At 34.8% G+C, this 144,179-nt stretch overlaps 1 long non-coding RNA gene across 1 annotated transcript; it reads left to right on the top strand.

Moving 5' to 3' along the window:
* The first annotated feature begins 30,861 nt into the window (after positions 1-30,861).
* On the top strand, positions 30,862-93,133 carry LOC144295516 (uncharacterized). The gene is made up of 3 exons (XR_013362645.1): positions 30,862-31,356; positions 78,437-78,578; positions 93,011-93,133. It is a non-coding gene; the product is annotated as an uncharacterized LOC144295516 (long non-coding RNA).
* The last annotated feature ends 51,046 nt before the right edge of the window (positions 93,134-144,179 follow it).

Genomic DNA, 144,179 nt, shown 5'->3' on the forward strand with positions numbered 1-144,179 from the left:
GTACTTTTTATTTTATTTTATATTTTATTTTATTTTATGTTATTTTAGCCTGTGTATGCATAGTGGAGGATCAGTTTTGTTTTTTTAAAAAATTGAATTTACAATCATCCATCCCAAAACTAGAAAGAACTCAAATACAAAAGCTAACCTTGCACCTCAAGAAGCTGGAGAAAAAACAGCAAATAGATCCTACACCCAGCAGAAGAAGATAATTAATAAAGATTCGAGCAGAACTCAATGAAATAAGACCAGAAGAACTGTGGAACAGATCAATAAAACCAGCAGTTGGTTCTTTGAAAGATTTAATAAGATAGATAAGCCATTAGCCAGCCTTATTAAAAAGAAGAGAGAAAAGACTCAAATTAATAAAATCATGAATAAGAAAGGAGAGATCACCACCAAAACCAAGGAATACAAACAATTTAAAAAACTTATTATAAGCAGCTATACACCAATAAATCAGGCAATCTAGAAGAAATGGACGCATTTTTGGAAAACCACAAACTACCAAAACTAGAACAGGAAGAAATAGAAAACCTGAACAGGCTGATAACCAGGGAGGAAATTGAAGCAGTCATCAAAAAAGTCTCAAGACACAAAAGTCCAGGGTGAGATGGCTTCCCAGGGGAATTCTATCAAACGTTTAAAGAAGAAACCATACCTATTCTACTAAAGCTGTTTGGAAAGATAGAAAGAGATGGAATACTTCCAAACTTGTTCTATGAAGCCAGCATCACCTTAATTCCAAAAACAAAGACCCCACCAAAAAGGAGAATTATAGACCAATATCACTGTTGAACACAGATGCAAAAATTATCAACAAGATATTAGCCAATAGGATCCAACAATACATTAAGATTATTCACCATGACCAAGTGGGATTAATCCCCGGGATGCAAGGCTGGTTCAACACTCAAAGCAATCAATGTGATAGATCCTATCAACAAGAGAAAACACAAGAACCATAGGATCCTCTCAATAGATGCAGAGAAAGCAATTGACAAAATACAGCATCCATTCCTGATCAAAACTCTTCAGAGTATAGGGATAGAGGTACCATTCCTCAACATCTTAAAAGCCATCTATGAAAAGCCCACAGCAAATATCATTCTCTATGGGGAAACACTGGGAGCCTTTCCCCTAAGATCAGGAACAAGACAGCGATGTCCATTCTCACCCCTGCTATTCAACATAGTATTAGAAGTCCTAGCCTCAGCAATCAGGCAACGAAAAGAAATAAAAGGCATTCAAATTGGCAAAGAAGGAGTCAAACTCTCCCTCTTCGCAGATGACATGATACTCTACATAGAAAACCCAAAAGACTCCACCCCAAGATTGCTAGAACTCATACAGCAATTTGGCCGTGTGGCAGGACACAAAATCAATGCCCAGAAGTCAGTGACATTTCTATACACTAACAATGAGACTGAAGAAAGAGAAATTAAGGAGTCAATCCCATTTACAATTGCACCCAAAAGCATAAGATACCTAGGAATAAACCTAACCAAAGAGGTAGAGGATCTGTATCCTAAAACTACAGAACACTTCTGAAAGAAATTGAGGAAGACACAAAGAGATGGAAAAACACTCCATGCTCATGGATTGGAAGAATTAGTATTGTGAAAATATCAATGTTACCCAGGGTAATTTACACATTTAATGCAATCCCTATCAAAATACCATGGACTTTCTTCAGAGAGTTAGAACAAATCATCTTAAGATTTGTGTGGATCAGAAAAGACCCCAAATAGTCAGGGGAATATTAAGAAAGAAAACCATAGCTGGGGGTATCACAATGCCAGATTTCAGGTTGTACTACAAAGCTGTGGTCATCAAGACAGTGTGGTACTGGCACAAAAACAGACACATAGATCAATGGAACAGAACAGAGAATCCAGAAGTGGACCCTCAACTTTATGGGCAACTAATATTCGATAAAGGAGGAAAGACTATCCACTGGAAGAAAGACAGTCTCTTCAATAAATGGTGCTGGGAAAATTGGACATCCACATGCAGAAGAATGAAACTAGACCACTCTCTTGCACCAGACACAAAGATAAACTCAAAATGGATGAAAGATCTCAATGTGAGACAAGATTCCATCAAAATCCTAGAGGAGAACACAGGCAACATCCTTTTTGAACTGGTCAGAGCCACTTCTTGCAAGATACATCCATGAAGGCAAGAAAAACAAAAGCAAAAATGAACTATTGGGACTTCATCAACATAAGAAGCTTCTGCGCAGCAAAAGAAACAGTCAACAAAACTAAAAGATAACCTACAGAACGGGAGAAGATATTTGCAAATGACGTATCAGATAAAGGGCTAGTTTCCAAGATCTATAAAGACCTTATTAAACTCAACAGCAAAGAAACAAACAACCCAATCATGAAAGGGGCAAAAGACATGACCAGAGATCTCACAGAGGAAGACATAGACATGACCAACAAGCACATGAGAAAATGCTCCGCATCACTGGCCATCAGGGAAATACAAATCAAAACCACAATGAGATAACACCTCACACCAGTGAGAATGGGGGAAATTAACAAGGCAGGAAACCACAAATGTGGGAGAGGATGTGGAGGAAGGGGAACCCTCTTGCACTGTTGGTGGGAATGTGAACTGGTGCAGCCACTCTGGAAAACTGCGTGGAGGTTCCTCAAAGAGTTAAAAATAGACCTGCCCTACGACCCAGCAATTGCACTGCTGGAGATTTACTCCAAAGATACAGATGCAGTGAAATGCCGGGACACCTGCACCCCGATGTTTCTAGGAGCAATGTCCACAACAGCCAAACTGTGTGGAAGGAGCCTCGTTGTCCATCGAAAGAGATGTGGTTTATGTATACAATGGAATATTCCTCAGCCATTAGAAACGACAAATACCCACTATTTGCTTCGACATGGATGGAACTTGAGGTATTATGCTGTGTGAAATAAGTCAATCGGAGAAGGACAAACATTACACGGTCTCGTTCATTTGGGGAACATAAAAATTAGTGAAAGGGAATAAAGGGAAAGGAGAGAAAATGAGTGAAAATATCAGTGAGGGTGACAAAACATGAGAGACACCTAACTCTGGGAAATGAACAAGGAGTAGTGGAAGGGGAGGTGGGAGGAGGGTTGGGGTGACTGTGATGGGCACTGAGGGGGATCGCTTGGCGGGATGAGCACTGGGTGTTATGCTAAATGTTGGTAAATTGAACTCCAATAAAAAAAAATTTAAAAAAAATTAATGAAAAAAAATTTTAAAAATGAATTTGTTATTTTTAAGATATTCAGTAGCCCTAAGAAGAGATGATAATTAGTGAAATCTGGAGAATTAAAGTGATACTCTGCCTGAATAAAAATTTAGGAATCATTACTATTGAGATGTTTTTGAAAGCTATGAACCTGAAAGAGATCACCAAGAGAGTACAAGAAGGTAAATAAGAGAACACAAAGGAAGGGAGACGAAAGAAAAGGAAGAGACAGAAAGTAAAGGGGAGCAGAGAGGAAAAGAAGAAATGGAAAGACAAATTAAGAACTGATGCCTAGAATGTAATTAAGAAAAGAAGAGAGACCAACAAAGGCAAATATGCCCGTATTAGTTTTCTATTGCTCCTATAAGAAGAAACTATCAATGTTGTGGATAAAGCAACAAAGTAATCTTCTTGGAGTCCTGAAAGTCAGAAGCCAAAATGGGCTTCACTGGTTAAAATAAAAATGTTGTCACATTGCATTCCTTCTGGACAATCTAGGGGAGAATTAATTATTTGCTTTTTCGAGCTTCTAGAGGCCATTTGCTATCCTTGTTTCATAGTCCTTTCCTCCATTATGAAAGCCAGAGATTCTATTACTCTGACCTGTGTTTCTGTCATCACATCTTTTCTGATCTGACCCTCCAGTCTCCTCCTCTTATGAGAACCCATATCATTACACTGGATCCATCTGGATAATTCAGGATAATATCTATGCCCATTCCAAGATCCTAAACTTATTTATATCTACAGGTCCATTTTTCTATGTAAGGGAAACATATTTACAACTTTTGGGAATTAGGACACGGCAATCTTTGGGAAAACCCCAAATTATTCTGCCTATCACAACAATGATTTAACTAGAAAAGTAGAATTAATATAAGATAGTGTATTTCTTGAAATCCAAGTAAAGTACATGCCTAAAGGAAAGAATATGCATATCTATGTCAAATGTCTACTGATAGGTCAAGGAAAATGAGGACTGGAAAATGATTTCATAGAGGAATTTGAATAAAAATTTAGAAGCAGTCTTTTGGCATGAATTCAATAGAGTATATATAAAAAGAATTTTAAGCAACTAGCATGAAAAACTTTCTCAAGGAATTTTGCTCCAATGGGGAATAGTATGTGGCTATAAATGGGAGAGTAGCTGTCATTAGAAATTTAACTTTTAATGAGAGAAATAATGTGTATAAATCAATGCATACGCATCATATATGTGCAAACGTAATAATATATATGCTGATAGTAATGATTTAGATAATTTTGAATGAAAAGAGTGTCAAATTGCTGTATAGTCCTTGAGTAGGCAGATGGCAAGGATTGACATTCATACACACAGAACATGCCCATGATAATGGGAGGAAAGAAAGGTAGATAGATACATTGATACATTGATATGAGGTGATCCTGTATTTTTAATGTTTGCTTTATTCTCAAGAGATGGGAAGTAATTTTAGAATGAAAATGAAACAGAAGGCATTAAGATTTACAGTAGAAATGAGAAAACTTAAAATAGTCATCCAGGAGAGTGAGTGACTGACTTGGGGAAAGATTCTATGATTTCTCTGCAGCACTAAGGGAACACTTGAAGTTTGATCTCATAAAATTATCATGCTACAAGGCACCATGTGTGTGTTTCCAGTCCCACCTAATTATACAAATACAGAATCAGAACTGGCAAAATGTTGAATTTTAAAGGTCAAATGGATTAAGCAAAAGAAGGAAAAGGAAGTTTAATATAAAAGTAATTATTTTCTTTGGATGGTCAAGCTTATCTAGGGTAAGAAAAAAGAGAAGACGTTATGGAATTCAAAGTAAATAAAAATTTAATAAATATGAATAGATTGTTGATGCTACTAGTGTTCTAAAGCATATGAGCTGTATATATAAGAGACATTAGAGAGCAAGATGCTTGAAACTGCAATTATGATAGGGTTACAGTAATTGGTAATGACTAGATCTAGGATATGCCTAGGAAGTGAATGGTCAAAGCAACTAAAATCAACATCACATGGAGGTGAAGATGCCAAGGATTTGAGTAGTCAACAGTGGTGCTATAACAACTTATATAGATAGTGAAATCACCCCAAAATATAACAGAAATATTAAAGATAATGACAAAAATTCAGGAACTGAATGTTTCAAAGACAAACAAGATGATCTAAGTTTTTTAGATGATTTCAATAAGTATGAGTAGTAGAGGATAATCTATTGATAAGTAATTTATGATAGAGATTTTTAGGAAAAAGAGAGAAAATGAAAGTTTCAATTAGAAGAACAATTACTCTCTTTTCTGAGGCTATTACAGAGAAAGCATTTACAATTTGAGTAGACTGAAGGAAAGGTAGTGTTTTCAGAGGAAGATCAAGTTTCTGTCAGAACAGCAAAGAACAGCAAAAAGAAGCAGGGAACATTCTGAAATGTTGAGACAATGGGACATTATGCTGATTAGTGACTATGAGTTCCAGTGGTACAGTGGAAAGTTTTTAAAAGTTGGGGAGGAGTTGGGAGATGGGGTAAAAATTGAGAAGATACAGACCTGCATGTGAATTCTATTAGGAGAATGTGGGATGGCTCATATAGGAAATAATAATTTTTGTGGTATTAGATGAAAAGAAGCATAAAGAATGGAAGCAAAGCCATATATATATATATGGATGCCAAAGGAGACTAGATTTCCTTTCAAAAGAATGTAGAATTCTGAGACCTCTTCTTTACAATTGTCAGTGTTGGAGTTGGGGAGAGTGGTTATGTCTTAGCTCCCAGCTCTCTGTTCCACCCCCACCCTCTTCTTCCTTTTGTGGCTCTTTAGTTCTGTCTTCAATTTTACCAATGTTCATGTGAAGCTGGAGAAGCAATTTTTGGCACGTGAATAGCCAATGGGTTCCTTCTTTGTTTTGTTGTTAAATGTTGGACTCCGGGATCCCTGCGTGGTGCAGCGGTTTGGCGCCTGCCTTTGGCCCAGGGCATGATCCTGGAGACCCAGGATCCAATCCCACATCGGGCTCCCGGTGCATGGAGCCTGCTTCTCCCTCTGCCTGTGTCTCTGCCTCTCTCTTTCTCTCTCTCTCTCTCTGTGTGTGACTATCATAAATAAATAAATAAATAAATAAATAAATAAATAAATAAATAAATAAATGTTGGACTCTTTTCTTTTAAAAAGAAAAAGATTTTTATTTATTCATGAGGAACACACAGAGAGAGAGAGAGACAGAGACACAGGCAGAGAGAGAAGCAGACTCCATTTAGGGAGCCTGACGTGGGACTCGATCCCAGGGCTCCAGGATCACGCCCTGGGCTAAAGGCAGTGCTAAACCGCTGAGCCACCGGGGCTGCAGTCCTGGGCTCCTTTTTGACTCCTTTTTTGATGGCTTGTTATTTTCTGCTTTTGTTAAGTAAGAACTTTTAAACCGGTTGTGATTTTATTGTTATGTTTACTGTTGCTCTAAAGAAATTCTGCTTTCTACTTTTTTTAAAGTTGTTTGCTTAATTAAGATGAGGCCACAATAGTGAAAAATCAACTGATATCAAGAAAAGTATAAGGGTCTTATTACAGTCATACAATCGTTAATTGTACTTCAGCCGCCTAAGAGCCCTTGTTTACTTCTTTCTATTAAACTCAGCCTCCTTCTCTATAAAGGGAGATAATAGTATTAAATTAATAAGAGTGTTGTGGGAACTACACAAGATATGCTTAGCATGGTATTCTGGTCAAATTAAGCGCTCAAATGTATTCAAGATTCCTATTAATATGAACATTAAATAGCACCTCAGTGAAAATGTAATTACTTGATCTTAACTAATAAGTCATAAATCATAAAACTCTAGAAAGAGTGTCTAAAGAAAGCACACACATCTTGGCTATAATATTTCATTGTCATTAATCACTACATTTATCATTCTCAACATATCTCAGGCTCCTATAGGAAAATAATCTATAGATGGGTTTCCTAATTGGCCATGTACATTTTGAAATAATTTAAGAAATGCAGTTATATTTGATTTCACAGTGAGTTTTAGTAATTATTTTAGAAGAGGATTTTAAAGGTGTAATGCTGATCAAATTTTCCATTACATTTCACCCATTACCTCTGTAAAAGTTGCCTTTCTGAAAATTCTATTAGCACCCAATAAGATAGCAGTTGATAGTCAGATTTATTACATTCAGGCTAATCTAACTTCAGATCTGTTCACGGATTTTATTTGGGACACATGGTTGGCTCAGTGTTTGAGCATTTGCCTTTGGCTCAGGGCATGATCCCAGGGTCTGTGATCTGGTCCTGGCATCAGGGTCCCTTCAGGGAGCCTGCTTCTTCTCCCTCTGCCTGTGTCTCTGCCTCTCTCTGTGTGTCTCTCACGAGTAAATACATAAAATCTTAAAAAAAAAGAAAAAGAAAAAGATGAGTGACAGAAAGGGGGAAAAATTCTATTTAAAAAGAAAGGTTGAAATTCTGAATATTCACTGTCCATACTTACTAAATATTTATATGGCACCTACTCTCTGTCTTTTCTCTAAAAACATCCTTTTCCTTTTGGGAACCATTAATTTCTGAAAGTGCTACAAATCTTTAATTTGGATAAGACCAGCCCTTGGCTAGTCAAAATGGATGTAAGCAAAGATGTACTGCTGATGACCCAAAACTAAGCCAATCAGACTACAGCATGCAACCTTCAGATGGAGAAAATATGGAGGAGGGTGGAGATGAAACATGCAGAAATGGAAATTGGCCCTAATATTACTGAATCTGACACCCTCACTACTCCACCACCTCTATATTTTCAGGTATAAAGCAGTCGAATTATGCTGTTTAAGCTATCTTGAGTTTTCTGTTACAACTCAGAGTATCTTGAGTAATATACTACTTTTAGCCTGTCAATCTTTGAAATGAAGTTATTTTGACTTTGAATATCGTCTAATGTGGAGGTTGATCCTATATCTTAATTTCACATATGTAATTGCTAGCAACTCAGTACCCATCCAGGAGAACAAAACCCATACAAGGTAACAAAAACAAAAAAGATGTTTAATATAGAAAATCAATTATGAGACTGTTAGCTATAAGAGCAATCAGGAAATATAAGTTAACTCTTGAGTTTAGCAAATTTAGGAAGATGCTCTTAAACCTTTGCCTCCTGTGACCAGGGATGGAGATTTGCTACCACATTTCTAGCAGCCAGAGCCATACACCAGGAACTATAACCATGGTAAATCCTACTTGCAGGAGTTCAGTCACGGAAAGAAGTAGCCACTGCTATTTTGTCAGAGTAGGAGACTGAGGGGGAGAAACATTTGGGCTACTTCCCTCCATTCACCCAACAATCTTCTGCCAGTAGCTTCTATTAATCAAAGCAATTGGCAAGGTGACCTGAAAACAAAAATCTCTTAAGAGTTGGTTCTTCTGCCAAAAAGTGCAGAGTATGAAAATGAGAAAAAACAGCTAAAAATTGGCACATGGGAATATAATTTGTCCTTGAATATTGACTAGCTAGTGTAAGTGGTACTGTTTGCTGCAAGAGATAAACTCCAGATCTCGAGACCTTAATAAATAGGAAGTTTATTTAACACTTAATTAAGCCTCATCAAAAAAATTTAGCCTAATCATGGGTTTCAGGGCACTAGAGGCACAGGATCTTTCTATTTTAGAATACCACCATCCTAATTGGTCTTTATAGTATTTTCCACTTAATTGTCAAAGGTGAAAAAGAGATGAAAGAACATGCCTGGGAGATCTTATGTATCGTGCCTGGGCTTTGTGTATCTTAATTCTGCTCATGTTCCACTGGCTATATCTCAGTCACCTGGATGTACTTGCCTCCAAAGGACTAGGGAATGTACTGTAGCTATGTACCCATCAGGAAAATGAAAATGTTTGTTGAATACCTGTATTGTCTCAGGCAATCATGGTTATAAAGTTATTTCTACTAAGTGAAATCTATGTAATTTTTATTCAATGTTCTTATACTTGACAGCTTTGATTTTTCTTCATAATATGCTTCAAGTCCCTGAGTATCATAGTTACTATTCTCAGTATGACCTCCAAAAAAATTTGATGTATAAAGCCGTTAGATATGCTTGTATGTAAAGCATAACTTTGACACTTCATGTATAGCCAGGCACTCTTTTTATTATCCCCCGGCTTTGTTGAAATATAGTTGACTTTGCATAAGTTTAAGAGGTACATGTGTTGATTAAAATACACTTATATATTGCAAAATAATTACCACCATAGCACTAGCTAATATTTCATATCCTAGAATTACCATTTATTTTTTGTGATAAGAATATTTGAAATCTCTCTTAGGAACTTTCAAGTATATAATATAGTATTGATGATGATCTCACCATGCTATAAATTAGCTCCTCAAAATGTATTCATCATCAAACTGGAAATTTGTACCCACTGACCAATATTTCCACCTCTACCACCCTTGCCCAGCCCATTCTACTCTGTTTCTATGAGTTTGGCTTTTTTAGATTATACATATAGGCAAGATCACATAGTATTTGTCTTTTCCTTGGCTGACATACTTCACTTAGCATATTACCCTCAAGGTTCATCCACATTGTTACACACAGCAGGATATCCTTCTTTCTCATGGCTAAATAATATTCGTGTGTGTGTGTGTTTATATATGGCACATCTTTAACCATTCATCCATTGACTGAAACAGGTTGTTTCTACATCTTTGCTGTTGTGGATAATGCTGCAATAAACATGAGAGTACAGGGGATCCCTGGGTGGCTCAGCGGTTTAGTCCCTGCCTTTGGCCCAGGGCAAGATCCTAGAGTCCCAGGATAGAGTCCCACATGGGGCTCCCAGCATGGAACCTGCTTCTCCCTCTGCCTGTGTCTCTGCCTCTCTCTATATATATATGCCTCTCATGAATAAATAAACAAACTCTTAAATGACAAGGATATTTTTCCCTGTTTTCCTCTAGGAGCTGTATGGTTTCAGGTCTTATGGTTAAGTCTTTAGTCTATTTTAAGTTAATTTTTGTGAGTGATGTAGGGTCCAATTTAATTTTTCTGCATGTGGTTAATGCAGTTTTCCCAATATATTTTTTATTTATTTATGATAGTCACACAGAGAGAGAGAGAGGCAGAGACATAGGCAGAGGGAGAAGCAGGCTCCATGCACCGGGAGCCTGACGTGGGATTGGATCCCGGGTCTCCAGGATGGCGCCCTGGGCCGAAGGCAGGCGCCAAACCGCTGCGCCACCCAGGGATCCCTTCCCAATATAATTTATTAAAGAAACGATCCTTTTCCCATTGAGTATTCTTGGCTTTCTTGTCAAATATTAGTTAATTACACATGCAAGGGTTTATTAAGCTCTTGATTCTGTTCTATTGGTCTATACGTCTATTTCTATGCCAGTACTGTACTGTTTGAATTACTATAGGTTTGTAATATAGATTGAAATCAGGAAGTATGATGCCTTCTGTTTTGTTTTTCTTTCTCTGTATTTCTTTGGATACTAGCAGTCTTTGTGATTCCATACAAATTTGAGGACTGTTTTTTCCTAATTATGTGAAAAAAGCTATTGGAATTTTTGGTAGAAATTGCAATGGATATTTTATCAATATTATTTTTTCTGGTCCGTGGTCACAGGATCTTTCCATTTGTGTCTTTGTCAGTTTTTCCAGCAGTCTTATAGTTTTTGGTGTATAGATTTTCAGCTTCTGGCTAAATGTATTCTGATATATTTTACTATTTTCGATGTTGCTGTGAATGCAATTTCTCTTTCTTTTTCAGATATCTTATTGTTAGAATATAGAATTGCAACTGATTTCTGTATGTTGATTTTGTATTCTGCAATTTTTTTCTGAAATTTTTTGACTAATGCTAAGTTTTTAGGATTTTTATATATAATATTATATCATCTACAAAGAAAAGCAATTTTACTTCCTTTCTGATTTGGATGCCTGTTATTTATTTTGTCTGATTACTCTGGCTAGGACTTCTAGAACCATATTAAATAAGATCATGGGCACCCTTTTCTTTGTCCCAATCTTAGAGGAAGAGCTTTCAATCTCTGACCATTAAGTATGGTTTTAGCTGTGGGCATGTCATATATAGCTTTTGTTATGTTATGGTGTGTTCCTTCTATACCAGATTTGTTGATTTTTTTATATATATATATAATGAAAGTATGTTGTATTTTGTTCAATGCTTTTCCTGTACCTATTGAGATGATCATATGATTTTTATTTTTCATTTTATTAATGTGGTAGATCATATTTATTGATTTTTGTGTGTTATATCATCCTTGCATCCCAGAGATAAATCTTACCTGGTCATGGTACATGATTCTTTTAATGTGTTGTTGAATTCACCTTGCTAATATTTTGTTGAGAATTTTTGAATCCATTAGGAATATTAATCTATAGTTTTCTTGTACTGTCCTTATCTAGTTTTGGCATCAGAGTAATGTTGGCCCTGTAAAATTAATTTAGAAGTGATTTCTTGTCTTCAGTTTTGCAGAAGAACTTAAGAAGAATTGGTGTTAATTCTTCTTTAAATATTTGGTATAATTCAGTAGTAAAACCATATGGTCCTGGAACTTTCTTTGTTGAGAGATATTACTGAACTGATATTACTGAACTGGCCCCCTCCTGGAGCCATGTTTTAAATTATTTTCTGTCTGTTTTGTAAGTCTTTTGTTACTTTCTACCTCCTGCCACCTTCCTTCGTGAATTAATGATTTTCCGTATAGTATGCTCTAATTCCCTTCCTTTAACCTTTTGTGGACCTACTACAGATGTTTTCTTTGTACTTACTATTAGGCTCAGATAAAATATCTTAGAGATACAACAGTCTATTTTATGCTGATAACAACTTAATTTTGATCACATACAAAAATTCTTTTTACCCCTCTTTTAGTTTATTTATTTTTTTTAGATTTTATTTATTTACTCATGAGAGACACACAGAGAGAGAAGCAGAGACACAGGTAGAGGAGAAGCAGGCTCCCCACAGAGAGCCCCATGCAGGAATCAATCCCAGGATCCTGGGATCATGCCCAGAGCCAAAGGCAGATGCTCAACCACTGAGCCACCCAGGCGTCCCTCTTTTATGTTTTTAGTACCACAGTTTACCTCTATATATTGCATATTAATTAACAAATTTTAGTAGCTATAGATATTTTTAATACTCCTTTCTTTTAGCCATATACTGTAGTTAACTGAATAGCACATCACCATATTACAGTATTAGAATATTCTACATTTGACTATGTATTTACCTTTATTAGTATGTTGTATATTTTCATATCTTTTTATGTCACTAATAAGTGTCCTTTCATTTTGACTTGAAGAATTGCAGAATTCCTTGGAAGGCAATTCTGGTTATTAGGTATTTGTCTTAAAAAAATCTTTATTTCTCAGGGCCCTGGGTGGCATAGTCAGTTAAGCATTCAGTTCTTGATTTCAACTCAGTCATGATCTCAGAGCTGTGAGATCAAGCCCCACGTGGGGCTGCCTGCTCAAAGGGGGTCTACTTGAGATTCTCTCTGCCTCTCTGTCCCTCCTGCTCATGTACTCTCTCTCTCAAATAAATAAAGATTTTTAAAAGTTCTTTATTTCTCCTTCATTTCTGAAGAATAACTATGCAAGATGGAGTATTTTTCACTGGCAGTTTACTCTTTCAACACTTTTTATATATCATCTCACTCTCTCCTGGCCTGTACATGTTTTTATTTATTTATTTATTTATTTATTTATTTATTTATTTATTTATTTATTTATCTATCATCTATCTATTTATTTTTCCGAAAAAATCCACTAGTACACCAACAGAGGTTCTTTTGTAGGTTCAATTTTCTTTTCTCTTGCTCTTTAAGATTCTTTCTTTGTATTTTATTTTTGCTGTGTGTCTTAAGGAAGATCTTTTTGAATTGAATTATGGAGTGATCTATTAGCTTTTGAACTTGGGTGTGTAATCTCCCTTGAGGTGTAGGAGGTTCTCAACCATTCTTTCTTTCTTTCTTTTTTTTTTTAAAGATTTATTTATTTATTTATTCATGATAGACAGAGAGAGAGGCAGAGACACAGGCAGAGGGAGAAGCAGGCTCCATGCCAGGAGCCCTACGTGGGACTCGATCCCAGGACTCTAGGATCGCACCCTGGGCCAAAGGCAGGTGCCAAACCGCTGAGCCACCCAGGGATCTCCTCCATTATTTCTTTAAATTAGTTTTCTACCCTCCTCTCCCTCTACTTCTGGAACTCTGTTAGTTTGCATAGTGGTTCTTTTGATAGTATCCCATAAATCACCCAGGCTGTCATCACTCTTTCACTTTTTTCTTTTTTCTCTTCTGGATAATGTCAAGGTTTCTATCTTCCAATTCACAGATTCTTTTTTTCTGTTTGATCTATTCTTTTTTTTTTTAAGATTTTATTTATTTATTCATGAGAGACACACACAGAGAGGCAGAGACACAGGCAGAGGGAGAAGCAGGCTCCATTCAGGGAACCTGATATGGGACTCGATCCTGGGACTCCAGGATCAGGCCTTGGGCCAAAGGCAGGCACTATCTATCCATCTGCAAAGCTCACTCCTGCAGCCTTTAGGAATGTGCACAGGGAGCACGTTGCAAAGCAAGGGATGTGTGAGTGAGGTGCATGGGATCAATGGGTGGTTGTAGGCCAGTTGTGGGGATTCACAGGTAAGAGAAGCTTTCCTATTAGTTTATGGGTGGGCTTCTTAATGAAGCCTACAATGCAGTAAGTAGGATCCACATCCATTGAATGGCCTCAGGGAATCTTATCTGTGTTCTCCCAATCTCTTCCCTCCTCCTAGTCATAGAGATCCTGATTTAGTATTCTAGATGTTGTGAGAGAAAAATGAGTTTCTTTGGTATCATCCAGCACAGCTGCAGAAATTGAGCACTCACTCACCTGCTCTCTCTTTCCCTGCACAAGAAATTACAGCCCAGAAGGTTCAGTTAGCCTCAAACTATACTGCCTTGAGGGACAGGTGAAAGAGGCAGAAGTAAGCTATTCTCTTACCCATTTCAGTGTGTCCAAACTCGTATATTTTTGGTTCAGTGGCATGGTCAAACATCCCCTCCATGAACGTGGACTTCCACAAAGACTTCCTTTTTTTTTTTTTTTTTTTTTTTTTTAGAGGTTATTATTACATTTATTAACATTTAGCTGGTAAAGGAGACTAACATTAAACTGACCAGGGACTCGACATAGTGGGATCACAGTGATGGAAAGCACCTACAATTCTCTGAGTTTCTGGCTCACGGGAGAAAAATCCCTTGTGCGTAGATATTTCTAAATGGGTGTTGAACAAACTAATTCACTGTTTCCCATAAAAGAGACACTGATTATACATGTCAGGCCTCGTGGCAAGAGTAGATTTTATTTCTGTAGCCCAGACTCCTATAAGTTTACTCTCTCAAGGGAGCACTCAGTGGCAAGGTGACTCGACACAAAGAGGGCTGAGGCATCCAGGACAGGTCCAGGTTGAGGTCTAAGAAGGTGTGCAGGGTGTAGTCGTGGTGCTGGAGGTTCCTGTACGTGGTGTTGTCAAACGGCTCAGCTTGAGCAGGCTCTTCTGGTGGACTTTGTTTCTTGGGATTCGGTGGCAATCCCTTTTCGCTCTTCCCTAATTCTGCACAGAGAGAAACTGTAGGAGCAAGTCCTCGAAATACTCATGCTTCTAGGAGCATAGTTTTCAGTGCCCCAGACCCTCCTTGCCGCAGCAGAAGTGACACTGTTATGATGGTGACACCGGGGATGTCTGTCACGCCAGGGCCAGGTGGGGCCCACCAAGACTTTCTTATCTGTGAGTCACTGCCTAAGTAAGTTTCCTCCAGGTGCTCCCACACCGCAGCTGAGAGGAGCTGGAACTGGTCAAAGGTTACTGCAGAATCCATAGCCAGTATCCAGCTACAGTCTCACAAAGGGGTTTTTGGATTTTTTTTTTTTTTTTTTTTTTTGTGAATGGGTGCTAAATTTTTGTTTTTGAGGGTGAAGAGACAAAAATGAGGGCCATCTTATGCGACAATCAAATGAAACTCCTACTTACTCTCTCATATCCATAATATATTAATCATCACAATGACATTTTTAACTCTGAAGCTGATTTACACTGAGCCTCCCGTAATTTGTCAATTATAAAATATTCCTGCTGGTACTGACTCCAGTAGCAGGTGTCAGTCTGTTGGCTCCACGTAAGCCTTAGTTCTCTGCCTCCACCTCTGTCTCTAGTTTTGGAGGTTGTAGCTTGCCTTGTGATTTCAGTTCTCCAATGAATCTAATCATTGTTTTTCAATTTGTTCAGCTTTATTCTTGTTAGGACAGGAGTAAGAAATTCCAAGGACTTATATAATGAGTCATACAATCAGAGAGGAAATCAGAATCTGTCTTTACTTTTAAAAGCCGAAGAAACCAAGACCTGCTTTTCTATACATTAAACAAAACCCTTTTTCATTGTTGTTCACTCATAACCTATCCTCTAAAATCTCTTGGCTCGTAGTAGGTACTCAATCATTTTATACCATGCATGAAAGAATGAATAAAGCTTTGTCCAATGTCTCAAAAGTAGGTGACAGTTCTGAGACTGAAATCTATTTCTCCGGACTTACAGTGTTTTCTGTAATAATACATAACAATAGGTTAGTTTGTTTTTTTATTTACTATCATAAATATCATAGTTATTTATGTTTCTGTAATGTCTCGGTAGAATTTGGCTATGATTCTCACTTTCAGCTCCTGAAACATATTTATAAGAGAGAAATAAGTGCATCTTCCAATGTCAAATTGTTTTACCTTGCTCCATTTCTGCTGCCTAGTTTTTCACTAGTCTCTGCGTATCGTTGTGTCACTTAAATAACATCTGTTAAACAAGCACAATCTATACCAAAGTATACCTTAGAAAATAATCTCTTTGTTTTATACTGAGCTTAAAGGATCCTCTCTGTTAACTGGAATACAGGATTATTATACTATAGAAGGAGCTTAAGTAGGAGTGATATTGTAAATGACATCCTTAGTAGTCTGTCAGTCAATGTGAAGTAGTTCAGGATATGAGTCTGTAAAGTATAAAAGTATAAGGATATGAGTTCTCATTAATAGAATCTTATAACTAGATTGGACTCAGAATTATTTATTAATTCACTTTATTTTACAAAATAGGAAATGTATATCCAAAGATATTAAATAAACTGCTAAAGGTCACAGAGAACGTCAGTGGCAAAGCTACAACAAAATCCAGATCTTCCCACATCTGATTAAGTGCTTTTATTCCCCTCCTATTTTCTTTTTCTTCTTTTATCTGCCTACTAAGGCCTGCTGTCTTCTAACTGCTCAGTTCTGTTCTTTTCTATTTGGTTGAACAAAGTAGTACCTAACACACGGCAGTGATAATAATGGCATCTGAATTATATGGCAAGTTATTTCTCTGGCTCACCATTAATTTATACTACCATCCTAACTCAGAGGACAGATTATGATTTTATTGCTTTAATATTCTGGGACCTAGCGAGTATCTCTATTAAAATCCCGAGTCACATCACAACATCAGCCTCTGTGAAGTTACACTTCACAAAGAGGCTAATGGAAGTTCATCCTGAGTGTGGACTGGGGTCCACAGGGTGAATACTGCTTTTTCATGTCATTCTTGGTTTGTGTTTTGTGTGTTTTAAGTCACAAATATTAAGGAACAACTTTAAAACTATTCATTTGAGCGATGCGTGGGTGGCTCAGCAGTTGAGCATCTGTCTTCGGCTCAGGTCGTGATCCCGGGGTCCTCGGATCCAGTCCCACATAGGGGTCCCTGCATGGAGCCTACCTCTCCTTCTGCCTCTCCCTCTGCCTGTGTCTCTGCCTCTCTCTCTGTGTCTCTCATGAATAAATAAATAAAATCTTTAAAAAAAATAAATAAAACTATTCATCTGTAATATCTTGGAACAGAAATCCTGACTTCTATTTCTAGCTGTACTCTTGAATTACAGAGAACTCTGAGCTAGTCATCTCCTCTTTGCTTCTTCATAATGAGGATAAGGGAGACTGTCTGACCTCCAACTTACCTTACAGGAATACCCTGAGGACTAATAAGATCACAGGTGTTAAAGCACCTGGAACACAAAGAACGACATCAGTGATTTTTTCTTATTAATCTCATAAGATATAATTCATGACTGTATAATATGGCATTACCCTACAGCTTTAGGTGTTCATGGACAACTTACCAAAAGCTTCTCTGCTTTGTACTTGTTCAGTTCTTATAAATAAGATAATAATGTGGGAAATGAAAAAGCTTTCTCTAAATTCTACAATAGCTAAGTATAGAAAAGTCACAAAACACTGAGTGGTAAGAGGAAGGAAGGCTCCTAGAGCAACCTCTTATGGTGTTCCTACCCCTTATATGGCATCTCTGGCTGGTAGTAAATTTACCGCAGCTTGAGTATTACTAGGCAAGAGGAATGCACTATTTTCTAAAACTGTCATTGCTGTACAACACTCATGGTTACAAAATTCAGTCTTTGATGGAATGGATCTTGCTTACAATTTATGATAAATATGTTATATGTTCTTTTTTCTCCTAACCTATTATGATACTCAGGGTACTAACAGACATTTCTTAATTATTTTCTTATCTTGATTAAATATCTTCTATTTCTTCATTTATTTTTTATTTTGATTCCAGTTTTATGTAGCCACCTGATTTGCTTATACTTTGCATAAAATGTAGTGCTCAGAATCTGATCCAGCACTACAGAACATCCTAGGCATATGTGGATGCCATGGAAGTTGGTTACTTGACTCTTCTTTAAAGAAAGATCCAGTGAATCAGGTGTAAAGAGTAAATTTAATTGACAGCTCCAGCTGCAGCAACTTTGAGACCCACTGCAGAATTTGAGCTGGGTCTTTTTTAGCCATAGCTAGTAACTGAACTTGGTAAAGTACGAGGGCCTGTCATTTCTGCCCAATGCAGAACTTTTCTTTAGGCAATATACACCCGAGTTCCCTGTTGGGTTAGATGGGACTTTCTCAGTTGTGCCATAGGGTGATATACTTCCTACCCAACCGTCCTTCCATGCCTCTCTCCATTCATGTATGTCATACCAGTATTGTCATCTGTAGGTTTACCTTACCTACCCCCTTTTCTGCTTTTCTGTATCTTTTATAGACATTATTTCAGATATTCCTTGTATTTCTAACTCCATGCTAAACATCTGCTTTCTTACATAATATGCTACTTATTTAGTCTTGGTTTGGTCTTTCACAGCATCCTTAAAGCAATGGGTGGCAATAGTCAGTGGCCTATGTTAAGACTGTAGTTTATGGGAGATCTGGGATTCCATAGATTACTTTAGTGCCTAGTCTATTATTATGAGGAAAGGCTGGAGGTATCAAATTGGGCACGTTGACTACCATGTAAAATGTCTCAAGTGTCTTCCTGATAGTCCCTGAGAAGTTTTAGTTCATGGCACAAGAGGGATTTAGTAACTGGCATTAGGACATTCATGATATCTATGAATTTTATATGGTTTACCACATTAATCACACCTTAGCTAATCATTTATTCATTTATTCATTCCTGAACTTTTTTGCCAAAACAACCTACTTACTTACGTGACCTCTGATCTCATTGTTTATCTTCCATTTGTGTTTTCACTTCACGTTTATCCTCAACACTTATAATTACTTTTTGGCTTTGATCTTTGAAACCCTTTTTTGAGTATAATCATAGCCTTCTAGGTAAAATATGCCTTGGCCTAAAATAGTCTCTATAATATTCTCTATAGGAAGTTCTCTAACTAGTTGCATCCAGTCTCTATGAAAAACTTAACAGATTTTAGAAACCTTAATTATGTTAATTCAGTCTAAAATCTCAGCCACAATCATGCTATATAACTTATGTCATACTTATAACAAGAAACAAAGGAAAACTTTTATTTGGGTTGGAAAAGTAAAGAAGATATAAGTAAAATCCTTACTGTGAATTTTGGTCTTCTTTGTATCAGAGTCAAACATGTTTTTCTCTTCTCACCATCTGCCAGGATGTAAATGGCCTTGACTTAAGCATATTAAAGGTCCTCACTCCTCTTTCATGAATACATGTCACCATAACACAAGCACATCTCTTTACATCTTAAGGAATCATGTGTCCTGACTTCACTGTTGCTTTTGGAATGCCAAGAAACACAAAAATGTTAAGTAGCCCGTCTGTATATGTGTTTACTGAATTTCTACATTCCTGTCAATAGCATCTCTCTGTCCTCAGACCTCTCCATTGTCCAAAGGAACTATTTCTAGATCATCTTCCACTGGGATTAACCCCAAGTCAGTTGTTATCAGTAGCAGCTCTTCTCTCAATATCATTGCTGAATTAAGCAAGAACAAACTGTTATTCTAGAACGGAAGCATTAAGCATTATAATTTGATTTCACCTTTTATAATCTTCATACCTTGGCTGCATTTTTTTTTGTTAGCAAAACCCAGCCTGTCTGATATCTTTTTGCCTGTTTCTTTGAGTTTCTGAGGTTTTCTTTTTGTTAAATTCGAGCACCAATAATGAGTCCTGATTTATTCAGCCTAAGTTTCTGCCAGACTTCCCCAAAATTGTGCTTTTGCTCCCAATCTTCCTTTTTGGACAGTGAGTGGATTTAGTGTGTATAGTTTGGCACTGAATCAAATATTCCCATAAATTGCACTCTATTTAACGGAATCTCTTTTCCCTTTGTTTACAAACATTTATTCCCTGGAAGTGGAAGGAATTTGGGAAGTTCTAAATATGTTCACTAAATCTTGCTGGTTTCCTCTTGGGCACACCAAAGGATCTTATTCTCCATCTCCTTGAACTTAAGTTTGGTATTTGCCTTTTTTAGAAATTGTTAGGCAAAATGAGGCATGGTACTACTGAGCATAGGTTTTAAAACAGGACTATTTCTTCCAAGGCAACTAGTGCTATAGTATGATTGTGACCCCTGAAACTAAGTTGAAATCCTAACTCCCTAGTGATGGTTTTAGGAGGTGAGGCCTCTGGAGGTCATGAGGGTGGAGCCTACCAGAATGGGATCAGTGTTCTTATGTAAGGAGCCTCACGGAGGCTTCCCACATCCTCCATTACATTAAGGACACAGCAGGAAGATACAGTGTCTATCAAGTCAGAAGCAGGCTTTCACCAGAATGTGGCTGGCATCTTGATCTTGGGCTTCCCAGCCTCTAGCAAGCACTAGGAGAAACCTATTTCTATTGCTTGTAAGCTATCAGTCCTGTAGAACTTTGGTATAGCAGACAGAACTAAAACAATCAGCAATGCACAAATTAGTGATATTCTGTCAACATTGGGTCACAGAATGAGGATAACAGAAAAAAAAACACCAACACCAAGCCAACTCATAATAAATATGAAGTATAAATGAGAACCATGCTTTGTTGTTTTAAGCCATTAGAACACAGAGCTTATTATAAATGAACTATTCTGATTGAAGCATTTTTTTATCATATAGATTTTTCTTACATTTTTATTTTAACAGCGTTCCATATTCCTTGGAATTTCCTTGCTGTGTCCTCAAAGTCTCTGTGTTCTTGTTCCTACTTTCTCCTCATTTTTGTTCACTTCCTTCCCCCAATTGCATCTCTCTACCATGACATCGTGCTTTTGCATGTGTAACTTTCTCCAAGAGCCAAATACCCTTGAGGATACCATCTTTGGAACATCACAGTTGGGTGTCTGTTTTCGCAGCTATTGACCTCATAGCCCAGTACAGTGTAGCAGATAAAAACAAAGGTTTTAAAGTCAAGCAGACGTCCATTTTAAATCTAAATCTTACAACTAGTTTGTAACTATACAATGTTGGGTAAATGGCCTTTTTTTTTTTTTCACTTACAAGATGTAGAAAGTAATATTTTATTCCCTAAAGGATTATTGGAGGATAATATTTGATATTGAATATAAAATGGTCAGGCATATCTTAAGCCTTCTCCCACCAAACAACTCCTATTCCATTTTAATAGTCAAATATTATAACAAAGTAGTATATGTTTATATAGTTTGCTGTATTCATATACCTCATACATTACCAAAAACATTAATGTATAGTATGTCACAATGTTTCTGTGAAGGAAATTTGTGTGAAAAAATTTCTGAAATGCATACTAGGCCACAGGAATTGAACTAGAAACTGACCATAACTTTTGCTTTTTTTATAGGAACCAAAAATGCAGTTCAGGGAGGTTAAGTGACTCATTTGAACTTGCTTGCCAATAACCGAATAAATAGGTATCTCCAATATAAGTGTTCTAACTGCAATGATCTTACTTCTGTACACATTATTATTTTTCCCAAGTGAGATATAGTAGTAGGATTTTAAGGACATTTGATTTTAGGCGATAAAATTCCATAATGGATTGAATTAAGATCGGAATTTAGTGGAACATAAATGAACTAGTCAACCCTTCCTCTACACCCTCTTTTTTAAAACCTATCCAATTATGCCCTATAGGCAACATGTTCAAACATGGGGGCATTGAAGAAAATTTATATACCTTGTCTATGCATTTCTACCTAATCATATAAAAGTTTGAGATTGTAGGGATGCCTGGGTGGCTCAGTGGTTGAGTGTCTGCCTTCAGCTCAGGGCATGAACCTGGAGTCCTGGGATCAAGTCCCACATCAGGCTCCCTGCATGGGGCCTGCTTCTCTCTCTGCCTATGTCTCTGCCTCTCTCACTCTGCGTGTCTTATGAATAAATTAAAAAAATATTTTTAAAAATAAATTAAAAAAATAAAAGTTTGAGATTGTAGCCCAAATCAATTTTTATACCTCAGTTTCCCCAAAGGTAGAACTCGAACATGGCTCTCCACAGTTCAAACAATATTGACATTGGCCTAAGAAAGGAACTTACAACATCAAAGGAGATCTTACAATATAGTAAAAATGTAAATTTAATCCCCACAAGGGTAAGGTATTTGCCTTATAGAATATTTTAAGATTATTTACAAGCAATAATAGAATGGCCAACACATAAGTGAAATGAAACATATTCAGTAAATATTTTCTGTAACATTGATTTAAAAGAAAATACAGTAGTTTCAACTTTAAAAATAAAATTACAAAACCAAGAGAAATATTTTTTTTAAATGAAGAGAGAAAATAAAGAAAAAAATCAGAAGTAACAGCAACATGATGTACTGCTAGGATGTGAGAAAAGTTTAAAAATGTAAGAGATTGAGGAGAATAGGAAAACTAATTCGAGCACTCCATTTACTTCTTTTGCAGGATGTCTATTTGTGACTCATAGATAATTTATAGATCTATTCAATTAGCAAGTTAGACATGAGTGTGCCTACATCTGCCCATGCAGCTGAAAGCAATAATCTCTGTACTGTGGTGTTATTGTTGATAAAAACTTTTGTAGCAAGTGAATGAGAATTTAGTTTTCTGCAGAGTGGTTGAGGAGGAAATGAATCACAGAGAGGAATCTTTAGAGATTCAAACATGGCAAATAAATCTGTGGTCTGGAGTGGGAGCCTTAAGCACACAGATGCCACACTCAGAAGCACAAAGTGAAATATTCAGCTGCAGTCTTCCAATTTTGGTTTATATCTTTGGTATTTACAGAAAATGTGTATCAAGCATATGGTTTCTGTTCTCTACTTGTTGTCCTTTGCGACTTTAACCAAGGTTGTTTCCCACTTCCTGCAAGCTAAACTCTTCATGAATGTGCCCATATTATTTATTATTAGTTCAGCAGACTATGTTAGAGATTTAATGAGAAGAGTTACTCTAATTAAATTTTTGAAAGGTGCCTGAACTTGTATTGGAATTTATTTTAGGTTAAAATCGGATGGTATTTGATTTTAAAATATGATATCACCTCTTTTCACTGATTTCCTAGCAAGTAATCCAACACTTTGGATGATGTTATGTCATGAAAATCTTGGATATTGGACAGATACTTTTTATTAGAGGCTCTTAACCTGAAGAAAAGGTAAGGCTTTTTAAAACCCCAGGCCTTATCTATTACATCCCTTGCAGATAGATAGCTAAGAGAGAGATAGGAGCATGAAGAGTAGTTCAAGCATAGCCTATCCATTTTGTTGGCATTATAGCTTTTCTATTAATTCATACAGATATTAAATATTCAATGCCTGCCTTATAAATTAGTAAATAGAGGATATATGAATATGTATTTCATTTTACGCTCCCTGGGATAGCCATATGAGACCAACTACTTTATTAGTAATGCAAGGGGACAGTACTTATGTGTTCATATTTCAACACTAAGAAGACTTCCAAATCATACTTGGAAATTATTACACTATCTGTTGGTATATTAGGGAAAAAAAATGTTTCAGGTTGAAGTTAAATCTGTTAATTTCTATAAATGAGAAAAAAGGGACAAAAGCAGTTTCCTCTCCTGCAAAATCATGAAGTTTCTGGAAGGAAAAGAATATATATTTATTCTGCATCAGATTTGCTTTTGTGTATGTTTATGTTTCAAGTCATCTGAATCTGTGTGTGTGTGTGTGTGTGTGTGTGTGTTCCTAATCTGTTTTCCTAATTTCCTTATGGGGTGTGGGAAAAACAACACAATGGAACCTAAGCCTCTACTCTCCTGTTTCCACATGATTCATCTTACCTTCTGTGATGTTGGACTTTACTTAGTCTCCTTAAACCTCATTCGCTCATCCATAAAAATAGTGAAGATAATAATTCCTCGAAGGTTGGTGGATTAAATGCAACATTTAAAAAAATGAGTTAGAATATTAGTTCAATGAGTTGTCATGGATCCCTGAAATATTGTGAATACTTTGTAAATGTACCAGTAAATTTTGACTAATATACAGCATTTATTTTTTCCCTTACAACTAGACATTATACAATGCAATGATATTTGTAACTGAGATGTTCAGTAGAGCAGGTCGTGTCATTCAATGTGTAGTAGAAAAGGGGCATGACCCTAAGGCAAGTTTATATCAAAAACAAAGTTAGATGTTAACTGGAAAATGTGAAGCATTTACCCTATAATTATTTTAAAAGCACCACATGGGCAGTAAATAACAACCCAAACATGACAACATAACTGGAATGACCCTGTGATAGCTATGAATGTGTTTATAGACACTGTGAAATGTTTTTATGATGTAGCAATATTAAGATAGGAATTATGACTGACTTGTTTAATATAATTTTGAGTTTGTAAATCCTTCAAGCATGTCATTAAATAGTCTACAGTTTGCTTATAGTATTTACAATGATCCTGTAAGCACAAATTATTGATCCTACCAGAATACATGCACCATTGGTACACATGGAATATTGATTTCATTTCTTTTTCCTTTTTTCTTTCCTTCCCTTTCCTCCAAAAAAGTCTTGTTTTGCTAGCTTATATTTATGTATATTCATTTCCCATCCTTACCCTTCTTTCCATTTTCCTACTTCCCTACTGCCAGAGATTTCTTTTATTTTTAATTTGGCCTTTGACTATTTTATCAGATTTTTATTCTACCTCTAAAACAAAACTAACTTAAAATATAATAACTCATCTGACCTTCACACAGGTATTGGTGATTCTTTTCTAAAGGACTTTGATATACTTTGTCTGTTAGTACCTTACATTGTCTGGCCTTTTTAAATCTTCCATCTAATATGATGAAACTGAAAAGCAAGCAAATGTAAGTGATTCTGGAATTGGATGAATGTCTTTCAGATATCACTTTTTTTTTTTTTTTAACTGAAGTACATGAATTTCAACTTTGGTTCTTTCAAAGTACTGAGTTGCTAAGAATAAATTTTGTCTTTAAGAAGTTCAAAACAGCCATCCATTCTAATAGTTATAAGTGAAAGTACATTTATGACACAGTAAGAGTAATTGGTCAAAATAATAAATTCATAAATTGTGTATAATTACATACCAATTGGATACTTCATTAGGTTCTCTTGTGTCATGGTTGAAGACTTCCTTGAGCAATAGTAGCTGAGGGTTCTTATTAATCTGTTCATATATATATATATATGTATATATATATATATATATATGTATACACACAAGCATGATTCACAGAGCAGCGTTACTATTGTTATGAAATAATCAGAAAAATAAACCTCTCCTACTCATGAAATTACTATCTAAAGTAATAATGAATTTTTTTTAGTATTCAAATCTGCCATACATAATACTTTTTTTTTTAAATTTTATTTATTCATTCATTCATGAGAGACACAGAGAGAGAGAGAGAGAGAGAGAGAGAGAGAGAGGCAGAGACACGGGCAGAGGGAGAAGCAGGCTCCATGCAGGGAGCCCGATGTGGGACTTGATCCCAGGACTCCAGGATCATTCTCTGGGCCGAAGGCAGGTGCCAAACCGCTGAGCCACACAGGGATCCCCAATTATACTTTTAATAAAACCATGGCCAATGTGAAGAAAACTTATATCTTTAACATTGTTAAAAGTAAAATAGTATATTTTTATTGAAAATGAACTCCATAGCATATTCAGTTCCCCCTCTGCAGTTTTTCCTTAAGCAGAGAGGACTGATTTACTAATGCTTATGGTGGTCATAATCCTTGGGTTGTTAAAAATCTTGATTTATTTTCTTACAAGATAATAATGGGACTTCCTATCAGATTTTATTTGTTTCAATTATACAAAATACTATAGCATTTATTTCCCTCAAGTGTTGTAGTGGCATATAACTCAGAATTTTGCATAAGAATACAGATATTACCTCTGGAACTATCTGCCTAGGTTCAATTTCTGACATACAGCTCTTTAACCTTAAACCTATTATATAATCTCGTATTCCCCAATAAATTGGTGGTAAAAATAGCAAATTTCCTATAGTTATCCTGAGGCTTAAATAGATTATTGCATGTAAACTCATTAAAATTGTGTTTGTTGCATTTAAAGTACCTCAATAATTATTAGTAATAACTAACATAGGGGAAACAAAATACCTTTCATGTAGCATATGCCAAAGGCATCCTTTAGGTGTTTGCTTAGGATATTTAGAATCTGAGAACAAATATACATGTTTCTGTTTTGTTTTTTGATGATTTACATTTTCTTCATGTTGAGTACATTGCCATATGAACTCTTGATTCTAGAAAGTCCTGTTAAGAAATTAATACCCAAAGAGGTGCCTGGCTCACCTTTCAGGGCAGCATAACTCCACCTCTTACAGAGAAACAGAAACCATATAAAAATGTGTATCATTATAATGATTGTTGTTTTACAAGTGACTTTCCAACCCACATTGTTCTGGCCTTTTAACAACTGTGAGATACAGGTAATATGATTATCATTATTTCCCCATTTTACTTATGAGAACTGAAGTTCAGAGTGATTACTTAAGGTCTTATGCATGCAAGAAGTAGAGAAAAAACTTTAAACACACCTTTCATTCCTAAGTCTTTGTACCTACAAGGGTGAAATACACATGAAAAAGTTGCCCTTAAGGCAATTGTGAGAGAGAGGAAATGTTCCTTTCTATCCCTATATTTTCAAAATCAAATTCATGATACTCACTCTTTCCTATATCTAACTGGTTATTCTCTGGTTTTCCTTACTCCAGTGAAGGGCCGTATTCTATTTAACATGTCAAAATTTAACTATAATCCTTAAACCTTGGGTTCACCTTCAGTGTCTAATGCGTCACAAAATCCTGTTATTAAAATGTATTATATCTTCTTTCTAAATATCTCTTGATTCTGTCTATTCCACTTCATCTCTTTGGACACTGCCTAAATCAACACTACTGAGTTCCTTTTTTTTTTTTTAAGATTTTATTTGTTGATTCATGAGAGACACGAGAGAGAGGCAGAGACATACACAGGGGAAGAAGCAGGCTCCCTAAGGGAAGTCCCATGCAGGACCCCATCCCAGGACCCGGGGATCACGCCCTGAGACAAAGACAGATGCTCAACCACTGAGCCACCCAGGTGCCCCAACAATGCTGAATTCTTTCATAAACTGTTATAACTCCCCAACTGATGTCTTTACATCCAATCTGCTGTCCACACCACACCTGAGGTGATCTCTTATAATAAAAATCCTGCCATTAAACTTTTCAACTAAAAACCCCTCCCTATCTACCTTCCTGTTTCCCCCACCCAGAATAAAGAAAAAAATTCCTTAACATGCCTACATGGCTATTTAGAATCTGGTCTCCACCATGTTTATATCTTCATCTTGAGGCTTCCTCTAACTTCATTCAGGTTAGAATGGACCCTGTTTCCCCCCTCCTAATCCAGTGCACTTTCCGATCTGATTTGCTTATCTGAAACTCACTATCCTGCCACTCCTGTGCTGTGACTCTCACTCCTACTTAAAATGCACCTCTCATGCTCATCCTTCAAATGTCAGCTTAAGCAGTATTTTCTTGGGAGAAGCTTTTCTGATCCTCAAGACAGGATCAGACCTCTGGTATATTATCTTTTAGTATGTTGTATTTTATCTTCATTGAATTTGCCACAGATTGAAAATATTTCACTGGTTGCTTGATTAATATTTAATATTCCTACTATAATTCTTGGTATCAGCATTGCATTCTTTTTAATTTTGTTTTTACATAATCTAGTAATCACATAGGTAAATGGATATTTCAAAGTATATGTTGATTGGAAGGATGGAAAAATGAATGTGGGAGCTCTTTATAACATTTTATCCAATTATTTGCAGCTTGGTGTTTATTTTTTATTATAGAGAATCATTTCCAGAGATGCTTTCCTAAACTAATAAAGTTACTAATCCCAAATGCTTTTTAATAATAAATCAATTACTTATTTAAAGAAAACTAGATATAGCTGATAATACCTTTAATTTTATGAACCAATAATGACTTTAAACATTTGTGTAGTGTAGTTTCACTAAATATTACAAAATTATATATAATACATACATTTATAAATATACATGTTTTAAGATTATATATTATATACATGTATCACATCTTATGCCATATATGCACCTCTATAAAATTATAATAAAGATCAACAAATATACACACCTTAGAAAGTATTTTATTACAGGTGAGTGAATAGTATGTAAAGACTTTATTATAGTTGCTAGTTCTTATGTTTGGCATAGATGTAGGTAGAGCACTGGTATGAAAAAATAAAAATACTTGGATCTTAGTTCCAGTTTTGATCTGAAATGGCTCTGAGATATTAAGGAAGCCTCATTTTTCAGAATCACTTTCCTCATCTATGACATAGGGGACAAGGCTACTAGTTCTGTCAAGTCTTTCTTTAGCTTCACAGTGCTATGATCATTTCCAACTTGGACTAAAATCTTTATGGATGGTACTTTCAAATAAATCTGAGGACATTTAAAGAAATCACAAGTGAAATAAGGGTAAAGATTTATGCTCAAATATTGTAAAATGGTTGGAAAAACATACCTTAAATCAATATGACTTCATTATTGGTAGTTGAGAACTCCATTTTTTAAATTGGTGATATTTAGTGTACTTATTTTAACTTTTAAGGAAAATGACTATTGTTGGAATTTAACTTAAGATATGTAAAACATAGCTTTAGGTTTTCTGGGTTTCCATAAGCTAGGTCATTTTTTGTCTCAAAAAAATCTCTCCAAGGATAAAATAGGAATATAAATGAATGTCTAACAGAGAGTTGGACTTACTTAATTCCCATCAAACAACTTGAAAAAATTAAAGATCAGTGAGGCAATTAAAAATCAAATAACACTTTAAAAAAAGAGAATCAGTTATTGCTGGGCATTTGAAATGAGTCACTAAAAGTGAACACAGAATCAAACTCTGAATAGGCATGCCATTTTATGTATGTATGGCTCATTGCCCTCACCAGATTCCAAAAAAGGGAAAAGAAACAAATTTTAATAATATAAATGAACTTGATATTTCCTTTTGAAATTGTTTTTATATCTTTAGAGGATTCAAAATCCCTTCAGAATTTTCAGTTTTTGTGCTTATTGGGAAGATCAGGTAAAATTGTACTCTAGATGAATATGAGTGACAATTTCTGTAGTATATCTGTTAGTAGGTCATGAAGAAAACAATATATTCTCACTGACCTTAGAGCATAAATACGACATTCTTCCCTTTTATTAATAAATGTAACAAAACTTAAAGTCTGAATAAGATTGTAACCATTATTTAGCATCTCTTAGTTCTTTTCTCAAGAAATATCCCAGTGTCAGCCTTAATGTGTTTCTTAGTAGAAAACTCAGTGCTTGGGATTATGTCCAGGATTTTGACAGCTGTATATATCATATAAAGGTTGAAAGGTAGGAGACAGCTTCCAGAAATAATGACGACCTAGATATCCGATAGTCATCTTAAAACAATTTAGTTAAGACAGAGTTGGGAGGCAGCCAGGAACTGAAATTGAAGATGCAAAAATTAATGGAATAAGATAAGGGTTGTAAATCATAAAAACCTGCATGTCATTGGTCTTATATAGGAAGAAGATTGAGCAATGATTGACAAGAAATAGATGTTAATTTGTGGGGATAGAGATATAGAGATGATAGGATATATGTCACCAGATTAAATGCATAGAATTGAACTACTAAAATAGATTTAAAACAAAGAACAAAAAATTATTTATCTTGATACAATATCTTGAGTTTTGATATCCTATGTAGGTAATCAATCATAGAATGTATTCAAGAAACATGAAATTATAGAAAAAAATAACAAAAATTCATTTATAAAAGATATCAGCTCAGCTCAGAATGAGTCAGTGACAATATGTTATAAATAAATTTACACAGTTATAACTATTATATTTACACTATTATATTTTTGGATTACTAAAACATTTAGTGATGGTTGCATAAGTTTTCCATGTTTCCTTATAAAGTTGAATATATTAAAAAATGTAGGAAAGGAAATGGGGAGGATTTTTTTTAGTTATGTAAATCTCACATATTATGTACCTATTCTGTAAAATTGGAAATTTTTCCAGTTATTAGTAAAAAACAGATTTATATTTTGTGTTCCATTTGTTGATTAAATGCTGATATCTGTTTGTAAGCTACCCATTCTTGGTATCAAGCAGAATAAACTTTTTTCCCCTTTTTCCTGAGAAAAATGTAGGGAAAGGTTGAATAAATGGGAGAAAAATTCTGTATATTGTTTCACTTTTCTAACTTTAGTGTTTATTGTTTCATTCTTCTGGAAATGATAGATCGTGATCTTTGATAAATGGCTAGAAAGTTTGTTTTGTTTCTCTGTGATTCTGACATACATGGAAAGGTTTTCTTAATGGATGTCACCTTCACTACTCAGTATGTTTCTGTACTTTCCACAATACTGATGTATTTTTTGTTTTAAGTTGTAGCAGCAGATTGGGACAATAGCTTCTCTACACTGAAATGCAAACAGTGCTGGTAGAATGATGATCATGTAATGAACTCTATCTGTTCTATTTCTTTGCGAAGAATTTTCCACGTTTCGATCCAGAAGAGAGAGGATTCCAAATACAAAAAAATGAAGCAGAAAAGAAGATAAAAATTGAGCAGGATGCAATACAGCAATGCCTGTGTATTCTAACACTAAGTTTTTTAAGTATACTGTTGCCAGGTTTGATCCCGTGGGTAGTGAAATGAAATAGGCCAGGCAAAGGTGGGTCGAGGCGAGCTTGTAAGGAAGCAGGTTCCGCAGGCCCGCAGGGAAGCAGGTGGGAAGGCACAGGCCGGCGGGATGATACAGGTGGGCTCTTACAGGGAAGGGCGGGGTGGTGCCCGTGTAGGGTGAGAGCTGCTTACGTCTATTTATGGTACGGGGTTAGGTAAGGTTCAGGTTCCGTTTCCTGCATAGGTCCCATTTTCCCACCATGACGCGGCCTTGGGCGTCCTAGTGGCGGGCAAGCCCCGAGGCGAGGGTGGCAAGATGGAGGCCCGGCGGCTAGATGGAGGCCCGGCGGCAAGATGGAGGCCCGGCGGCAAGATGGAGGCCCGGCGGCAAGATGGAGGCCCGGCGGCTAGATGGAGGCCCGGCGGCTAGATGGAGGCCCGGCGGCAAGATGGAGGCCCGGCGGCTAGATGGAGGCCCGGCGGCAAGATGGAGGCCCGGCGGCAAGATGGAGGCCCGCCGCCATTGTGTTGGTGCTTCCCCATCCCCCAGGATCCCGCCGGCCCAACAACTGTAAGACTTGGGATAAAAGGTAATAGATATTTTATATAACAGAGGTAAGAAAGGACTTTTAAGAATAATGTACTCTAACCACATTAATTAACAAAACGCATGCTTACAGAGATTGTCCGCAAAAAGAAGGGGATTCACATAAAGAGTGAAACCCCAGAGAAACGGGACCACATTCTCTCCAGACTCATTGGCTACCAAGGGTACATAGTTAATACTAAATAAAGTAGGAGTCTCCAGGCCAGAGGCAAATTGCTATTGAAATTTGAGATAAAACCCACAGTAATTTCTCCTCTGGGCTTAGCCACCACAAGTCATGATGGGAAATTCCTTGGAAGGAAATATTGGCTGGAGGAAAGAAAGATTATGATGGATGCTGCGGCCACCTGTGAACTTCAGTTTAAGGTCCTGACTGAGAAAAGCTGATGCTGCCCTCTTTGAGCACAATTTCAAATTGGCTCATCCTTGGATCTGGTATGGAAAGCTATATGCCCCAAATAGGGGAAATAATGATATTGAAAGCAAAAAGAGGGGGTCCCTGGGTCACTTAGTTGGTGAAGTGATCTACTCTGGATTGCAGCTCAGTCATGATCTTGGGGTCTTGGGATGAAACCCCTCATCTCAGGCTCAGCGTGGAGGCTGCTTGTCCCCCTCCCTCTGTTTCCTCCCCACTCTCTCTCTTGCATTCTCTTTCTCTCTAAAATAAATGTAAATAAATAAACTCTTAAAAAAAAAAAAAAGAAAACAGTAAGAGGCCAACCAACTCCTCCCTCTGCTCTTTCCTTATTTGCATCCATCCATCATCCAGCATACTTTACTTGGTAAGACTGTTTTGTTTTGTTTTGTTTTGATCCTAGTGATGTGAGAAACAAAGGTGGAAGGAAAATTAACTTTCCTCATATCCTTTTGACAAGTCCTTGAAACTGGCAGAGTGACATTCCTCGGAAACTCAGCTGCCTCAATGTTAATACTTTGTTAAGGGAAAAAGGCAATCTTACCCCAATCCCCAGGATCCTGTAAGTCTACTTTAACATACAAAAATTCTTTTGGAAACTTCTTTTATCTCAACACCTCCCCCACTAAGATATATATTAGCGATCATTGTCCAAGCAATATGACCCAATAATACACTCATGACTAAGGGTTTACTAAGCAATAATAAATGACCTTTCCTAATACTTGCTAATGAAGGAATAGGGCTAGCTGCATAAAGCACAGCTAATATCCCACAAATGACCCCCACCCAAGGTGGGATATACGTGACATTCTTCAGAAAGTTTCCAATTGTCTTCATGTTAATGCCTTGCTAGAGGGAAAAGCAATGTGTAACTTGACAATGGCAAGGCCTCCAGTATCTTGTAGGTCTTCTTTAGCATATGAAAATCCTTTTGAAATCTCCCTTTTTACTCAACCTCCCCCAACTCCCAGGTATATAATCAGCCACTCCTCACAGGCCTGGGGCAGCAGCTTTTCCTGCTCAAGGATCCCATCCCTGGGCTTTAATAAAACCACCATTTTGCACCAAAGATGTCTCAAGAATTCTTTCTTGGCCCTTGGCTTGGAACTCTAACATCTTTCCTACATTAGTAGCCGGAATTGAGAAGGAAGAGTATGATTCTTCTCCTGTGAGTAATATGGGGTAGAGGTGGTTTCCTTTTATTTATTTATTTATTTATTTATTTATTTATTTATTTATTTATTTATTAAGATTTTATTTATTCATACAGAGAGAGAGAGAGAGAGGCAGAGACACAGGCAGAGGGAGAAGCAGGCACCATGCAGGGCGCCTGATGTGGGACTCGATCCTGGGTCTCCAGGATCACACCCTGGACTGCAGGTGGCGCTAAACCGCTGCGCCACCGGGGCTGCGCAGTTTCCTTTTTATCTGGTCAATTTACACTAGTAAAATTATAAACTCAAAGTTTTCTGACTCTATTTCTGTCACCCCCATTAAACTATCCTATCTCTATCCTCCTGCACACTGAGTTCAAGAAACATTTAAACTGAAAAAGCTATGAGAGAGAAACAGACATTGATAACAAAGAGAGCTTCAGTCACTTAGCAATTCTGTCAATTCATTCTGTGAAAACATTCTCTTATTTGTTTTGTAGATAAAAATCCCTAGACATTTTGTAGTGTTTTCTTTAAAATAAGGCTTTCGGGATCTCTGGGTGGTGCAGCAGTTTGGCGCCTGCCTTTGGCCCAGGGCGCAGAGACCCGGGATCGAATCCCAAGTCAGGCTCCTGGTGCATGGAGCCTGCTTCTCCCTCTGCCTGTGTCTCTGCCTCTCTCTGTGTGTGTTTGACTATCATAAATAAATAAAAAAATTAAAAAAAAATAAAATAAGGCTTTCATAAGTGCCATATCACTTGCTAAAACAATAGTAGTTCGACTACTTGACTTTTTTCTTTATATTATTTACCCTAACAATGGGGAAAAAACAAAAATGAAAACCTCTTAACCAGCCAGATGCCTTTAAGAGCCCTAAAGAGATGAGAAAGATGACTCAAGCATTCCTTTTTTCACTTAGTGCGTTTTTACTATTTGCCAAATAGGAGTTTCCATGTTTAGAGAAAGGGCCCCAAGCACAAGGAGTTCCACCCATGTTACATCAAACTCTTATCAAAAATTTTTCCAATAATCATATTGTGTGTTTTGAATGTCTACAGAATATCTTGCATAAAGTTTATAATGCATAATTTAGTATCCTTTATTATGGATAATTATCAAGTTACAGTATGTTACTTTATACATAACAAATATAACACAAATGATGTGTATGTTGAATGAATAGATCTCCCTTGTGTATTCCAGAATAATGTTTGGGAGGAAAAATCATGCAGTCTGCACTTCAATCACACTAACTCATGACTTCATATTCTTACTGCACAAGATTTGCAGGGTAAAACTAATGAAATAAAATTGTCCCAAGAATTGTTGCCAAAGACAACGTTAGGCCAAGTCCCCGGAGGTGACAAGTAGCTCTGGCATTTTAAAGGGGGAAAAGGAATCTGTTAAAAGCACATTCACACTTAGGACTAAAGGGAACTTATTTTGGGAGAATCTTGAAGAAGGTGTTTTCACGAACCACTTAAAATTCACTGCTTTGATGCATCATACAGTATGTCGATTTTAGGTTATTTTGGCTTCCCTCATGTGCTTTGTTGTTATATCCCTTGTGTAGGAAACTGTTTTCATTTATCATATTTCTTGTGTGATATTATGAAACATTATATTTTTATCTATTACATGAAAAACACTATTCCCCAGTTTATGCATTTATTTGGCAAAATGTAGATTATATAAGATTAACATGCACATCTTTGACACTAATAATCAAATTAAATTCTACTAATACATCTCAAAACATCCTATCTCTACTATTCTGCATTTAGTCTATAAAATTAGGTTAAATACATATTTTCAATACCAGCATTAGTATTTGAAGCCCAAACATACCTGCTTCCTGTATGTAACTGTCAGGGAGGAAGAACTTCCTCTGCCCTATGATCCTTTTAGGTGGACTTAGAATCAAATTGACATGAAATTGATTAACAGGAGAAAATCAGATTTAATAGACATGGTATGGGGAATCCACACAGACCCAAACGTCTGAAAACACCAAGGCAGTGTGAAGCTCCTAAGAGCTAAGGAGAGGAGAGGAGCCTGAGGACACAAATAGGAGAAAACTCATTAGCAAGAGGGTGAAAGGAGATGTTTGAGGAAAAACAAGTTTGTCCTATTGTGTAGATGAATTCCTTTGGTAAAGGGAGTCTCTGTTAAAATTTCCATTCCTCTTGTAGGCTCGCCTTGCACTATAAATTTAGGCAGTGGTGGAGGGGAGGCAGAGCCACTTTCCTGCACCTGCTAAGTTTATATTACTTTTTGATTTTAGAGATTTTATTTATTTATTCATGAGAGACACGGAGAGAGAAGCAGAGACAAAGGCAGAGGGAGAAGCAGACTCCCTGCGGGGAGCTCAATGTGGGACTTGATCTTAGAACCCCAGAATCATGCCCTGGGCCAAAGGTAGACGCTCAACCACTAAGCCACCCAGGCATCCCGAGTTTATATGACTCTTTTTTTTTTTTTTTTTTTTTTTTAGTTTATATGACTTTTAACTGGAAATAGTATTTACTCCAAAGTGGCACATTTTGGGGCAGGCTGCCCTGAGCCCCTACATAACTTTCTGGATAGACTAGGTTATACTATGGTAACAAATGCAGCCAAAATTTCAATTGCTTAAAACAGCAAAGACATCATGGGCTCTTTTTTCTTTAAGTTTTTAATTTAATTCCAGTATAGTTAACATACTGTGTTTTATTCAGTTTCAGACGTACAATGTGATCCAACAATTCTATGCATTACTCAGGTCTCATCATGGTAAATGCATTCTTTAATCCCTTCAACATTTACACCCATCCTCCCACCCACCTCCCTCTGGTGACCTGGCTAATGGCTGTATGTATGTGTGTGTGTAGTTTCCCTCACATTGGGGACCCAGCTAACAGAAAGAGTAGCCACAATCTAGAATATTAATATCAACACTAGTAGATGGAAAACATAGAGTGTGGCAAATTTGTAACTAAACCAATATGAGTTCACTTCTTGGTAAGTCAGAAAGTGCATCAGGTTGAGTTGTCTCCCAAAGAAAACTGACCTGCAGCAAATAACTGACCTGCAGATCACCAGGAATGGTTTCAAAACCATGACTCCCTGAGAGAGTGAATGGGGCTCTTTTGTTTAGGGTTAGGATGAATATTTAGATATTAGATAGGGAAGCCTTGGCGGACTTAAGGTCACACATGAGCCTTAAGGAGATATACCTATACATACATTGTAATACATACATTGTATGTTATGTAAATGAGGCTGAGGTTCTTCCCTGGGTAGAGATTTTAGTATTTTAATGAGACAAAGGTAATTGTAGGTCATTCCAGAGGTCACTCTGTGGTCCATCTGCAGACGCAAGAATCAGGGGTACAGTTTACAAGGTCTGGATGGTCTGGGCTGACAAGAGGTCTTGGCAGGGCAGTCACTAGCACCTGAGGGATGGTTTTGGGTTTCATTTGCCTGAGTTAAAGGTAAGCCAGAAAAAAGCTTAAGGAAAAAGGTCAGACAAAGGTTAGTAAGTACAAGCAGATGAGTGGTAGAGGTCAGGTCTTGAGGTCTAGGTGGTGACAGACTGTGTGCTCACTAACTCATAACCTGGAATAAAAAAGCTGGAATATTTTTGAACTGTCCAAGTTACTAATCCAACAAGCAAACAAAACCATATTTGTGACTTAAATATTTGTCTCTAATATCAAATTCTCAAACTTTCCCATTTGTGTTTGGAGTGTAGAGAAGGAGAGGGAGAGAGACACCTGCCATCTACCACTGGCACAGGATTTGTGATGTGAGAAACAAAGGTAAAAGAAAAATTTATTAAATTTCCTCACTACTTACAGCCCACTGACAAGTCCTTGAAACAGAGGAACATTCCTCTAGGAACTCAGCTTCCTCTATGTTAATAGTTTGCTAAGGACAAAAGGCAATTTTAGCTCAACCCCACCCTCCCCCAGGATCCTGTAAGTCTACTTGATAAAGATTCCTTTGGAAACTTTATCTCTACCCTCCAAATATCTGTTAGCAATTATCTCCCAAGCCTGTAGCTCACTGATGTACATCTGAAGGGTCTCATGACTAGGGTTTTACTAGACAGTAATAAATGACCTTCTCCTAATAATAGCTAGCCTCCTCAAGGTCCTTGATACCTTGCTCTCAAACTTCCAAAATTCCTTAGAGACGTATGCTCTCCCTAACTCCTTCCCAAAGACAAAATCTGACACTCCTCATGACCCCAGAGCAGCTCCTTTTTGCCCAAGGGTTCTGTCCCCGTACTTTAATAAAACCACCCTTTTACACCAAAGACGTCTCAAGAATTCTTTCTGGGCCATCAGCTCAGAGTCCCAACATTTCCTACATCAGGTAGGTCCAGAGAACACATCTGGCAAATATGGCAACTAAATATTGCATTACTCTGTGTACTTTAGGCTCAAATTTCATGCCGTGAGTTACATTTGGATTAGCCAAACTCCTTTAACCCAGGCAAGTAAAATCAGTTCCATCTCTTGCCTCTATTTATCCAATTTTTATAATCTTGGGTTTGCCAAGATGAGTTACTTTCCATAATATAAAGCTCAAGTCCCTCTGGAGACACTAGTAAGAGAGTTCTAAAAAATACAATAGAGGGAAGAAGGATCCAAAAGATCCAAAGGCCCCACATAGATATACCAAAATAGCAAAAAGCCCATAAATCAGAAATATGAATTACCAAGAAAGCCAGGTTTCTATTTCCAGGTATCTTTCCCAAAAGCTACAACCCTTAGCAACAACTAAAATCATGTTCTAAATTTGGCAGTGATCCATGTCAGAACTCCTCAGCTTTGCAGACTTCCTGGGGATTTGGAGTGTATGTTTAAAATTCCCTGCATATGGGTTGAGTATAACCCATTTGAAGCATGGACATATATATGTATTTTTTTTTAATTTAAAATCCATTAACATATAGTGTATTATTAGTTTCAGAGGTAGAGTTCAGTGATTCATCAGTTGCATGTAACAGTGCTCATCACATCACATGCTCTCCTTAATGCCCATCGATGAATTACCATATCCCCTAACCCACATCCCCTCTAGCCACCCTCAGTTGATTTCCTATAATTGTCTTTTATGATTTGTCTCCATCTCTGATTTCCTCTTATTTTCCCTTCCCTTCACCTATGATCCTCTGCTTTGTTTCTTAAATTCCATATATGAGTGAAATCATATGATAATTGTTGTTTTCTGATTGACTTACTGCACTAAACTTAATACCCTCTAGTTCCATCTAGGTCATTGCAAATGGTAAGATTTCTTTTTTTTTCTTTTGATGGCTGAGTAATATTCCATTGTATATATGTACCTCTCCTATTTATCCATTCATCTGTCAATGGACATGTGGGCTATTTCCATTGTTAGGCTATTGTGGACATTGCCACTATAAACAATGGAGCGCAGGTGCCCCTTTGGATCATTATGTTTGCATCCTTTGGATAAATACCTAGTAGTGCAATACCTAGGTCATACAATAGCTCTATTTTTAGCTTTTTTGAGGAATCTTTATATTGTTTTCCAGGGTGGCTCTACCAGTCCATATTCCAGCCAGCAGTATGAAAGGGTTCCTCATTCTCCACATTCTCATCAACATTTGTTGTTTCTTGTGTTACTAATTTTAGCCCTCCTGACTGGTATGAGGTGGTATCTCCTTGTGGTTTTGATTTAATATTTCCCCATACTGAGTGATGTTGAGCACTTTTTCGCATGTTAGCCATTAGTATGTTTTCTTTGGAGGAATGCCTGTCCATATCTCCTGCCCATTTCTTGATTGGATTTTTTTGTTCTTTGGGTGTTGAGTTTGATAAGTTTTTATAGATTTTGGATACTAGCCCATTCTCTGATAAGACATTTGCAAATATTTTCTCCTGTTCTATTGGTTGTCTTTTGGTTTTGTCAATTGTTTCCTTTGCTGGGCAAAAGCTTTTTATCTTGATGGAATGCCAATAGTTCATTTTTGCCTTTCTTTCCCTTGCCTTTGAGATATGTCTAGCAAGGAGTTGCTAGGGGCCAAGGTCACAGAAGTTGCTGCCTGTCTTCTCCTCTAGGGTTTTGATGGATCCCTCTCTCACATTTAAGTTTTTCATTATTTTGAGTCTATTTTTATGGATGGTGTAAGAAAATGGTCCAAATTCATTTTTCTGCATGTGGCTGTCCAGTTTTCCCAACACCATTTGTTGAAGAAACTGTCTTTTTTCCATTAGATATTATTTCCTGCTTTGTTGAAGATTAATTGACCATAGAGTTGGGGTCCATTTCCTGGTTCTCTATTCTGTTCCATTGATCTATGTGTCTGTTTTTGTGGCAGTACCATATGGTCTTGATGATCACAGCTTTGTAATATAGCTTGAAGTCCAGTATTGCGAGGCCACCAGCTTTGATTTTCTTTTTCAACGTTCCTTTGGCTATTTGGGGTCTTTTCTGGTTCTATACAAATTTTAGGATTATTTGTTCCAGCTCTATGAAAAATGATGGTATTTTTATAGGGATTGCATTGATTATGTAGATTGCTCTGGTCAGCAAAGACTTTTTTAACAATGTTTGTTTAACTAATTCATAAACATGAAACATGTTTCCATTTATTTGTGTCTTCTTCAATTTCTTTCATAAGTGTTCTTTTTTTTTTTTTTTTTTCATAAGTGTTCTATAGTTTTCAGAGTACAGATCTTTTACCTCTTTGGTTAGGTTTATTCCTAGGTATCTTGTAATTTTTGGTGCACTTTTTTTAAGACTTTATTTATTCATGAGAGACACACAGAGAGGCAGAGACCATAGGCAGAGGTAGAAGCAGGCTTCTCACAGGGAGCCCAGTGCAGGACTCCATCGCCAGACCAGGGTCACGTCCTGAGCTGAAGGCAGACACTCAATCACTGAGCCATCCAGGCACCACTTTTGGTGCAATTTTAAAAGGGATCGATTCCTTATTTTCTCTTTCTTCTTTCTCATTGTTAGTGTATAGAAATACAACTGATTTCTGTGGATTGACTTTATATCCTGCAACTTTGCTGAATTCCTGTATGAGTTCTAGCAATTCTTGGGTGGAATCATTTGTGTTTTCAACATAGAGTATCATGTCATCTGCAAAAGGTGAGACTTTCTTTGCTTCTTTTTTTTTTTTTTTAAAGATATTATTCATTTATTCATAAGAGACACAGAGAGAGGCAGAGACACAGGTAGGGGGAGAAGCAGGCTCCCTGTGAAAATCCTGATGCAAGACTCGATCCCAGGACCCCAGGATCCCAGGACCCCAGGACTCCATCGCCAGACCAGGGTCATGTCCTGAGCCAAAGGCAGATGCTCAACCACTGAGCCACTCAGGGACCCCAGTTTCTTTGCTTCTTTACTTTCTTTTACTTCTTCTTTGCTGATTGGATGTCTTTTATTTCTTTTTGTTGTCTGATTGCTGAGGCTAGGACTTCTAGTACTATGTTTGAACAACAGTGGTGAGAGTGGACATCCCTGTAATGTTCCTAACTTTAGGGGAAAACTCTCAGTTTTTTCTCATTAAGAATGATATTCTCTGTAGGTGTTTTGTATATAGGTTTAATAATATTGAGGTATGTTCCCTATATCCCTACATTGTGAAGAGTTTTAATCAAGAAAAGATGCTGCATTTTGTCACATACTTTTTCTGCATCTATTGGGAGGATGATATGGTTCTTATCCTTTTTAAAAAAATTATTAATGTGGTTTATCATGTTGATTAATTTGTGGATGTTGAATCATCCATGCAGCCCAGGAATAAATCCTAGTTGGTCATGGTGAATAATCCTTTTAATGTACTGTTGGTTCCTACTGCCTAGTATCTTAGTGAGAATTTTTGCATCCATGTTCATCAGGGATATCAGTCTATAATTCTCCTTTTGGTGGGGTCTTTGGTTTTGGGATCAAGATAATGCTGGCCTCATAGAATGAGTTTGGAAGTTTTCCTTCCATTCCTATTTTTTGAAACAGCTACAGAAGAATGTTTTCTTGTTTATTTTCCACCTAGATGATCAGTCCATTACAATGAGTGAGATGTTAAAGTCCCCTACTATTATTGTGTTATTAACAATGTGTTTCTTTAATTTTGTTATTAATTGGTTTGTATAATTGGCTGCTCCCAAATCAGGGCATAATATTTACAATTGTTAGTATCTTCTTGTTGGATAGACCCTTCATTTGTGATATAGTGTCCTTCCTCATCTCTTATTATAGTCTTTGGTTTTAAATTGGGATGGTTACTTCAGATTTCTTTTGATCCCATTTGCATGATATATGGTTCTCCCCCACCCCCTTTCAATCTGGAGATGTTTTGGGGTCTAAAATGAGTTTCTTATAGATAGCATATAGATGAGTCTTGTTTTTTTTATCCAGTCTGATCCTCTGTGCCTTTTGATTGGAGCATTTAATCCATTTACATTCAGAGTAATTATTGAAAAACGTGAATTTAGTGCCATTGTATTACCTGTAAAATCACTGTTTCTGTATATTGTTCCTTTCTGGTCTTTGTTACTTTTGGGCTCTCTCTTTGCTTAAAGGATCCCCTTCAATATTTCTTGCAGGGCTGGTTTAGTGATAATAAGTTCTTTTAGTCTCCGTTTGTCCTGGATGCTTTTTATCTCTCCTTCTATTTTGAATGACAGGCTTGCTGGATAAAGTATTCTTGGTTGAATATTTTTCTCATTAGTAACCTGAATATATCATGCCAGCCTTTTCTGGCCTGCCAAGTCTCTGTGGATAGGTCTGTTGCCAGCCCTATGTTTCTACCTTTTTAGGTTAAGGACTGCTTGTTCTGAACTGCTTTTAGGGTTTTCTCTTTGTCTCTGAGATTTGCAAGTTTCAATATTATATGTAAGGTTGTTGACCTATTTTTTATTGATTTTGAGGGGGGTTCTCTGTGCCTCCTGGACTTGAATGCCTGTTTCCTTCCTTAGCTTAAGAAAGTTCTCAGCTATAATTTGTTCAAATAAACCTTCTGCACCCCCCCCCTCTTCCTCTGGGACTCCAATTATTCTAATATTGTTTTGCTTTATGGTATCACTGATCTATTGAATTCTCCCTTCATGATTCAGTAGTTGTTTATCTCTCTCTCTTTAATTGTTTATCTCTTTTTCTCAGTTTCTTTATTCTCTATCATTTTGTGTTCCAAATCACTGACATTCTTTTCTGCCTCATTTATCCTAGCAGTTAGAGCTTCCATTTTTGACTGCATCTCAGTAATGGCATTTTTTATTTTGATCTGATTAGATTTCAGTTCTTTTATTTCTCCAGTAAGGGTTTCTCCAGTGTCTTCTATGCTTTTTCAAGTCCAGCTAGTATCTTTATAATCATTGTTTTGAAATCTAGTTCCAGTATCTTAGTTATATCCATATTTATTAAATCCCTGGCAGTGAGTACTATCACTTGTCCTCTCTTTTGGGGTGAGTTCTTCCATCTTATCATTAATTATGTCCAGAAAGGAATAGATGAAAAAGAGAGAAAATACAAAAATGGCAACAAGGATATCAGAAAAATATACACTACAGAAAGAAAAAAAAAAAAAGAAAAAATGAAAAGAGAGAGGGAATAAAGTCAAACAGAAGGTGAATAGAACAATAAACCAGATACTGGGTGTATTTTGGTTTGTTTGTTAGAAGATACTAGATCTCAAAATAGGAAAGAAAAAAATATAGATATAGATATAGATATAACATTTAATAGAATGAAAGGAAGGCAAAAATGGAATATATATATATATATATAATAAAATGCAAACATAGAAATTAAAAAAGGCTTAAGAAAAGAATTGATAAAATAAGAAAATGGCTGGAGAGGGAAAAAAAATAGAACTGCAAGATTGCAGAATCATAAGAAAAAACCAGGAATGCTATATTCTATTTTCTCTAAGACCTAGAGCTTTGCCATTCTGTATGATCAGTAAACTTGGTAGTAGCTGCAAGTTCCTGTTGGTCACCTAGAGTAATAGCCTATTGAAGTGATTCTCAGGTGTCTTTGCCTGGGCAGAATTATACTGCTCTTGCCAGGAGGCTGGGCTCAGTGTAAATGGCTCCAGATTGCTCTGTTACTTTTGTTCCCTGAAGGCTTTCAGCACTGACTGGGGTGGGGGATGGAAATGGTAGTGCCTTGGTCTCTAGTGCTGGAGCTGAAAGTTCATGCCCCCATTCTTCAGTGTGCATCACAGAAAAGCAGTCAATCACTCTTTATCTCCCTTATTTCCATCTTAATTCTATGTTTATCTAACCTATGAACGAGTGTTTTTATCTCAGGCATGTGACCCTGTTTTGAGTCTTCAAACTTCATGCAGAGCACACTCCTGCAGTTCCTCCCTGGGGAGGCTGAGGGGTCTCACCATGGATATGCCTCTTACTGGACCCTACTCAGAGAGTAGGCCCACCTGTGTAGCAGATCGCAGTTTATGGCAACACTGAGCGGAAAGCCAATAGCTGGACTTGCTGTTTTCACCCAGCTTTCCCTCTCCAATGCTTGGGAACTCTCCTATACTCAGACATCCCAATTCTTTTTGTGACCCTGAGGATCCGGAGACCACACTGTCACACATGGAATTCCACCTAGCTTCATGAGCACCTTTCAAGCAGACTTCTAAAAGTTCCAGTTTTGCACTCCACTGTTTATAACATCTTACAGTACTGGCTGATGGAGACTTCTTCCACAGTTTGTCCTCCAGTATATTACCTTGGATTCATAGCCCTATACCTCCTATCTTGCAAAAAGTCCTTGATTTTCTATTTATAGAATTGAATTGAAGCAAGTCTTTTCTCAGATTGCTGGTTGATTTCACAGGGGTTCAGAATGATTTGGTAACTATTTAGCTGAATTCCAGGACCAGAGTGAAATTAGGGTCCCCTCCTCCTCCACCATCTTAACCACATGGAAACATTGATACGTGTTACCTCCCAACACACAAGGGGTACACTTTGCCATCCTGTAGGTGGGGAAACCCCTGGCTAAAAGGGGTACATTTAAGCTAGTATAATAGGAAGCAGAGGAGAGGAGATGAGCAAAGATAGTGTTCTCAGGCATCAAGAAAAATATATTTTTAAAGATTTTATTTATTTATTTATTTATTTATTTATTTATTTATTTGAGTGCGAGTGAGAGAGATCACAGAGGGAGATAAAGTGGGAGTGGGAGAAACAGACTCACCACTAAGTGGTAAATCTTACATGGGGCTCAATCCCAGGACTTGAGATCATGACCTGAGCCAGAGGCAGATGCTTAATCGACTGAGCCACTCAGTGCCCCAAGAAAAACACTTTTGCATTAATACTATTTCTCTGGGGTTTAATTAATTAATTTCAGAATTAATCTTTGTGCTAGCACTCAGGCACTTAGCGAAGAATACTAGATATCGTAAATTCTCGTTTCTTGCAGTTCTTACTCTATCTTCTTTGACCTCACATTACATTGTGTCCTTTATGTTGGTAATCTTTTAAGCCTACTGGCAGGACACTCCATGTGGTACATTCCTGCTAAGTAATTTAATTGAGATCAGTTTAGTCTGAGATGATTAGATTACCTAGATTAACATATTTATGTAACTAGCTTTGGCAATCTGAAACATGAAAACAATAAGAATGGATCTGGAAAAAAGAAACAAGAATGACCACTACCCCGTACCTGCTTCTACTCCCCAAATGTCATAATAATTATTTTCTATACTTGGGAGCAAATGTCATAATTTTTTTCATATTTTACAGATGTCCTTTAAATTTCATATTTTATTAGTAGAATTGTTAGATTTTCAGTTTATAGTGTTTTAAATTATAGCTATAATTAGTGTGCTTTAAGCTGTGGGTGGTGATGCAATAGAGAAATCAAATAAAGTTTTAAAAATCAAGTTTTAATAGCAACAGCAGTTCACACAATTAAGCTAGCAATTCAGTGAGCTGCATCTTTTACAAATTTCAAGCTTTGACACATCATCGGGTGACTTTATAGCCTACTGTTTTCACATCCTTGTTGATATCTTGAATTAGTCAAGCATCTGTTACCTCAGTGAAATCAGATATCTATTTCAATGTATTTGTTTTCAGCACTGTACTTGTGGTCTGACTGCATTTATATACTTACATAAATGAAAAATAATTTGTAATGTGTCCATAATTATTTTTCTAATGTTTGTATTTTAATGAACAGTTTAGAGGGATTATTTTTCAAATTGATCTGAGACATATTGTCTCAATGTTTCCACTTCCTTTCTCTTTTTTTTTTTTTTGCTATAAGACAACCATGCAAGTAAAAAACAATAACATCTTAAACATAACTGAGTAAACTGGTGAGTAGTCTCATTAGTCATTGTCTGGGTTCTATATCTTTTGTTTTGTTTTTGCAACATAACACATGGACAGAAAGGGAGGACTTAGACTAAGGAATCTAGATAAACATTAGTTGGAATATTTCTAAAATGTTTTAATGAGATCAAGGATATTAGGGTTATTAGGCATATTAGGAAAAAAAACATAAAAAACACTAAACAGCATTTAACCAATTTATTAATGACTCCAGTCAATATGCTTTTTTAAGATTTTATTTATTTATTCATGAGAAACACAGATAGAAGCAGAGACACAGGCAGAGGGAGAAGCAGGCTCCCTCTGGGGAGCCCCATGTGGGACTTGATCCTAGACCCTGGGATCACACCCTGAGCCAAAGGCAGACGCTCAGCCACTGAGCCATCTAGACATCCCAGTCAATATACTTTTTACTAAATTGTGACTTCTTAAAATAGCAGAGAATGAAACATGTATATATTTTCAACTAAAGTAAATATATCTCCTAAATTCTGACCATTAAGAAAAAAGTTTTGAAATGTATTCCTTTTTATAATGAAGTTACACAGCTCTTGTTGGTAGTTTAAAATTTTAAATAAAAAATATGACAGATAAGTGGTATTAAAACGTAGTAGATATCTTTATTTAAATTTTGTTGGTATGTCATAGTATTGTCTAATATTGACTATTATTTAATTCTAAATCTTTTTCTCATTATTGATACTTTTTTAAATGAGGGTGTTAGAAAAGACAAACCTAAAGGTCATTACATATAGCCATAAGAGATTTGGAGTTTGTAAATTATTCTTTCTCCAGAAAAATAAACATAAAATTATATTGAAAGTATTATATGAATGCAATGGCTACAGTAAAAGTAAACATTCATTGATTTTGAGTTATCGATAGAAAATTATCAAGATGTTTCAATCAATCAAAAATGGCCATTTATTTTTTTTTAACTTTTTTTTTTTTAATTTTTATTTATTTGTGATAGTCACAGAGAGAGAGAGAGAATGAGGCAGAGATACAGGCAGAGGGAGAAGCAGGCTCCATGCACTGGGAGCCCGACGTGGGATTCAATCCCGGGTCTCCAGGATCGCGCCCTGGGCCAAAGGCAGGCGCCAAACCGCTGCGCCACCCAGGGATCCCAAAAATGGCCATTTAAAGTGGCTTCAAAACAAAGAGTGATGTTTGGTATATTTAACAAGATCATAAAAGATTCTAAAAATGTCTCATTCTTCCTACTTTATTGTCTGTATATCTCGAAAAATTAATTATTGTATATTTTTCTTCAAGGATTTACTACAAGGCTACAAGGACTACAAGAATTGGGAAAAGAGCTGTCAGAGAGTTATTTTTTTTTTAAGATTTTATTTATTTATTCATAAGAGACACAGAGAAAGAGAGACGGAGACACAGGAAGAGGGAGAAGCAGGCTCCCTTTGAAGAGTCTGATGTGGGACTCTCTCCTGGGACCCTTGGATCATGCCCTGAGCCAAAGACAGGGGCTCAACCACTGAGCCACCCAGAGTCTCTGTTAGATTATTTTATAAACAGTTTTTGTTTATGTTATTTTAAGTAGTCTTTATTAAAAGCCTACGTAGGGAAGTATTATTTTTCACAGGTGAAAGAACTCAGGCTTGCTTATGAACACTTAGTCAAATACAGAGGGTTTTCTGCACCTGGAATCCATGTGTGCACCTCCTCACTGGAAGTGTTCTCAGAAAGGAGATTGGATGCAAGAAACAAGTGAAAACAAATGAGTGGAAGTTGTTAAGGAGGTTTTTTCTTTCCTTTCAAATTGAGGTGCAGTTAAGACAGGAAGTGGGAGGAATGGATTGAAAAATATTCATGGTGTTTAAGATTCAAAATAAATTGGCGGCTTCTTGAGGAAGTAAAAGGAGGATAATATTGGGAGAATGCAGAGGCTGCTGCTGAGAACCTTGGGGATTCTTTAAAAGTGTTTCATTAGTCACCCATGGCATGCTCACTGTGTTTTGGGGTTTTGGAGGAGTTCGATATGCTTTTAATAGTTTTGTTTCCTTTGTGATTTTTGTGTCAATTACTTGGATGGTATTTGGTTTTTGCATACGGCAAACAGAAAAGCCCAAGGACTTGTTTTGTGGGAAACACATGAACAGGACAAAAAGACAAACCCAGTTCACGTTTGATATTTCCCTTATTAGTCTTCCTGCCTAAATCTAGGTTGATACGACCTTTCAAGGAGACAGCTTAAAAATATGTGTCAAAAGTTTTTTGAATGTCCATTTACTTTCTTGGTAATTCTAAAATGTTATGCAAAATAAACATCACAGAAATGCACAAAGATAAATAGGAATATAACTGCCATATATTCATGCTTACAAAACATTAACTGAGCTATCCAAGAATAAATAGCAGGTTGGTTAAATACATTATTCTATACGTCTACAAGATGAGTTACTATAGAATCATTGATAATTATAATTGATGAATGTATTTTTGGCAAGATATTGCTGAGGGAAAAAGCAGGTTTCAAACATTATGTTCTGGTTTTCAGTTACCTTATAATTAATATATACTTTGAGGCATATAAAACCTCAAATATAGGTACCAAAATCTAACAGAAGATTCTCTGGTGGTAGATTCATTGATTATTTTAAGTCTTCTTTATCCTTGAATTGTCTAAATTTTCTTCAATGCACATTGATCACATTTGTAAGTTTTAAAAAGGGTAAGAAGTAAAAATATGAAAAACTTTACCACTGTAACATTTGACATATAAAACTCAATATTTAGATATTTATAAGAAGCTATGGCTTGCAATTCATTAGTCAAAATGACATTTGCAGAATCCAGTGACTCTATATCCTAAAAGACTTTCTTATTCCAAGAACAAAATTTTTATACCATTTTTTCATCATAAACTTTTTGGCTCATATATTTACACTAAATTTACATTACGCATTTAAGTTATGTCTAAGGTCAGCATAAATAGTTGATAACTTTTGGTAATTATTATTAATGTTGACAGTATTACTGAAAAAAATTTCCATCATTTTTTTAAAGATTTTATTTATTTATTCATGAGAGACACAGAGAGAAGCAGAGACATAGGCAGAAGGATAAGCAGGCTCTGTGCAGGGAGCCCAATGCAGGACTCTATCTGGGGACTCTAGGATCACGTCCTTAGCCAAAGGCAGACACTCAACTGCTGAGCCACCCAGGCATCCCAATTCCCATTATTCTAACATTATTATTAGCAAACTGTAATTGACAGAATGCATGATTTTTTTTCACTCAGACCTTAATTGTTTTGTGAAATGAATATACATATTTCAGCTTATTATAGATAATAGGTAAATAGTTCCAGAAATTGGGCACTCGGGTGGCTCAATGGTTGAGCATCTGCCTTTGGTTCAGAGAGTGATCCCAGGGTCCAGGGATCTAGTCCTGCATCAGGCTCCCCATAGGGATCCTGTTTCTCTCTCTGCCTATGTCTCTGCCTCTCTCATAAACAAACAAACAAAGTGAAATCTCAAAAAAAAAAAAAAGTTCCCGAAATTCTACTAAAAATAGCAACATTGGTAAGAAAAATCATACAAGGAAGCTTTAATTCAGTGACTTTAAAGTATTCTAAGATATTTGATATTTGAATATCAACTCCTCGTCTTGTGAGCTGAGCCATGAGAGGACAAGTGATGAACTAGCTTGATGTGTCTAGCTGTTCTGAGATGGCGTTTGTTTCACCATTCTTTGGCTTGTTCAGCACCTGAATTAGCATAGATTCTCTGTTGTCTGCTTCTTTGCTGATAATATGGCTGTTTTGATACCTCCTTTGTTACAACATATGTGTTCTACTTTATGTGTCTCATACTGAGTTTTTAACAAAGTTCCACAAAATTGTGTTATTTGCCTTGATCTATTTTATAAATATTATGGCATTTAAAATTAATTGAAGTTGGACAAGATAAATTTCTCTTCTCTATCAAATACGTTAATGATAAAGCATTTAAATTTCTTTATTGGTGATGCTTCACCAATTTGCTTTGAGTCACAAGCATGAAAGGAAAAAAAAAAGCATGTACAGAAAACTCAGCATATATGAGTGATTGAGACTTTAATGTGTAACTTAAAGAAATTCGGTTAAATCTTATTGATTCCTTAATGTTTCCTACAAGTATCTGAGCCAAGAGTGATTTTGTCTTGAGATGAAAGAAAACCTTTTACTGACTTAAAAGTTGGTGGTAAATGTTTCCAATTCTAAGAGAAAGAACTAATAAAGCATAGGAAAAAGGGATTCATGGAATGTAAAGTTATACAAATATAGTTATGATTTCTATATCAATTATTGTTAGGTTCATTTCTTGGAGCAGGCTATTTACCGCCTCTAACTTTTGTCTCCCTATCTATCAAATGGACAAAATGTGTCACAGCGTTAGGGAAATTAAACAAGCTATTTCATGTAAGGACACATTTTGTCACTTTCTTTCTCTCTAATTGTTTAAAATGCTACAGGTGAACATGCTTGTTGGGAATTAATCTTCCAGATATTGCCAGAATCATATTTTATTGTATTTATTAGGGAATGTACAATCTTTTACTAGTCTGGGATTATATTAAATTTGGAAACTAAGATCTGCCCATCAACAGTACTCCTGGCTACTTCTATTTTTGTATTTTATCTCTTTTGATTTCATGAGACCCTTTTCTTCCTCATCCTGTGACCAGGTGCAGGTTTTTCTCTTTACAACGCTGATTTTGCTTATCTGCAATATGAGAATAATAACATGTAATTTACAGGGAAATTATAAGATGTAAATGAGATAATTTATGTGTACAGCTTTATAAAATATAAAGTGTTATGTAATTATACTGCTATGGTGTTGCTATTATATTTAATGCTTAAATCTTCTAAAAGAGATTCTGACTGATCAGAATTGGGAATGTTAGCATATTTCAAATCATACAATTTACAGTGAAGCCTAAAAGAAAGAAGGGAACTGAAGTGCCAAAATGGTATGTTTGAGTTCTTGAGCAAAGCAGCTTAATGTAGCCCTACTCTCACAAAATTTAAACACACTGCAAAGGGCCAGTGGGCACAAACAATGCAATCCTGGTTCCAGCACATAGTGGTTCTTGATAGCTAATTTTGCTCATATCTTTCTAATTCCACATTCCAATTCCTCATACTGATAGCTTGAACTTGCCCCAGATGGAACATTTCACCAAGGAAATGGTGACACTACGAATTAGGACTTGTTTTGTTGTAAGACCCAATTCTTAAATATTTTTCAGCATGCCACTGAGCACAAGGCCTACTTATGCCCATGGAAGACTTGGTATTTGAGGGCTGATAAAATCCACTGGATGAATATACTTGTAAATTATTGAATATTCTTATAAATATTAAGTTTGGTTGAGAAAGTAACCTTTCTCTAAGATATGTTTCTTGACAAGATGAGTTTCTTTTATGTCATATCATGAAATAGAGGATATAGACAGAGTGATGGTATATAGTTGCTTAAGGACTTCTTGGTTTCAAACTACAGTCATTAAGATTTCTAAGATATCTAATTGTTATGTAAAAGCTTTTCCAACCGTAATTGGTATTTAGGACTTATAGTTTATTTGACACCAAAGAATTTTCTTTTACTTTATGTTTGTGTATCTAGCATATTTTTCAGACACGGAGGTGTAATTTAATATGCCTGCTACCTCAGTGACAATGCAATTGGTTTCTAATTCATCAGGCCTTGTAAATTTTTATGTTTGAATTTATGAATGGAAAATGCTTCCTTTGAAAGAATTGTAAGGGCTAGATTTTGCGTTCATTTCTTTTTCTATTCTGTTACACCACCACTATCAAGAATTATAAGGGCTAGATTTTGCATTCATTTCTTTTCTTTCTATTCTGTTACACCACCACTATCTAACTTCATCTTATCATTAAAAGACTTCTTTAGAACACCAACAGCACTTAATATGATAGAAATTCTTTCATAACCAAGATAGCAATCAGGACTGAAATTATTCCAATTTATATGGAAATTATTTTGAATCAGTTATGTATACTTAATAATGGCATAATAATATTACTTTAATTGATAGGAGAGAATGTAAGTTCCTTCTTGTGTATTGAATCCTATTTTGCATGTACTGAAGTTACTACCTGGTCCTAAGTTAGACACCTTCAAAATATAAGTTTCAGGCTTATAACTAGCAATTCAGTACCAAAAGCAATTGTACATTAATGGAGTGACTGTAAAAACAATGTTCACCCAAAAACTATACACTAAGTAAATATATATATGCATAAGTCTGTGCAAATACCCTTTATTTCAGAGTCCATAGTACATGCTTTATAAATCCATGAGGAAGGAAAATAGGAAGGGTCTTGGAGAAACACACCAAAATGTGATACTCAGAACTTTCCTATAAAAAGAGCAAAATTTCAGTTAAGGAGGTGTATTTTTCAGTGTTCTCCACAGAAATAGAACCAATAGGATGTGTGAGAGAGATTTATTTTAAGGAATGGGGAGGCTAGTAAATCTAAAGTTGGCAGGGTAGGCTGGAGACCCAGGGAAAAGTTGTAGTTCTAGTCCAAAGGTCACCTGCTAGAAGAATTTTTTCTTCATCCACACAGGGGACTGAATATTCTTTATTCAATGTCTACTGATTCAAATGTTAATATCATCTAAAAATACCTTAACTGAAATATCTAGAATTGTTTGACCAAATATCTTGGTACTGTGGCCTAAACAAGTTGGCACATAAAATTAACCATTATAGGGGGGCAAAACCTTAATAAATATACAAAAATTTAAAGAAAAGAACACCTTTGTTAAATTGATAAAAAATGTGGATTGAAAATATATGCTAAATGGCACTGATAGAAAAGAAATAACAATCAGAATTAAATGTTTAGAAATGTTATACAAAGACGTGCAGATGGCCTTCTAACATAAAAGATAAAGATATCTCATGTGGGATAGGTGTTAACAATGTTAAGGGTGTAAAAATATTTTGAAACTATTCCCTTAATGGGTTACCTAATTTGGCTTATGAACTACCCAGGACCCCAAAGGGTATCATATGATTGATCTCAGGAGTCTGGGATAAGTTTCAGAAAAGATCTATCAGTGTTGAAAGATATGATCAATTTATGGTCAAACACAGACATGGTCTGAAAGGAAAGATCTATACATTATCTTATTAACATTAACTTTTTGCAAAATAGATTGGATGCTCAATATTTAACAGATGAGAACTCATTTCATGATAGATCTTTCTCTACTACCAGAATAAACAATTAATATCAATTTTCTTAACAGTGAAAAGACTCCATTGACTCATCTTTAAACTGGAAATATTTGCCTTGTGGATATTATAAAGATAAATTTTAAAATATTTGTGTTTTTCATTAAAAATATTGAATGTATATTTTGCTTGAGGCATTGTGCTAGAAATACAAGAATAAATGAGAGAGACAAGATAATATATTCCTGGAGTTTATAGCTTAGTTAGGTCATTCATTCTTCTTTTTATTCTTTCTTTTTAAAAATATTATCTACCCTGTTCTGTAAAAGTACCTAAAAAGAAAATTAAAAGAATATAGCTATTATTCATACAAATTCTATTAATTTCTTTTCCTCACTGTATACATAGACATACACAATATGTATGTACAAGTGCAATCTGTAATACCCCTCTCATTGACCTCCTTTGGTTGTCAGAGTTTCAAACTTCAAAGTACAAAAATGTCTTCAAGCTAAATAGTCCTACTGCAGAATCAAACCTCATGAAAAAACACAGAGCCTGACATTGATTTAATACCCAATTTGCCCTTGGGTGTGTGAATCACACTGGAGTGTGTGTTAGAAAATCATGTAGCATGTTTATATTCAGAAGCTTTGGAGGGAGGTTGTCCCAGATGAGCAAATGTGATTCAAATAATGCAAAATGCAAGAAGGACTGTGTGAAGAACATGTCCTAAAGACTTCTCTTATTCAGACAGGTTGTATTCCCTCGGAACTCAGCATGTGGGAAACTTCAACCCCTAGCACTGTGTGAAAAACATGCTGCTCCTTATTATGTATTGTTTTAATTGCTCCCTTATGATTTGGCTGCACAGGAGACACAGTGTTCTGAAGCAAATGTTCACTTTAAGCATTTGTTGATAAACTTGGGTTTTCCCTTGACATTTATTGTTTGATTCCTGTGGATATAATATAATCAGATGAGAATTTAATTCACATGCTGCTGGCATTTCCAAGCCTACTTCTATAAGGAATAGGACTCCCAATTGCTTTGCAGACAATGTATAGCTGAGAAAGTAATTACCTAACTAGTTGCTTATACATAAAATACACCAGTGTCCTTTCAACTTAAAATTTCTCCACTTGAGTATATTTCTAATGTGAATGACTGTTACTGAGGACTTTAGAGCATGATCCATCTCCAGCTACTTGCCCATATGAGTTTAAGTCATACTCTGGGACTTTGTGTCTTGTAAGGTTGTCACCTATTTGGGTCGTTTCATTCACTTCAGAGTAGTGATGATAATTTAGCCATGAAAAATCGATGTGATGATAATGTTCCTCACCAGGTATGCTCTCTTGGGAGCATATTTTATATGCATGCATAATAGCATAGAGATTGATAGCACTAGCTTTGAATCATAGATGTATAGCTTTAAATCTTGGCTCTAACCCTCAGTAGTTCTGAAATTTCTGCCAACTTATTTAACATCTCTGAGCAATTATCTCAAGGTTGCTGTGTTAATTATACGTGGGAAGAATCTAGAACTGTGTCTGGCACAAAGTATTTGCTCACAAAATAGTACATACTAATTTATTAGTTCTGGGATATTTAGAAGGGTTAGGGGAGAAGCCCAATCTGGGTTTGCCAGTGATAAGTATAAAAACATTACTTAAAAATAGGAATACAAAGCATTTGCTTCAGGAAAACTGTGCTGAGATTCAAATGTGAGAAGCCTAAGATTTGGATCAAAAATTGTGTATTTCTTATAGGCAGAGCATCCATTTTGAGGATATTCAGGTGATGCTAAGTGAAAAATCCTTTCATCCTTGCTTTATTTTGGGTAATTATAGTGAGGATATAAGTGGTTTAGGAAATTGATATTTCATTTGCTTCAAAGTATATTATTTAAAAGAATAATATCTATATTACCGACAATATTCATATAACTTTGTGGTTTATATATGGAAATGCCTGAAGTTAGTAACGTTATCACTCAAATCATATACAACAAATGGCTCTTATGTTTTATTTGCATATTTAGGAATACCCTGTAGAAAAAAGCACTTCCAGAATGGAATAGTGAAGGTTTCTGAAAAATCCTCTCCATAAATATGAGAACAAAAGCAAAAATTGCCAAAATCAACTTCTTCCAGAACTCTGGAAATTGCCCAAAGATTCACAACAATCTGAACAGTTTATTCAGGACAAAAAGGCTGGATTATGATAAGAACAGTGCTATGGGGACATTTTAATTTGTCTTAGTCTTGTCTCCTTTTCCTAGCTCAATAGTAACTGTAAAAACCCACAGCCATTCCACTATGATAGCTATGAAAACCAGCCTTGTAGCAGTCTGTCACTTGAAGAATTTGAAGGCCCCCACAAAAACCTTACCTCTTGGTAATTGTTACTGTATGACTTACCTGGCATATTTTAGAAAGTTCCATTCTCTAAGACTGTTTTTATTTGATTTTACTCAGAGCTCTTTCTGGAAGAGAAAGAAAAGTTCTAAACTTCAGGGCATATTTAGAAAACAATTAATGGCAATTATTTAACATCATAGCCACCTAAGGCCAGGGCTAACCAAACAGCTAACAAAAACAAACAAACACTGGTTAATTACATACCTAATGGAGATTTGCAAACATCCTATATATTTCCAGGAATAAAAAGGACCACATTGCATGTTCAAGGCTTTGCACATGCCCAGGAAATATCCTAATCTCTCACATCTGTATTACTTGTGTCTCTATACAACCAGAAAACTAAGGCTAAAACAGAATTGTAAACTGCCTGGGGGAGCATGGAAGACATGCCTCAAAACATGCAGAAAACATGATCCAACTATATGTTATTTATAGGAGTTATACCTAAGAATAAAAGCACAGATAGGTTGAAAACCTGGAAAAAGATTTACTATGCAAATAATCATCAAAGGAAAATGGAGTGTTTCTACTAATATGAGAAAAAATACTAACTTAGGACAACTTGCTAAAAGAGATGTAAAAGGATATTTTATAACGAAAAGTGTACCAATTCATCAGAAAGACATTATAAACATATAGGTATATTAAAAAAAAAAGCTCCAGCATACATAAATTCACACACACACACACACACACACAAAGAATTAAAGGGAGAAATAGACAACTCAGCCTAAGAATTGGAAACTAATAATTCACTTAAATTTTAAATGAGAACTAACAGAAACACAGACATAAAGAAATAGAGGACTTGAGCACACTATAATACGACTAATCCTAACAAATATCTATGGAATATTCCACCTAAAACAAGAGAATACACATTCTTCTCAAGTCTAGATAAAACATTATCCAGTATAGACCATAGGCCATTAGAGAACCTAAATCCATTTAAAATAACTAAATTCATGCAAACTATATTTCCCAAACACAATGGAATGAAATTACAAATCTAGAAGAGAGGGAAATTCACAAATTCGTGGAAACTAAACAACATATTTCTAAATTACCAGTTGATCAAATAGGAAATCAGGAGGGAAGATAGACTGAAAAATCAGAAAATATATTGAAAAATCAGAAAATATATTGAAGTGAATGAAAACAAAAGTACAACATGATGAAACTAATGGTATATGACTAAAGCAGTATTTAGTGAAATTTATAGCAGCCAAAAAAAAAAAATCTTGAATTCATAATATAACCAATCACCTTAACAAGCCAGGGGAAAAAAGAAAAAGAAAAGAAAATAGAACCTCAACTCAAAGCAAACAGGAGGTGAGCTAATAAAGTAGAGAATGAAAAATAAGAGAAAATATCAACAAAAGTAAGACTTTTCTTTGAAAGGATCAACAAAATTGACAAAACAGTAGCTACAATGACTAAGGCAAAAAAGAGAGAAGACTCAAATTACTAATTTCCAGGAATGAAGAGGAGTTATCAATACTAACCTTATAGAAATAAAACAATTATAAGGGAGTCTAACTAATAGTTATATGCCAACAAATTGCATAACCTAGATGAGGACAAACTTCTAAAAGGACACAGAAAATCAAAACTGACAATGGAAAACCTAGAGAATATGAATAGGGCTATAATAAGTAGAAGGACTGAATTAGTAGTAAAAAAATTTCCAAAATTTTAAAAAAGAACTGATAACGACTCTTCACAAATGCTTTCAAAAATTGTAAATGGTGGGAATTATTCATAACTCATTTTATGAGGCCAGTATGCCCTTATACCATCCCCCCATCCCTTCCATAAAAGATATCACTAGAGAGAAAAAAGTTCAGGCCAATATTCCTTAAACACACACATACACACAACAATACACACACCCCTTAAAAACAATCAAATCAAATTGATCAACATATAAAAAGAATTACACACTGTGACTAAAAGGCCCTTATCCCAGGAATCAAAATTAGTTTAATACATAAAAAATCAATCAATATTATATACCATGTAATAGAATAAAAGACAATACATAATCATTTCAATGGATAAAAGAATGCATTTGGAGTTGCTATACTCTTTCATGATAAAAATTATCAATGGGAATCAAAGGAAATGTCCATTATCCAAGAAAGGGCATATACAAAAATGACAGTTTGAGTGGCGAAAGATGAAAACATCCCTCCTAAGGTGAGGAACAAGACAAGGACATCTGATCTACCTCTTCTGTTTAACCTTGTGCAGGAGGTTCTAGCCAGGCCAATTGGAAAGGAAAAGAAATAAAGGCATTCAGATCAGAAAGAAAGATGAACAACTACCTCTATTTACAAGTGACATAATTTTATATATAGAAAACCCTGAGAAATCTACTAAGAAAACTGCTACAATTAATGAATGAGTGCATCAAGTTTGCAGAATAAAATTTTGATACCCCCCCAAAAATAGTTGCACTTATATATACTAACAATGAACAATCCAAAAATGAAATTAAGAAAAATTCCATTAAAATAGAATTTTTTAAAAAAATGAAAAATACTTAAGAATAAATTTAAGAGTGCTGTACCACTTCTCTATATTGAAAACTGCAAAATATTATTGGAAAAAAATTTAAGATCTACATAAATGGAAAGACATCCCATGTTCAAGGATTGGAAGTTTTAATATTAAGATGTTAATCTCCCCAAATTAAGCTATAGATTAAATAACATTTTATGAAAACCACAGATGTCTTTTTGTATGTGTGTGGAGATTGATCCCAAAATGTGTATAAAAATTAAAGAGAATAAAAATAGAATAATCTGAAAAAAGAAGAATCCATTTAGAGAACTCACACTTTTCAATTTAAAAGCACACTACAGAATTCAGTAATTGAAACAGTGTAGTATTAGCATAAGGATAAACATATATATCAATGAAATTAGATTTGAGGGTCTCTAAATACAGCCTTACATTTTTGGTCAGTTGATTTCTGTAGTGCCTTTTAAACAAATGGTACTGTAATAATTTGATATTTAATGCAAAAAAAAATGAAGCTGGATTCCCTATTATACACCATATAAAAAGATTAACTGTAAACATAACAGAGACATAAATGAAAGAGCTAAAATCGTAGAACAAAACCTAGGCATAAATCTCTGTGACCTTCAGTTACTCAGTGGTTTCTTAGATATGCCACCAAAATTATAAACTACATAGAAAAAATAAATCGGACTTCATCAAAAGTAACCAATGTTACATCGCGAAAGGCATTGTTGGAAAAGTGAAAAGAGTCCATAGAATGGAAGAAATTGCTTTCAAATAATATATCTAATAAAGGACTGTATTCAAGAATATATGAAGAGCTTATAACTCAACAATAAAGACACATATAACACAATTTTTAAAATGGACAAATATTTGAATACTTTTCAAATATCAGATATACAAATGACCAATAAGCACATGAAAAGATGATTAATAGCATTATTCGTTAGTAAAATGCACATCAAACCCACATTCAGATCTCACTTTACACACACTAGGATGGCTATAATAAAAAAATGGATGATAACTAGTGTTTGTGAGGACATGAAGAAATCAGAACCCTTGTATGCTGGTGGTGGGAAAAATAAAATGATGTAGCCACTTTGGTAAATGGTCTGGCATCTCCTCAAAATAGTAAACATAAATAAATCACACATGGAGCAGCAAGTTCACTTCTAAGAATGTACTCTATGTGTTTTCTTATTTCCCCAAACCTGTGCCCCCAGCCCTATGTCACTACTAATCTACTTTCTGTCTATACATTTGGCCAATCTCAATATTTGACATAAACGGAGTCATATAATGTGTGCTCTTTTGTGACTGGCTTTTTTCACTTAGTATAATGCTTCCATGTTCAGGATGGCAATATAGGAAAATCCTAAATTCATCTCTCTTATGAACACACCATATCTATAGCTACATATGAAACAATTTTCTTAAAAAAAAAAAGGGCCCAAACTAGCTGAGCAATTACTCATTAGACAAATGAAAACAAATTTACATAGAAGCAGGTATAATAGGCTGAGACAGTCTCACCATAAACCACATACACAGAACGGCAATCCATGATTAGTAGGGAACTCAAGTCCTCTGCTTTTCTCAGGAGAAAGGGTTTGAACTCACATTAAGCACCCCATTTAGTACCTGAGAGATGAGCCCCCAAAACATTTAGCTTTGCAAGCCAATAGACTTACATCCATAAGACCTACAAGGCTATATAGTAAACAAAAAAATAGTTCTTAAAGGGCTCACATACATAGACTCACCCAACCCAGAGCTCAGTACAGAGGCAGCCAACTGAAAAGCACCCAGATTTTCTGTGAAAGAGGCTTCTTGGCTTACCTTAGAACCTGATGGATAGACACCTAATTTCATATGCATCTGGGGCTTACTGAAATACTTTGAAGGCATGGAGAACAAATGGTACCATCTTTGTGTTTTCCCTCTGCCTTGCTCTAGTTAGCTAGTATCTCTCAGAAAGGGCTTTGTACTCTTGTCTGGTGCCTTGAATTTTGTGATAAGACAGACGGGGGCAAATCTAGATTGCCTGGCTCTGGTGGCCAGCGGGGCTTCTACTCAGAGTCCCACAAGACTATGATCAGCAGAGAAAGAGTTTCTAATGAACTACCCCCCAAGGCACAGCAAAAGGCAACAGATTGGGGAGCCCAGTGTTTCTATGAAAGAGCCTATTAGCAGGCATCTAATTAAACAAACATCTAAAAGTTGAGTGTAATCTTCTCAAGAGATGTTGGAAGGCAGGTGCTATTTTTTGCATTCTCCCTCTGCCATGCTCCAGAACTTTTACACATGTGTGGTGCCCCAGTTTTATGACTGCTGCCCAGAGGATGCTCCTTTATTGTCTGGTTCTGATGGCTAGTGGAGCTCATATTTCCATCCCACTGGACTGTGACACAGAAAGACTTGTTGCCCAGCTACCACCCCTAGGGTAGAGTACGGAGACCAAACTGAAACACATTATAGTCTTTCTGTGAAAGAGGCCTATTTGCTTGTTTTTGAGTTTTTGCATGAGGGTAGGCTTCTGGTTTGGCACACAGGCATCTAGGTGCCTATTGAGGCCCTCTCTGAGGATGGAGATGGTAGAAAACAATTATGTGCTTTCCCTCTGCCTCATTTCAAGTTGCTGATATCTCCTAGAAAGCCAGTATCTCCCAGGAAAAGTACTTTTTATTCTCAACTGGCTCCCCACTGTTATAACTGATGCCAATGGAACAATAATAAATGACTTGGCTCAGGTGAATACACTTATGGCCCTATAGAACTATATATATTTGCATGCTTTAAAAAATGCTGCCTAGGAGCCACTGAAAATAAAATAGACTGCTTGGATAATCCCAAAGGTTTGACAGACAACCAAGAACTAGGACAAGGTTAAAAAATAAGTTTTATCTCCTGCATGAGGCTACTCCTTCAAGATTAGGAGAGGTGGTGGTCTTATGTAATGCATAGAAACCAACACAGAGAATCAATGAAAAGGAAGAAACAGAGGAATATGATCCAAATGAAAGAATGAGACAAAACCTTTGGAATAGACCTTAACAAAATGGCGATAAATGATTTAGCTGATAAAGAGTTCAAAATAACAGTCATTAAGATAGCCACCAACGTCAGGAGAATAATAGATGTACACAGTGAAAACTTCAACAAATAGCTACAAATGAAAGTACCAAATAGAAATCACAGAGCTGAAGAATACAATAATTGAACTGAGAAAAACACAAGAAGGTTTCAACAGCATATTAGAAGAAGCAGATGAAAAAATAGGTGGACTTGAAGATGAAGCAGTGAAACTCAAATCAGAATGGCAAAAAGAAGAAAAAATTTAAAAATGAAGATAGCTTAAGGAAATTATGGAAAATATTAAGCAGAGCAGCGTTCACATTATAGGGGTCTGAGAAGGAGTAGAGAGAGAAAAGCTGACAGAAAGCTTGAAGGATTAATGGCTTTGCTAACCAGGGGAAGGAAACAGACATCCATATCCAGACAGTGCCAAATAGGATGAACCCAAAAGACTCATACCAGGATGCAATATAATTAAAGTGTCAAATGTTAAAGATAAGGAGATAATCTTAAAAGTAGCAAGAGAAAAACAACTTGTTATCTACAAGGGTACACCATAGGACTATCAGTAGATTTCTTAACAGATTTACCCCACTAAAGGGAATGAAACAATATATTCAAAACAAACTACCAACTGACAATACTCTAATCAACAAAATTTTCCTTTAGAATTGGAGAGATAAAGAGTTTTCTAGACAAGTAAAGGATTATTTAAGGAGTTTACCAACATTGGAATAGTCTTACAAGAAATGTTACAATTACTTCCTTCAGATAAAACAGAAGGGCACTAATTAGTAACAAGTTAATATTTGAAAGTAAAAATTTCATGGTAAAGGTATATATATAGTAAAATTTAGAACAATCTAACATTAAGGTGTTGGGTTAATCACTTATAAAGTGTGTGAATAATAAAAAGCAAAACATAGTAAAAATAACTATAATAATTATTTAAGGGATATACGAGATTAAAAAAATAAAAATGGTGACATCAAAACATAAAATATGTGTGGAATATCTACATAAAATATGTAGAGCTTTAGAATTCATTCAAATCTAAGTTGCTATTAACTTAAAATAGACTGTTATAAATACATTATTTTGTGTAGGTATCATGTAACTACAAAGCAAAAATCTATAGGTGATACACAAAAGATAAAAAGAAAGGAATCTAAACATATACTACAGAAAATCATCAAATTACAAAGAAAGACAGAAAGATAAGAGACAGAAAGGAAGAGAGGATCTACAAAACAGTCACAAAAAATTAACAACAACAAAATAGTATGTGCCTAGCTATCAATAATAACTTAAAAGGTAAATGGGCTAAATACTCCAATAAAAAGTCAGAGTGGCTGAATGTATATATAAAAAATGACTCATCTAAACACTACTTAGAAAAGACTCATTTCAGGGGCACCTCGGTGGCTCAGCCAGTTAAGCTGAGCCTTTGTCTCAGGTCATGGTCCCAGGGTCCTGGGATTGAGCCCCCCATCAGTCTCCCACTCAGCAAGGAGTCTACTTTTCCATCTCCCTGTGTCCCTCCCCACTCATGCACTCTCTCTCTTAAATCCTTAAAAAAAAAAAAAAGACTCATTTCAGATGTAAAGATGTGCATAGACTGAAGGTGGAGTGATGGATAAAGTATTCCATGTATATGGAAACCATAAGAAAGTTGGGGTAAGCTATACTTATATCAGACAAAATAGACCTTAAGACAAAGATTAAAATGAGACAAAATAAGGTCATTACATAATGAGAAAGGGGTTAGTCCAATAAGAAGATACAATATTTGTAAATATTTATTCAGCTAATATTTGAGCACATTAATATATAAACCCAGCATTAATAGAACTAAAAGGAGAAATAGACAACAATGTAGTAATAGTAGGGAACTTTTATATACCACCTCCTCCAGTGAATAAATAATCTAGACAGAAAATCAGTAAGAAAACATATGCTTTAACCAACATGTCAGATTAACCATTTAATCTGTATACATTCAACAGGTGTATACAGAACATTCCATCCAAAAGCAACAGAATACAGTCTTCTCAAGCGCACATGGAACATTCTCCAGGATAGACAGTATGTTAGACCACAGACCAAGTCTTAATAAATTTAAGAAGATTAAAATTATATCAAACATCTTTTCTGACCACAATGATATGAAACTAGAAATCAATTATAAGAAAACTGAAAAATTCACGTATATGTAGAGTTTCAACAACATGTCACACTATACGATCAATGAGCCAAGGTAAAAATCAAAAGTGAAATTAAAAAAAGAAAAACTACCTTGAAACAAATGAGAAACAGAAAGACAATATACTAAAATTTATGGGATACAGTAAAAGCAGTTATTTTTTTTTAAAGATTTTATTTATTTATTCATGAGAGACACACACACAGAGAGGCAGAGACCTAGGCAGAGGGAGAAGCAGGCTCCATGCAGGGGACTCGGTCCTGATGTGGGACTCAATCCTGGGACTTACGGATCATACCCTGAGACAAAGGCGGGTGCTTAACTGTTGAGCTACCCAGGCATCCCAGTAAAAGCAGTTCTAAGAAGGAAGTTCATAGCAATAAATGTTTACCTCATTTAAGGAACAAGAACAATCTGAAATAAACACTAACATTACACTTCAATAGACTTGAAAAAGAAGAACAAACAAAACCTGAAGTTAGTAGAAGGAAATAAATAATAAAGATCAGAGTGGAAATAAATGAAGTAGAGAATAAAAAGACAAAAGACAAGATCAATGAAACTAAAAACTGTTTTTCTGAAAAGATAAGCAAAATTGGCAAAGCTTTAGTCAGACTCACCAAGATCAAAAAAATAAAAAATAAATGAAGAAAGAAAAAAATCAGAAATGAAAGAGAAAACATTACAATTGATGCCATGGATATATAATGGATTTTAAAAACTATGAACAATTATAAGTCAACAAACTGGAGATTAGAATAATGTATAAATTCCAAGATTGAGTCATGATAAATAAACTATGTAAACATACCGATTACTAATGAAGGGACTGAACCAGTAATTAATAACCTCCCAACAAGCAAAATTCCAGGACCAGATGTTTTCAGTGGTGAACTCTACCCAGAATTTAAAGAATCAATGTCAATTATTCTTAAACTCTTCCAAAAAATGGAATGGGAAGGAATATTTCCAAATTCATTTTATGAAGAGTATTACCCTGACACCAAAACCAACCAAGGATACCATCAGAAAAGAAAATTATAGGCTATATTCATCCCTGATGAACATAGATACAAAATTCTCAACAAAATATCAGCAAACTGAATTAAATAATACATTAAAAGTATCATATACCATGAACAAGTGGGACTTATTCCAGGGATACAAGGATGGTTCACCATTTCCAAATCAAATGATGTGATATGCCACATTGTTACAATAAAATATAAATATCACATCTCATTTCAGTAGATGCAGAAAAAAAAAACGTGATTAAATCAACATTCTATTTATGATATACATTCTCATCAAAGTGTTTATAGAGGGAACATACCTCAACATAATAAAGGCCATATATAACAAGCCCACAGCTAACATCATACTTAATGGTAAAAAATTGAGAATGTTTTCTCTAAGATCAAGAACAAGAAAAAGATGACAACTCTCTTATTTTATTCATCCATGGATAATTTTTTTTAAAGATTTTATTTATTTATTCATGAGAGACACAGAGAGAGGCAGAGACACAGACGAGGGAGAAACAGGCTCCATGCAGGGAGCCTGATGTGGGATTTGATCCTGGGTCTCCAGGATCACACCCTGGGCTGATGGCAGGCGCTAAACCGCTGATCCACCTAGGCATCACCTATCCATGGATAACTAAAAAACTCTAAAAAAAAAAAAAATATATATATATATATATATATATATTTATATTTATATATATTTATATATTTATATATACAAACTTCATGTCATGGAGATGTAATGTACAGTATGGTGAGTCTATTTAATAATACCATATTGCTTATTTGAAAGTTCATAAGAGAATAAATATCAAAACTCATTACAAGAAAAAAAGCCTGTAACTATGTATGCTGCCAGATGTTAACTAGACTTATCATGGTGATCATTTCACAGTATATTTAAATAACAAGTTGTTATATTGTATAGCTGAAACATGTAATATGTTAATTATATATACCTCAATATATTTTTTTTAAATTTAACTAGTTAACTACTTGGACTTAATGTAACTAGCAAGTTAGTTAACTCTGACATTATGTAACATATAGACTTAACTATATATCCTAAATAGACTTATGTGATTATTTTACAATATATACAAATATCTAATCATTATGCTGTACATCTAAAACTACTATAATGTTTTCAATTATATCTCAATAAAAAATTTAAGGAATAAATTGCTAATGAGATTACAGTTTCTATTGTGGGAAATATTCTAGAATTTATTATGATGATGGTTTTGGAACTCTGTAAATAGAGTAAAAATCATTGAATTTCACACATGGTATGTGAGTTATAGGATGTGGTAGTTTGTGATTTACATCTCAAAGTTGTAATAAAAAAAAAAAAAGACTTACAGAATCATCATTGAGAATACCATCGAGTTTTTGTTTACAAGGGATATGTATGTGTGTGTGTGTGTGTGTGTGTGTATGTATATATATACATATATAATACAATTTTTATATATATAAATTAAAACTAACAATAAAAACATAACAGGGATAAAATATAGAGAGTAGGTGAAAATGAGCACTTGGAGTTTGCAAATGCCCGTCTAATCTTTGTTTTACATAAGGTGGATGGAAATTATGATTCAACCACTCTATTACAACACATTGGTACAGCCTTTTTGAGATAAGCTAAATAATAGTAATCAAAACTTTTGTTCTGTTACTCTGTGACCCAGCAGTTGCACTACTAGGTATTCATCCAAAGGACACAAAAATACTGAACCAAATGGATACATGCACCCTGATATTTAAAGCAGCATGAACGATAGCCAAATTATAGAAAGAGCCTAAATGTCCATTGACTGGTGAATAGATAAAGAATATGTGGTATATATACTCAATAGAATATTAGTCATCAAAAAGAATGAAATCTTGCTATTTTCAAAGATGTGCATAGAGCTTGAGTGTATTATGTTAAGCAAAATGAATCAGTCAGAGAAAGACAGATACCATATGATTTCACTCATATGTGGAATTTAAGAAACTATACAAATGAGTAAAGGAAAAAAGAGAGACAAACCATCAAATTCTTAACTATACAGAACAAACTAGGGGTTGCTGGAGGGGAGATGGGCAGGTAGATGGGCTAAATGGGTGATAGGTATTAAGGAGGGCATATGTTGTGATGAACACTGGATACTGTATGAAGTGATGAATCACTAAATTCTACACCTGAAACTAACATTACACTCTGCATTAACTAACTTGTTTAAAGTTTAAAAAAATGTTCTGTATTTCAGATATAATAATGTTCCTTCCTAAAAAATAATCTATAATGATATAGAAAAACTAAATTAATGAGAAAATCTAAAACAAACAAACAAAAAAGACTGCGAAAATTTCTTGACATTTGCACCCACTCCAGCTGTGCAACAACATCAGTATGGAGTAGCATAGGGAAGTATGACTCTGTGTCTTCTGAACATCTGATATTGACATGAAGAATAATGGTAAGATTGTGTGACCCAAGGGATAAGACCCCATGTGAACCACATACCTTCTCAGTAGCAAAAATCTCAGGCAACAAACTCACATATGACTCCTTGCCTGAGAGAAAAAATAGAAATCCGCACCTTCAAGCCCCTCACACAGAAGTGTGTTGGAGTCAGTTTATACCAGCTCATGAGAGCTGACAATTGCATTTTCAGGAAGTTTGAAGCCACTTGTTACAACCATTATTTTTCCCTGCTTGATTGGGAGCCTACTTCTCCCTCTCCACCTGCCTGCCATTCCCCCTGCTTATGTTCTCTCTTGTCAAAAAAAAAAAAAAAAAGTCTTAAAGAAAAAAGAAATTGGACATAGTTCTATATCATGGAAATTGGCAAGTATTACAAAAACTCTATTGCTTTGTTGATTTTTTAGGCTTAAGAAAACAGTGAATAAAGTATTAATAAGTCAGATTAAAATTAAACATATGTCATGTCTGTATTAACCCACTGTGAATAGTACAAAAGATGAGAACACGTTCTTTCATTATTTGGAAAGTACAAGATTTTCTAATTTAATTTACATACAGATAGGGAGACTGAGGTCTATGGCATTTAAGTAACATCCTCACTGTCACATTGACTATAAGCAATGTAGACAGGTCTTTTCATCACACTTAAAATCCAAACTCTTCCCTTGACTCACAGGGCTCAGTATAATCTGAGTCCTCTCTCTCTCTATCCATATTTTCTTTCCTTTCTATCTTTTATCACTTCCAGTGTTGGTTTCCTACAGTCATATACAGCATGTAAGCTGTGCAGCCACATAGAACTCTGTGCTCAAAAAGAGTCTCAGGCTTGATTAATCATCTGCTGTTGCTATCTTGAAAGTCTTAATTCTTAAATAAGGGACTCCACATTTTCATTTAGTGTTAGAACCTGCTAGTTATGTGGCCATTCTCATTAATCTTCAGCCATACTAGTCTAATTTCTTTTTCTCAACTGGGACAAACTCTTCCACCTTATGACTATAATCCTCCACATTCTCTCTTCCTAGAAAGCTTCCTTGAGCCACATGCCAAACTTTACATTTTTATCATTCAAGTCCCAGCTCCATATCAACACTTTTGTGAGGTCTTGTCTATCACCAATGTAAAGAGGCAGCTCCTTAGTAGATGTACTCCATCACTTAATTTTTATTATCTTCATAACATTTACCCTTTTGTGAAATTATTTTATTCCTTTAATGATTTATGTGCTTATTGTCTATCCTTCCTTATTAGAATTTTAACTGAATAAGAACAGACTTTTTATCTATTAAATTTAGCACTCTACTAGCAGCAGCCAGAACACTATCTAGTACATATAATTCAATAAATATCTGCCAAATAAATGAATGAATCCATTTCTCTTTATATCTACTATGACACAACTTATTTGCCACCTCTGAAAACCTTCCCATTTGTGACATCATTGGGATCCTCTTACATCAATCACCGAACTGATCCTTTAAGTTTGTTTTAGTTTTGGGTGTTTGAATGTAATGCACATTTTTATCCTTCAGTCATAAGCTCTACTTTCTTGGTGATGTTATAAGACACTGTAGAAGGCTGGATAGGAAGTTTGACATGGTTTCAAAGAACAGGAATGATGTTCAAATCCTAATTGTACTACCTATAGCACTTATAACAATGTACATGCTATTTAACTGTTCTAAGCTTCAGTTATCTATGAGACTTATTAGGGTTGTGCAAATCTTCAGAGAAAATGTATAAAAAGAACTTGGGAGAGAACTAGTAGGTGGAAACTCCTCAATGTACATTAACACTGATTCTTAATTACAAATTTCTTCAATTAGTAGAATCACAGCTATTAATGATAAGTGAATATCTTCACTCACCTCCAAGTTACATCTAACTCTGACGTTATACTAAATTGTTTGTTTGCTAATTATAAAGAATAAAATGATACTTATATAAAAATAATATGTAGATAGAAATATACACCTATATTTTATATCTTGATACATATACACACATACTACTTTGTTAATATTGAAGTATTTATATTTAGTCAGTGTATCCCATAGACATATATAAAGTGATATTTTAATTATGAGAAGTTGAAACCTCATTCAGCTCCAATATTTTTTGTAATTATGCTTGTAGACATTTCACTTTTGTAGTACAATTCTGTTACCTGTGAGTTTCTGAGTTTCAGATCATACCTAATTATATTTGCACACCACATAACAATATTCTGTAACAGTGTTATTCTGTAGAGACAGCAAAGAAGTAAAAGTAAAGACAAAAACATCAACTGAGTTTTCTAGCAATGCTTATTGACAAAGATGCTATATAACATTTTTTTTATTCCATAACATTTTTAAAGAGGAATTGAAGAGTGGAGTTGAAATGCTGAGAGAATAGTTTATTGTAAATGCCTGAATCAGAGCAAACAACCAGTGAAAGGTCAACATAACAGTCCATTGATCTGTACAAGCACATTTACTAAATCTAGTAATAAATTCCCCCAAGAATCACAGCAGCAACTTCTTCAAATATTTGTGATATCTTTTTGTAGGAGGCAGATGACCAGAAAGTATAGCACAATTTGCCCTTTATCAATGTTAGCGAAATGTTGGTAAACTATGGTCCCACAATAATGATTTTAAACATTATTATTCTTATAAATATAATTCTATTGAACTCACATTTTGAGCACATACCTGTCAATGTTCTATGCCCTTTGGAAGTAGTAACTAACAATGCCATTAATACTATATTGTCTCTGTTTTTTTTTTTTTTTTTTTTTTTTTTAATTTATGATAGTCACACAGAGAGACAGAGGGGGGCAGAGACACAGGCAGAGGGAGTAGCAGACTCCATGCACCGGGAGCCCGACGTGGGACTCGATCCCGGGTCTCCAGGATCGCGCCCCGGGCCAAAGCAGGCGCCAAACTGCTGCGCCACCCAGGGATCCCTATTGTCCCTGTTATTAAGAAGTTCCATCTATTCAGAGAGAAATCATAAGACGTGATTATCACTATAGTAGAAGTATGCAGAATGCTTGCTACTGGAAACTTAGGTAATTTCTATTTTTTTTTTCTTTTTATGGTGATGTATTTTTGGAACTCATGAAAAATTTTACAGGAGAAATTACTTTTGAGCTGTTCTTTGAAATATAAGTAGAGAAAAAAAATTAGACCTGCTCTCAAAGAGTTAGGACACCCTGAGTAAAGAAAACAAAACAAATAAAGGCAGACTGTCAAGAAAACAGCTTGCTTAGAGAATAGCAATGTTGTGGAAGAGAAATGCTATAGGAACTCCAGGGTGTATGCTATTAACCCCTACATTAGTAAGCTGTTCAATAAAATTAAATTAGCAGAAGTTAATGTAAGGACATGCAAAAGCCAACAAAAGCAAACAAGAATGAAATCTCAAGCCTTTACTATGAAAGCATGAATAATTTCCATTCTCTCATTGAACTAGCCCTTATTCTCTTCTTTAGTTCATCTGATCATCACTCAAAGCTTTCTATCCAATGTAAAGCTTCCTATATTTTAAACTGTAAACTAAATATCTTTTTGGTTATTCATAGGGCTGCCATATAAAACACAGAACACAGTTAAATTTGAATTTTAGATAATGATTTTTTCTAATTGTTAATATGTCCCACATATTATCTAATCTTTTCATGTCATTCTAGGTAATGTTACTTTTTTATTCCTATACCTGCATTTAATAATTTCCTCTTACCCTAGTTTTCAAAAATTTGATTATGATATGCTTATAGAGATTTTTATGTTTATTATAATTTACTTTAGATATTTTCTGCGCTTTCAGGGAGCCTGAGTGGCTCAGTTGGTTGACATCTGCCTTCGGCTCAGGTCATGATCCCAGGGTTCTGGTTTTGAGCCCCACATCGGGCTCTGCTCAGCAGGGTGTATGCTTCTTCCTCTATCCCTCCCCTCTGCTTGTGCTCTCTCTGTCTCACACTTGATCTCTTTTTCAAATAAATAAAGTTAAGAGAATATTTTTTTAAAAAAGATTTTCTCCATGCTTTCAAATTCCCTGTTTCTTCTACAGATGTTTCCTGTATAGCATAACTTTATTTCAAGAGACTGCATTTTTACCTTTAGAAGTCTAGGTATACTTTAAAGGACATGGAGATGCAGAAAGTATTAGGAAAGAATTAGAGTGTACTTTTTAACACCTTACCAACTCCTATCTGTGTATTATGAATATTCATTATTATCAAAATCATAGTAGTCATTTAACACCAAACCATTTTGCCAGATAATTCTGGCAAGTACTCCTCACAGAACAATGTAAAAAATCTATAATTTTAAAAGTTGAAGGCTTACCTTGAACATTATTGCTTGGATGCATGGGCACATATGTTTGCACACGTATACACACAAATCCAACCTTACAGGTACATATGGCACACACACACACACACATATATACAGATGAGATATATTTTTTAAGGCCCAATATAGAATGTTGCAATGTAGTTTTTTTTTTTTTTTGTGCTATGTTGACCCAGTTTTGAGGCCCTGACTAAAGATAGTTCCCCTTCCTGAGAAGTCAATCAAGTCCATAGCCCCATGTTCTTGGCCATTATACACTTGCCCTGATCACCTCAGGGCCAGGTACCAAACAAACAGGCAGCCTCTATGTCCCCAAGCCTGCTGAAATTATTCACATTAGCCAATCCTAAACCTGCTTTCCCTATCTAACCTTTTCCTTCCTATAAAAACATGCAAAAATAAAAGTGCTTTCTGTAGTCACCCTCTTTTTGTCCATGTGCTTCCTGTATCTGTATAGTATCCTGTGTTTTCCCCAGACAATTATGAATATAATCAAACTGTACAGCTCTTCCTAGTATCTCTTGATCTGTATCCGGCCTCACCCAAGGTAAGATAGTTAAAATACATGCCTAGTGTGTTCTATGTCCTAGGCCTTGAATTATTATAAAAAGGCAAATGATCAAATTTCTAATCTTGAAAGCTTACTTTCAATCAAACAATACAAAGATTAAAAATATGTAGTACATTTAAAATATTTTACCTCCTGCATTTTCCATTTGCATATTAACGATGAGGGTACCTGTAAAAAGAGAAGTTTAAAGAAAGATGACTATTTTCAGAATTTCTGCATAACACATTTAATATAGGATCAGTGAAGAATGCAGTCCAGTTTGTAGAAAGAGGTTGAGTCTAGTTTTTTTTTTTTTTTAAGATTTTATTGATTTATTCATGAGAGACATAGAGAAAGAGAGAGAGAGAGAGAGGCAGAGACACAGGCAGAAGGAGAAGCAGGCTCCACACAGGGAGCCCAACGTGGGACTCAACCCCTGGTCTCCAGGATCACGCCCTGGGCTGAAGGCGGTGCTAAACCGCTGAACCACCCTGGCTGCTCTTGAGTCTGGTTTTTAAAGAAGATTGAATTTACACTAAAAAAAAAGTAAAGGTTTACAAAACTTTGGAATAGCAGAAATAGTAAAGATAAAGGAGTCAAAACAGTAAAGAAAGTAACATCTAGCATTCAGGAATTAGGAAAAAAAAAAGTTACACAAATCACTTCTGCTCAATTGTCTGTAAAACTAAAGTGGATAATTTGCCACAAGATGTTTAAAGCTACTTGAAAAAATTTATTTTATGGTGTCTACTGAAGTTCTCACATGCTTGCCAATACAACAGCAAAAATAATGGTTTCTGCTTCACTTTTATCTTTCACATCTTGTAGGGAATGTCTTGCATTGGTAATCTCCAGTTTGAAGCCCTGCTAAGAGGTTTTCTTAACATTCAATCCATGTGATGGAGAGAAGAGCATTGCCTGGTTAAGAGACTGTCTGACCCATCCACTCATTTTCCTATTCAGCATTCATGCACAGTCTCTTATCAATAATTAATTTAAAAGAACAATGTCAACTAGAGTGTTTTTCTTTATAATTTGATGAAATTATGCCTTGTACAAATTAAGATGCATTCACGTTCTCCCTGAGAAAGGAACGATCATAGCACAAGAAATCACTGTTTCCATCCTAATATGTGGTTTATTCCGAATCATTCATTTTTCAGTCAAAATCCTCCTTTCATTTACTAGAAGACTTACTATTTTAACCTTCACTAACTAGCATATCTTATAAAATTGTAGAGAAAAGAGAAGAATAAAAATAGCTAATATTTACAATGTATGAACAAAAACATAGAAGTAAATATGCTTAGTTACCAAAGATTATGTTTGAAATTATTAATGAGGCCATTATTGTTATTAATAGCTGATTTCATCCACTATTTCACTTCTCAAATGATTTTGGTTATTTAGGAGATGATAAAACATCTCATTCCTGGAGGATATGAGTCATTAAGGTTTGGATATTCAATATTCTTTCTTTAATTACTTCCTCCATTTCTTCCATTAATACTGGCTATGGGAATATAAAAAGGTGCTTTCTCTGGATTCAAACATATTCCTCAGCCCCATTATGAAGCAGTGTCCATACATTCATTTGATAATCAGGTTTAATAGTCCAAAGGTACTGTATGTTGCCACATATTTCAATGGCATAAAGAGATCAAATTGACTAGTTATCAGTTTCATATTCCAGTTCAATAGAAATACTGTTTACACCATGAGAGAAGTAATCCTATGCTGGCAAGAAGCATTCATTAACAGAGTTAAGGATGGAAGGAAAAATGTTTGTAATTGTATTATTGAGCAACAATTCAAGACCCAAATTACACTCTCTAATTTCTGAACCTATGTAATTTAACTAAGCATAGATATCATATACTGATCATTGTTCAAAACACAAGAACATGTCTTGAAAGATAATACTACAAACTCCCAAATTATTGCCCCAGCAAGACAGTGATACTCTATTACATTAGTCTCATAGTTTAAATATTTCTCTGGGATTTAGAATATAGTAAAATTAGTGAATTCTATTAGTGCATTCATATTGCTTCAATTTTTGGTAGTAAAATATGTTCCTTGGTCAAAATCAAAGAGGTATTTTATACCACAATAGGGCATACAGCATTCTGTAAGAATATGTAAGAATTATGCCTGCAGTCAAGAAAGACAAATCCATATTCAGAATAATCTCCAGTTTTAGTGACAAATTGCTGTCCTTTCCATCACAGAAGGGGGATATTGTAATGGACTTTGCCACCAAGTGGCTGTTTTTCTTTTCCTCCTGCTGACTGCTGCTGTGTTGGAGGTTAATTATTAGTCTCCAATGTTGTCATGTTGGTACTCAGCAGTAATCAGATCTGTATTAATGAGAGGAAGTCCATGTTGCTAAACTGATGCTCATTGTTTATGCTTAATAACCTTTTAAAGTCTATTGTATACATCTATTGAATAAGTTATTTTTGCCTAAAAAAATAGACTGATAACTATAAGGTAGGTTATTTTGTCCATCTGATTAATGAGACTCTTCTGAATTGATGCCCTTTTAGTAGCCACATGAGATTTAGAATATCTTTATATATCTGCTTATTCTTGAGAGTCCCGTCTGCATATCACTTCTAAAGATTCCTTTGTCCTCAAGTCTTTTACTTTACTAGACCATGTGCATCCATCCAAACTATTACCACTTTCCGTGATTATGAGAGCTGAATTCTGATTACTTTACTTCTGAGTTAAATGAACAAATAAATTACTGAACCTATGCATCCTGAAAGGATTTATATCACCCAGTGTTCTTTAAGCCATACTTCTTACTCCACCAAATAGGACTATAAAGTTCTACCATTGCACTTCCATTGTACCGTTTTATTGTATACTTACAGCTGTTGCTAATATATGTGAACTGAGTCTGATTTTTAATTTCGCAGCTACTTATAGGAACATTTTCATGAAATTATAGGTGTGGATTGAAGGAGCAGTGCATCAGTGTGGTTGGAGTAGGTTCCATTTAGTCCGAAATACCTATCTCATATATACAACTTACTTCCACTTAAGGATGGAGTGTTGAGGCACAATTTTATGGTTTAGTGGATTTTATATCTATTTCATGTTGCATAGTCCAAGTTACATGCTCATTTTATGGCAAACTCTCAGTTCCTACCAGGTCTTAAAGCAAAGCAAAACCTATTTTGCAAATAGAAAATACTTTTTTATTTTTATTTTTTTCTTTAAAGAAGAGGACATGGCTTTGCTCTGCACTGGGCAGGGTAAGCACCGTATTTCTCCAATCAGAGATTGCCAGGAAATCTCTAGAGCATCTAATATGCACTAAATATTTAGAGCACTATTTAATCAGCTGAGTAATAAATACCAAGTGGCAAAACAGCTTTCTCTGTAAATTAGAACAGCTGAAATTCCTTGTTTTTGGAACCATCTTAAACTTGCAAACTTATCAGTTATTTAATAAATCAAAGCAGCACAGACATAAGAATTATGTTTCCCCTACAATATAAAGTGTCCCAACAAAAATGTGTCTTCTAGTCAGGGATAGGTTGTATAATATTTTAAGGGATGCAATACCCAAAAGCTTGTCTATTTTAATTTTATTTTACTGTGGTAAAATATATGTAACATAGAAACTGCCACTTTATTTTTTTTTTTAAAGATTTTATTTATTTATTTGAGAGAGAGAGAGCACGAGTGGAGGGGAAGGGGTAGGGGCAGAGTGAGGGAGAAGGAGATTCCCACTGAGCAGGAAGCCCTACTCAGGGCTCGATCCTGGGACCCTGAGATTATGACCTGAGCTGAAGGCAGATGCTTAATTGACTGAGCCACACAAGTGCCCCCAAAACTGCCACTTTCAATGTACAATTCAGTGGCATCAATCATAGTCATAATATCACACAAGTATTACCACTATTTCCAAAACTCATTCATTATCTCAAATTATACTCTATGTTTGAAGGGATATACTTATTCCAAATATTTCATAAAAGTGGAATCATATAATACTGTACTTTTGTATCTGCCTTATATTACCCAGCATAATTTTTTAAGGTTCATCCATGTTCCAGTGTATATCAGAAGTTCATTTTTGTGGCTGAATCATATTTCATTACACACACACACACACACACACACACACACATTTTGTTTATCCACTCTACTGATCAATATTTGAGTTGTTTCCACCTTTGGAAAATACTGTAGTGAACACTGGCATATAAATATCTGTTTGAGTCGTTCCTTTTCACTACTTTGGATATATACCTAGGAGTGGTCATATGGTAATTCCATTTAACTTTTTCAGACATTGAGAAACTATTTTTCACAATGCCTGTGTTCTTTTTCATTTCCACCAGCAATGAAAAGGGTTCCAGTTTCTTCATACTCTTGCTGAAACTTGTCATTTTCCATTTTTATTTATTTATTTATTTATTTATTTATTTATTTATTTATTTATTTATTTATTTATTTTTTCATTTTCCATTTTTAAAACTCTGACCAGTTTACTATGTGTGAAGTGTTATATTATTGTGTTTTTTAATTTGGATTTCCCTAATCATTAATAATGTTGAATATCTCTTATTGTGCCTATTGGCCATTTGGATATCAGCTTAAAGAAATGTTTATTTAGGTCCTTTGTCCATTTTTTAATGGATTCTTCATTGTTTTTTGTTGTTGAGTTGTAGTTCTTTTTATATTATGAATATTAAACCCTTATGAAATATGGCCTGCATATATTTTCTCCCAGTCTATATGTTGTCTTCAAAATTTGATACACAAAAGTTTTTAATTCCAATGAATTATCTGTTTTCTTTTGTTGTTTTTACTTCCGGTGTCAGTGTCATATCTAAGAATCTATTGCCAAATCCAAAGTCAGGAAGATTCACCCCTATGTGAATATACCCTCTAAGAGGCTATTGACCCCCTTTGAAATAATTCTTGTATATGCTACGAGGTAGGGGCCCAACTTCATTCTTATATATATAGAAATCCAGCATTTTGTTGAAGGGACTATTTTCATATTGAATGATCTTGGCACCCTTGTTGAATTTCTTTTTAAAGATTTTATTTATTTATTCATGAGAGACACAGAGAGGGAGAGAGAGGCAGAGACACAGGCAGAGAGAGAAGCAGGCTCCATGCAGGGAGCCCAATGTGGGACTTGATTCCAGGACTCCAGGATCATGCCCTGGGCCAAAGGTGGCACTAAACCACAGAGCCACCCGGGCTGCCCACCCTTGTTGAAATTAATTGGCCATAGACACTTGATGGGATGAGCACTGGGTGTTATTCTATATGTTGGCAAATTGAACACCAATAAAAAATAAATTTATATAAAAAAAACTGAAAAAAATTAATTGGCCATAGATGCACTGGTTTATTTCTGGACTCTCAATTCTATAACCTTGGTCAAATATGTCTATCCTTTTGCTAGCATCACAGTGTTTTTTAAAAATATTTATTTAATTAATTTGGAGAGAGAGCCAGTGGGGGCGCAGAGGAAGAGGGAGAGAGTCAAGCAAACTCCATGCTGAGCACAGAGCCCAGTGTGGGACTCAAGTCTCATGACCCTGAAATCATGACATGAGCCAAATCCAAGGGTCAGAGGCTCAACCTACTGAGGCAACCTTCCACAAAGTTTTAATTACCATAGTTTTATAGTAAGTTATGAAATTGGGAAGTGTAAGTCTTTTACTTTCATCTTATTTTTAAATATTGTTTTGGCTATTCCAGGACCATTACAATTCTATACATATTTAAGAATTGGCTTTTTCATTTCTACAAAAATTTCTCTTGGAATGTTGAAATGGATTGTGTTAAATCTTTTTAGATCATTTTGGGTAATAACATCCTAATAGTATAGGTCTTTCAATTTTTGAAAAAAATGGGATGGCTTTTGATTTATTTAGGTCTCCTGTAATTTATTTTGGCAATACATTGTAGTTTGATATGCCCAAATCTATAATTTCCTTGGTTAAATTTATGAAGTATTTTAGGAAATACTTAATTTACGTAAGTAAATTTCAATACATTTACTTTAAATAAATTTACTTAAATTTATTTAAATTTAAATACATAAATTTAAGTAAATTTAATAAGTATTTTAATCTTTTAATGTTATTGTGAATGAAATTTTCTTAATTTAAATAAATTTAAGTAATCTTTTAATGCTATTGTGAATGAAATTTTCTTAATTTCCTTTCTGGAATGTTCATTGATGGTGCATATAAACATAATTGATTTTTTTCCCCTGTAATTTTGCTGAAATTGGCTATGAGTTCCAGGAGCTTTTTTGTACATTTTTTATAATATTATATATATAGGATCATGCCATCTATAAATAAAGATAATTTTACCGCTTCCTTCACAATTTAGATACATTTTCTTTTTCTTGTCTAATGACTCTGACTAGAACATCTAATATAAAATTGAGTAATTGTGGTAAAAGTGTATATTCTCTTCTAGTTTCTGACTTAAGGAAAAAGTTTTCAGTCTTTCACCAGTGAGTATGATGTTAGCTGTGAGTTTTTCACAAATGTCATTTATCAGGTTAAGGAATGCCCTTCCTTCTATTCTTAGTTGTTTGAGTGGTTTTGCCAGGAGTGTTGGATTTTTTTCAAGTGTTTTTTTCTACATTAATAAAAATGATCATTTTTTTTGTTCTGTTAAACTAGTATGTTACATTGAATGATTTTCTCATGTTAAAATACCCTTGCATTCTTAGGATAAATCTATTTTGTTTATAATCCTTTTGATATGCATTCAGTTTGTTAGTATTATGTTGAGGATTTTTGCACCTATAGTCAAAAACAGGTGTATTTTTCCCTTCTTGTGATATCTTTACTTGCCTTTAGTATCAGGGTAATTTTGGATTATAGAATAAGTTAAAAAGTATTCCTTTCTCTTTTATTTTTTAGAAGAATTTGGTAACAATTTGTATTAGTTCTTATGTTTGGTTGCATTCACCAGTGAAACCATGGACTTTTCTTTGACGAGAAGTTTTGATTAGTGATTCAATCACTTTACTTGTTATAGATATGTTAAGAATTTTCTGCATCTTCTGAGTCAGTTTATTTGTGTTTCTAGGCAATTTTCCACGTTATCTAGGTTACATAACTGTTAACAGAATTGTTCATAGTATTTTGTAACAGTTCTTTGTATTTTAGTAAGGTCTTTAATTTTCACACTCTCATTTCTGATTTTAGTTTTATGTGCCTTTTCTCTTTTTTTTGTCAATCTAGTTAAAAGTTTGTCAATTTTGTTGACCATTTAAGCGAGCCAAATTATGGTTTCATTGATTCTATTTTTTTAAAGATTTTATTCATGAGAGAGAGGCAGAGACATAGGAAGAGGGAGATGCAAACTCCCTGTAGGGAGCCTGATGCAGGACTCGATCCCAGGAACCCAGGATCACAACCTGAGCCAAAGGCTGATGCTCAACCCTTGAGCCACCCAGGTACCCAGATTCTATTTATTTATTCTCTATTTCATTTATCTCTGCTCTAACTTTTATTATTTCTTTCCTTCTGAAAGATTTGGGTTTAGTGGGCTCTTCATTCTGTAGTTCCTCAAAATGTAAAATTGGGTTATTAATTTGAGATATTCTGTTTGAATGTAGGTGTCTACTACTATTAATTTCCATTTGAGCAATGTCTTTACTTCATTCCTATGTTCAGGAATGTTGTATTTTCATTTTTACTCATCTCTAGGCATTATTAAAAAGTTTCCTTGTGATTTCTTCTCTACTCATTAGTTGTTAAGAGTGTGTGACTTAATTACCACATATTTGTGAATTTGGATTTTTTTTTTCCAGTTTCCTTCTGTTGCTGATTTCTGGCTTCATTACATTTTGGTCATAGAAGATATTTGGTATAATTTCAATTTTTTTCAATTTATAAATTGAAACAATTGAAAATTGTTTTTTGTTGTTCTAGTATATGGTCTTCCCTAGAGAATAGCCCAACAATGATTAAACAGGAAGTCCAGTAGGCAGAGTTGGTCACCTGCAAAGTCAATGCCACAGTTTGGCCAGTAAACTTGGGGTGTGGATAAGCTTGAAGCAAGATCACAAAGAACCTTTTTGAGCTTGGAGATGATTCCCTGCTTTGACTAGGTAGTAGAGATAATTCATACTCCACTGACTGCTGAATGCAGCACTAGTCCTGCTTGACCAGAAAGTCTGACCTGAGCACCTAGAAAATGGCATGGTCCAGCAGCACTTGAATAGAGAGTCTGGCCAGGAGCTCTGCCTTTCTGCAGAGACAAGCTGGGAACCTTAGTTGGCTAGAAAGTTTGGAGCATAGGTCTGCCTGTTTAGTCTTGCCATTTCTGGGGCCTGCTCTATACCAATGCCTTCTCAGAAAGGAAGCTATTCTTCAGCTCTGTCCACTGAAGAATAAATATAACCTCCAACACCTCAAACCAGGAAATGTAACCAGTGCTTCCAGGAATCTTGATAACCCATCCTGCAGCCCCAGTTAAAGTGGCATATGAGCAGAGAAGCCAACATTATCTCTATGTTTGCAGAGTCAAGATGGTGGCTGAATTTGTCCAGGAAACTTAGTGCACAAGTCTGTCTGATTTGGTTCCTTAAGAACCTTCCTGATTTTGGTGTTTACTCTATAGACCTACTTAGACAGGGAAGGTAATTTACAGCCCTCCCCAAAATAGAACACAGCCTCCAGCCTGATCAAGAAACCTAACTAGGACTCCCAACAATCTGTGTAGATCATCTTGCAACTCCAGGCACTTGATTATAGAGCCTGGCCATCAGCCCTATCTATCTGTAGAGCTAGAATGGTAGCCCAGTCAAGCCAGGAAAATTGGTATAGTTCTAATTTTATTCCTATAAAGAGTTATATGAGCTTATACAGGTCCCTGCTCAAGTATGGAATACTAATTTATAGCCCCATCCACTGCTAAATCCAGCTTTCAGCCCATCCAACTAGAGACCCTAAACAAAGCACATAGGGAGCTGCATGACCCATCCTACAGTCTTGCTTACTTGAACAGAGAGCACAGCACAGAATTTTTCCCAACTGTACAACAGTAGTGACCCTATTTGATCAAGATACTTAGTGTACAATCTATCCTGATTCAAATCCCCACACAATGCAGGCCTTAGAACCCATTCTGTTGCCTTGCCAGACAGGAAAGCTAACTCATAGCCTTGCCTATTACTGAATATAATATCCAGTACAGACTTTTTGAGAAGTTTGACCGGAGAATCCAGGCAACTATAAAGCCCATCCTATAGCCTCACTTGAATGGGAAATCAAAGCAACAGTCCTATTCAGCTATTTTCAACCAGTGGCAACTCCCTTCCTCCTAACGTCAGAATGTGGACAGTGGCCTCACCCCAAAATAGACCCTGATAGCAAGCTCTACCTGCCCAAGTATGTTACTAGCTGACACAACCAGAACACCAAAGCCAAGTGGACTGGTGAAGTGTCTCCACCCATGTTAGCCTGTAAAGTTTGGAAAGGGAGACTGCTTTCTCAAATATACAGATACCAACATAAGGAATCAAGATCACAAAAATATCAGGTAAATATGACAACATCAAGGGAAACTAATAAAGCTCCAATAACTGACCCTGATGAAATGGAGATCTATAAACTGTTACGCAGATAATTCAGAACAATCCCCTTAAAGAAGTTTAGTGAACTACAAGAACACAGAGACAGAAAACTATATGAAATTTAAAAAACAAAAACAATGCATGAATAGCACAAGAAGATCAATAATGAAATGGAAACCATAAAAAGGCAAATATTTGAGAGCTAAAAAATATAATGGCTGAACTGAAGAATTCAATAGAGTGCTTCAATAGCTGACTCAACCCAAAGAAGAAAGAATCAGTGACCTAGAAAATAGGACACTTGAAATTATCCAGATCGAGGAACAAAAAGAAAATGGAAAAGAGTAAAGACAGCTTACAGCACTGATGGAACACACATAGAGACACATTTTTCTCAATATGGGAATTCTGGAAGAAGAGAAAGGAAGTATAATTAAGGTAATGATGGCAGAAAACTTCCCAAACCTGGAAATAAAAGTGGATATCTAGTTTCATAAGGCCCAAAAGATCCCAAATAGGTTGGACTCCAGTAGGAGTACACCAAAACACATTATAATTAAATTGTCAAAAGAAAAACTTTGAAAGCAGCAAGTGAGAAGAGAGAATTCACATACAAAAGGACCCTCATATGATTATTGGCAGATATCCTAACAAATTTTTCAGGCTAGGAGACAGTGTAATTATATATTCAAAATATTAAACAACAAAAAGTATCAATCAAAAATTCTGTACCTGACAAAGCTGTCATTCAGAAGTTAAGGAAAAATACTTTCTTGAACAAAGAAAAGCAGAGGGAATCCATCACCACCAAACTTGAATTATAAGAAGTGTTAAAGAGATTCCTTTGAATGGAAGTAAAAATACACTAATTAATTTCATAAAAGCATAGAAAAATAACAGGAACTCCCTGGTAATGGTAAAATTTAGATTTTGTAATGTGGGAATAGTGGTATAAAATTCACTTAAAACTATAGTTTAGGGCAGCCCAGGTGGCTCAGCAGTTTGGCGCCTGCCTTTGGCCCAGGGCATGATCCTGGAGACCCGGGATGGAGTCCCACATTGGGCTCCCTGCGTGGAGCCTGCATCTTCCTCTTCCTGTGTCTCTGCCTCCCTCCCTCCCTCTCTCTCTCTCTCTCTCATGAATAAATAAATAGATAAATAAATAAATAAATAAATAAATCTTAAAAAAAAAGAAAAGGAGTTATTAAAAAAAACAAAAACAAAACTATAGATTAAAAGTTTAAAAAGTATACTAAAAGGAACCATAACCACAATAATTTGTTATTGGATATATAATTATAAAAAGAAAAAAGTGAACTAATATCAATAACCTAAAATGTAAGGGAGAAGTAAACATGTATAGTTTAGGAATGTCTTTGAAATTAAGTTGTTATCAGTTTAAAATAGACTTACAATTTTAAGATTTTTTTTTTAATGTAAGCCCCTCATGGTAATCACAAGGGAAAACCTGTAGTCATTACAAAAAAGAACATAATATCAAAGCCTAGTGATAACAAATCATCAACACACATACAAAATACAACAGAATGAGTTGCAAGGAACAACAACAACAAAAAAAACTTAAGACATTAACAATATGGCTGTAGTAAGTCCTTAGCTATTAATAATTACTTCAAACAAAGATGGATTAAATTGTCCAATCAAAAGTGGATAGAATGGCTGAATGGGGGAGGGCAAGATCAATGATATGTTGCCTACAAAACTAATTTTAGCCCTGCAGACACACATAGACTGAGATTAAAGAGATGGAAAAGATATCTTAAGCAGATCATAACCAAACCAAAACAAAAAAGGCAGAGATAGCTGTATTTTTATCAGACAAAACAGACCTTTAAAATGTCAAAAAAAATGACAAAGAAGATCATTATATAACAATATAAATGTCAATTCATCAAGAATATATAACTGTAAGTATTTACACATCTAACATTGGAGCTCCTACATTTATAAAGCATAGAGTAATAGACCTTAAAGGAGACATAAGCAACAATATAATAGCTAGGGACTTTAATATCCTACTCTTAACTATGGCTAGATCATCTAGAAGAAAATCAAAAGGGAACAGTGGATTTGAACATTATACATCAAATGGATCTAATCAACACATACATCACATTGTATATCTGACAATAGCATAATACACATTCTTCTTAAGTATACAGGGAATATTTTCTAGGATAGACCATATGTTAATCCACAACAAATGTCTTAATAAATTCAAAATAATTGAAATCATTTCAAATATCTTCCCTGACAAAAATGGTATGAATTATAATTCAATAACAGAAGGAAAACAAAAAAAGACCCCTCACAACTACATGGAAACTAGACAAAACTCTCTTGAACAACCAATGGATCAAGTGAGAAATTAAAGGAGAAATTAAATATCTTTAAACATTTGAAAATGGAAACGTACCAAAACTTATGGGATGCATCAAAAGCAGTTCTGAAAGGTAAGTTCTTAGCAATAAATACCTATAGGGAGAAACAAGAAAGATCTCAAATAAAGAACATAATTTTATGTCTCAAAGAACTGGAAAGATAAAAACTAAGTCCGAAGTTAGCAGAAGGAAGAAAATAATAAAGATTAGAGTAAAAATAAATGAAATAGAAAATAGTAGAAAAAATTAACACAACTAAGAATTGATTCTTTGAAAAGATAAACCAAATTTATAAACGTTTAGACAGATTAACCAAGATAATGATAGAGAAGACCCAAATCAACAAAATTGTACAAAAAGGAGACATTCCAATTGAATAAAAAATTAAAAAGATCATAAGAGGATACTGTGAAAAACTATATATCAACAAACTGGACAATCTAGAAGATGGGAGAAAAAAACAAAAAACAAAAAAACCGGGATGCCTGAGTGGCTCAGCAGTTGAGCCTCTGCTGTTCAGCTCAGGTCATTATCCCAGGGTCATGGGATCAAGTCCCGAATCTGACTCCCTGCGGGAAGCCTGCTTCTCCCTCTGCCTGTGTCTCTGCCTTTGTCTCTGTGTGTCTGTTATGAATAAATAAATAAAATCTAAAAAGACCACAAAAAAAACAAAAAACCATGCAATCTACCAAGAATTAATGAATATGTGTACATCATAGAGATTACTATTAAGGATATAGAATCAGTAATCAAAAATTTCCCTGTAGAAAAGAAGTCCAACACCAGATAGTTTCATTGCTGAATTTCATCAAAACTTCAAGAAAGAGGGATCCCTGGGTGGCGCAGCGGTTTGGCGCCTGCCTTTGGCCCAGGGCGCGATCCTGGAGACCCGGGATCGAATCCCACATCGGGCTCCTGGTGCATGGAGCCTGCTTCTCCCTCTGCCTGTGTCTCTGCCTCATTCTCTCTCTCTCTCTGTGACTATCACAAATAAATAAAAATTAAAAAAAAAAAAAAAAAAAACTTCAAGAAAGAATTAACAGCAATATCTCTTAAACTCTTCCAAAAAACCTGAATAGGTATAGTCCCAAACTCATTTTGTGAGGCCTGGATTACCTTAATACCAACAGGAAAAAAAAAAAAGTACAAGAAAACTACATGCCAATATCCCTGATGAATATAGATGCAGAAATTCTCAGTCAACTACTAGCAAACCAAATTCAACATTACATTAATCATTCACTGTGATGAAGTGGGATTTACTGCTGGGGTGCAAGACTGGTAGAACATGAAAATCAACAAATGTGATACATCACTTTAATAGAATAGAGTAAAAAAATATGTGATCCTCTCAAGAGATGCAGAAAAAGCATTTGACAAAATTAAGCTTCTGTTCATGATAAAAATTCTTAGGAAACTAGATATAGATGGAATGTACTGTACTGTATTATACTGTAGCATAATAAAAGACACATATGCCAAGCCCACAGCTAAAATTATAGTCAATAATAAAAGGTTGAAAGCTTTTCTCTAAGATCAGGAACAAGACAAGGGTACCCACCCTTACCACTTTTATTCAACATAGTACAGAACTCCTAGGCAGAGCAATCAGGCAAGAAAAAGAAATAAAAGACATTGAATTGAAAAGGAAGAAGTAAAATTGCCCCTATTTGCAGATAACAGGTTTATCTATATAAAACATTTTAATACTCTACCAAAAAAGCCCATTATTTTTAGTCCATAAATTTAGAAAAGTTGCAGGCACAAAACATACAAAAATCAGTAGTGCTTCCATATGCTTACAAATTATTTGAAAAAAAGAAATAAATTATTCCATTTACTATAGCATCAAAAAAGGAAATACTCAGGAATAAATTTAACCAAGGAGGTGAGAGATCTGTACATTGAAAACTAATTGAAAACTATAAGACACTGATGATAGAAATCAAGGAAGACAGAAATAAATGGAAAAGTATCTTATATTTATTAATGCATAAAATTAATATTGTTAAAATATCCATAATACCTGATGCAATGATTTATTGCATTCATTGCAATCACTCAATGCAATCATTACCAAGATTCCTATGGTATGTTTCATAGAAGTAGAAAAAAATTGCAAAATTTAGATGGAACCATTAAAGCCCCAAATAACCAAAGCAATCCTGAGAAAGAACAAAGTTTGGGCATTATATTTTGTAATTTCAAGCTATACTATAAAGTTACAGTAATAAAAACAGAATGGCCCTGGCATAAAAACAGACACATAGACCAATGCAGTAGAATTAAAGCCCAGAACATCACCAAAGAAACAAGGGCCTTAAATGATACACTGGACCAAATAGATTTCACAGATAAATACAGAACTTTCCAGCCAAATACAACTGAATACACATTCTTCTCAAATGCACATGGAACTTTCTCCAGAATAGACCACATACTGGGTCACAAATCAGGTCTCAACTGATACCAAAAGACTGGGATTGTCTCTGCATAGTTTCAGACCACAATACTTTGAAACTAGAAATTAATCACAAGAAGAAATTGGGAAGAAACTCAAACACGTGGAAGTTAAAGAGCATCCTACTAAAAGATGAATGGGTCAACTAGGAAATTAGAGAATTAAGAAGATTCATGGAAACTAATTAAAATGAAGATACAACTGTAAAAAATCTTTAGGATACAGTAAAAGCGGTCCTAAGAGGGAAATACATCACAAGACAAGCCACTCTCAAAAAATTGGAAAAACATCAAATACACAAGCTAACCTTGCAACTCAAGGAGCTGGAGAAAGAACAGCAAGTAAAACCAACACCAAGCAGAAGAGAAATAATAAAGATTCAAGCAAAATAAAATAAAATAAAATAAAAAATAAAGATTCATGCATAACTCAATGAAATAGAGACCAGAACTGTAGAACAGATCAACAAAACCAGGAGTTGGTTCTTTGAAAGAATTAATGAGATAGACAAACCACTAGCCAGCCTTATTAAAAAGAAAAAAAAGCTCAATAAAATCACGAATGAAAGAGGAGAGATCACAACCTATACCAAGGAAATACAAACGGTTCTAAAAACGTATTATGAGCAGCTATATGCCAATAAATTAGGCAATCTAAAGAAATGGATGCATTTCTGGAAAAACACAAATTACCAAAACTGAAACAGGAAGAAATGGAAAACTTGAACAGGCCAATAACCAGCAAGGGAATTGAAGCAGTCATCAAAAATGTCCCAAGACACAAAAGTCCAGGGCCAGATGGCTTCCCAGGGGAATTCAATCAAATGTTTAAAGAAGAAATAATACCTATTCTACTAAAGCTGTTCAGAAGGATAGAAAGGGACAGAATACTTCCAAACTCATTTTATGGGGCCAGCATTATCTTGATTCCAAAACCATACAAAGACCCCACCAAAAAGGAGAATTATAGACCAATATCTCTGATGAACACGGATGCAAAAATTCTCAACAAGATACTAGCCAATAGGATCCTATAGTATATTAAGAAGATTATTCACCATGACCAAGTGGGATTTATCCCCGGGATGCAAGGTTGGTCCAACACTCATAAAACAATCAACATGATATATCACATCAACATGAGAAAAAAACAAGAGCCATAGGATCCTCTCAATAGATGCAGAAAAAGCATTTAATAAAATACAGCATCTATTCCTGATCAAAACTCTTCAGAGTGTAGGGATAGTGGGAGCATTCCTCAGTATCTTAAAAGCCATTTATGAAATGCCCACAGTGAATATCATTTGCAATGGGGGAAAAATGAGAGCCTTTCCCCTAAGATCAGGAACAAGACAGAGATGTCCACTTTCACCACTGCTATTTAACACAGACTAGAAGTCCTAACCTCAGCAATCAGACAACTAAAAGAAATGAGAGGCTTTCAAATTGGCAAAGAAGAAGTCAAACTCTCCCCTTCACAGATGACCTGATACTGTATATAGAAAACCCAAAAGACTCCACTTCAAGATTGCTAGAACCCATACAGCAATTTGGCAGTGTGGCAGGATACAAAATCAATGCCCAAAAATCCAGTGGCATTTCTCTACACTAACAATGAGACTGAAGAAAGAGAAATGAAGGACTCAATTGCATTCACAATTGCATCCCCAAAGCATAAGATACCTAGGAATAAACCTAACCAAAGGATTTATACCCTAAAAACTACAGAACACTTCTGAAAGAAATTGAGGAAGACACAAAGAGATGGAAAAATATTCCATGCCCATGGGTTGAAAGCATAAATGCAGTGAAAATGTCTGTGGTACCCAGGGCACTGTACACATTCAATGCAATCCTTATCAAAATACCATGGACTCTACTCACAGAATTTGAACATATAATCATAAAATTTGAATGGAATCAGAAAAGACCCCAAATAGCCAGCGGAATATTGAAAAAGAAAACCAATGCCAGGGGCTTCACAATGCTGGATTTCAAGTAGTGCTACAAAGCTGTGATCATCAAGACAGTGTGGTACTGGCACAAAAACAGACACCTAGAGAATCCAGAAATGGGCCCTCAACAATATGGTCAACTAATATTCAACAAAGCAGGAAAGACTATCCACTGGATAAATGACAGTCTCTTCAATAAATGGTGCTGGGAACATTGGACAGCCACATGCAGAAGAATGAAACTAGGCCATTCTCTTACACCAGACACAAAGATAAACTAAAAATGTGGGACAAGAATCCATCAAAATCCTAGAGGAGAACACAGGCAACACCATTTTTGAACTTGGCCACAGCACCTTCTTGCAAGATACATCTATGAAGGCAAGGGAAACAAAAGCAAAAATGAACTATTGGGACTTCATCAAGATAAGAAGCTTCTGCACAGCAAAAGAAACAGTCAACAAAACTAAAAGACGACCTACAGAATGGGAGAAGGTACTTGCAAATGACCTATCAGATAAAGGGCTAGTATCCAAGATCTATAAAGAATTTATTAAACTCAACAGCAAAGAAACAGACAATCCAGTCATGAAATGGGCAAAAGAATGAACAGAAATCTCACAGAGGAAGACATAGACATGGCCAACAAGCACATGAGAAAATGCTCCGCATCACTTTCCATCAGGGAGATACAAATGAAAACCACAATGAGATACCACCTCACACCAGTGAGAATGGGGAAAATTAACACGATGGGAAACAACAAATGTTGGAGAGGATGCTGAGAAAGGGGAACCCTCTTGCACTGTTGGTGGGAATGTGTACTGGTACAGCCACTCTGGCAAACTGTGTGGAGGTTCTTCAAAGAGTTAAAAATAGAGCTCCCCTATGACCTAGCAATTGCACTACTGGGGGTTTACCTCAATGATACAGATGCAGTGAAAAGCCAGGACACCTGCATCCCCGTGCTCATAGCAGCAATGTCCACAATAGCCAAACTGGGGAAGAAGCCTCGGTGTCCATCGACAGATGAATGGATAAAGAAGATGTGGTCTATATATACAATGGAATATTACTCAGCCATTAGAAAGGAGGAATACCCACTATTTGCTTCAACATGGATATAACTGGAGGGTGTTATGCTGAGTGAAGTAAGTCAATTAGAGAAGGACAATCATATAGTTTCACTCATACGTGGAATATAAAATATCATGAAAGGGATTAAAAGGGAAAGGAGGGGAAGTGAGTGGGAAAAATTAGAGAGCAAGACAAACAATGAGAGATTCCTAACTCTGGGAAATGAACAAAGGGTTGCAGAAGGGGAGGACGGTGAGGGGAAATGGGTTGAGGTAACTGGGTTGATGGGCACTGAGGAGGGCACTTGATGGGATGAGCACTGGGTTTTATACTATATGTTGTCAAGTTGAACTTCAATAAAAAATGAAGAAAAGATACATATGTGTCCAAAGTCATCATAGCATTTAATACTATTCAGTGGACGCCAATTTTTATAGCCCATCTGTCTTATGGCAATAAGAAAATGGAAGATATTCAGCAAACACTGCTTTACCCACTAATTATTAGTATTTAGCACACAGTTAGTCCTGGCAACATTCCTCTAATTTTTGGTTCAAATACCTCTCATTATTTAATTGACAGATGATGGTGAGTACTACTTTTTCTTTCAGTTCAAATGTAAAGAGGTAGTAAATATGCCTAGATACTCTCAAGGAAATGGAATACCTCAATTATGAAGACAAAGACCTCATGTTTTAGTGGTAGGAATTTTGTGATGGGAGTTTGGAATGAGACATGTACTTTCAAGTCTTCCAAATTGGGAAGGAAGAAGTAAAACTGTCACTATTTGCAGATGACATGATACTCTATGTAGAAAATGCTAAAGACTCTGTCAAAAAATGACTAGAACTCAAAAATAAATTCAGTAAAATCACAGGATACAAAATCAGGGTACAGAAATCTGTTGCATTCCTATACTCTAATAATGAAGCAACAGAAAGTAAAATTAAGAAAACAATCCCATTTACAACTGTACCCAAAACAATAAAATACATAGAAATAAACTTAATAAAAGAGATGCAAGAGCTGTACTCTGAAAACTATAAAACACTAATGGGAGAAATTCAAGACAATGCAAAGAAATGGAAAATCATTGTTTATAGATTGGAGGAGCAAGTACTGATAAAATGTCTATACTACTCAAAGAATCCATGACTATATGGTCCATTAATCTTTGACAAAGCAGGATAGAATATCTATTGGGAAAAAGAATATCTCTTCAATAAGTAGCATTGGGAAAACTGGACAGCAACATGCAAAAGAATGAAACTGGACCACTTTCTTACAACAAGCACACACACACACACACAAAATCAAAATGGATTAAAGATCTAAATGTGAGACATGAAATCAAAAAAACTTTTGAGGATCACTCAGACAGTAACTACTTTAACATGGGTCATAGCAACTTTTTTCTAGATACGTCTCCTAAAGCAAGGAAAACAAAAGCAAAATTAAGCCATTGGTACTTCATCAAAATAAGAAGCTTCTGCACTCAAAGGATATAATCAACAGAACTAAAAGGCAAACTTGGAATGGGAGAATGTATTTGCAAATGACATATCTGAAAAAGGGTTAGTATCCAAAATATATAACAAAATTATAAAACTAAACACTCAAAAATGAGTAATCCAATTAAAAATAGACAGAAGACCTGAATAGACATTTTTCCAAGAAAGATATCCAGATAGCTAATAGACATATGAAGAGATGCTCAATATCACTCATCATCAGGGAAATACAAATCAAAACCACAATGAGATATCACCTCACACCTGTCAGAATGGCTGAAATCAAATACACAAAAAACAAGTGTTGGTGAGGATGGGGAGAAAGGGAAAACTTCTTGCATTGTTGATGGGAATGTAAACTGGTGCAGCCACTCTGGACAATAATATGGAGATTCCGCAAAAGATTAAAAATGGAACTATCATAAGATCCAGTAATCACACTTTTATTTATCAAAAAAATATAAAAAGATTATTTCAAAGAGTACATGCACCCCTATATTTATTGCAAAATTATTTATAACAGCCAAACTATGGAAGCATCCTGTGTCTGTTGATAGATGAATGGATAAAAAAGATATGAGATAGATATATATTCTATGTATATATATATATATATATATATATATATATATATAGAGAGAGAGAGAGAGAGAGAGAGAATCTATCATCTATCTATCTATCATCTATCTATATCTCCATCTCCACAATGGAATATTATTCAACATAAAAAAGAATGAAATCTTGCCATTTGCAACAACATGGATAGAGCTATAGAGTATAATCCTAAGTGAAATAAATCAGTCAGAGAAAGACAGATACAAGATAATCTCACTCCTATGTGGAATCTAAGAAACAAAACAAAAAAGTAAAGGAAAAAAAAAAGAGAGACAAATCAACAAACAGACTCTTACCTACAGAGCACAAACTGTTGGTTGTCAGAAGGAAAGTGGGCATGAGAATGGGTGAAATAGTGGATGAGATTAAGGAGTACCCTTATTGGGGATCCCTGGGTGGCGCAGTGGTTTGGCGCCTGCCTTTGGCCCAGGGCGCGATCCTGGAGACCCGGGATCGAATCCCACATCGGGCTCCTGGTGCATGGAGCCTGCTTCTCCCTCTGCCTACGTCTCTGCCTCTCTCTCTCACTGTGTGCCTATCATAAATAAATAAAATAAATTTAAAAAAAAGGAGTACACTTATCATAATGAAAAAATAAGTTAAAAAACAAAATAAAATTTACCTTCCTTTCTCCTAAAAACAACTACAACAACAACAAAAAAACATGTACCTTCAGACAGTCTTTGAGAAATTGGAAAGACAGGAACAGAACCCAGAAATATCTGTTCTAGCAAACACTTCCTTCGTGTTCCATATGATCATTATCAACTCTTTTATTATTTCAACAGAATAAGAGTCATCAGATGTTTCCTGGAGTAAAGATGGGTACCTATACTATTGTCATCATCATCGTCATCATCATTACTGTCATTCTCACAAATATTTACATTAAAAAATGTTCAATTTATAAGATTTTTGAACACAGTAAATTATTGCATATTCACTGATATTTGATATAAAATAGTAATTGCAACATCTTATAGATGAACATGCTTAATTGATATTTCATAGTTATTTCCTGTAATAAGACTAGTTACTTTTGTCAAGTAATACAGGTCTACCATGACTGGCAAATATGGAAGAATTGGAAGAATATTTTCTAATGACAATGGTACATGCCTCTTTTCAAGTATATATATATGTATATATTTGAGAGAGAGAGAGAGAGAGAGAGAGAGAGAGAGAGAGAAAGAGAGAGAGAGAGAGAGAGAGAGAGAATGAGCTAGGGGAGGGGCACAGGTAGAGCTCAGTGGGGCCTGATCCCAGGATCCTGAGATCATGACCTGAGCTGAAACCAAGAATTGGATTTTTAACAAACTATTTTCTATATATTTAAATAACTTGTCTATTTTGCATTTCTACCCATCTTAATCTTATTTCTCATTTGCCAGACATCACCCTTTGTATTTGAATATTTTTATTAGGACTTCTCTATGATATTTAAGTTACACTGTCGTTCATGAGTTAATCTTCTTGTCCATCATGTAGAAAATGTGTTTTTTTCCTCTTAACATTAGTCAGTAATGCATACCTTGCCTTCAATATCTGATTAGATTAGTGTTTAGGCTCAAATCCAACTCTTAATTATTGTTTCATATTCCCTATTGAAATAGTTGTAATTTTACTATTATTAATCTGCTTTTTCTCTCTTCTTCTTTTCTTTTGTTCTTTATTGTTCTTCCCTCAGAGAAGTCTGAGAACAACTGATTTTATAATCACAGCTGCTTCTCTTGTTTGTCAGAGTAAGCATTTGTGAGGCCCCAGACTGGTTCAGCTGGTAGATCACACAACTCTTCATCTTGGGGTTATGAGTTTGAGTCCTTCATTGAGCACAGAGATTAATTTATAAAAATTAATAAATAAAGGTATTACCTATGTTAAAAAAGAATAAGTATTTGCTAAGGACACCTGAAATTTCTTCAGGTAATTAACAATCATAGCCAGTATTCATTTTGACAGTTTTATATGTTTCAAATGTGATGTCATTTTATAGGCAATTTCTCACATAACCCTTAGAAAATATTATAAAGTATTACTACAGGCATTTAAAGGTGAATAAAAGTCTCTGAGTATGTTGTAGAGAAAATGCTACTTTTTTCATCAAATTTTGATTTTTGTTTCACAGCACCAGGGAAGTCTATGCAACCCAATATATCTTATAGTTTGTAGGCCTATGAATGGGTTCTGGCAATGAGATGTCAGTAGCGGTGACAAACACCATTTTTAAATCATAAATTCCTGAGGGCTTTTTTTTTTTTTTTTTAATGTTACCTGTTTTCCTTCCACAGTGACTTCAAAGGCCACACTGTCACGGCAATGCCATTAAATAGGAAATGCCTGGATTTCTAAGATCCCATTTGGAAAAGTGCTTCTGATCAACACAGAAGATAAATAGAAGTTAATTATGTTAAGCTATTGAGTTTTTAGGTGTATGAATGACTGAAGTCTATTCTGATAGTGAGTGGAGCAACAGTTCTGTGTGAAATTGTACATAATTAACCATAAGCAATTGCAAAGGTCTTGCCTGCCAAGCCTCAGGGGGACAGCTGTCCTCCCACACCAGATGTGTCTCATAGCTAGCACATTACAGTATCCTGGGGGAGCTGCAGTGAAAGACTCAGCCCCTCTGAGTGGGACATGCTTCTATACACCCTAGCTCAGTTACCTTCACGTGGAGCTTCCTTAACAGGGGCTTCAGCTCAGGCACTGTCAGGCACCTCTGTGGAGACCTCTGTATCAGGAAGTCTTGATTAGAATACTTTTCTCTATTCTGACTCAGCACTTTTTCACTCCCTCACTCATCTTAAACTAATAAGGGATCCTTTTGTTTAGGACTTCTCAGCACTGAGACAACCCCCTCCATCTACACTGATTCATTTGACCCCAGCATGGGACTCTTCCTTGGGTTCATCCAAGTAAAGAATTGGACACTAGAAAGCCAGCATCATGTTTTGCCTGTTGCTTAATTGTCACAATAAATGAATAAAGGCTTGTTTTTTTGTTTTTTTTTTTTTTCATTTTGGCTCATTGTCCTATTCGACCACCTGGGCACCTAGCAGACTAATAGGGAGAGATTAAATAATTTGACCAAAATTTATAGTTCTTGAGTGCCAAAGCTCTGACATCAACACTCCATTCCTGATTCCAAAGCCCTCTCTACAAAATGAAGGGTTAAATTAGTATATCTCTAACTCTTACCCAGACTAACCAGTCTCTGTTATAATTGCCAAAGTAGATTTATATAGATTTAGGTTTTCAAAAGTCCTAACAAGGTGAATAGCCATAGCCATTTAAGATGTTCTTGTCACGTTGATGATAAACAACTTGTTTTTTAATAGTCATAGAATTACATAGAATACATAGATCTGGATAGCAATACCTATTTGTGAGATGCCTGGGTGACTCAGTCTGTTGAGTGTCTGACTCTTGGTTTCAGCTCAGGTCATGAGATTAAGCCCCGTGTTGGGTTCTGGTTCAACAAGGAGTCTCCTTGAGATTCTCTCTTCCTCCCTCTGCCCCCTCCTTGCTCTGTCTCTCAAAAAATAAATAAATCTTAAAAAAAAAAAGTGATACTGTTTAATGATTTGTTTTTTCTCGAAATGGACACGTTTGTCTCTAATTATAAGATATAATATATGAGTCACTGGGCATATATTGTTAAACTTCAGAGAGGAAAGTCTAAATGTTCATAAAAATGCTTCTATTCTTTCAAAATAAAAATTCATCAGACGTTATTACTCTGTGATTTAATTATCATTCTGTGTTGTTTTCTGTAGGTAGTGTCATCTATTGTTACATCTGTTTTGTGGTAGAAAAACAAAGCTTAATAATATCCCTTTACATTTCTTCTAAGACAAAAAAATGCTAATAGTGTAAAATGAACAAAAATAATTTTGTTTCAACCCACACAGGTTATTGTGTTATAAAGACTAGGAAATAAGTAGATTAGAGAAACATTCTGCTTAAAATGACAGAACTAGAGTAGGACCTGAGTGTTAAACAAAAAAGCTTTTAGTCTTGTGAACCACATCTAATTCTGAAATAACATGACTTTAGTTTGAACAACATCCTCCCACTTATGACCTTTCTTGTACACATGAGCAGCACTATTCCAACTAAAACTCTAATACAAGTGAGTCAGAGAGAAAAACAAAATAGCCAAACTCAAATCATCTCAATAAATAGTTTACTATGGCTTATTAAAGTTCTTTTTTTTCATAAAACATCTTAAAATGCCACGTTAATGATTGGAATCCACATTTCCATTGATTTACTCAAGTATTATATATATATATAATTCATTTAATATTTGCTGTGTATTAACTATATACAAGGTAATGATCAAGAGCATGGCCTAGTAAACATTCTGTACCCTAATCTCATCTCAGGCCTGCTTCAAAAACAACCTGATTTGCAAAAATATGTTAGTATTGTCCTCTGGAGTTATGACCATTGTGCTAAATCCTGGATTACATGAGAGTTTAACCAAATCAATAAATTTTCCCTATATTTCCCTATTCTCTGTCTCCTACCTCAACTGCCTAAAGTATAAGGTCCATGAGGACAGGGGCCAGGGCTGCCCGCCAGAACATTACTTTGTATATAGTTAATACACAGCAAATTAAGGAAGGAGAAGAAAGCAGTATTTGTCAGAAGAAGAAGCCAAACTGCAATATATGTCTATTTCAGAGCCTCAGTTGATGTTCTTTGGAGATTGTGAGTAAAATGGACCATGAAAATGATCACAAGTCAGGCAAAAATGGCTGGTCCTTCATACCACAAGTCATTCAAAGTGGACTAGCCTAGAAAAGGCCTACCTTCAAGCCGATGGCTTTTTGCATGAGGCAATTCCTAAGGTATTCTATTCCTATAGCTAATAGATATTTGCTGACAGTGTTCCTAGACTCTGTGGTCCATTTCTTCCTAAAGGGGTATCTAGGGACATGGGACACCTGGATGGCTCAGTGGTTGGGCATTGCCTTTGGCTCAGGGGATGATCCTGGGTCCAGATCAAGTCCCACATCAGGTTCCTTGCAGGGAGCCTGCTTCTCCCTCTGCCTATGGCCCTGCCTTTCTGTGTGTTTCTCATGAATAAATAAATTAAAAAAAATTTAGAAAGGGGGTTTCTGAATGGAATATCATAGATACATATAATAGCCAATGTTTTGCTCTGGTTGAATTTTCATATATTTTCAAGAAGCAGCTCCTCCAGAGTTCAGGTAGTCATCACTTCCTAGAAAAACCTTAAAAGAAGAAAAGGAAAACTACAACTACTTCTATTGCAACTGGTCTCAGTATCTCAGACAAGCCTCACTATCTCCCTTCTCCCTTATCCATTTTAGATTTACCTTGATGGCTTTGGTGGTCTACCAGGTGGCCTACCTAGATCAATATTCCTGAAACATGCCCTATGGTAACCATACCTCTCTCATACTGGGTTTGTTACACTTGCCCATTTACTATCACAGTGGTCAAGGTAGTACCAAAAAGTACCTGAGTGGATCACCTGGGTACCATCCATACTCCTCCCTTTGTTGTGCAAAACAACACTATATCATTCTGATGATCAAGGTAAATTACTCAATTACTCCAATATGATGCCTTTTTTTTTTTTTTTTTTTTCTTTTTGGTTCCAGAACACAGAAGACAGAAATGTCCAGGCCAAACCACATTTTTTTTTTAACTTCATGACTCTTGCATTTTTTTTCCCTCAATAGCAGAAATGTTTCACATTTCAGAATCAGGATTTCTAATCCTGCAAACTTTAGAGTTTCAAAGATAGGAAGCTCAATTATTCAAGTATGTCATTGCATTGATAAGTAAGCTGCTCCTGCTTCCACCCTTGGTTTCTGGATCCATGTATGTTTCCATTTGGAGATGTAGCTCTATATACAAGTTGTAGTAGTTTCCTGTTGTTGCTGTAATAAATTACCAAAAACGTAGCAGCTTAAAAAAAATACATGCAGGCAGTCCGGGTGGCCCAGCGGTTTAGCGCCGCCTTCAGCCCAGGGTCTCGTCCTGGAGACCCGAGATCGTGTCCCATGTGGAGCCTGCTTCTCCCTCTACCTGTGTCTCTGCATCTCTCTCTCTGTGTGTGTCTCTCATGAATAAATAAATAAAATCTAAAAAAAAAAAAAAAAGAAAAAAATACATGCATTTTTTTACAGTGCTAGCAGTCAGAAGTCTGAAAGTAGCGTTACTGATTTGACCTCAAGGTGTAAGCAGAGCTGTGCTCCCTTGGGAGGCTTTATGGAAGAATCCGTTCTTTGTCACTTCCAGATTGCAGTGGCTGCAGGCAATCCTTAGTGTGGCTGTACAATCTAAACTCCAAGACCAGCATCTTCGCATCTCTGCTCTGTCTTTACATTGTTTTCTCCTCTGTATTTGTGTCTAATCACTCTCAACATCTTTCTTATAAGGATTGCACATGATTGCATAATCCAGGATAACCTCTTATTACCCGGGATCGAGTCCCACGTCAGCCTCCCTGCATGGAGCCTGCTTCTCCCTCTACCTGTGTCTCTGCCTCTCTCTCTCTCTGTCTTTTCATGAATAAATAAATAAAATATTAATAAATAAATAATCTTTAAAAAAGTTTTTAAATTCTAGTTATTTAACATACAGTGTAATATTAGTTTCAGATGTGCAATATTGTTATTCAATACTTTCATACATCTGGTGCTCACCACAGCAAGTGCACTCCTTAATCCCGTCACCTATTTTACCCATCACTCCACCCAATTTCCTTCTGGTAACCATCAGTTTGTTCTCTATAGTTAATACTCCATTTCTTGGTTTCTCTCTCTCTCTTTTTTTCCCTTTACTCATTTGTTTTGTTTCTTAAGTTCCACACATAATTAAAATCAAATGGTATCTTTCTCTGACTGATTTATTTCACTTAGCATAATATGCTCTAGTTCCATCCATGTCGTTGCAAATGGGAAGATTTCATTCTTACATATATATATATATAATCACTTCTTTATCCATTCATTAGTTGTTGGACACTTGGGCTGTTTCCATAATTTAGCTATTGTAGATAATGCTGCTATAAACATTGGGGTACTCATGTATTCCTTTGAATTAGTATTTTTGTATTCTTTGGGTAAATACCTTGTAGTGACATTGCTGGGTTATGGGATAGTTCTATTTTTACCTTTCTAAGGAACTTCCATACTGTTGTTCAGAGTGGGCACACCAGTTTACATTCTCACCAACAGTGCAAGAGGGTCCCTCTTTCTCTGCATCCTTGCCAGTATCTGTTGTTTTTTGTGTTGTTGTTGTTGTTGTTCAGATAGGTATGAAATGATATCTTATCATAGTTTTGATTTCTAATTTCCCTGATAATCAGTGATGTTGAGCATCTTTTCGTGTGTCTATTGGCCATCTGGATTCTGTTTTTGGAAAAATGTCTATTCATGTCTTCTGTGGCCCCAGTTTGAGAAGTGACAGGGCCTTAGTCTTTAGCTTCAATTAGTAACTAGAGGTGTACAGTCCTAGGGAGTTCATGACCTTGAGTATGAAGCTTTCTGAAACTAGGGCTGTCCCTTAAGGGATTGACAGTTGAAAGTTGCCTAATGACAGTACTCCTCACCCTGGAAAAAATATCCTTCCTTGAAAGATTATGATAATGCATCTCAATGTCTATTTTTTTAAGAGAACATGAAATTTATTAGACGTGGAATACAAAAATAAAACCATCAAAATCAGGACTCCACAAGTTCCCACCCCAACCCCATATTTCACATACACCCACAATGGCTAGGAACGACCAAAGAGATGCAAAGCTTCCAAAGCAACAGATGTTCAGCTTGAGAAGGTAGATGCCTGGGTCAGATCAGCTCATACCTGGAGGAGCCCACTGTTGCCTCATTCACAGCATCAAGCCAAAACCCCAGCCTTCTGACCCAGAGGCTGATGGGTACTTCCTAAACATGTGACTGACTGGTTGCAGCCACTAGGTGGGACAGACCATTTACTCAATATTTCAAGCTAATCACTTTATAGTGAAGGAGGTATAGCAGTAAGCAAACAATGATAAAACCTACTACCTCTATTCACATATCACACCACCATAGGCTTCTGGTCTCATCCAGTTAGGAGATGTTCTTTTATATCTCCAGTTAGAGAACCACCAACCTTCAGAACTTAGTATATACCCTAAAATCAATAACTATTATGTAATTTTGTTTAACATATCTGGAGTCAGGAACAAAACTGGAAATGAGTGTCCTACTTACCATTCTTTCAGTGATCCATTTGGGGAAATTATGCTTCTTTTCCCTAAAGCTGTAGACTCTGCACATGTAGAAATTTTGATTTTCAGAAGTTAATCATTCCACCAGTGACACAGATTGAGTCCCAGTAAGTGATAAGTTACAACTGACAAGAAACCAGCAGGTGAGTGAGGAGTCACCATCCTAGCAGGGTAATTAATCCTGATCATCTGGAGGGAGTAGGTGATAATATATATATATATATATATATCATACATATTATGTAATACATACATATGTAATATGTATTACATATTATATACATATATATTACATATATATTATATTATATATATATATGCATATAACATATATATGTTATCTGCAAGCTAATTGGGACATTTCATGTTTTTCCTATGCCTAATTTTGATGGTGAATTGATGGGTGCAAAGACCATAGAAAGGATTTATGATCAGCAGCTCAGACACCTTAGATATGAAGTCCTGTATCACCTCACAAAGTAATCCTCAGACTTCTAGAGATACTTGTTGAAGTTGAGGGGATATAGAATATGTAGTAATAAAGAGGGAAATAACATGTATCAACTGTAGCCTTAAGATCAACAATAATGGAAGCTGAACTATACATCAACTAACCTTTCTCTTGTATGCTTGCCTGGCAAAAGAAATAAATCAGATGCCTGAGAAGCTTTTGTCAGATAAAGTAAACTTATTATGCACAACTTATTAGCTCAGATGGAGGTCTAGGGCCTGCTATAGCATGCTTCTCAGATGCTCCCTCTTCAATATGAAAATACTCACTTCCTCAGCTGAGAGAAATATTGCTAGTTTATACTCCACAGCTGAATCTCTTCCCTGGATTTGCCCAGAGTCAGTCAGGATAATGCCTTACCACCAAGCCAGGCCACATCAAATAACATATAAACTTCCAGCCCCTTTACTTCAAATTGGGGCAACTCTGAAGGGTCACTTAATGTTAGAATTCTCTGTGGCATTAACCAAGGCCTCTGTTGCAATGCTGTTGAAACAGAAAGAAAAAAAAAAAAAAAAACAATGAGACCAGAGAGTGAGCAGTGTGAGATCATTTAGGATCTTGTAGATCATGACATAGAATTTGGCTCTTAGTCTGAGAGAGATGAGAAGTCATTGAGGATTGGGATCACTCTTGCTTCCTTATAGAAAATAATCCCAGAGTTAAACAAAAAGGGTAAGAGTGGAACAAGAAGCTGATGAGAAGCTATTAAAATAATCCAGTCAGGAGAGAATAGTGGCTTGGACTAAAGTTGTTTAATGGGAATGATGAGAAATGAGTTGACCAATTTAAAAATACAATTTCAAAGCTTCTGCCAACAAAATTTTCATGAACTGACTATAAATTTTGAGACAAAGCAAAGAGTAAAGGACAATTTTAAGATTGTGTGTATGCACGCATGTGTGTTTTATGCGTATGCTACTTCTTAAAGTTGAAACTTCTATCGATGCTTATGTTTTATCCCCTTCCATCAGAGTGAGCAATGTGATTCCATCATAAGTATTTAGAGGTTGTCTAATATAGAGAAGGAGAGGTACTGAAAAATGAATGATATGACAATGTTTTAGTGATATGTCAGACCCTTGTCTATGTATCTCTTGTCCAGAAGGATTATAAAAAGGATTCAATCAAGTAGGAACCTTCTAGGCAATTTTCTGAATTGAATTTTGGGGGGCTATATATTCCAGGAAGCACACTTAGTTTCCCATTGTATTAGCCACTGTGACATCAATACACAATGTACAGGAAATATTATCTACATTACAAAACTTCTATGACTCATTCATTTGCTTTGAAATGGTTGAGTCTCTCAACAGTTTTGTCTAGCAAATGCAAGAGTAGCCTGTGGCAACAGCAGCATCTACAGTGAGAAGTAGAAAAATTGGGTCATTCAGAAGATCAGGTTAAAAGAGCTCAAGAAGCCTGGGAGCTACACCAAAGAAGCAACAGAAACAAAAGGGGGAGTCCAAGGAGAAAATAAAACAAAACAAAAATAACTGCTAGTTATTAGCAGCATTTACATGTAAGTTTTTCTTTACAAAACTTCCCTATATGGGTAGTGAGCATGCCCAAAATTCATGTCTATAAGTATACCTGCAGACTCATTGTGAGAAATCTAGTTCTAGTTAAAAAAAAGAAAGAAAAGAAAGAAAGAAAAGAAAAGAAAGAAAAGAAAGAAAAGAAAAGAAAAGAAAAGAAAAGAAGAAAAGAAAAAAAGAAAAGAAAAGAAAAAGACAACATCAGGAAGTGGGAGAATGAGGATTATTTAGCTGAGGCTTAGAAGCAGAAATGGGAATCACAAAGATCTTTGTGTCAGAGCTCCCAACTGCAGTGTTTTCAGATATTCTGTTAAAAAGCAAAAGTAGACTAGGGAAAAAGTAAATGAAATTTTAATATGATTTAAGGTTAAGAAGGAATTTCTATATTTCTTGAATTGATAACTATCTATGGCCTTCTTAATTGTGTGTGTGTATGTTTAGTAAGGATGCCTGGAAACAACTGTTACATAAAGGATAATGCAATCAGAAAAACTGTATTCAACATTATGAACCTAGAATTTTTCCATCCAAGAATATTTGGGAAAAAAACATGATAATTAAAAAGAAGCAGACACTGCGGTGCCTGGATGGCTTAGTCGGTAAAGCATCTGACTCTTGGTTTCAGCTCAGGTCAATGATCTCAGGGTCCTGAGATCCAGCCCCACCTGGCACTCAATGCTCAGGACAGAGTCTTCTTGGAATCTTTGTCTCCCTGTGTCCCTCTGACTCTTGTGTGCTGTGCTCTCTTTCGTTCTCTCTCAATACATTTTTAAAAATAAAAGCAGAAATGTGCTTTTTAAAATTTTTTCCAATTGAAGTATAGCTAAATGATTAAAGTTTTATTATTTCAATAAAATAAAAGGAACAAATTATAAATTGGCAGATGTATTATGTCATGGGACTTTGATTTTCTTGTGTGATCTGAAGTGAGTCATTTCATCTATCTAATCTGATCCAGTTTGAAAAATTAAGTAAATTTAAAATTTTTCAGCAACAACATTCAGCAACTTATTTCATTATTTCTGATATAATGAATGCAAATAAACAATGAAATCTGCTGCTGTTTTTCTTCCCACATCCTCCTCACACATTTACAAAATGGTTTGTAACATGAGAAAATTGCAAACTATGTTGGTGTTAGTTCTGAACAATCTAGGAGATGGGGAATTATATGATGAAGGAATGGGAGGGTACTGGGAAGAAGTTCCCTATAAAAGAAAAAAGGAATCAGAATTTACATAGAAGCCTTTAAGTAAATCCATATCACATTCTTTAATGACAAACCTGAAAGAATGGTAATCTTTACTAACTCAAAAGACCAGTAATACAACTTGTAAAAATAAAGCATTGTCTATACAGAAATCCACTGCAGCTAAATTTCAAAAGAGCTACACTTTTTAGTGCAAAATTATTTTGTATAAAATATCACTTGATAAATAAAATGCTATAAATCACCACAAAATTTTAGACAACTAATGTCCAGAGTTTTTTCTCATTTCCTAGATGTATCCTACCCATTGTGTGCCTATGGAAATTAATTAAAAATAAAAAAATTAAAAACTTTAGCGCCATAGTCACATTAGCTATATTTTAATTACTATAGCTAGTGACTACTATATTGAACAATATAGCTGTAGAATTTTTTCTATCATTGCCAAATATTCTATTGACCACACTGCCCTAGGTTGTTATAAGTAGTGGCTTTTCTATCTCAACTTCCTTCTTCCAAATGAATAATAATAAAAAAAAAATCTACACCTTCAATCCATGTTAACCAGAGTTGCAAATTTTATAAATAAATAGAGCAGATATTGACCAGATATTGACTAGATTACAGTACAGAGTGCTCCTTCTTAGCAGAGACATCTTCTGACAAAAACAACAATAGAAAAAACATAGTCTTAAAAAGTAAAAATGGGAGAGCACCCGAGTGGCTCAGTGGTTGAGCATCTGCCTTTGGCTCAGGTCAGGATCCCAGGGTCTTAGGATTGAGTCCTGCATTGAGCTCCCCATGGGGAGCTGCTTCTCCCTCTGCCTGTCTTTTCCTCTTTCTCTGAGTCTCTCATGAATAAATAAGTAAAATCTTAAAAAAAAAATAAAAATGGTATGTAATATTAATTTTAATAAGACATCTGAAATGTTCATAATGTTTTAGTTTTTAGTGTCTGAAGATATTGGCCTTTATAATCAAAGGTCTACTGAAATTCATAGGAAAAATAGTTAATACAATCTTTGCTAGAAGATCTCTAAGGATTCAAGAGACTAAAGGACCCCATAAGTTCTCAAGTGGTTAATCACATGAGGAGGGTACACATACTGAGAGCTCAGAAAAATGTACCATAAGCTTGAGCCAGTGCCATGGTTGCTGACAAAACTGGGTATTCACATGTAAAAGAATGAAACTCGACCTCATCTTCTACTACTTAATAATATTAAAATAAATTGGACTGAAAACTTAAGTGTAGACCTGAAACCAAAAAAACCCCAAGAAGAAAACATAGGGAAAAAGTTTCTTGACATTGGTCTTACCAATAATTTTATGGATATGATACCCAAAGAATAAGCAACAAACCAAAATATAAACAAGTAGAACTACATTGAACTAAGAAACTTTTGCACAGTAAGAGAAACAAAATGAAAAGGCAGCCTATGGAATGGAAGAAAATATTTGCAAACCACATATCTGATAAGAGGTTAATATCCAAAAATTATAATGAACTCGTACAACTTAATAGGAAATATACAAACAAAGTGAGCAAAGGGCCTGAGTAGATATTTTTCCAAAGATATATATTTTAAAATATTTATTTCTTTATTCATGAGAGACACAGAAAGAGAGACGCAGAAACATAGGCAGAGAGAGAAGCCAGCTGCTCGCAGGTAGCCTGATGTGGGACTTGATCTTGGATCCTGGGATCACACCCTAAGTCAAAGGCAGACCTTCAACCACTGAGCCACCCAGGTGTCCCATTTCCAAAGATATTTAAATGGCCAATAGGTATATTAAAAAGTGTTAATATTGCTAATCATCAAGGAAATGAAAATTAAAACTACAGTCAGATATAATCTCATCTATTAGAATGGCTATTATTAAAAAGATAAGAAGTCCTAGGAAGGATGTGGAAAAATGAAACCATTGTACACTGTTGTTGGGAATGAAAATTGGTACAGCCACTGGAAAAACAGTATGGGGGTTCCTCTAAAAATAAACATAGAAATACCATATTATTTAGCAATTCCACTTCTGAAATATAGGCACAGGAAATGAAATCATTATCTTGAATATTTGCACCTCTATGTTTATTGCAGTATTATTTACAATAGCTAAGATGTGGAGACATCATAAATGCTCACTGACAGATGAATGGATAAAGAAAATGTGATCATATATATATACATATAAAGTCCAGTCATAAAAAAGTGGAAAATCATGCTATTTGTGACAACATGGATGAAACTTGAGGGCACTATGCTGAATGAAATAAGTCTGATCGACAAAGACAAATACTCTGATTTCATTTATATGTAGAATCTAAAAACAAAACAAAAAGCTCATAAAACAAAGAATACATTAGTGGTTGTTGAGGGAAGGAGGTGGAGGGTGTGAGAAATGGTCAAAAGTGGTAAAAGGTACAAGGTTCCACTCATAAAATGAATAAATTCTGGGGATGTAATGTACAGCATGGTGACTGGCTATAGTTAACTATACTGTATTGTATATTTAAAAATTGCTAAGAAAGTTAATTTTTAAAATTTGTCACAAAAATTACATTTAAAAATTGTAAGTATATGAGTTGATGGATGTGTTAATATTTCATTGTGATCATTTTGCAATAAATACAAATATAAAATCACTATATTGTATACCTTAAACTTATACAATGTTATATATCAATTACATCTCAATAAAGTTAAAAAATATATGAGAGACCAGGTCCTAAGCAAGTCCTGTTAATTGTCAATATGTAGGACATAGCACCATGTATAGTAGGACTTTTGCTAAATGTAATCATGTCTCTGGAGATAAATTCTATTTATATGAAATACAGAGGCTAAAGAAGCAAATTCATAAAGAATTTTAGAAGATAGAATATGTACAAAATCACTGATTCAATTCTTGCAAGTCATTGGCATACAAAAGAAGCAGAATGGAGAGACAGGTTGCTTTAGATTATAATAGCTTCTTCAAAAAGGATGATAAAGAAACATGATTATATGCTCAAATTTACACTTGTTAGATTTCTTACAAATGTAAGAAATTTTGTTCATTAATCATATATAAAAAAATAACATTATAGTAAAAATGGGTGTATACTATGTTAACAAAATAATCCAATTTAAGATAATCAATAACGAAATAATTAATACCTTGCACCTCCTGATAAAATGCATTGAGAAGGACACAATATCATGTAAGTTCATATTAGCAAAAAAGTTACAGGTAAGTCTAATGAAGATGTGGAGAAAAGGAAACACTGTTAGTGGGAATGTAGATTGGTAAATTCTATCATGAAGAAAAATCAGACAAACTGACATTAAGAGCCAGTCTACAAAATAACTGGCCTGTGTTCATCAAAAACGGTCAATGTAAAGATACAAAAGGAAAGCTAAAGAATTGTTACAGATACAAAACGCAAGTATAATGTCATGTAATTATGTTATATGATATTGAATTGGATTCTATAATAGAAAACGTTAGAGAGACATTATTATTCAACTGAAAACATCAATATGGATTGTGTATTAGGTGACAGTATGGGTTAAAGTGAAATTTTTGGGGGGGTTGATAGTTCTGCGGTGGTTATGTAACAGAATGTCCTATTTCTGAAGAATTATACTTTGAAATATTTATGTGTAAGAAATAGGATATTTCCAACTTGAAATGATTCAGAAAAAGAACAATGGACACTTATACATATAGATAGATCAATGAGTTAATAGAAAAATTATTTTTAAACTGGTATAAAATCGAATCCATAGGTAGTGAATCTGTAGAAAAGATATTGGATTTCATGGTACTATTTTGTAACTTTTCTATAAGTTTCTATAAAATAAAAATTTCCCAAAAGAAAAAAAATAAGTAACATTCTTCAGTGATTTTCAATATATTATAAACCACATCCGTTTTACTATAAACCTTTTCTGTCCAATATAATGATTTTTCACATATGTTTGTTGGTTTGCACACTTGTTATGTTACTCACCAACTGCTTTATTTTCAATTCTTCAGATCATTTTGCTTTAGATACTTCTCCTAGGTTCTATGTTTTGGTACAGTCTGCCAAAATTTAATAAAATAAAATGCTTAGAAAAAAGTCATCACCAAACCCAAGGTCAGTAAGATTTTTATACTATCTTCTAGAAGTATTAAAATTTTGCATCTTACATTTAGTATATAGACATTTTAACTTAATTTCTGTGAAGGTTTCAAGGTCTGTGTCAAGACTTTTTTTTGGGGGGGGGCATCATGTAGATTTGTTTCAGAATCATTTGTTGAAAAGATTATCCTTAATTGAATCCTTTATTTCTTTGTCAAAGATCATTTGACTAATTTGTGTGGAAATACATTTTTTTTAACCACTCAATGATAAAGAGCATAACTCCCTCTTAGGCATGATTGATCATAGAGTACTAAAGTCTGGCAGATGACTCCACAGCTATCCAACCTGATAGGGTGTCTAAATTTTTTTTTTTTTTGATACAACACTACCTCCATCTTTGCCTCTAGGTTTGGTAGAAACACCATCTATAGGCACAGGGTGTAATCTTGTGCTCTAAATATGCATTCCTTGAGCCCAGAATTTCATGTACTATGAAGGGCTAATGAAAAATATTATATGAACATATTTAGACAAGTCAGCTACCCTATTTCAGTTAAATAGCAAACAAGCTTAGACTCATTCAACTGGACATAAAGATGTACAACAATTTTGCTAAGTTACTCTTAAATGACTACTAACAAGAATTGTCCTGAAAGAAAGATAGCCTTTTCCTCTAAAATTTCCCCTAAAATAATTATTTTATTTTTCCTTTTCTTCTTTCCCCTCTCATTCCATAGAGAACTTTATTTCTGTGGAAAAACTGTGACCACCAAAGAGAATTTGCGACACCTTGCATTTACTTTGGAGACATTTCTCTATATATACATATGTTTAAGATTTTATTTATTTATTCATGAGAGACACAGAGAGAGAGAGAGGCAGAGACATAGGCAGAGGGAGAAGCAGGCTCCCTGTGGGAAGCCTGATTTGGTCCTCCATCCCAGGACTCCGGGATCATGACCTGAGCTGAAGGCAGACGCTCAACCACTGAGCCACCCAGGTGCCCCTGGAGACACCTACATCTTTACACAAAGATAGATATGGGCAGTCCAGAACAGAGGAAATAGGGAAGAGGAATCTTTGGTAACACTGTACTTAAGGATTATACTTTGCAGAAGTTTACAAACAAGACTGATAGTTAATAATAATGTCACTGATCAGAAAATATAAATAACCTATACCACATTAGACCATGTTAGAAAAAAGCCATATTCATTAATTGTTGATTTCCTAGAGAAAAAAAAAACAAACCTGCGATTATAATAAAACATACTCTATGATTTCCACCCTGTGTTGTACACAAATTATTTAAACTATGTTTAGTTCTAATTTGGAAAGTGTGACTCAATTGTTCTGTCCAAAGTTTGGTCATTTTCAGTAATTTAAAAGAAACTGTCACATACTGGTGTCTTATCTAGATAAATTTTCCTATTTAAATCAATATTCTGCTGCCCAGATTGAACAAAATCATGTGAACAAAGTCTTACATACTTCAGCCAAAGAGATGTATTTTATATGGATTTAGAATTGGAGCTATAGTCTGACTGGGTTAGAATCTTGCTCTTCCCACTTACTGCATTTCTTTTATGAGGTAGGTTTCCTGAGCTTTCTAAACACAATTTCTCCTTTAAACATAATCTAAATCACAAAAAAGTAATAAAAAAGTAATAAATTGGATAATACACATAAAGTGATTATACCATATTTGCCTATAGTAATATTTCTATATACCTTCACTGTTAGCTATTTATTGCCATTAGTAGTAGTATTGTTGCTAGTGATGTTTTACAAAGCATATCTGTATGTAGAAAAACCCATAAGATTTTCTGTACATGTATTCTTACCTCTGTGTAAATCAAGCTTTATTATCAGTTCAGATAGCTCAGAGTGTTAAAGTCTAGAGACAAACTTTGTGAATTCCCACTTCAAATACAGATAGCCATACTGTATTAAATTATGTTTCTAGATGTATCAGTTTATAAGAACAAATGCAATTTGGGGGGCTGGGGGGAGATGTCTTTCCTCTTTAGTCATCTGCCCACAACATCATTCTATAGATTCTCAGTGCTAATAGGCCTTGAGCTTCAGAGATGACAATGAATGTACTAGTGAAGGATGCAGGGGGATGAATGCTGTTAAGAATCTCTTCTCCAGGGGCACGTGGGAGGTCAGTCAGTTAAACATCTGCTTTAGCTCAGGTCATGATCTCAGCATCCTGGGATTGACTCTTGGATTGAGTCCTGCATGGGGCTCTCTGCTCTGCAGGGAGTCTGCTTCTTCCTCTCCCTCTCCCTCTGTGGGCTCAATGTCTTTTCCTTTCTAATAAATAAATTAAATCTTAAAAAAAAAAGAGAATCTCTTCTCCATTTTTGTATTCTCATAACTGACACAAATGTGATAATCGTAAAAGTCAGAAGTTCTATTTTGTTGAAGATACAAATCCATGGCTTTTTACCTATTTTTATAGAGTTAAATATCTAAAGATATAAAAATTACTTTCATTTTTTTTCTCAAAAAATTCATATACAGGGAATTTGGGAGCACAATTTTAGAGTGAAAGTTTATATACACATATATACACATAGGTGCAGACACACATACATAGACATATATAAAACATGCATATATATGTGCACGTGTGTGTGTATATATATACATACATATATATACACGCATACACACATTTGTGATGGTTAATTTTCAGTGTCAATTTGACAGGGATAGAGGGTGTCCAGGGATTTTGGCTAAAAATTACTCTGGTTATGCCTGTAAGAGTGTTTCTGGAAAAGATTAACATTTGAATTGGTAGACTAAGTAAAGAAGATGGCTCTCCTCAGTGTTGGTAAGCCTTATCCAATATGTGGAAGTCCTGAGTAGAACAAAAAGCCTGATTAAGAGAAAAGTTGCTCCCTTTGCCTTTCAACTGAGACATCATTATTCTCTTGCCTTTGGACTTGGACCTGAACTGGAACTTACACCTTGACTCTTCTTGTTCTTAGTCCTTCAGACTTGGACTAAAACTTATACTATCAGATCTCCTGAGTCTCAAACCCTCAGTCTAGGACTAAGACTGTACCCTGGGCCTTCTTGAGTTCTCAGCTCATGTGTGTGCATGGGTGTGTGTTCATGCAGATGTGTATGTATGCACACACAGATAAACTCGACTGTGCAAGGTGCAGGCTATAGAGATAATTACATTGAAGCCTGTCTCAAGGAGATCACAGCTGAATAGAGAAGGCAGTCACTAATAAATAATTTCAATTTAGTAAAAAACAATACACTCTTGCTTCTTCTGAAAGACTGTAATGGCACAGATTATGGTGCTTTTACTTCATATTAGAGTTAGTGCTTGAGCTGGCTGTAGAAGGATAATAGATGTATGTCAAACCAAATATTCAGCATGTTTCCAGGTAACAAGGCATACGAGGCATAATGAGGCATAATTGTGCAGCATGGCACAATTAAGAAACTCAGGTTGTGCACTGGATGGTCATTCAGAAAAGCACTAAGAGTAGAAACTGCAGAGCAAGTGAGCTGCAGATCTCAGGGATTCTTTTATCCTGTGCTGCAGTATGTGGACACCCTTCTACTGGGTGATGGATAGCCACTAGCTTGCTTTTATCAGTAAAGTGACAAAACTAATTTGTTCCCTAGAACAATTGCTCTGTCAAAGGTATAAAAAATGGAGTAGAGGGACAAGAGAAAAGAGTTCACATATTTTTTTTCTCACCTCAAATCTATTTATTTGTTTGAATTCTCAAAGGCTTTTGACAAAAAAATAGGTACCAACCACTGTAAATATAATATTTTTATAATAAAAACTAATTTATTACTGTTACTTATAACAACCATTTATGTTATACAACATGCTTAAAAATTTTCTGGACTGCAAATGTCTCAGATGAGAAGCATTGAATCCTTGGCTTCTCCAAGTATGACAAAACAACTTTTTTTTTTAAGTTTGTTTGTTTGTTTGTTTGTTTCTTTCTTTCTTTCTTTTAGAGACACAGAGAGAGAAATGGATGAGCAAGAGAAAGGGACGGGTGGAAAGGGGTAGGATGGGAGTAAGAGGGAGACAATCCCAAGCAGACTCCATGCTGAGCACGGAGCTCTACACAGGGCATGATCTCCAGACCCATGAAATCGTGGCCTGAGCTGAAACCAAGAGTTGGGTTCTTAACTGACAGACCTACCCTTTCCAAATTGAAATGTAACTCAATGAATTGTCCTGGGCTACTGGGGAAATCATAGATTAATAGTGTAATTTTTGTTGCAACAAACCTTAGTTTCTGCATGTGTGTGTGGATCCTCCATTGGCTACAGTTTCTACTGAACTGGAAGCAGGTCCTCAACTTCAGAAAACAATTTAATACATATGAAATACTGGTGGGAAAATAGATATCAAAGGATTACTTTTAATCAGCCAACTGTGTTTCAAGCCCAAATCCCACAAGGTGGCGCATCACTTTCTCTGAAAAGGTGGGAAGGCATTCATGTGAGTGTAAGTGGATAAACAACAAAAAAATTAATACAGAAGAATAAAAGCTTGCAATGATTTTCAACAATATTTAAAGCTTCATGATATATGGCCTTCAGGAGAGCCACTGAGATGTGGCCAACTGCCCTTCTGGACCAGTGTCCAAGTTGAACCGAAGAGAGGCGCATAGTTTTACAGATGACTCCTCTTAAAGCATGCATCAAAGAAGCATCTCTTGTTTATATCAAACTTATTTTTTGTTCTGAATTCTTTATTAGTCCTTTGAGTGGTGACAGAGCATTGAGGTGGTACATGAGGTATAAAGAAAAAAATATGTAACATTCTTTTATTATCTGTCCTCTGAATCATACACATTTCACCCCAACCTCCTTATGTACTCTAAAATCAGGCCTGAATCCTCTTGAAGATAAGAGAAATCGCTCAGCTCCTGGACGTTGAATTTTGAATACACAGTTTATTTCTCTATCAAACTATCTATGGGTAAAAAACATTTCTTTGTAAATAGTCACGTCTGTGTCATCTAAGAAAACATCTACTCTGAAAAACACTATTTCACATCTTCAGTCATAGGTGTTCCTACAGGGAAAAGAATGATGATTGTGTGTTATAATTCATCTGAATAATGCTAACTCCAAACTAGTAAGCATTTTTTAGCCATGTATTGACATAGAAATTTAAACATGAATAGGTGGTGTATCTGGTAACTTACACAGTAGGCCATAGGGAGGGAATACACAGTGATGTGCATAAAACAGGTGCGTGGATATAAGCTGCAGAAAAGCCCCTTGTTTCTAGCTCCTGACTCTTGGCCTGCTTGTCAAATTCTCTATGATTATTCTTAAGCTTATGTGGGTGAGATATACTCAGAATATTTTCAATAATAACAATTTACAGCCCAGAAACAGAAGAAGATGAGGCAATGCAAAAAAGTTTTTTCTCACAGAGCCACTTGATCTGTACTTCAATTTTTTCAAAGTTGAGGTATACATCATGAAAATGTAGATTAGTATCATCATCAATTTTGAATATAGCCCGAGCTATGATCTGCTTTCTCTTAGCTTACTTAACATAGTGGGCTTCAACCATTTTTATGGCTGCACTCCATTTACATGTGCAACAGTATTCCAATATTTTGCACTTTGTATTGCTCTGAAATTTATAGAGCTAGTAGTAGCAGAATGTATAATAGGATGAAGATAACCTGATTTTCTAGCTAAGAATTTATTTCATGATCACACACCAACTCCCACATTAGCAGTCAGTACAAGGAGGGGGATTTTGGTAAAGGACAACTTTTTGGATCATGGCTGGTTGCCCTATTCTTAAACCATGCAAAGTTTTTATTCTCTAAGGCAAAAGCTTCCAAAAAACTGTCTCTCAGTTGCATAGAGGAAAGTTATCAAAGCAATTAATAAATGATAATAGTAATGTGAAGACCCATGGCTGCCTATCAACAAGCACTTGAGAAAGTCTTTGGACAAATCAGAGTAAGGACACAGAACATTTAGAAGAATTTAGCAAGGTAATACTAGAAGAAAATTTTGCTGCAACTTTGCAATAGAAATTCAGCCATAATGATATTTTTTCCTGAGAACAAAAATGGGCCTATAATTATTAACAATAATTTTAAATTATTGGAAGTTGCTACTCTATAGAGACATTCACGATGTGCACCTATGATTTACAGGCTTGGTTTTATAAGTGCAAAGTAGTAAGTTTCTAATTACATCTTGATGTTGGTGAAATGGATCTTCAGGGAATGAAAATGTGTTATGAATTTCTCAGAACACTAATTTTAGTTCATTTTAATTAAAAATTAAGAACACTTTAGGAACATGCAAAATAAAAAGAACAAAATTGAAATATTTATACATACCACATATCTAAACAGTGACATGTTCCCAAAATTTTCAAAAATTGTCTCTAAGTTAATTCTTTACCTAACTATAAATTACTTCCACAATCTATTAATTTGTATTTCATCCATGTTTTTGCATGCTTTCTTTCCCCATATATTTGGCTACTTTTAATGAGAAGTGTGTATGAAAGTAATATGTAACAGTAATGTGTGTAAAGAGCTATGACTTTATATCCTGTGGCAGACAGGGAAACACGTCAAAGATTCCTGTTGACAGTCCATAATATCTTCTCAGCCAGGCGCTACATTCCTCAGCCCCCTTGCATCTAAGTGGAGTCATATGACTACTTTTGAGTAATGGAATGGGAACAGAATCTATGTATAGCAGTTCTGTGTTTATATGTCTAGTATTACTTCTTTTCTCTTGTGGAACTTTTGGTTGTGATGTGATGAAAAGGACTACATCACAGAGGAAAGAAGACTAGATTGCTGAATTGTCACTTGAGAACGAAACTTCTAATCAGAAACATCTATGTTGGACTTTATGTGAATGAGTAATACATCTGTATACTGTTAAGCTACTGTGACTTATTTATAGTTTTTTGTTAATGTTATATTAATTACCCTAGCCTGAGCAATGTATATGTGCAGTTACTCTGAATCAAGTTTAATTATTATGCTCATTCTACAGGTAAATACATTTAGCTGAATTTAGCTAGAAAAAATAAATATTTGCACAAGTTAGTAAATGGTCAGGGATATATTGAACTGAGGGTCGTATAATTCTAAAGGCCATATATTTAATGAAAGAGTGATACTTTAATAATAGAGACATGTCTACTTCATAATGGAATTCATTGATTCAAAGATGTTCTGGGCATTAAGATAAAAGAAACACAGGTACAAAAGAAAATGACATAGTTAGTAGTTTATTAGATTGTAGTATTTTTAAAAAAATGTTTATTCCTTCTCTTATCTTTGCCGTGCTGCAATTACTACTTAACCCACTAATTTAGGGGTTGGCCATGTAACTTGCTTTGAACAAGGCATAGATATGGGAGTGACGGTGGGCCTATTAGGCGCAGCAGCTTTCACTGCATCTTGTGTTTCTGCAAACATTCTTGTGTTTCATGCCTGCACATGAGAAAATCGTAAATAGTGGGTGTTTCGTACCCAGGTCATGAAAGAAAAGACAAATGAAGCAGAATTGAAGCTACTCCAGCCAAGCTCAGCTAAAGCCATATAAAACCAGCTGAACCCAGCAGAATTAAGTTCAGTCATAGATAAGCCACATTACCATGAATGAGAAATAATTATTTCATGTTGGAAAATACTATGATTCTGGGTTATTATCTGATGATATATTTGATATGGATGGAACAAAAAATATGCTTAAGAATATAGATTGCTGGTAAATCAAGTAGATGTGATTGAAATGGTAAGTTTAGGATGGATTGTGATGGACCTTATATGCCATGCCAAGATGTTTAAATAATATAAGAACTATAGAGTTATTAGAGTGGTATGAACATGTGCTACATTTTGGCTTACTGTTACAAGCAGTTTATTTTCTGACCATAGTAAAATATTTTAAAAAAAGAAAGAAAGAAAGAGAGAGAGAGAGGGAAGAAGGGAAACAGAGAGGAAGGGAGGGAGGGAAGGAGGGAGGGAGGGAGGGAGGAAAAAAGGAAGGAAATAAAATCTTAAAAAAAGAGAGAGACCACATTGTTTATTTAAATAGAATATAAACATGCCATGGTTCCAATAAGTCTTATATGACGTGTGTCATATTTGTTTTTTCTTTTTAAGATCTTATGTATTTATTCATGAGAGACACACAGAGAGAGGCAGAGACACAGGCAGAGGGAGAAGCAGGCTCCCCGCGGGGAACCTGATGAGGGCTCAATCCCAGGACCCCGGGATCATGACCCAAGCCAAAGGCAGATGCTCAAAACCACTGAGCCACCCAGGCATCCATCATATTCAGTTTATGCATCATTTACTTTGATTTCTGACCACAACAGCTCATCCTATTAATGCCTTCATAGAACCAAGTAGCTACTGCTAAAGCTATGGTCATTATAGTTCAAGAAACTCCATGAATAGTGTTATTGGCAAAAAGATACTGCTTTGCCTCTTCACTGGCTAAAGGGTATTTTTAGTTGCTCTGTCTTTCCTTTTCCAAACCTGAGATTGTCCAGTGATGAAAACTAAAAGTTCAGGAAAGTAAATGGTGCATAAGGCAGACGGTGACAAAGAGAACTGGAAGATAAGAACGCCCTCCCTGTTTTGAGATAAAGTAGTACATACTGCCTCTCTGAAGACATCTGTGAGACAGTATAATTGCATGGTGTAGCCAGCCAAAGAATACATCATCTGATATTTGTTTTCCCTTCTTCCTAATTATTTATATTTTAAAAAAATTTTTGGTGTAACTTTTATTGTTTCTTTCTTTTATTCTACCCTACCTCAGGGAACTTAGAAAACTATAGCAAGCTAAACAAAACAATATATTTTTTTTCTGGCCTTTAGGTCAGAGAACAGCGCTCACTCAAATAATATTGGCCTGATGTCAGAAGGCCTGAGTTTGAGTCCAAACTCATTCAGTTATGATTTCAGTGATTTAGGTAATTCAGTTAAACTGGTTAAGCCTTATTTTCCTTACTTATCAAAGGAATTGATTTTGGCTCACAGAGTTCTAAGATAACATAAATTAATCTGTACAGAGTTATTAAACAGCACTGCCTATGTCCTCAAGGTGTCAAAATATTCCTTGGAAGGAGAGATGGGGCATAATGTGGTACAGCAGAGAAAGTCCTTGTAATAACTAAAAAGATATATGATTTGGATATGCAATTAGGATATTTGTCTTGAGAAATGCAGATTAGCATGTACTAAGTGTTTAGAGTATAGACTCAAAGCCTTCGATACATACTAATTTATATAAAACTTGCAGTAAATCAGGGTGCCAGCATGGCTCAGTAGGTTAAGTATCTACCTTTAACTCAGGTCATGATCCTAGGATCCTGGGATCAGCCCTGCATTAGGCTCCTTACTCAGTGGTGTCTGCCTCTCCCACTCCCTCTGCCCATCCTCCCTACTCTTGCTCTCTCTCCTGCTCACACACTCTCTCTCAAATAAATAAATAAATAAATAAATAAATAAATAAATAAATAAAATCTTAAAAAAAAAAACAAAAAAACAGTAGAACAGTAATTCTATGATGGAGGCATGGAAACTGGGCCACAGAGATGTTGAGTACATATCCACGAGCAAGAAAATTTTGAATCTGGGACTCAAACCCAATATGTGTTCATAATCACTATGATAAAATGACAGACATATTTTGAGAAAATTTTGAGCACTTTTAACAGAGGTCAAACTTGAGTAGCTATAACAAAAAGGTAATCTTCATACTCTGTATTTGGGGTTCTTATTGATCATCCTAAGACCCCATTTCATTACCTACACTGATGCTAGCAGTGGTAGTATGTATTAGCCTTTGCAACACTGCTTAGGAGAGGACAAGGATCCCCCATGACAGATCTTTGCAAAGCAAAGCAATTCTTATAAAATGGAAAAGGGAAGGTAGAATATATTTGCTATAACTCGATATTTTAGTGCAGAATTTATTTATTCAAGACCATGAACATTTGGATCAGGGCTTTGTTTTGTGTAATTTATACCTATATGCTTATAACTTTAAGAGTGTTATTGAGAATATTACTAATAAATATACAGGACATGGTCCCTCATTTTTAAACTTAGCTATCATCCCTGCTTTTCAAAAATCAGTCCTATTAAGGTATAATTTCATGCAAATATAATTCATACAAATTTGATGGGTTTTACAAATACATATAGTTGAGTGTCTCATGATATAGAATATTTCCATTACCCTAGAATTCTCTATTGCTTTCCCATTTGCTGCTCAGTAAAAGTGCAGAAAAGCTACACAGTGGAAAAAAGGGGGGATGGATTTGTGCCTAGAATATATAAAGGACTCTTACATTTCAATAATAAGAATAATCCAACCAAAAGTAAGCAAGAGTAGAAGAGTTGAATATATACTTCCCCCAAATATGTGTTACCCATGTTGTAAAAGAAGATAAATCAAGGGGTTAGAGAGAATTAATAACCAGTCTAAGTTCACCTCTGATAACTGGTGGATTTGGGATTCAAATTGGAGGTCAATATGAAGTGAAATCTGTGTTCTTTAAATGAGAAGGAGAAAGAGACAAAGAGTCAAAAGAGAAAAGGAGATAGGGAGAGTGAAGGAAAACATAGTTATGGTGGTCATGATTGGAAGGGGTTGCCTTATCGTAAGTGCTACAGTTTTATCTCACATCAATGGCCCAAAGGTGAGGGAGTCAGTAATGACAGTGTTGAATTACATTGTTATGTAACTCCTATTTCCTATAGAAATGAGAGAAAAAGCTTCCATTTCAATTTTTACCTAGGCAAAGTTTAATTTGCTTGTTTGTTTTTAAATCTTTCTCTTTATTGGGAGGTGTGATAAATATTTCTGGTTGGTGGTGATTTGGATTCAGAGATTCTAAGAATAGTGAACAGACAAACAAGAGAATCCTGGTAACTTTCACTTAGCCTTCCTTCTTTCCTAAGATCACCAAGTAGAGAAATCAACAGAATATTTAAAAACAAAAATAAACTTTGCAATGTACTTTACTAGATGTACGCTAATGAGAATTAAAGTGAAATGAAGCTATGAATGTTTTTGCAAAGGGAGAAGTGCAGTTCAGCTTCTTTTTTTTTTTTTTTTTTTGGATGGTTAAAGGGGTGTAAATCACTAAAACAGCTTCAAAACATTTTATGAGTCATAGCAACTAGTCATCTCTGTGTATATAAACAGAAATGTCCTGTGCTTGCAAGACAAAAAGAAGGTAGATCTGCAGTCTTATCTGGCCTCTTAATTCGTTATTTTAATTTGTGAGCTTTGAGATGGGAGTCTCTTAAACTGAATGAATGAAATTCCCTATAGGGAAGAGATCCTGAGATAAAACCATCCTCTAAAGACAAAGTGCCAAGAGCTTCATGTCATCAAAGCTGTTCACAGTACCTGGTTACTGAGTTGAAGAAATGTTCATATATTCTTATATTCTAACCATAATATTAGTCACAATAACAACAATCATAATTTTAAAGAATCCCAATTTGTAAGATTTGGAGCATGCATACTGTGTTCTCATGCTGCTTCAAACAAGTCTCTGCAATTTAAAAAGTAGTATTTCTAATTCCATTTCACAGATTTTGACCCTTCCTCCTCAGGGGGGTTGAACTTGTTGTTTTCCTCTTCAGGGAAGTCCTCCTTTATATGTATTAATGGCTAGCTTAAAAAACTCTATTGCATTTTTTTCAAATATCACCTTCTCATCGGGACCCATCTTAGGCCACCTTATTTAAAATTTCAATACCCCACCTTTCACCATTCCTTATCCTCTTTCCCTGCTATATTCTTCATTCTCATAGCATATATTAATGTCTAACATAATTTATTTATTTTATTTACCTTATCTATTCCTCTTCTCACCCCTCTAGAGTATAAACTGTGTGAGGGATTGATGAGGACAGGGATTTCACAAATACCGTACACTCTGATTGACATTATCTGGTTGAATTAATGATAGAATTACAGCCAATGGGAGACTGAGACAGAATTAAAACTTAGGCTTTCTAGCTACATGTTCAATTCTGGTTTTTAAAGACATTCACAGCATATTTACATAAGTTGGAGGAAGAGTCGGAACAGTTCAAATATGGTTAGATTTGATCATATTAAATTATTTATCTTCAATATGAAGAGTTGATTGTATGTAAGTATTCTAACACATCTTGGCTCTCAAAAAGGAGTTTCCTAAGGACACCTGGGTGGCTCAGTGGTTGAGCATCTGTCTTTGGTTCAGGGCATGATCCCAGAGTTCTGGGGTTGAGTCCCGCATTGGGCTCCCTGTAGTAAGATTGCTTCTCCATCTCCCTCTGCCTATGTCTCTACCTCTCTCTCTGTCTCTCATGAATAAATAAATAAAATCTTTAAAAAAAAGAAACTCTAAAGTCAATGATTATTAATTATTAAAAAAGGAGTTTCCTAAAATACTATTAAAATTTTAATTACTAAAAAGTATTTACTTTTGCCAGTTTCACTCTGTCTTAGTCAATTAGAGCTACTATGACAAAGTACTGTAAATTGGGTGGTTTATAAACAACAGAAATTTATTTCTTATAATTCTGGAAGCTGGAAGTTTAAGATCAAGGGGTCAGCCTGTTGGCGTTCTGGTGAGAGCTCTTGGGCTGCAGAGTGTCAACTTTTTATTTTACTTTTTTAGTGTAATTGACACACAATGTTACATTAGTTTCAGGTATATGATATAGTGATTGGAAAAGTTTATACATTATGCTATGCTTTCCACAAATGTAGCTACCATCTGTCACCATACAAAACTATTATAATATCATTGAGTATATTCTTTATGATATGCCTTTTATTCCCATGACTTTTTTTCCATAACTGGATCCCAGCATGGAGTGGATCCCACTCCCTTTTACCCATTTTGTCCATCCACTGCTTCCCTCCCAAACAATATTTCAAAAAGATATATGTATGCTTATGTTCATTGCAGCATTATTTGTAATAGACACAATAGGAAAGCAACCTAAATCTCCATCAATAGACAAATGGATAAGGAAGATGATATATATGCATATATATACACAGAATATTGAAATATGGAATATATAATATTACACAGCCATAAAAAGTTTGAGATTGTGACATTTGGGAAAACAAATGGATGCATCATAGAGGGTGTTATGCTAATTGAAATGTCAGATTGAGAAAGACAATACCATATGATTTCATTCATATGTGGAATTTTTAAAAAAAATGAATAGACAAACAAAAAGCAGAATGAGACCTCTCAATACAGAGAACAAACTGATGGTTGCTATATACTGTCAACTCCTCTGTATCCTTTCATGATAGAGAGAAGAACAAGCTCCAGTCTCATTTTAAGGGGATCCATAGAGCACTAATCTCATTCATAAGGGCTCAATCAACCCTCATGACTTCATCTAACCCTAGTTACCTCCCAAAGGCCCCATTTCCTAGTATCATCACATTATGGGTTAGGGTTTCAACATCTGAATTTGAGGGGAACACAAACATTCAATCCCTACCACACTTCTTTACATAAAAACACTGTAAGACGGGAGATGGCCAAGTGGACAAGGAGGAAATACAGTCTAAATGTACACATCCAGCTTAATGTAATTACCAAAAAGTTGTCTGTCTTCTCTGGACTTCAAATTCTTCATCAAAAGTATAAAAAGGCTGGATGGAATTATTTCAAGCTCTTTTCCTGGTCTGTATCAATGATTCTTATCTATTTACAACTGCAGGATTATGTCATTACAAACAGCATCATAATAGATGAGGTTTTCAATTTTTAATAATGTTCCTGTTTCTAGAAGTCCCTAAAATATATATATTATCTAAATATATTTAGTTGACAATCATCTCTTTATAATGTTTATAAGCAAAGAGCAAATCAAATAAGCTCTGTGAAGCTTATAATCTTATCATGCTGCTAGTTCTCTGACATTTGACAACTGTTTAGATTATTTTTGCATAAAATAAAATAAAAATAGAATTCCATTTCCCAATTTTTGTATTTGACTGAAGGCTGCACCTATACTGGTTTCTATATTGTATATCTCAGATGAGGGGCAGCCGGGGTGGTTCAGCAGTTTAGCACCGCCTTCAGCCCAGGGTGTGATCCTGGGGACAAGGAACCGAGTCCCACGTTGGGCTCCCTGCATAGAGCCTACTTAACCCTCTGCCTATATCTCTGCATCTCTCTCTCTGTCTCATGAATAAATAAATAAAATCTTAAAAAAAAAGAAATCTCAGATGACAAAGGAAATAGGTTATTGTTAAATCAAAATTGATAGCATTGGATAATGGAATTTTACTGATTAGAAATGGGAGGAAGAAAAAAAATCCTCTGATAGCATAAAATGCTTGTGATAAACATTCCTCGAGAACAGCAGTGTACCCGACTCAGCACTTTGTTTAGTTAAGTAAAGGCCTAGAGGAACTCTAACCCCCAAATATAGCTTATACTTTTTCATCTATAGTTTTTGCCTTGCTCAGTGAATTTCTAGTTTCTTGAGAAATGTATGCCTATGATTTAGTACTACAGAACTTTTCTCAAATTGAATAAGAGAGCTTAAATATAATCCAGGCAAAAATTTTTAAAAGCCCTTATTATTGAAGATAAATCTTTTTAATGCTCTTTGGTCAGACTGTCTGTCTACAGTGATTGGCTTTGATGAAAAAAAAATGTCCCTGGCTAATATCTACAGTAAAGAAAAGAACTTAGCAATTACATTATCTTTTGTTTAGACCTCAAACAAGGTAATAGCTTCTTATTTAGCTAACTGATTGTGCTTTGGTTATAAGCCATTAGTAGGCATTATAGAATAAAAAAGTTTGCTTGGGCTTCTTCTATGAATATTTCAACTTCATTGAAATGAGTCAAGTTTAGTCAATATTTTCATATGTTAGAACTTAATAAAGTAATATAGCTTAACTTAAGCTAAACAGTAAATGATCATCCAAACTAGGAATTCAGTTCAAACTAGGAATTTGATTTCCAACAACAGTTACCAAAAGGAGAAACATTTGAACTATCTCAGGGATTTAGTTTGTCAATTTATATTGCCTGAGGGTAGACTTAAAGGTTCTTAGGTCTATCCCAGGCAAATCAGGATGGTTGATTACTCTAATATTTCACTATAATTAGAAATAACTGTATCTAGCCTGGAATTAATAACTTTTATTTTTAGTTATAGATATCTTATGTATGCCCTGGCATTTTCAGATTAATCAAATTAGGAGATTTTTTCTTTTTCTTTCTTTCTTTCTTTCTTTCTTTCTTTCTTTCTTTCTTTCTTTCTTTCTTTCTTTCTTTCTTTCTTTCTTTCTTTCTTTCTTTCTTTCTTTCTTTCTTTCTTTCTTTCTTTCTTTCTTTCTTTCTTTCTTTCTTTCTTTCTTTCTTTCTTTCTTTCTTTCTTTCTTTCTTTCTTTCTTTCTTTCTTCTTTTTTCTTTTCTTTTCTTTTCTTTTCTTTTTTCTTTCTTTCTTTTTTCTTTTTTTCTTTTCTTTCTTGTAGGCTCCATACCTAGCATGGAGCCCAATAAGGGGCTTGAATTCACAACCCTGAGATCAAGACCTGAACTGAGATCAAGAGTCAGATGCTAATCAACAGAGCCACCCAGGTGCCCCCAAATTAGAGGCTTTAAATTCAAACATTTATCCAACATTTGAATAATCAATTTAGCCTCCTCCTATTATAGAAAAGACCCAGGATATATTTTAACATCTATCAACAATATATATGATGTTTGCTTACATGGTAAGCATGTATATACATTCTTTACTCTCTATTTTAGCTTATGTATCAATGTAACACACATAAGTTTTTTTTTTTTTTTTTTTTTTTACAACATTAAGTGTCTAGCAAACAATTCTAACTATGATGCCCAATTCTAAAAGAGAAAAACATCTTTGTTTTTATTTTGGAATGATTCAAAGAAGTCAATGTTTAAGAAGCTGAAATGAATCCAGCATTTTGGCACAAGTGGTCTATTCTTTGCAGTGTTGCACTTTTACATCCATCTTCGTGTGAAACCAAAATGAGATTGTTCTTGAAGTGCTGTTATGTCCAAAATGCAACTTACTGACATAAAGAAAGCCATAGCATATGGAACACAGAGGGAACACATACAACAAACATAGAGCAAGATAGAGGTTAACTGTCTAAAAATAACCCTACAGCATAGCAATTTTCTATCCCTAATATTTCCTTCGCATGTCTAGTGAAAGGAAATGCACATCTTTTTTGCACAATTCTTTTTGGAGAGTCAGGCTCCCTTCACCAACTGATACAACAAGTAGGTCACTGCCCTTGGCTGGCAATCCAGATGGACCACTTTAGATAGCATGTCTGCATTATAGGTAGCATTCTGCTTCCATTCTTGTCTCTGTGTTTTTTCTTCCTCTCTAAATTACCTAAAATAAAACATAACCTCAACATGTGCACAAAATTAAAATATTTCTTTTAGGTAATGTTCTAAGGATTATATACTTTGAAATCAATTTTTAAAGTTCATGATTTGTAAGAAATTATGATTGTTAAAATACGAGAGAAAATAAAACAGGGAGTTAAGGAATTATGAGAGGGAATAAAACAGGGAGTTAAGGAATTATTTCTCTCATAAGGCATGTCACACAAGCAAAATTAAGTTGATAGCCAAAGCAAACTTATTAAATCAATTTTTGAGTAAAAGATAACTTCTGCTCTTTACTGCCAGTGCCAAATTCCTGAGCCATATTGATGTATTAATATGCAAACATAGCTTTCACTTAATTAGCTATTTATTTACAGGGAAACTGCATGAAAGACCAAGAAAAACACAAATAAGATAAATTTTAAAATATATAACATACAAATACACATATGAAAATTGCTTTGGATCATGGTCTTGTTTTTATTATGAACTAATTATGTGACTTTGAGGCAATTACTTGAACTTTATGCACATGTATATCTAGGAAGCTAAAATGGGTGTACTTTAAGGTCTTTCCCGGGTTAAAAAGTAGACGCACACAGAGTATTTAAACTTCCGATGTCTTAGTTACTTTTTAATTATGCCTTCTTGGCTTGCAAAGAAAACCCACAAATCCCCTAAAATTATCCTCTCTTATGGGTGTCCACATGACTCCAGTTGGGTTTTTAGGATGAATTACTGTTAATGCTGTAAGAAGCCACCTGCTGCCCACTGAACTCCAACCTTTCTTCAAACCACTGCCATATTCCCCAGGCTATACACTTGACCTCAATTCCCTTTTTTTCTCTCTACTTCTCAATTAAGTAGGTCTGGAGTATTTTCCCTATGAATTCTATAGATTGGCTTGGTTCCACAGATACTATATATTTCTGGGCTTCTGTTCCTCAAGCAGGACACAGTCTGCTGGCACAGACCTCGGTTCTACTCTGAAATAGTTATCTAAAAGCCACAATCCTATCAAACCTCTAACCAAGCAATGCAACTGCTCATTTTAAGGGATTTTAATTTGAGACCAGTATTTAGAAAAGTTCACTTTATATAGGAGATATCTATATGTGGCATTAAGTTTTCAGAGGTATTTCAGGTTTCATAAAAGTTCATGATCTATTGACCTATATACCTCTGCTGAAATGATTTGTGGGTGTAGGTCTGAGTCAAGCCTGGGTATAAAAATTTAGACTAGTGACCCCTAACCTTTGAGGTAAAGACCATTGCTGGGTAAGTTCCTTTGGTATTATTTCTAACATCTTCCATTTTTCCTCTTCTTCAGAAGTTAGCCTATGACTGCGTTTCTGGCACACCCTGTGTCAGAAAACACAGAAATTTATCTCAGAATCCTCTGATAAAATGACAGTTTCATTGCTTTAGTATTGTACTGCATGTGATTTAAAAATATTCTCCCTATTTCCTACCAAGGTTCAGAGACTTTTGGATCTCTTTCTACCATTTATTCTATAATAAGCTGAAATGTATTTGTATATATAATATATTTATTTATTTTTAGTATCCTTATACCTACTAAATGGGAGAGTGATATAAATGCAAGTTTTCTTTTCTTTTTCTACAATTTTTTTTTCTTAGCTACCGTATGAATACTTTCAACTTCCTTGTTCTGTCCCATGTCAAAAACCTGAACAACAAAGCTCTAACTGGTTCGCAGACATATACATTTTCCCTCATGCTAACAAAATAAAAATTTGCCTTTAGTGGCTAGATTAAATATGTATGTAATTATGTACAGAGATAATATGTGCATATACATGTATATTAAAATTATTTTATGAAAAGCTCCTGTTTACAAAAAATCCCAACAAATAAATATAATATTTATGGAAGGAAAAAAGGAGCCACCATTTTACAATTCAGTAATTGACTCAGACAGATTTTACCATTTGTACAAGCAATTAGATGAAAAGTTGTTAGGTAACATATATTCACACTATTACCACATAGATTACTTGGTAATAGCAAAAGGAAAAACAAATTTACAGTGGTGAAATCTGGAAGTTATCACCTTAACCAAATAATTAAACTGCAGTTACCATCAAGTAATGGGAAAACCTGACATTATGTACCTCCAGATACAATTCTATACTAAATAAACATCACATATAAAGTTGTCTTGTCAAAAATGCTTAACCTGAATCTAAATTAAGCCTCTAGACCAAACTAACTTCCAATTTACAGAAAGTTTAGAGAAACAAATGACATTATGAGGAAACAGACAAATCTAGAATAGGATATTAGTTCAAGGATGGTCTGGTCATTTGACAAAATCAATCTATGAAAAACTGCCCCCAAACTGGAAATATGTATTACCTTAAAAGAGACTAAAGGAGTATTAAAAAAAAAAAAAGCAATATGTAAATGTTGATTAGATCTTTGTTCAAAAATTTCAGTAAGATATATCTATTTGAGACAATGGGGAAAATTACATATGAATCAAGTGTTAGAGGTTATTTCATTTTTATTTTTTTATTTTTTGGGGGTTATTTCATTTTTAAACTGATATTTATGATTTCAAGTTTATGATATATTGTTTTGTATGTGTACATATTAAGTATATATATATATATGTCTACATATATATAATGTTACAGTTATGTGGGAAACTGTCCTTAAGCTTCAGAGAAGCCTGCTCACTATTTATGGAAAGGTATGTAACTTACTTTCAAATGATCCAGCATATATAAACATGCTTTTCTGTATTTGTGTCTAATACAGGCTGGCGGGGTCCAGTGACCCAGAGGGGTTCCCACAGGAGCAGCCAAGAGGATTCTTGGCTTCACACAGAATAGAAATAAAATAATAAGCCGAAGGGAAGTGAGAGCAGAATTTATTAAACACATAGAGAGGGTGCAAGTATAGACAGAGTGTCTGGGAGACTCAGAAAGGAAAGGAGAGTGGGTCTCATCTTTGCTTGGGGTCAGAGTTTTTACTGAGGATTTTGGTCTTAGTGCTTGGGTCTTCTCAGGCATTCTGGAACTGGTTAAATCAAAGTGTTTAAGTGTCCTCCATAAGTCACATATGCCCTGGAGCCAAGGGTCTTGGTGAGTCAGTGGTCTGGAAAACATACATGACCTTTACAAGGAGGGTATATGTTATCTGTACTATAAATATGCGTAAGGTGGGGGTGCAGGTCCTAGCAAGGACAGAAGCAGGAAAAGGAGCAGAAAAGCAGTCCTTCGTGGGGTCCCTTCAGTTTCCCTTTCTCATGTGTATGGAGAGAGATTATTAAAAGTATATATTTAAGTGTTCTAACTTGCTAATTAGTATTTATTGAAATTCAGATCTCAAATTTATATTTTGAAATGTCTATTTTGGTTCTTTTCAAATCTGCTTATTAATTTTTTATCATTTCTTTCCCTTTAGTTATATTTTTATTTCACTAAACATATTAAAACATTTATTTAATAGTATGCATCACAGCAAATGCCCTTAGGCTATTGTTTCCATAGGCAAGTTATTTCATGAATTTCTTTTTTTCTTTTCTTTGAATATGGTTGACACACAATGCTGCATTGGTTTCAGATGTACAACCTAGGGATTCCACCTCTGTAGGTTATGCTATGCTCACAAATCTGACTACAATCTGTCACCATACAACACTATTGGATTCTTAACTTTCCTCTTTTCTCTTCCTACTTGTGGATTGACTATAAGGGATTTCTCTTAATTTCTTAGGCATATAAATGTATATATTCATACTTTTTGGAGGTTAATTTCATAATATGTATTTGGTCATATTGTCAGAAATGACTTCAGGCTTCATTTTTTTAAAAACATTTTATTTATCTATTCATGAGAGACACAGAGAGCGAGAGGTGGAGACACAGGCAGTGGGAGAAGCAGGCTCCCTGCAAGGAGCCCAATGTGGGATTCAATCCTGGATCCCAGGATCATGCCCTGAGCCAAAGGCAGACATTCAACCGCTGAGCCACACAGGGGTCTCCAGGCTTCATTTTTAAAATCATAATCCCTTTATTCATAATCTCCCCACTATTGCCATCATATTGAAAATTGCATACTCATAGTTTCATTCACTAATAAAGATAAAACAAAAAAATGAGAGCCAAGCTCATTGGTGGCTGTTTATATGAACTCTGTGTTGCACAACTCTGTGGAATGCCAAACATAGGCTTACATGAATGGAATAGGCAGTACATAATCTACAATATCTTTTAAAAAGCTGCTATGTACAAGAAGTACAGACACTAAAATAACTCATCAAAGTATATACTTGAGATAGAAAGAATACTTACTTAATTCAAATCAAACTGAGTCAATCCACAGCTGCTCTGAAACTTTCCAAAGGAATTATATGTTCTCATTCATTTAGGGAATATAAATAATAGTGAAAGGGAATATAAGGGAAGGGAGAAGAAATGTGTGGGAAATATCAGAAAGGGAGACAGAACATAAAGACTCCTAACTCTGGGAAATGAACTAGGGGTGGTGGAAGGGGAGGAGGGCGGGGGGTGGGGGTGAATGGGTGATGGGCACTGAAGGGGGCACTTGACGGGATGAGCACTGGGTGTTATTCTGTATGTTGGCAAATTGAACAACAATAAAAAATAAATTTATTATAAAAAAAAACAAAGGAATTCATGTGATAGTGTCTTTGATAAGTTATCTACTTATAAGGTAGTGGTAGAAAGTATTTAATGGTTACTATAGTAATTCGGTTGATATTAATCATATGCTTTAAGTTTAACCTGCTTAGAATCATACTTCTGAAAATATTATTTTGAATTATATTCTTTGTTTAAATTTAAAATAATTTCCTATGCAGTAGGATTCTATGATTATTAACAAGTTTTACACTAATTATATTATGTGGATTTGTTGTGATATCACACATAAAATGTAGCTAGAACAGATGTCTCTGTAATATGTATTTTCATTTCAATTAAATATAAAATCTCAAGCAGAAATGAAAAATAGAAAAATTTAAATAGCACTTGAAACAATTCAAAACAACACTAGTTTTTGTATCTATTATTTGTATCTATCTTACTAATATATAAGTCAAATCTCCTGAAGTGCAAAGTCAAATCATTTTATTTCTTCTTGTTAGATAACTTTGGCAATTGTTATTCTTAACAATCTGCATTTTCCAATCAAATCTATGTAAGTTTGTTTTATCTGTAAATGTCAACTCCCCTAGAAACATCTCTGAGCAGAAAATCTTTCTCTAATGTTAATTGAGCATGTATTTTAACTCTATTATAAATTTTTAGAAATGACAGAATTCTATATAGAATGTGTGTTTGTGTATGTGTGTTTTGCACAGAACAAAACACATGCTATCACAGAGACTACTACTACTACTAGTTCTACATAGGTAGAATAGTTCTCCTCAATCATCTCCATTCACTTTGGAAATCAGGACTCCTTTTCTTTCCTTTTCCCATTCTTTCCCCTTCCTTTACCCCATTTTCTCCTCCTTCTTTATATTACTGGAATGACTTCCTTTTTTTTTTTAATCTGAAGGACCTCATTGTCCTTCTGTATTATATCTGTCAGTGCTAAGCCAATTCATCTAAAAGAGTTTCAGTAATCTATTTACCAAAAAGTAGGGGTAGCCATGATACCTCTCCGCTCAAGTTAGTTATGCAAATTTACCTACCCTATCTGCCACAAAATCTCAAGTGTTAAATATCAAGGTTTTCCAAAAGCAAAAGAGAAGTAGGCATTACAGGTCTACAATATTAAATATTTATGTATTTAATTATTAAATTACTTAGTCATTTAATGGGGTGCCATAAGAGATTCATTTAAATAAATGTTCTATTAAAAAAAAAGGAAAGCTAATGCTGTAAATTCACTGTCTTCAAATTTGGTGGGTTTATTTTAAGGTAACCCTAATATTCACCTTAGAGTTTCACATATTTAAGCTATACTCTAATTGGCTGTTTCATCATTTTCTCTTTTCATCTTAAAAAAAAAATCCTCCCTGTAAAACTTTGACAAATATAGAGGCATGTAAAAAGAAAAAGAAGAATGTGCCTATGCTTGCTACCAAGATAAATTACAATTTTATGATAGGTTATCTTATCATAAAATCAGGTTGTAAGTTTTTATTTACCATTTCTCCATTTCCTTTTTATAAAAATATTCTTGAAAACAATACTTGAAAATGTTGCACATTATTTCATTGTGTAACTAGCTGTAATTTAGTCAGATATTCAAGCTAGTGATAAAAATTCATAATCTCAAATATGTTTGCTTATGCATGATTACCTGAAGACCAAATCCTTGAAGAAGAATTGATAGATAAAATGGTACACATATTTTTAAGCTTCTTGGTACTATAAAGAGATAAGATTTTCTGTGACTATTACATGACAGAGTTATAAACCCTGGTTTTAAATACTGGTTTCTTGGGAAGCCCAAAACCATATAATATAATTTTTCTGCACTTATGTAAAGCAATCATTTTCTTAATAACTCAAAGTAGAGAAGGTAAATTTTTTTCACTTGCCCAACCAAAACAGAACTGAATTTCTGTTTTGTTGCTAACCCATCTTACTATTTTCCAGTTCCACTTCTGATCACCTATAATATATATGAATAAAATATAGGGCATAAACAGATCAGTTTGAAAAATGCAAAGCAAATGATGCATCTGAAGATAAACTTTTATAGTTATTGGTTTTTGTTTGTTTGTTTTAAGTTAAGGAGACTAGATTTCACCATTTTAGTAATTTTCTTTGTGGAATTTCAACTAATAGAGTTTATGCTAAATTTGCTGTAATTGTCACATTCATTCTTCTCCTCTAGTAACCCCATCCATGCACTTCTTGCTGTCCAAAATTAAAAAAAAAAAAAATACTAAAAATCAACAAAAAAACTTTTCTGGGGAAAAAGAGTTCCAAGGAGATAAGTTCCATAAAATTTTTGCTTAGAGTCTGAAAATATGGAGAATGCAAACTTTACTGCTTATGGCAGAATAGAAAGTAAAATTTGGAGTGTGTATTTCTGTAATTTACCTGCTCACTGAATAAGAAAGGACATCTATCTTGAGAGCTGTCTTTCCAATCCTTTCCCAAACATGACACTCATTGTTTCAAATGAACAATTGTGCAAAAATAACTCTACTGAGTGATATGCCTATGTTTCTGTATTGTAACTCATTGGATAAGAGTCAATACAGGATTTGATTAATTGTTTTCTATGTCAGTAGCCTTCTTTGTTATTAAACATTGCTTTATTTCATAAATCATCATGAACAGGTTAAAACAGTGTTTCCTAGACAGAAGATCTAAGCCCTCAATTAAGATCAAAACAAATAATGAACAAGACATATAATAATTCAGACTGCTAATTCAAGGAGTTATGTAAACTTGAGTTTTGTAAATTTGTCATAGGGATTTTGAACTCTTTACCAAAATGTCAGGTATTTTGAGAGAAGGCTACTGTAGTTTTGAATATTTTTAGCTTATCTTTCTGAATATAGAACAAAATTCTCCCATCTGCAAAATTATTTTTATCAAATAGTAGATATGCTGTAATTTCTACCATCTTAACACAAGTCTCCTCTCTTTATACCACATCCCTCTCCAAACATTGTTCATTTTCTGCTCCCTTTCATAACAAAATTCCTTGAAAGTTTGTCTGTGTGTTCTCATCTATCCTTGTGAAACACTGCATCAGGCTTTAACCTACAATTCTCCATTGAAACTGCTCTTCTCAAGGTCCCCAAAGATCCTCACATTATAAAACCCTATACTCAATTTGTAATTATCATTTTACTTTTCTGTTAGCACATTTAATCTAGTTGATCCACATTCTTCCTTGGACATTTTACTCTCTTGAATTTGCTCAATACTCATCTGTACTATTTCTCTGTCCCTTTTCTCATTACTTCTCATCTTCTGACTTCTAAGTGTCGGATGACCCAGGGTCTACCTTTGGACCCCTCCTTGGTGATCTTTTTCAATCTTATTATTATCTACATGACTATAGGTCCCAAAGGTCTGCCTTGTCTGGAATGTTCCACTGAACATCACTTTCTTGTAATCAACCTTTAATTCAACATTTTATCTTAGATGTCTGGAAACATTTCAAAATTAGTATCTCCAAATAGAACTTAACGATTTTCCTCACCACTGCTCAAAATATAGTCTTCTGTCTTCCCTATGTCAACAACTGGTAAAATTGTTCCAGTTGTTCAGATAAAAAGAAACAAAACTCTGAAAAGCATACAACAAAACAAAACAAACAGCTTTGGTATCAATTCTTTCATACTCTACCTCCAATCCATCAGCAAATGCCAATGGGTCCAAACCACTGTCATTTTCATGTGGAAAAATAGTTTTCTACCTGGTCTTTGGTTTTCATTTTTATCCATAGAGAGTAGCCAGAGTGGTGTTTATTATGTCTCTCCTATCAATATTTTTTTTTCTCCAATGGTTTCCATCTCACTCAAAGGTAACAAAAATTCCCGTAGGTTCACTGCAAGTTTCTTCAAGAGCTGTCCCCTCATTCTCACTTTGTGTGCACTATGATTTCATCTCTGCCAGTCACCCTCTGAATAACTGCACTGGAGGCAAATACTTCTTTTTTACTCTTTTGGAAAAAGTCAGAAATTTTTGTCTCTTTTTTGTTTACTGCTGTATTCTTGCTTTCAGAATAGTGTCTAGAATAACATAAATGCTAGTGTTTGCTAAGTTAAAGAATAAATGAATACATCCATTATTAAATAAATAAATCCAATTTCACAGTGAACTATTTTAGTGATGCCAAGTCATGTTTTTAGATACAGAAGACAAATATAAATTTCATGGAAAATAGTCTCTCATCCAAATAGATAAATATTGAGGTCAAATTTCAATATTTTCACAGGCATTTAAAAGTGTAAGATTAGTCTATAAATAAAACTTAAATAGCTGTAACTATCTATGTAAGTCAGAGGAACTAGTTATGTCTGTCCCAATTCTCTGAATATTTTAAACATAAGTTGAAACAATCTAACATGCGGACACTTGTTTGAATTATCCACTTTGCATGCACAGATACTGTCAAAGACTCTTAGCTACCACATCTTAATTTGCACATGCTCTTAATTCAGACGTACCCTCATTGGTCTTAAGTATCTTAGACGGAGGCAACTTATTTTGATCAATAGAAATGCAATGCGATGTTGAGCCTAATGTGTGTTTTACAAGGAGCTAAAATTGAAAATTTCAGTGAAATTTTATTATTATTATTATTATTATTTTATTATTTTATTATATTTTATTACTTTACTTCTAATTTATTTTTAATTTAAATGGCTTTCATTTATATCCTCTCACCTACTGCTATATTTTCATGTTTTTTTAAATGAAAGATTCAAGTATTCCTGATGTCATTTCTTTCCATTGTTTCACATAACACAATGCTCAAATTATAATAGATAATAGATAATCTTGTTGGTAAATACAAATTCCGAATGGAATAAAGGGGAAGCATTTTCATTCCCATGCTATGAACAGCAGGATGGTATAGTCGATATGGGAGAACATATGTTTTAAGCTTAACACATTTTCCCCTTGATTATGCTAAATCCAGTTAATAGTGAACAAAATTACCCAAGAATACTAAATGCATCAATATTTAGTTTGTTTATGGTAGGTCCAAGAAGCCAAAATTGCCTAGATAATTTATCCCAGCATAGAGTCTTCTTTTTAAGTCCTCTTTCCCTATCTCAGTGTTTTCTTTATGATCCATAAAGTAAAGAATGTAACTTTATCTCTTAACAAAGGTCCTCCTTGCTTACTTGTTTACGTTTATTTACTTCTGCCTCCCCCCCCCCCACACACTTTTATGATCATCTTTGGTAACTACACCCAGTTGGCATCAATCTGGCCAGTACCAAAAATTTTCACGAATCTTTCTCCTAAAGAACCTAGTATCTTTGCTACTTGACTACTTTACTAAATATCTCTTTTCAAATTGAGTAGCACTGATTGTTGCTGGAAATTTTTTAAATCTCCAATGGCATATATGTATGTATGTGCATATGCTTATATGTATGCACATAAAATACAGCATATGATTTTACATTTTTTATTCCACATGAAAGTTTGAAGCCTATGATCAATTGATTTGCAGGGTCGTAAGCAAAAACATCAAATAGTTTATCCAATTATTATCAGGATTGTTATCTATTTTTAACCTTTTATTTTGTAAAAAGTAGTAATAATACCCACTTCAAAATGTGTTATAATGATTAAAAGATTATGTGCTTGCATACACACACACACACACACACACACACACACACACTACCTGGAACATTCAAGAAACTCAACAACCAAAAATATTTTTTAGATTCAGTACCCACAAGTACATCATGATCTTAAATACAGTGGCCAGTGTTCACTAATCTTAAATAAGATGACCCACATAAATATAACTGATGTTCTTCTAGAACATGCAAATACATATATAGGATTTGTATAGTCAATGTATGGCAATGTTCTACCAATTAGGATAGACTGTTGACCACCACTAATTAAAGTATCTCCTCTTTGCAATCTATATTATGAAGTAAATGTTTTCATAAATATCTGATATCTGATATCAGATACTGATATTTTCCTACATAGTATTAAATATTTTTAATTTTAAAATTTGGTAAATACATTATTATTCAAAAGGAAATTATGGCTGATTATGCTCAGGGAAATTCTCTCTGACATTAACCATTCATCAGGATGTGAAGCTCATGCTTGATATTAGTGGGCTGATACTGTGGATAGACTATCTTTAGCAATAATTAATATAGGACTTAATAAGATGTATGACTTTGAAAATAAGCAAATTGAAATGTTAACACCATAGAAACTGCAATCTTATCAGAAACACATTTATAATTTAAACAAGTAATATCCTATTTCACCCAGTTATGTATCATGATGCTAGCTAGCTTTTTTATGAGTCAAGGGTAACAGTTTATCTCAGACTGAGCTATTCTTTTTCTTTTTACCTCTTGCTTCTTGTCTTCCTTATTCCTTATTCCTTTTTTGGGTGACACAAATAAAAACCGACACCATTGATCTCCTGATAACACCTTTTTCTGGGATTGAATTACTTCTAACTTAACAGGAAAAAGGAGAAAAAGTGCCCTCGGTCCCCTTTATGCTTTATTTTGGCTCAATTTCTCTCTCCTGGGGTTCTGTTCATTTGCATTCTTCCTATAGTTTCTTGAGATAACAAGGATTGCTTAAAATGCACAGAACAGAGAGTTTTGCTTCCAGCCACTCCTGCACATTCAAAATGAAGTATAAACATTATTCATTCCTAGCATAGGGGAAAGAGCTAAGTTTATCCAATGCCTTGGAGTCAGAAAGAAAATAAGTGTTCCCTTGTGAGATTCTTATTGTGTTTGTAGTTGTCTAGTTTCATTTTTAAAGGAGTGAAATCTGAATTGAATCAGCAGTAAAATCTAGACGTCCTTTAGTCAGGCTTTGAATTTAACCATTAGGGAATTCATAGAGCAGTCATGTTTGCAAGCATATCGTGGTCATTGACCATTTTCAGAACACTGTAGTAGTTTTAAAATGTGCAACTAAAGTGTGTATCTGGAAAAAAAAGATGCATGTAGTATTTAATATTTTATTGAGTTGTATGATTCATGGAATTCCATGTAAAGGAGATACTAAATTTGGTTTTTATAATTAGATATCCATTTTAGCTTAGACTAAATTTTAAAAATGAATCATATTACAGGGATGTTATATTTTTATGTTGAATTGAACACATATACATTTTATTTCTTGAAAGATTAGTCTTAGCAAGAACATAGTTTTCAATTTATTTCATATTCCTTTTGATTAGTGTAACATTACATATTGTAATGCTCAGAATAAGCATTTGTTGAAGGAATTAATGAATATATAAATTAATAGAAAGCAAACAATATCATTACATAGACTGTAGATGCATAAATGTAAGATATATGAGCATAGAAACAGAGATTATATAAATATGAAAACAAAGTATATACTATAAATTCATATAAAATATATCTGATTCAAAATGTATTTAATTGATTACATCCTACATACAGTATTGCAACTAAATATGATTGGCTTTCACACGATGTGGTTAGCAATATGGACTGCAGATGGAGATAGGCCTTGTTTCAAATCCTAACTCTTTGGTAATTTTGGTTATGTCATTCAATCTTCTATGCCTCAATTTACAAAACAGTGATAACAAGGTATGCTGTGTAAATTGTTGAGGATTTAAATAAATATGTGAAAAGTGTTTAGCATAGATGTAGTATACCACAACAGGCCTCCAATAAATAGTAGCACTTAATGTTAATATTGGTAAAGCTTTGTACTTTAAGGATTTTCTATTACACCTTTGTCTCATTTAGTCCTCAGATTTTGTTTGAAGTAGATAGGATCAACAGTGACATGGACATTTGCAGACAACAAAACTGAGGCATATTGAGGTTAAATGATTTTCTTGTAACTATTTAATTGAGTGAATGTGGATTAAGAATCAGTTCTTAGAAATTATAATTCATTTCATCTTCTGACTACACATCACTATCTCTCTTCTCCTTATCCAAAACCTCAATATTCCACAGCAACTTTAATGTTCTTCTAATATACCCCATGTAAAATTTCAATTTGACATTTTTAACAAGCTATTTCAGCTGGTTTAATAAGTAACTAGCAATAATAGTATTACTAATTAAAAACACTATGTTACAAGTCATGTTTAAGTTAAACAAGTATCTTCCACCTCATATTTGATATATGATACAAGTGTCATTTTTGTTAAATAGTGAATTGAGAGACATTTAAATAAATTTCCTAAACTAATTTCATGTCTATATAGAAAAATAGAAAATTGGATTCTCACCCCATTTTATTCCCAAATCAATTGCTATTGGCTTAGAAATAGTTGTGTAAACCACAAAATTGTAAACATATTTAAGTATATTATAAGAGAACATATAATTTATTTTGAGTAGAGGCAGACTTCTTTAGCAGGACACAGAAAATGCTAACCCAATTTAAAAATCTCTGTTACTCTAAAGGCATTTTTAAGAAAGAAAAGAGGCAAGGTGCCTGGGTGGCTCAGTTAAGTGTCTGCCTTCTGATCAGGTTGTGATCTCAGGTCCTGGACTGAGACCCATGTGAGGCTTCCTGCTCAGCAAGGAGTCTGCTTCTCCCTCCACAGCAACCACCCCCCCTCCATTGTGTGCACTCTCAAATAAGTAAATAAATCTCAAATAAATAAAATCTTTAAAAAACAAAGAAAGAAAAGAGATAAGATGCAGATGAGAGGATGATATTGATAATACATATTAACAAAGTAGAAAACTTCAGAATGTGTAAAAAATTTCTACATATCAATTAGAAAAATTCAGAAATTCCCCAAAAATATATACATAAATTTCTTAAAATTTTATAAAATGACTAGAACTTATATATAAAACCATAATTGATCATTAGTAATCAGGAATGCCAACTAAAATCATAGAGATGCTACTACATATATGAGATTGGCAAAAATGGAAAATGGTAACTCTAAGCTTTGTTGATGATGGAGAACTATTTTAGTTTAGATGGAAAAAGTTTGGCTCCTCTAATAAAGTCAGAAGTGTACATCTCATATGACTCCGAAAAACTTGTGTATGTATATCCAAGGAAACATATCCAAGACTATTTTGGGCACTATCATTTATAATAATTAAAATTAAAACAACCTAAAGGGTCATTAAAAACAGCATATCTAAATGCATTGTGGTGTTTTCTTTCAATGGAATTTCATATAAATATAGAAATAAATAATGTTACATAAAATAGGGGCACCTGGGTGGCCCAGTGTTTGAGTGTCTGCCTTCAGCTCAGGGCATGATCCTGGGATTCTGGGATTGAGTCCTGCATTGGGCTGCCCTCAGGGATCCTGCTTCTCCCTCTGCCTATGTCTCTACCTCTCTCTGTGTGTCTCTCATGAATAAATAAAATCTTAAAAAGAAAAACAAATAATGCTACATAAAACAAAATGGCTAAATTTTCAATACAAAGTTGAGTGAATCAAACAAATTAAAAAAGGACACATACTTACAATTTTAACTAAAATATGGAAAGCTAAATTATATTGTTTAGAGTTATTTTAATATATTACATTAATAATTGATGAAACTAGAAAGCAAGAAAATACATATCACAAAATCAGGACACTAACTGGAGTTAAATAATCAATGCCGTTTTTGCAATGGCAAAAAAGGAATGGAAAATAAGCTTGGAGGAGAGAAAAGGATTTTTGTGTATTTATTTCAATAACTTTGTTCATTGCCATTCAGTAAGTATTTTGTTTTCTGTTCAAAATTGGAATTAGATGCTAGATATGTATTGATAGATATATTCTCAAAGATCTTTTAAAAATGATAAGTATAGAAAAATGAAAGAAGATAGAGAAAAAGACAAATAGTCTTTCAGGACAAAAGATCTTATAAGTAATGCAAAGAATTTTATGCATAAAAGGAGGAAAACTAGAAGGAAATTCACTAACGTATTATATTCAGTCATATACAAATTTACTGAACAAGTATTTATTGAGCTTCTACCTGAGGATTTTGATTAGGAAGGAGATATTGAAGAAGCAGATAGTTTTCAGATCTGAAAGACTTTGGGTATAGAATTAGTGGGGATTTGGTAGTGGTTTGATGTGTAGCAGGAGAGAAGATGCTCACAAGGATAATGCTTGGATTTTTTCTCTGTATCTCCCACATAGTGGGGACCAGTGATAGTAATTGATCGGTAGGGTGGCATAGTTGGCTGAAGAGAATGAGAAAGAGGCACAGTTGTAAAGAAAAGAAAGCTTTGTGTGGGATGCTTGTATTACTGAAAAATACAGACAATAATTTTGTTGCTGTATATTTGTGCCTAGAGTCCTTAAGAAAAAAACAGCTTGGAAATACACATTTGAGAATAATCAATATAGAAATGCTATTAAATACATAAGAATGGATCCAGTTATTAGAAAAAGAGCATACAGTTTGTCATGAAATCCCAAGGCCCAAGATCTAAAGAATATAGAAAAATATTTAAAAGTGAAATTAAGGAAGACTTGGCAAAGGAAAAAAAGAGAGAAAACTAGAGGAGTGTACTTTCATTGAAAGGAAGAGTTTTTCAGGAAGGAGAGGTTACAAGTAGCTACCTGAAGACTTCTTTGAAGATATATTTAAAATGTTGCCTTAATCATGAGTTGGATTCTGAATAGTAGATGTGATAGTGAATGGGTTTCACTAGATAGAAAACACTGAAAAGAGGAAGAAAAGTAGAAAATCACATGACCTGTCTCTGAGGTACTGGTTTAGTTGGGTTTTGAGTGGATGTTATCTAAACTAGAGGAAGGCATTCTAAATATGCAGGTGAAAAATAAGCTAAGAGATTTGTATTGTTTATGTTTAAATGTTTAGATGATTTTTGTTTCATTTTATAACTACACAAGTAGAAAAAAGGGTCTGAAATGAAAGTAAAGAAGAAAAGAAGCTGCAATAAAAGATTTCTTATAATACAATACTATACTGTAATCTGTATGTTTTCAAGTCAAGTTTGATGAACCACCATTCAGAAATTTTAGATTTATTTATTTATTTATTTATTTATTTATTTATTTATTTATTTATTTTAGATGGGGGGTGGGGCAATGGGAGAGGAAGAGAAAATCTCAAGCAGACTCCCCACTAAGCATAGAGCCCAATGCAGGGCTTGATCTCATGATCTTGAGATCATGACCTGAACTGAAACCAAGAGTCAGTTCTTTAACAGACTGAGCCACCCAAGTGCCCCAGAATTCAGAAATTTTAAAGAACAGATTATTTCTGAGTACAAACTAAATACTGGCTGATTGAATGTTCTCCTCTTTCTGAATTAATAGTCTGACTCAGTGCTACTGGATTTCCTCTCTCCTAATTTCACATGTATTTGAATAGACACAGGAACAGGGTCTCTATTAACAAATGTAAGTTTCCAGTAGTAATCATTTGTTTGAAACAAAAATTTTGTACTTGACTATAAAGAAAATTTTGTTTTTGATGTTTTAAGCTATACCTAAAACCTTCAACCATGCTTGTTAATTTCAGATTCATTTTGCACCCCAGAATGTTCACATTTAAGTGCATTTGTGATTAATTGCCTTTTCTGGATAATTTGGGAGGAGGACTTAGAGCTGCCTGAAACCTAAATATAGTAAAAAAGAAAAGCTTTTCAAAATGACAGAATCATGTGAAATGTCTTCATTTTCTCCAAAACATGTCTGTAAAACTTCTCTTTAATTAAAAGAATTCTCTAAATTTATACAAGGCACAAATAGTATGATTTGAGGAACAAATGCTTGCTAGCTATCTTGGAAATGCATTGATAATGTTCCTGTCACTTTGGAAATTGCGCAAGAACTATTAAATTTAACAGAATGCTCTATGAATCTGTAAAATTATATTCCTGAGTGCTCTGTAATCTAATTCTATGTAGTTTTAGAAATTATGAATATTGGCTTAATTTTTGTGGCAGGATACTGAAGGGCATTCTTTGGGTATTTGGTCTCTTTGGTCTCTTTTTCAAAATTGTTTACAGAAAAATACAATCATATAGGAGCTATTGGCTGCTATAAACAGAACTACAGTTATGTTAGATGTCCCCCTTGATTTAGGTTTCATCTGCTGACACTAATGTGGTCAGAGATGCTAAAATCACTAGCTGTTTCTATCACCAAGTAGGCAGTGCTCTGAACCAGAGACTGACAATTCTGGTTCTGCTTCTACTTTCTAGGTCCTCATCTTAATAACTATCTAAGACAAATATACACTTGAAACTAGCTGATTTGAAAAACTTACTTGGCTTTTTATGGTGACTCTCAAAGTGCATCAGTGATGAGGAAATACTACCAATTTTAAAATAATATCTAACTAAACACTTCTAAGAAGAAACAAAATGCAAAACAATGACTATAATAGTAAAAATAAGATTCTCCCTCTTTGTTTCTGTTTAACTTTTTTTCTTTATTTTTTTGGTTGAACAAGCATAGCATCCAGTAAAGAAGGTTTGTTCTTCCTCATGGCCTTCAATTAAACTGTTCCTGATACACTTGCCAAGTTTTCTTTCACAAAAGCAGATTTTGGGCACTATGTAAAATAACACAGGGGGTTTCATCCATTTCCCACTCATTAACGGGAAACATGTTTGCATAAAGTTGTGCAGAGAAGTGGCTCTTTCAATGTCAGAATACCTAGTGCATACTTTTGATCTAAAGATAAACCTGTTGAGAGCCAAAGGTTGATCCCCTCTCTCCTGAGTCAAATTTCTCATTCTATTCACTTCCTCTCCCATTATAGATGTGGAAGAATTTATTTAAAAATCAAGGTATACTTTGGAGAGAGAACAAGAAAAAAAGGTGCTTGATTTTGAATTGTCCTGTATTATGGAATACCACATACTGTCCTTATTCCATAGATCTAGTATGGAGTTAGGTTCACAGACAATTTTGAGAACAGCATATTTTGAAAACAGTACTTTTTCATGTCACCTTTCATGAATATTCTCAGATAATCAGATTTATATATTTATAAAATACTTCTAGAACAACATAGCTCCCTCAAATCTTTCTGGGAAGCATCAGACATCTCTTTGTACTTGTTTAAGTGAAAGGAATGTCACCATCCCAGGACCCTCTCACTCCAAATCATCAAAGCATAAATATGTTAAATATATTCTATTTCTTTCTTAAAATGAACATCATCTATACCATTTGTGTATTATTCACTCAGATATATGGTTGCTGCTTGAAGGAGAGGGGTGTCAACAGGCTAATGAAGGGTTTTCAGACTTGCAAACATTCGTTGTTCAGAATCCAAAGGAGGTACATGTGTGGTACCTCTTTAGTTCTGTATTGCCACAGCCTGGTCCCTTTACCCCTGAAGCTCAGTAAACTATTTTTTTTTCTGAGCTCTAATATATAGTTTTATCGCTTTAGTGATATCAATCACACTTTCCATTACAAAATAATAAAATATTAAGAAGTTGCATTAGTGTAAATTGCTATACAGCATATATATACAAAATAACAGTTTATCTTCCTCATTTGATTCCAGTACTACTGAATTCATTCAGTGTTAAATGTTTCACCTATGGCTAAATATAAATATAAAAGCAAAGAAAATACAAGAAAAATAAAACAAAAATATATTGTTTAATTTCTGCAATTTTATCTTCATGTTTTGCTGAAACTTCTAAGAACTATTTTATTTGAATTTTGGGGGTGTTTGGGAGGACCCAGTTAATAGGGCCCCTTCTCCACTTCCAAGTAAATGAATTAATTTACAAAATAAGCAAAGAGAGGTGAAGCTAGGCTGAGAAAAATATCAACTATTATTTGTAACATTTGACACTAGAAAATCTAGACTCTATCTCTGAAGAGGTGGTCTTATAATACTAGATCCCAGAATTAGTCAAAATTTCCCACTTGGTAATAAGCAAGACTGAAAAATTGCAGTCTTTCCTGAGTGGGGAGCCCAATCTTGTCATGAAAGAACAAACCAGATGACATTTTCAACTGTGGTTAAAAGAGGCAAAAATGAGCTAGATTATACATTTCAAATTTATCCTTCTAAATTTACTAATCAGGTTAAGTTGCTCCTCCACACTTGAAGAGAAATGACTTAAAGGCAGAGAAGAAGAAGGAACTCTATCATATTGAAAAACAAAAAACACAGCAGGAGAAAAGAGAAAAAGTTCCCTCTATATTTGTTCTTATATCAATTGTGCACAACAATGAATTCTTTAGTCAACCAGGTTAATGAGATGAGCAGTTTATCAGTATTCTGATAAACCTGATAAATCTTTGTTTGGCAGTTCAGTTTTCTCCTTAAGGACTGAATAAGTCAGAAGATAATACTAATTAAATCACTTTCTATCCAGGGTTGAAAATTTATATTGTATTTCCCATCAAAAAATATTGTGCCCATTCACATCACCCTAGAGAATCTATCAGAAATTCTATGATTAAATTAAATTTTAACTAATACTTTAATGATAAAATAATAAAACAGGAGGGGATCCCTGGGTGGCTCAATGGTTTAGTGCCTGCTTTTGGCCCAGGGCAAGATCCTGGAGTCCCAGGATCGAGTCTCACATCAGGCTCCCGGCATGGAGCCTGCTTCTCCCTCTGCCTGTATCTCTGCCTCTCTCTCTCTCTGTACGTCTATCATGAATAAATAAATATAATCTTTAAAATAATAATAATAATAATAATAAATAAAACAAGAGATGTTGCAAATTTGACTATAATTTCCTTTTCCATTATCAAATTCTCAGGTAGATTTAAAATTCAAATATTATATTTCCTTGCAAAATTAACTCCATAAGACATTCAATTTCTAAAGAGGTAAATCCAAAATCAAAGTATATTGACCTTGTGAGTAAAAAATCCAAACAAAATTGTTTTCTCTTTTTTTCTTCTTTTCAGTCTCTGCTAGAAGTTTTGCCAACTTCTGAATTCAGTAGGGAGCCATTCAACAGTTTCAGCCTATGTGGGCTGCGTATATTTTTTTCATTGTTCTAAAGTTCTATTATTTTTGTACCAAGGCTGTACTGCACTTTTAAGGATTTTTCTTTCTTCTGTACTTCAAATCTTTATTTCTTCAGTATCTACTTCTAAGAAATAACGGTGTAATCTACTCAAATGTCTAAAAAAACTTATATCCATGGTTTTTTCTATGATTTACTTATCCATTACAACCTTTCACTAACCAATACTTATGACCGTACTCACTCCCCACATCCAGTCAATAACTAATTCTTGTTACTTTACTTATTCCCACATCTATCACTAATTTAAATTCACCTACTTTTAAAAACTCCAAACTTCTCAAACTCTGAATCTTATTTCAGACTATAATTATACCTCATTTGATTACTGGAAGAGTAACTCTCATTTCAGAAGAGATAATAACATGCTCTCATCTCTACCCAAGGCATCATTCTTCACCTGTGCTAAGAAACGTCCTCTCACATACTCAAGGACTTTGATTCTGCAGTACTTCCTTCATCTGTGTCATCATATATTGTTCCTTTTTCCTACAAATATCTCTGTCTTGACCTTTGCTTCTCCAATGCAACCATCTATCAATGAAGGCACTGCACAGCATATCACCTCTAATAAGTTTTCACTCTGTTGAGCTTTTTTACCTCTCCTAACCTTCTCTCCTGAAATCTTTCCAAATTCTCATCCCTATCATTCTGATAACTGCTCATGTCAATTCACCTCTTCTCTCCATTTCACCCAATCCCATAGTCAATTAGTGATTACTGAGTTCCCCTTTCCAGTAGCATTTGTCATATTTTATTACTTCGTCATTCATGAAACATTTCATTCTGTTGACACCTATATTGTATGATACGCTGTTGTAAGATTTTTTCCTTGTTTTTCTTTTTTTTTTTTTTTTTTTTTTTTGCTGTCTATCTTTCTTAGTTTGCAGTTTCTCTCCATCTTCTAACCCACTACAATTTCTATAGGTCCAGGGCTCAGTTTTCAAATTTCTTTTTTTCCCCCTTGATTTATTCTCTGTCTTACTCTGTGATAATATCTAGTGTCTTGACTTTAAACAAATTATCTAAGGATGACTTCCACAGTTACATATTCAACTCTGATATCTTGCCTTGCCTTCAAGCATGTGTTTGCTGACTATTATATTTCCATTTGGACATATAGTATGCATATATAATTTAACATTTCCAAAAGAGAAATTCTGTTTCTATTCTTCTTGTTTAAGTATCTTCACCTCCTATCATTCAGTAAAAAAACATGGGCATTCAAATAGCTGATCACACCAAACCTCTTTAGTCTTCTTTATTTTACACTCAAATCTTCAAATTATACCAGAATTTGACTAGTCCTTAACTTCTCCTAAAATATCACACAGTTGTCTCATCTGAATTATTGTCAAGCCTAATAACTGATTTCCCTTGCTTCCATTCTTGTATCCTTTAGTAAAAAGGTATATATGTTTTATTTTTAGATTTTTATTTTGAAATACTAATAGATTCACAGGAAGTTGCTGAGATAATATAGAAATGTTCCACATTTCCTTCACCCAGTTCCCTTCAATGGTTGTATCTGATGTAACTATAGTATAATAGCAAAGCCAGAAAATATAGTTTTATGTCATTTTATCAGATATGTAAATTCACATAACTATAGCAATCAACATACAGGACAGAGTTATTTTAACCTAAAATGATTATGTCACTTTTTCTTCAGAATCCTACCACAGCTCCCATTGTAATTTTCCTTCTCTCTCTCTCATTAATTTTTGC

This window comes from Canis aureus, chromosome 23, assembly GCF_053574225.1.
Source record: "Canis aureus isolate CA01 chromosome 23, VMU_Caureus_v.1.0, whole genome shotgun sequence".
NCBI lineage: Eukaryota > Metazoa > Chordata > Mammalia > Carnivora > Canidae > Canis > Canis aureus.